Below are 144,179 nucleotides of genomic sequence, written 5' to 3'. Positions count from 1 at the left end.
ACAAAGAAGCAGTGAGATTCCTGTTGCAAAGCAAAATAAAAAACCAGACTTTTGTTTCTAAATAAAAAACCAGACTTTTGTTTCAAAATAAAAAACGCAGACTTTTGTTTCTAAATAACCATCTCAGATAAAAGGAATCAGGGCCATTGGATAAGTGGCTGATTTGGAGACTGGAGAAAGGGAAATACAAGATGAATCTAAATTATACTTTGAAACCCCAAAATAAAGAAGTAATTAATTTTGCCATAACTTGAGCAAAAAGTAAGTAGTATTGAATTATTACTCAATACATACATAGATAGTAATGAGTTCATACATATATAAAGAAATGATTAAATAAAAGAAAAAGATGGGACAAATCTTCTCTATGAAAGAATTCCAAAAAAAAAAAAAAATGTGCAGATACTCTTGGAAGTGTAATCTAGTTAGTCCACTGTTTAAAAGTAGACTGAACTCTGCGACTTGCACCTAAATGATACAGACTGGAAAGATAAATTTTTAGCACCTTGACAATTCAGAGACTTGGCAGACATTATCATAACTAAATGATAAAGGTCATCATCACCACATCATGCAGATATTATGACTATTTTTATATGAGGCCTTATCTCCATGATATTCTTTTTTAAACACATAACTCCAGTTTAATCCAGAGAAAGCAAGGCAAATGAAGATGGGGGGACAGTCTACATATGCCTGACCAGTAATTTGTAAAACTCTCAAGATTATGAAAATCAGGAAAATATTGAGATGGTATCACAGATCAAAGAATACTAAGAAGATACAATGATTATGGGCAATATGGTATTCTGGATTTAAATTCTGAAAGTGAAAAAAGGACATTAGAAAAACTGATGGAATTCAAAATACAGTTTTGTCAGTAGCAATTTATCAATGGTAACTTTTAGTTTTGGTAGATGTAATATAGTTTTGTAAGACAATATTAGTTGAAAATGGCTGAAGTATAAATGGAAACTCTGTCCTGTTTAAAATAACCGGGAACTTATCCTAAAACAAAAATGTTAATTAAAGTTGAAATCAATTTTATCTATGATAGTGTTATTAATAATTAGACATTTATTAGTAAATTTAACAAAATGGTATAAGACTTGAAACTAGAAAATGTTTCTGAGAATCTTTCTGAGAATGAATACCTAAATAATTGACAATACTTATCGTGTTTATTGTTTGGAAGATTCAATGGTGTTATGATGTTCGTTCTTCTCAAATTGATATTAATATTGACCTATATATTCAAAACTTAAGCTATAAATCTTTATATAAAAATTTATTAGATACTTCTAAAAGATAAATAGACCAATGGCCTAAAATAGTGAAAGTAATCTTTTAAAAGAGGTACAGTCAGGTATGGTGGTGCCTGCCTATATTCCCAGCAACTCAGGATGCTGAGGCAGGAGAATCACAAGTTCAAAGCCAGCCTCCACAATTTAGTGAGGCCCTAATCAACTGATACTGTGTCTCAACATTTCAAAAAATAACATAAAAAGGACTCGGGATGCAGCTTAGTGGATAAATATCCCTGGGTTCAATCCTGGTATGAAAAACAAATATATATATATACACATACATATATATATGTATATATCTATATACATATATATATATAAAATAACAAATTTAGAGGTTTTATGCTTATTGATTTCAAGAATTTTAAAGCTACCTTATTGCAGTGTGGTATGGTACTATACAAGAATCAACACATAGATCAATGCAATAGAATAAATAACCAGGAATAGAGACTCACTTATGTGATCATTGAATTTTCTATTATGGTGCCAAAATAATTCACTGTGTAAAAAAAATGATTTTTGATAAATGATGCTCAAATAGTTGGATGTCTTGAGTTTTGTTTTATACATAATAATTGATTTAAGATCAAAGAACTTTGTGGAAGAGAGAAATAAACAAAACATTTAGAAGAAAATGTATGATATCATTGTGATTTGAGAGAGGGCAATTATTTAACAAGACACATAAAGTAATTTTCCTAAAATAAATATAAAACTAATTTCATTAAGCAGAAAAAAATTTTTCATTTGAATATACCATCACAAAAATAAATAGGCAAGTCATACAAAGAAGAAAGTCCTTATAAATGTGAATATAATGATAAAGTATTATATGTAAAAGGCATTTACAACTTAAAAATAAAAATAAATAAATACCCTGTGATGCTTAATCTTAGTGGTGAACTTGACTGGATTGGAAGATACCTAGAAAATTCATAAATCACTTGGGGTCATATCTTTGTCTTTCCAGGAATGATTGGGATGTGAGTCAGTAAACGGGAAGAGTCGCCCTGTATGTAAGCAGCAATGTGCAATAGACCGGGTACCTGGATGAGCAAAAAGTGGAAAAAGCAAGGTACTCACCTGTGTGTGCCAGCTCAGTGCTTCTGAAGTGTGTGTGAATTTTGTGACTGCCATTGTCTGCAGCTATCAGACTTCAGTTTTTCCAGCCTTTCAACATGAACTCACAGCAGCAGTTCTCCAGGGAGCATCAAGATCTTCAGCATTGAACAGCATCTATGTCCTTATTCCCTCTTGTTCTGATGCTTCCTACTTCTTGAACTGAAGAGCAACTGGTTTCTTCAGCTCTCTGGTTTGCATATGGCCATTGTGGAACTGAATATATTCCACTCATTATGTGACTCTACAGAATGGTGAATAATACACATTCCAATTTGTAAGCACAACATTTAAAAAGGGTAAATATTCGAACAGATATTTCACAAGGAAGATAGAAGACAACATGTGAAAAGCCACTTAACCATAATAATGTTAAGAGAATAAAAAGTAAAACACGATCAGGTAAAATTACATACATATGAAGATTGTCAAATTTAAAAATGATTGATATCAAACATTAGTGACATTATGGAGAAGATTGAGCTTTCACTTTTTTGGAGGGGGTGATAAATATTATCACCATGTGCTATATTTCTGGAGCAGCGAGAAGATAGAGAATCTGTACACCATGAAGCCCCTTCTTTTTTAGGCTAATTTTTTATGTTAAAGTCAAAGGTTTCTAAACATGAATAGATACTATGAATTAATAGAAGAAATTTTGTGCCAGAAAATGAATAGGTATTATTCTAATTGATATTTAAACACATTTATTTTATAATAAATTAAATCAATACAGCTCTGATGTTAATGGTATTTCATAGCTTGTTTCCCTTTTTAATGGCTTATAAAATTGTGCATATTGGAAATTGATGAATATTCTATTAGATTAAATACAGTGAACTTCTGGAATTTACTCCAAGGTTATTATACTTCATTATCATGAACCTTGAAGCACTTAAATTCTCCATGCTTTTCTGTGGTATAAGTTAACCATGGAGTTTTCATTTTTATAGGCAAAGATCATATTTAATAGTTGCTTTTATGATAGAAAAGTCTAGTCAGCTGGTATGTGTACAATACCCCCATTTGGGCCTCCCTGCGACTTTCACTCCTTGAGTCCCACTCAGTGCATCTCTCCTCTTATCCCCAAATGTCTTTCTACGAAGAGAATTGATTTTGTCCCTCAGAACCACTTCACCATGGCAAGGATTTAGTTTTGAAAATGTTTTAAATCACGTAACCATTTTTTGGTCTACACAATTTTTATTTGAAAATTGGTTGAAAATTCTGAGGCCTTGATTTTATAACAGAGATAATTCCTATTATAAGGACTTTCATGGATCAATAATTTAACAAATGAACTCCAGTCATTTTTGTAAATAGATTCTGATAAATATGTTACTGGTCATGAGTTACAAATATACATAGATAGAAGACCATAAATGGAAATGCTTTGGCATGATCCTGTAAGGAAGACTTGCAATGTTTGTCAGACTAAGTTAAATCATAAGTGTTCTTCTCACTACACTCCATCTTCATCCCCATGTAACAGTATCAAATTCTTGTGTTCTAAAATTAAAATCCAGATGTCAGGTATCATCCTACAATTAAGTCAACTCAAAACATCCTTTTAACTAAATCTAGCTATTATCAATGTTTAAAATGTGACCATCAGTTTTAGCCATCTTTGTGTCACTGTGACCTAAAAACTCAAAGATAACAACTTAGGGGAGGAAAAGTTTATTTTGGCTCAGGTTTTAGAGGTTCAGTCCATGGTCAGCTTACTCCATAACTCTGAGCTGGGGTGAGAAAGAAAATCATGGTAAACATTTTCAGAGGAAAGCAGTTCACCTTGTGGACCCTGGGCAGCAGAGAGCTGTGAACCCCAAAAGCACATTCCCAGTATCTTACTTCCTCTGGCTGTACCCTATCTGACTACAGTTTACCCAGTTAATCCATTCAAGTGGACTAAACCACTGATTAGGTTACAGCTTTCATAATCTACTCATTTAACTCCTGAACATTCTTGCATGTCTCACATATGAGCTTTTGGGAGATACCACATATCCAAACCATAACGACATCTCAACATCCTGTTCTTGTTCTTGGCCAGTGTTTTTCCAACTTTAACTTATGTAAATGGTCACCAAGTCCTTTTCTAGTGGGTCCTTCAGTGGCTTCTTGCGTGGTCATTAGAACTTCCCCATTCTGGAGACTGAATTCTATAGTGGTAAGATTTCGTTGCAGGATATTAAATTTCTGAGCCATTAAAGATCTGAAGAGAAACTATGCCTAGTGTATCTGGCACTCTACTGTATTTAATTCTTCTGATCATGTCAGCTAAGAGAAACTTTAACCAGTGTCATCAATGACTCCCTGCTTTCTCGCTGGTGGGTACCATAATGGAAAGAACTAGGGGAGAAGAATCCTTAGGTAGTACCCTGACCCTGGGGCATGCAGACTAAGATGATTCATAGAGAAACAGCATGATATAGGCTCTGTCTTTCTCCTCCAAACAATTCAGCTAGAAGGATATTTTACTCTCTTTTTTTCTGTTTTAATAGTTGTAGGTGTAATCCTTATTTATTTTCTTCTTTTGCTGGTTGTTGTTTTTCAGCTTATTTTGTTGCATTTCTCAATTACACTGAGCTTTTCCAGTGAGTTATAAGCTCAACCCAGTTCAGAGAAATTTTGCCTAGCTCCTGCCACTAATCACTCTCACTTGAACTCTGGAGAATATTTTAATATTAAGAATTGGGGTAAGAAGATTCCCCACAGTTATGGTTTGGATGTGAGGTGTCTCCTAAAAGCTTATGTGGGAGACAATGCACGAAGGTTTAAAGGAGAAATGATTGGGTTCTGAGAACCTTAGACAATTAGTGAATTAATCACCTGATGGGATTAATTGAGTGGTAATTGAAGGTAGGGTGTGGCTGGAGGAGGTGGGGCATGGGGTCATGGCTTTGGGGTATATATTTGTATTTGGCAAGTGGAGTTCTCTCTCTCTCTGCTTCCTGACCATCATATGAGCTGTTTCCCTCCACCACACTCTTCCACCATGATGTTCAGCCTCTCTTTGTGCCCCAAGAAATGGACCCTGCTGTCTATGAACTGAGACCTCTGAAACTGTGAGCCCTTAAATAAACTTTTCTTCCTCTACAATTGTCCTGGTTGAGTCCTTTAGTCAAAGTGGCAAACAAACAAACAAACAAACAAACAAAAAAATTGACTAAAACAGAAATTGGTAGCAAGAGTGGGGTCATTGCTGTGACTAACCTGAACATGTGGTTCAAAAGCTTTTTGAGTTTTTTTAAATTGGTGGGAGGAATTATAAACTGTTTAGCAGCACAAGCTGGAAATGCTTTAGATTGCTTTAAGCACAGCTTAATGGGTGATTCTGGTGAAATCTCAGAAGATCAAAATGCCAATATGACTGTGAACAGTGAAGACAGGGCTCAAGAGGAAAAGGAGGACTCTATTGGAATTTGGACGCAGAGGCCATTTGTGTTATGTTCTGAGAAGTTGTCTGATGTTTGCCTGTGTCCTGAGACTTTCTGTGAAGCTGATTTTAAAAGTGATGGGCTTCCTAATCTAGCAGAAGAAATTTCTAGACAGCATAGCATTCAGAAAGTGGCATATATATTGCTGACAATTTTTAACCAAGTTTATTGGGATATTCAGGAGCAGAAAGCAGAGCAGAAAGATTTGAATGAAACACAGGAGTAAAACTAGGGTTAAGGAAGTTGCAGGTGTTAAAGACATTATCACCACTAAAGAAATGCTAAAGTCTTTGTCCAAAGACATAAGAAAGATGACTTGATGGCATCTCGGGAGCTAGCAAGACTACACCCATCTCAGGCTCAAGGGAATAAAAGTAAAACTTCTCTTGAGAAGAGACCAGTGGGGAATTGTTCTTGCACAAGGGGGCTGAGGAAGTTTTTTCAATGTACTCAGCTGCCCAGACATTCAGAGGCTGCTATAGCCAGTGTCCCTGGAGGTTTTACTACTGCTCAAGATGGTGACAGACCTTGGCATCAACCACATGGTACTGGTTCTGCAGGAAAGCAGGATGCTGGAGTTAGGGGGTCATGGAGGTTTCCACCATGATTTCAAAGTAAGGCCTGGAAGGCCAGGCAAAGGGCATCAGGGTTAGAGTCCCTGTTGGCACCCCTGAGAGGGCAAAGAGTGGGCATGTGTGGAGGAAATCAAAGCTGCATTCTAGACCCTCGAGATTAAAGAATGTTACTAATGTGGGACATCATCCTAGAAAAGCTGCCAGAACTGAGCAGAGACAAGACAACAGAAAAGCCACTTGGACTGCAACCAGCGAGGCCACTGGGGTGGATCTACACAAGCCCTTTGGGCAGAACCTCACTATGTCATGTACCTTAGATTCCGGATGTGGAGTTCAGAACTTGTTTGCCCAGCTGGATTTCAGTCTTACATTGGTCCTATTTCTTTTATGCTTCCATTCTTACGAATGGAAATGTTTATTCTGTATCTTTATATTTTGGATACTTGTAAATCACTATTGATTTTTATGGGAGCTCACAATGCAAGCTTACCCTGAGTCTCAGAGGAGATTTTGGACTTGAATTTTGAGGAACCTTGGAACTGTTTAGACTATGGGAACTCTTGGAAATGAACAAAATGTATTTTTCATTGTGAGTCAAGTGTGAGCTCTTGGGGATGAGGGGGAAATATTATGGTTGGCATGTGAAGTGTCCCTCAAAGTTTCATGTGTGAGACAATGCAAGAAGTTGTAGAGAAGTGATTGAGTTATGAAAGCCTTAGGGGAATCAATGAATTAATCACCTGATGCGATTAATTGAAAGGTAATTGAAGGCAGGTGGTGTGTGGCTGAAGGAAGTTGGGCATTGGGATATATATTTGTAGTTGGCAAGTGGAGTTCTGTCTCTCTGCTTCCTGACCATCATGTGAGCTGCTTCCCTCCACCACACTCTCACCATGATGTTCAGCCTCACCTTGTACCCTGAGGAATGGAGTCTGTTGTCTATGGATTGAGACCTCTGAAACTGTGAGTCCTTAAATAATTTTTTCCTCCTCTACAATTGTTCTGGTCGGGTCCTTTAGTCACAGCAAAAAAAAAAAAAAAAAAAAAAAACCTGATTAAAATACCTGCAATGAACCTGTCCCCAGATGGGCACAACATCTGAGAGGCTGTATTAACAATAAGAGCAGAGGAATAACAAAACTTTTCCTGAAACCACACCTAAGAAAGACCTCTGCATTAATTACACCTGCACAGTGCCAGATCATGCATTACGGACAAGACTGGATGTTGGCATCACAGAAGGTGAGCTGTTATTCAGGTCAACACCTTTCCTCATGAACTCATTTGATACATGTCAGTTTCAAATCAGAGGACAAGTACCTCAAGTCTTTCACATATGACTGGAACACCCAAAAACAGGAACCATTTCAAAAACAGCCAGTATTCATAGTGACTGTGGGGCGCTCCCATCACCTGATAGGGTTAATCACATCTATTCTAGGAGTAACAACAGAAAATGTATCCCATATACTCTTCTCTTTAATTACATCTGGTGACTTGCTATAGTGTCCCACTCTTGCATGACCTGTAAATACTGTGGGCCTCTTTGACTCCAATAGATATGCACTATGCCCAACTCACTAAAAACAATGGAAGAAGTTTCAGGGATATTATACCATGATATCCAGTGCCGATTAAGTCAACATTGCAAACCTAACTGATACCCCCAGACATAATCAGAAGAAAATTGCTTACTAAGAAGGTCATGCCATAGAAGCAGTAAAGGATGCAGCCAAATCAATGCACAAATTTTAATTTAGAAATATAATAAATATGAAAAATTAAGGTTACTGACATATCCTAATATTCATAACTCTTTAGTAATAGATATTATAGATATCAAAGTAAATGAAATACCTGATAGAGAATTCAAATCATGACATTTTTAAAGTTCAAAGAAATACAAGAGAATACAGATAAATAGCAAATGATATGAAGGACACAATGCAGGATATAAATGAAAAATTCATCAAAGAGGTAGAACTTGAGAAAAATACATAAAATATTTTAGAAATAACTCAGTGAGTCAGATAAAAAATTACATAGTCTTAAAATCTGGCTAAATGAAGGACATACAAATTTCAGAACCTAAAAACAGATTTTTTTTAAAATATTGTTTATGGACAGAAGTAAAAAAGAAGAGAGAGAATTCAAAGTTTCTGGGACACCATTTAACATACAAACATGGGCATTATCAGTGTGAATGAGGAAAAAAACTCTATAACCATAGAAAATCTATTTAGTGCAATAGTAATAAAAGAAGTCTAAAATCTTGGGAAAGATTTGGATCTCCAGGTACAGAAATCATGTGGAACCACAAACTGACATGATCAGAAAATAACCTCACCAAGACATGTTTATAATGGAATTATCAACACTACAGGACAAAGAAAGGATATTCAAATATTCAAGAGAGAAGTGCCAAGAAACATTAAGCAGCAGTTTCTAGGCAGAAACCTAGAGGCCAAAAAGCATGAAATCTTGTATTTCATGTCCTTAAAGAAAATAACTACCAACCACAATTTCTAAACCCAGCAAGGATACCATTCAGAAAGAAAGAGGCAATAAAGACCTCACAAGAAAGCATAAACTAAGGTAATGCATGAATGCCACACCAGTCCTACAAAAGATAATACTGGAATCTTACATCCAGAAATGGAAGAAATATAGCTGCCATTATGAAAGCATGTGAAATAATAAAATCCCATTTAAAAAGGAGATTTTCAATTAATAGTAGGAAAGAATCCAACAATATCAATCCAGTAAAGTATCAAAACACAAATGTGAACAAGAAAGAAAGAAATGAACAAAGAATATTCAAATAATTGAAACAAAATGACAAGAATATATTATCTTTCAATAATATCTCTACATTCAAATAATCTTTACAATTGAAAGACAGAGATTGACTGAATAGATTAAAAAACAAACCAAACAAACAAAAACAAGAGCTGATAATGCTGCCTACAAGCAATTCACTTCACTTATAATGACACACTGTTTAAAAGGTATTCAAAATATTCCAAATATTCCAAGCAAATGGAAACTGGATGCAAATAGGAGAATCTAAACTGAGATATAAAAAAAATGGACTTTAAGATATAAACAGCAACAAATGTATATAATGAAGGGAAAAATTCACCAAGAAATATAATGGTTATGTTTCCATATGCACCAAACATAAGAATGACACATTTTATAAAAACAACACTATTAGACCTAAAGGGAGAGACAACTCCAATACAATTATAGTGGGAGACTTTAATACCTAATTCTCACAAATAGATAATTCATCCAGGCAAAAAAAAAAGTCAATGAAGAAATATAAGAATTAAATTACAATATAGATCAATTGGACTTAACAGACATTGACAGAATGTTAACAGCCAATGGTATTAGAATTTACATTCTTTTCATCAGTGCATGGAATTTTTTCTAGATTAGAATGTACATTAGGTCACTAAGCATGTCTTAACAATTTCAAAAAACTGAAATATTCAGCATCTTTTCTGATCACAATGAAATGAAATTAGAAATTGACAAGAGAAACTAGAAATTTACAAATGGAGACTAAAAAACACACTTCTGAACAAATTTTATGGGTCATTGATGAAGTCAGAAGGGAGATTTAAAAAAATTCCTTAAATCAAATGAAAGTAGAATCACAAAATACTATAATCTGTGAGGTATAGCAAAAGTAGTAGTGAGTGAAATTTATAGCAATGAAGTGCTTACAGCAAAAAAAATTCAAAAAAGTCTCAACCTAATGAAGCATTACAAATTTTTAAAAAAAGAACAATCCAACTCCAAAAGCAGTAGAAGGAAATAAATAATGAACATCTGAGAGGAAATAAATTAAATAGAGACTAAATTAACAATGTATAAGATTAATTAAAAAAAATTTCTTTGAAAAGAGAAACAGCTGGGCATGGAGATGCACACCTGTAGTCCCAGCTGGTCAGGAGGCTGAGACAGGAGGATCACAAGTTTAAAGCCAGTCTCACCAACTTAGTGAGGCACAAAGCAACTTAGTGAGATCTTGTCTCTGAATAAAAAAAAAAAAAAATTCAGAATGTGTCTCAGTTGTTAAGGGCCCCTGGATTCAATCCTCAGTGCCAAAAGAGAGAGAGAGGGAGAAAAAGAGAGAAGCAAAATTGAAAACCCTTTAACCAGACTAAGAAAAGAGAGAGAAGAACCAAATAAACACAATTAGAGGTGGAAAGGAGAAATTACAACTGATAACATATAAGAAGAATTAGAGATTACTTTGAAAAACTATAGGATAACAATTTTGAAAATCTAGAAGAAATCAAGAATTTTCTGGGCAGCTATGACTGATCAAAATTGAATCAGGAGGGAGAAAAAAAAAAACTTGAAGTGTCCAATAACACATGATGACAATGAACAAGGTAATAAAAAGCCTCCCCAAGTGAAAAACCCAGGATCTTACAGCTTCACTGCTGAATTTAACTAATCTTTTAAATTCTCTAAAACATGAATTCTTGCCAATCTAATGCATAGAATTGAAAGAAACCCTTCCAAAATATTTCTACAGTTCAACATAACCCAGCTACCAAAACCTGAGCAGAACACACGGAGAAACAAAAAAACAAAACAAAAAATTGTAAACAAATATCCCTAATGAAAACAGATGCAAAAATCCTGAACAAAAACCTTGCACACTGAATTTGACAGCACAATTAAAACATCATACAGTACAAATATGTAACAACAAATCCCACCATTGTATGTAACTATAATACACCAATAAAAAGCATGGGAGGAAAAAGATCATGTAGCATAAGGATGTTTCCAACATATGCAAATCAGTAAGTATAAGACAGTACATAAACAGAATGAAAGCTAAAAATCACATGATTATCTGAGCACATACAGTAAAAGCATTTGATAAAATTCGACATCCCAACATTGTAAAAGCCCTGAAAAAAACTCGGCATCAAAGAAGAGTACCTCGATATGTTGAAGTGGAATATTTCTCTTGCCATGAGGACATATCTAAGAAAAATTAACTTAAAGGAGGAAAGATTTATTTTCATGGTTTCAGAGATTTCAGTCCACACTCGTTTGGCCCCATTGCTCCGGGCTGTGGTGAGGCAGGACATCAGGGCTGGGACTGAGAGACGGAGCAGAGCTAGTTATTTTATGGCAGCCAAAAAACAGAGAGGAAGAAAAGACAGAGCAGGGGAAAGGCCAGGGACAAGAAATACCCATTCGTGTGGCATTCTTCCTTCAGCTAGGGCCCACAGTCTACAGCTTTCACCAAGAGTTCCTTCAATATAAACCTGTGAGTGGATTATCTACTGATGAGATCAGAGCCCACCAGATCTGACATTCCTAAAAGCTCCACCTCTGAATATTACTGCAGTGAAGACCAAATCTTCAACACAAGAACTTTGGAGGGACATTCCAGATTCAAACCACAACATTCTGCTCCAGGCCATCAAAGACTCCTGCCCATATCACAGTGCAGAATGATTCGGTTCATCTCCAAAGAGTTCCCGTAATCAACAACTGCAGCATTGCTCAAAAGTCCAAGTCCAAAATCTCCTGTGAGACGCAAGACAGCTCTTAGCTGTGAGTCCTTGTATAAATCAAAATGCAAATTTCATACTTAAAATGTAACATGGTGGGACAAGGACAGACTAAGCAACCATTCTCATTCCAAAAGGGAGGAGTGAGGGTACAGACAGTTGAAATGGGACCAAAGGAAGACTAAAACCCAGCACATGGAGCATTAAGTTTTGCAACTCCATGTCCAGTATTTGGGGCAGGAAGAGGTGAGATGAGAATTCCAAAGGTCTTGGGCATCCCCACCCCTATGGCCTTGGTGGCTGTAGCCACATGGTGCTCTCTTGGACTTGTTCTGTTTACTGCCTGCCAGCAGGTATTCTGACTGACACACAGTGCCAGGCCTCCCAGGCCTTCCTTTGAAGTGCTGGGGGAAGCTCCATGTCTTGTACCTCTTTCATTCTCCCATTTCCTATTTATAACTCATCTGGCTTTCCTCTTTTTGGTGTGTAAACTTAGCAAGAAACAATAGTACAGAAATACAGAAAACTACATGTACTCACAATCTACAGCTAAGTTTGGAGTATAGCAATTGAGAGGGAAAGCAAATCACTGTAGTCATAGGGAAAGAACTTCAGTGTATTGTGCTTAGAACTGAAAAGCTGGTCTTCCCGAGAATTTGGTTAAAAATGTCTCAACTTTAACAAAAATGTTGTAAAGATCTATCTCCTTCCTCTTGATTAAAATATACATTTTAGTCTTTTTTTTATTATTTCAAATACTTAAAACCTTAAATTTCACTTTGCACTTTGCACAAATTTCACTTTGCACAAATTTTTTAAATTTCAATTTGCATTGAAATTGAACTCTAAAGCATATATATATATATATATATATATATATATATATGCTAGATATATATGCTAGAAATATTGGTAAACCATGAAGAAATTTTTTAAAAATTTAGGACAGTAGGTAATTTCACCTCCAACATGGAAAGATGAATAAAAAACAAACTACACACTGATAAATGAAGATATGTGCACTTTGGAAAAGGAACTATGTTTTTTAAAAATAGTAGGAAGAACAAAACTAGAAAGAATGTTACTGATGTTCTTTAATTTCATGTACCTTATAGACATATTTAAATTATTGAAACAAACTAAAACATTTTAAAGTTATTACATTCTCAGGTCCATTCATTCCTTTATCCATTTAGACAATTAGGAAAGAAAGAAAGCTTTATTACCAAAAGGGTTTGAGCTTTGAAAAATGACTGTTCAGATATCCAACAAAGATAAAGACCGTCCTATATCTACTTCAGACCTTTCCCCAGATTCAATATTGGAATCAGTCTAATTTGGAATCTTTGCTTTTAGGGTACATGTAGCAGCAGCTGTTCCATTTCTTTTTCGTACCTGAGTATAATGTTCAACTACTTCAGAGAACGTCTTTTCTCTACAGTGTAGATAAAATCATGGTACTCATCATAGCAGCATTGATTGTGAGTATGAAGTGGGGTGGCTTGAGGTAAAGAGATTTTCACCAGAGGTTGTAACATTTGAATATTTGAATGGATCAGTCATAAGGAATGTAATAAGTTATGCAGTATAAACCTGCATGTGCATGCACATATATGTGCATACACAGAGTCTTCAGTCTTCAAACATGGTACCCAAAGTCACTGACTGCTGGGTGACACATAAGTAGGGTGCCTAAGGTCCTTAGCAGTTATGGTCCAATGTTGGCCAGATGTGCCCAACACATTAAACACTGTCCCCACGTGCAAACTTGGGGCAGATGGAGAAGTCTTTTTTACTGTCTGCTCTCCCTGGACCCACTTATTTACACAGTGAATTCTGCAAGGTGTTTGCCTCATGTGTGTTCAGTTTTCTGTTGTAAACATATTGAAGGCAGACACCATCTCTTGCAATTTCTCTCCTGCTCTAGCCCACACTCACTAGAAATTTTCATATATAAAAATGTGAATAAATGTTAATGATTGTTATTTTGCGTACACTTTGAAAGAAATCTTACAGGCAATCTTTCAGAACCCCATTCTGAAGAAAAGAATTCAAGGAGGGACAGTATTTTCTTTCTTTTTTCTTTTTTATGGTAGCAGGGATTAAACTCAGGGGTACTTAATCACTGAGCCATGTCCCTTTTCATTTTTTATTTTGAGACAGGGTATCACTTAGTTGCTTTGGTTCTTGCTAAATTGCTGAGGCTGGCCTCAAACTTATGATCCTCCTACCTCAGGCTCCCCTGTTGCTGGGATTATAGGCATGCACCACCGTGCTGGGCAGGAACAGTATTTTTCAAGTTCTTAAGTTGTTTCCCCTTAATCAACCAATCAGAATATCACAGGCTAAACTCTTCTCCAAAAATTAGCAAAAAATACCTTGAATCTCAAACATATCTTAATTTTTTAAGCTCTGTAAATATTTAAATTTGGATATTGAAATGTAATGTCTGCATGCTGCCTAAGAGAATGCAAACCACTCTTGGATAGTTTCTTTAGGAGGGACAGAATGATTTCTAAAGTTGACTGGCTTCTTTAAGATCAATTCTTTCAGTGTTGTATTGAATATAGTCATGCTTCTTCATGATTTTATAATTATGTTATCAATAATATAAATAGTAGTGAGGTATCCTTTCAAAACAGAGTGTAAATGCTAATATTAAATACTTTTGAGTAAACTTCAGAAACAATTCAATTGAATTTAATATATTTTGTAAATCTCAAAATTATTTTCAAAACACAAAGAGGCCTTATAATAGCATGGGAAGGTCCTACATTAGAAACTCTAATTTAAATTTCCTACATGTGAAACTGATTTCCACTTTCCTCTGGTGCTTTCTAAATATTTAAAGTGGAGATAGAGATGATCCATGACCCACTTTATTCATGAACTGGATGATAGTTTCCAAGTTCATACTGTGTGAGAGGAATTTTATGAAATAAAAAACAATAAGTATGAGGTGGTGCTTCCTGGAGATTTCTTTGCCTGAAGACATATTTTACTCGAAAAAGGCAGCATTAAAAGCAGTATTATTTACAAAGAGTTCTTTTTATTGGTTCTTTTTAGTTATACATAACATTATGATTCATTTTGATAAAATAATAAAAGCACAAAATATGATTTGTTCTAATTCAGTCCTCAGTACTTACTCCTTCCCTTCCTCCTTCCTATCTCTGTTCTCTTCTCTCTACTGATCTTTCTGCTATATGCTTATCACTTTTTAATTAGCCTGTTGTGGATATACACGTGGGTGAGATTCACTTGGGTACATTCATATATGTACACAGGGAAATTAGGTCAGATTCTTTCCACTGTGTTTCCTTGTCCCATCTCTCCTCCCTCCTCCTTCCTCCCCTCCATCCACTCCACAATTTATCTTCTATTTTTTATCCCTCCCCCTCCTTATTTTGGATTAACTTCTGCATATCAGAGAAAATATTTGACTTTTAACTTTTTGGGACTGGCTAATTTCACTTAGCATGAGAAGAATAATATTACAAAAAGTTCTTTGCAAAAAATCATCAAATGGACCTTTATTATTATGCCCGCCCATTTATCCAACAACTATCTATTTATTTATAATCTGAAACTTTGCTGTAATCAGACACTATGTAATGGCTCTGGGTTAGCCTTTATTTAGTCTGTGTTGCTGCTACATTGCTCCATTTCTAAAAGAAAGGGGAAGAAAAGAAGATATCTGTGTAATGACTCAAACCTCAAAGACTGCATAATCTTTACTGTAAGACTGATAGTTTGGTCTACATTATTATACTATTTCTGTACAGGTAACTTCCAATTTTTCATCATGATGAAATGTACATTTTTTAAAAAATTATTTATTTTTAATTTTATAGACTTTATTTTGATTCATTGTACACAAATAGGGTACAACTTTTCATTTCTATGGTTGTACATGGTATAGATTCACATCATTCGTGTAATCATACATGTATATAGGGTAATGATGTCTGTCTCATTCCGCCACCTTTTCTACCCCTGTCCCCTGACTCCCATTTCCCTGTATACAATCCAAAGTTCCTCCATTCTTCTTTTACCACCCCTCACCCTGGTTTATGTATCATCATCTACTCAACAGAGAAAATATTCAGCCTTTGTTTTTTTGGGTTTGGTTTATTTCACTTAGCATGATATTCTCCAATTCCACCCACTAACCTGAAAATGCCATAATCTTATTCTTCTTTATGGCTGAATAATATTCCATTGTGTATATATACCACAGTTTCAAGATACATTTTTTGATATGCTCTTTTCTGTTCCAAAGAAATATAAGTGGTATATCTACACGGATAACTGAAAATTCTAAGTTGATAGTCTATGTATAAAAGTACAGCAGGCACATGTGAAATTTTTAATCATTGCCGTACTCTAAGTATAGAGTGGGTAGAAGTTTTGAGATTTTTAAAAATACTAATGAGATGTTATATTTCATTCCATTTCCCTTTATTCCCTAATAGAATAAATTATGAAGACACGTGGTGGTCTTCGGTGCTGGGACCAGAAAAGTGGACTATTATTTACACTAAATAGCATTGATCCAATAGGGAGTCTTCTCCATTCCAAATTAGGAGGGAGAGAGAGAGAAGTGAGCAGATAACTCAGTGGCTTTTCACTGGATGCCTAAAGATTTGGTTTTACTTATGTCACCATTATTTAAAATGCTCCTTAAACTTGATGAGTTATTTCACAAATATAAAGGGAAATATTGTATTTTCTCAGAGACTGGGTTTCCAAATTAAAATGAAAGCATTTAATAAATTTTATGCCTTGACAAAAGTCATAGATTACTTTAAATATTTATAGTAGATGACAATCAGATGATAGATTACTGAACAGGTATTTAAGAAAATTAAGAAAAAATTAAGACATTATTCAGTCTATCCTTTTTTGTTGTTGTTGTTGCCCTTCAAATATAAAACAAAATTCCCAACACTTGGAGAGTTCAAATAACACTTTCTTAGGATATTCATTTTGAATTTGAAACTTATTTCATTATGAAAAAAAAAATCTTATTATGTGCCTCATTGAAATGACAGGGAACTGTTAGCCAGAAGGTGTTTTAATGAAGAAATTTGATCTATATAAACTAGAATGGGGAGGAAAGCAATACAAGTATGACTCTGAAGATTGATGGCATATTTCTGTAAAGAACAGAAATTATTCAGGTGTTCCTACAATATACTGGAAATTTAAGGAGATTTCATTCATAATGTGGAAAATTTGCCTTTGTTTATATTTTAGATTATAGGAGAAACAGAGGGAAAAATAGGACAATAAGATGAAGCTCTTGAAGACAAGAAAGAAAAACTTTGAGAAAAATTATTGTATGTGAATTGGGATGTAAGTTGAATGTCACAAGGAGGTATTTTTAGATGTCTGAGTACCTGGCCCCATACTGATCACAGCTAAATTTTGGCACATAGTAAGTAGGATGAGGTAGGAAAGAAGACATAAGAAATAAGTAGAAAGGAGATATAAAGAAAGGACAAGGGAACAGATTTTTAATTCCAAAGTTCTAAATACTTTTTCAGACCTGCAGATTAAGCCAATTTGTCTCACAAGCCTTTTATTCCAAATTCCTAGAAAATCTGTAAATCTACCTGTGTACTATTAATTAACCTCTCCCCAGCAAATATATCAGCAAAGAGAGATGCAGTATCTTAAGGAATCTAAAATTTAGATGTATCTATTGATCAGAACAGTACTATCTACTGATTAGATAATAAAGTCTAATCGGCTCAGTGCCTAAAGATTGATCAGATCATTATAATTCAGCTTGAGATTGTTGGAGTGATATCATTCCTATATACCTTTTCATACCTACCACTGCTCACCAAGTGTTCTTTAAGAGTTTCTCCTTTTTCAGGCGACCTATATTCTCCTTTGAATATATATATATATATATCTACTTTCCTAAATAAACCTCTGTCTGCACTCTGACTGGCATATACTGAAATTTTTTTCCTTCATGTAATCCCAGAACCTCATCAGCTGGTCCTGAAGTTCCCCCTTCTTCTCTCCAGGAATCCTCAGCCCCTTCTTCCAAGACACTACTGTTATAGGATCATGAAGGGCTATACGTAATAAGATTCTGGGAAATTTGTTGTTGTTGATGGTGATGTTTTACACAGCTCAGCTCTAAATAGTTACATGGAACTGACATTCCTTATTTGTGAAATTAGAGTCATGACATAGGGTTACCTCATAGGGACCTTGAGAGATTTAAGGAAACATGTAAACATAAAAAGCATCATATATGCCAAATTTCAGCATTAACTCTGATATTTTCTTGTCACTTGGCCTGCTTGCTCTCTCAGCTAGCAGTGTTGCCAGGAGGAATCCCTCAGCTTCTGGGCCCTCCAATGGCTGCCTGTGCTAAAGACAGGCTCCTGACCTCAGGTCATCTCCCTCCCTGTGTCCCCTCTTCCTGTATCTGGTGAGTGGGGTAAAACGTTCTGACCTCTTAACCCAACTGGAGACAGCTCTAAAACTTCTCCCTGCCTCAGAACTCCTCTTGAGGTAGCTGAAGCCTCACCATGCCAAATCTCCACTTCTACCTGTCTAACCCTGCTTCCTTCTCCTCCCTCCCTTGGGAATTGATTCCAATGCATACTTCAATAAACTTTCTGCATCTCAAATTTTCTTAACATATTCTGGGGGAACCCATCTATGATAAAATTCTTCAAATCTTTGTCCATAACTCTAGTAAGGACAGTCTGCTTACTTATGTCTTCTCTATCTTTTGGTCATAGGCCCCTCATGCCTTTGCCCATGATAATCCTTAAAAATATTAATAACTACACCTCTCCAAAACAATTCTATGCTCCTTGTCTCAAAGAAACTCAGAGGTAAACTCAAAAAATTCTGATATTATTCCTGGATAGGAGCATTTGAAGTCTTTATAATAAAGTTTTTGTTATATTCAATTTTCCAGATTGATACATCCTACTTTTTCTTTCAATTTATTCATGTGCATTTAGCCTTTTCCCAGTCTTCTATTATGTTTCGGAAAGGTCAGACTATCATATTTATCTTCCTTTTCAATACTCTTGGCTCAGGATTTTTCCTTCTGTATCTGTTCATTGTGAAACTGCAAAGGCTTTCTAAATCCCCAGAGGATACTGTCTTAGCCAAGTTCCCCTGGACATGAAAAACCCTTTGTCAAGAGCCTCAAATGGACCTCTTAAAGATTTTGAAATCAAAAGAGAAAAAGAGATCCTTCTTGTTCTTTTTTAAAGGCAATCGAATAGTGTTTTTTCTTTTAACAGACATTGACTGGGTTTTGCAGACACCATCCAGGATGGCATATTAGATATTGCTGAATGTGATCAAGTATCCTAGTATGTCATTAGGAGAGTCCATAAATCCAGTACCCACAGTGTGAGCTGAATAAATTTTCTCTTATTTATAAAAGTAACAGGTAAAGTTATATTTTCTTTTACTTTAACCTATGCCAGTACTTTCTGAAAAAATATGGGGAGGAATCTGGACAACTTGTGGCTATAAGTGTAAGCATTCCAAACAGGGTACATGTGATAAAAATCCATTGTCTCTATCATTAAAGCATATAACTCCATCCACCCTTTTCCCTAGGGTCTGTGGTAAACAGCAGTGCATGTGGAATATTTATAGTTCCACATGGGAGCGTCACACAGAAGGTTTTAGAAAGAACTAGGACTGCCTCTTTCTATCATCCACTTGCATAGTGACAATCCTTAAGTATGTGTAGTGCAGTAATGCATTTCTCCTACTACCTCCTAGTAAAACACTTTGAATTCTTTTTAATTCATTTACGCTAAAGGATTTATTTTGGTATATGCAGGTGATTGAGTCTCTCCTTTGCATTATGTTCCATCCTGCCTTCCATTTCACTTTTTTTAAAGAGTAGTAATTTCTTCTGTGCAATAAGAGGAAAGCCAAATTCAAGTATTTCAAAGATTTGGAACTTCAGTGCTGTTGGTTTACATGTACCTAATGTCAGATCTAGATAAGAGCAAATTAGTCTTTCTGAAACATCAATGCATATGACTCAATTAAGATGTTATATATTGCTGCTTCTTCACACTGATGTTAGTATCACTAACATGTTTGATGTGGTCACCTGAAAGGAAAACGAATTATTTACTCAAATGATGTAATATCAATGCACATGAACTGACAGAGATGTATTTAGAAAATTTATAAAGGCTTACTTTACCACAATAGTTCATTTTGTGGGAGAAAAAAGGTTAATATATTAGAAAGTAGGAAATTTTTGCTTAGATGCTAATAAGAGAATTAAACAAATAGTACATATAACAGCACATTTTGGGGCTTCTGTTCATCAGGCTGTCAAATAGGCAGATTTCTTGGTGTCACCCCAAAATTGGTTTTGAAGGGATTAAAAGCAAGAGAGGAACATAGATTTCATCAAGTCACCAAAATGTTATTTTGAAAATCTGAAGCCAGTTTTTCATAACCTCTGGTGTGTGTGTGTGTGTGTGTGTGTGTGTGTGTGTGTGTGTGTGTGTGTGTGTGTGTGGAGAGAGAGAGAGAGAGAGAGAGAGAGAGAGAGAAAGTGCCCAGGAGTGCCCAGGTTAGTACAGTCCTGAGGAAATAATGAAAGTAATTTCTTTTAGTTACTGCTCTCACCTCAAGACAATCACTGCTTATCTGTTTTGTACTACAAAATTCTGCAGCAACAGAATGAGTACTTGTCCTGGTACACACATCAGCAAGATAATATCAGAGAAACATAGAGACCTTGGTGTGCAAGGAGATGAAAAAATCAAAATATGTGTAATATTGGTCTCCAGTGCTCCTACATTTATACCTTTATTTCCTCTCAACTTCTAGGTGTGTGGGATTAGGAATCATTTTGTTTGCTATATTTAGTATATTACTAGTAGTAAAATTAACATCTACTGTGCTATTATTTTAGAGCTCTCTACAGGAATTGAGTTCACACATTGTTTTCATATGATTTCTTTAGTCCATTAGTATGATTAATTTTACCAGTGAATTTTCTAATTTTGAATTATTTTTACCTTCTTGATATTATTCTCCTTGATCATGACATTTTAAATAAATGTTTAAAGTTGATGAGTTAGTATTTGTTAGGATTTTTGCATTTTGTTACTGAAATGGGCCTATTGTTATTTACCATTATTCAATTTTAGAAACCAGTCCCATATCACACCCATTTCTCCTCACTTCTCCAATTACATGTAGGAAGAAAGAACATTTGGAGGAAGTTGCCTGCAAAGGTTGCTATCAAAGTCTGAGTGTGACCTCACCTGGTTCTCTGGCTTAGTGTTAGGGAATGTGATAGCTAGCTCCATCATGGGCTTTTAACATTTTGTCACACCATGATGTGACACAGAAAAGAGAACCCTCACTAGAACTGCACCATTTCCTTGAACCTCCCAAGCAATGAGCACAATGAACTTTTCTTTATAAAGTTACCCTGCCTGAGGTATTTCATTATAGTAATGCATAATTGACTAATATGTGATAACATGTGATACTTAGACCTATTGAAAAAATAAAATGCAAACATTCTGACAAAATGTTAACTTACCAATTTAAAAAATACTTTATAAATACCATGATCTAGTATATTTATATCAGGACTGCAAAGATAAGTCAAAATTATAAAATTTATTTTTAAAAGCCATACAGGACAAAATCATGAATAAATATTTCTTGAATGTAAAATCTTCCTTCTGGTGATATGTAAACTCCTTTCATGTTGACATTAGGTAGCTCTATGATATCCTAACATTCTCCAGAATCACTTCTGATTCTCCACAAAATATAAAGTTCTATGTGAAAATTGTGTTCTGAAATAAAAAGCCCATACTAGATGTTACATTCAAATTACTTACATAAATATTGCTGCTTGAATAGATTGACTTTTGATTGGAAACATCCAAAAGTCTTCTTCATCACGTTGGCTTAGGATCAGACTTCCTCAATAAGACTCCCAAAGCACAAGAAATCAAAGCAAGAATCAATAAATGGGATGGATTCAAACTAAAAAGCTTTTTCTCAGCTGAGGAAGCAATCAATAATGTGAAAAGAGAGCCTACAGAGTGGGAGAAAATCTTTTCCATGTGCACTTCAGACAGAGCACTTATCTCCAAAATTTATAAAGAACTTACAAAACTTTACACCAAAAATACAAAGAACCCAATCAATAAATGGACTAAGGAAATGGACAGGCCCTTCACAGAAGAAGACATATGAAAAATCAATAAATGTATGAAAAAGTGTTCAACATCTCTAGTAAATAGAGAAATGCAAATTAAAACAACTCTAAGATTCATCTTACTCCAATTAGGATGGCTATTATCAAGAACACAAATAAAAATAGATGTTGATGTGGATGTGGAAAAAAAAAAAAAGGCACACTTTTACATTGCTGGTGGAGTTGCAAATTGGTGCAGCCACTATGGAAAGCAGTGTGGAGAATCCTCAGAAAACTTGGAATGGAACCACCTTTTGATCCAGTTATCCTACTCTGTTTTTGTTTCCTTTTTGAACTGAGTGGATTTCATGGGATAAATTATATTTTATGTTGATAATCATTGACAAAGCATTTTTTTTATCTCATGGTATCAGCTATGATTTTATTTTCACCAATTCAAATCTACAAGCAAGTATAACTTCTTAATCTAATAATGTCTGTATTAATGCATAATTATGTGTTCATATTTGTAAAAAGATGATAATATGGAGCTATGTTCACATAAACATAGTTTTTCATTTTTCTATTAAATATACTTCTAATATAATCGTTTCCAAAATCATTGATATAAAAATTATTTAATTCCTAAATTTTAGAATAAATTATGTCATTTAAATAATACATACAAGTGTTTTTAGAATAATAGACCCACTTGTATGTTACATTTTACTTTAAAAGAGTATATTAAGAGAATTACTCTCAGCAAAAGTTATCAATAGAATTTTGAAAATCACAGATAAGTTTATTGACTATGTTATTTTGCCACTAGTAAGCTATAAATGTATTGGTATAAAAATGTTTACTCTGAAGTAAAGGAATTATCACTTACCATTTGTTCTCATAGAAGGATGATGTATTTGCTTCTCCTGTTGCAAGAAGAAAGTTGGGAGAGGTCAGAGCACCTATTTATTGTCTTAACAAAGTCTGGTTGTGCACATAAATCTTGGTCAATGAGGCCTGAAGCAGAACTTGTCACACCAATAGTCTCAGATTTCTGTGTTGGTTGTCTAACTGAAGTATTGACATTGTATAGTGGTTTTCCACATGGCTATTAACAATGACTTGGAATAAAACCTACAATGTACATTTGTTCTTTGGAGCTCATATTTTATTATAATTTATCCATATTTTTCTCATTTGATTCTTTGAAAATTCTTAACCAACTTACTCAGAGTCAGAATTTTAAGGATTATTTCTGTAAGAAGTTAAGTGTACAACTTTTAGAGAACCCAATGCTTTCTTTCAGAGAAACATTCACCAGTAATCTGTTGTATCCTGTATTGGAAAATAACCTGATCTTCCACCTTTGTGAATACATACCCATAGTGCCTTCAGTACACAATGGCAAGAGACACCAGAGCTTGTTTGCGTTTCTCAACCCTCTTATGGTATGAAGTTCTGCATACCACTGATCTTTATTTGAGTCTGTTCCTCTACAGAAGGCTTTAATATTTCAGGGTTATTTCCATGTCACACAAATGAAGGAGGGTGAACTGATGACATCAGATTCTTATTACCGCTAAAAGGCCAAGACCTTAAATACTGTTTTTAGAAATAAAAGACAATAAAAAAATGCAGGTAGTTATATACATAGCACTGGCAGGCATTTCAGGTTGCTCACATTAGCATATAGATGGCCTGTGTGGTGTTCCATTCAATAATTTTTATTCACTTTCATGTGTATATTTGCCATTTATATGGCAAAAATGTACAACAGTCCACTGCCTACCCCCCAAAAATACCACTTAATTATAATTAATTAACAGGTGAAGAATTAGATATTCTTTATAAAACAGTTTAGAGTTCAGAATGGATCTACCACCAAAAAAGACAAAAAAACAAAACAAAACAAAAACAAAAACAAAAAAGAGGCTAACCATTTGTTGCCAGGTTTCAAGTCAATACCTAACCTGTTCTTCTCATATATGTGAAGTACGAGGTCTGAACTAGCAAATCAGATATCTGCGTGAAATTCCCTTGGAACTCAAGTCTATGATGCAATCTTTGTGTGAGAGAATGTGTTTCATGCACACCAAACACAGGAGCACCCAAAGACTACTCTCTACTTGGTGGTACAAAACATTGTCAAGAGGTTGAGATTTGTGGTGTGAAGAACATGGGCTAAATTCCTGTACCAAGGAATAGTGGGAGATTATATTTTTAACTATAAATATGAGTAAATGTAAATAGGAATAATATTATTTGATTTAATTATGATAAAATGGTAGAATATGTGTCAACTGACTAACGTGGTAAGAATTTATAAAATGTTAGTGTCTTCCTACTTCACTTGCATCTGTTTTTTTATGCATAGACATTTTATTTTGCAGGGAACATTTTATTTAATACATTTTTTAAAAAATATGCTCAAACTTCAAACAGAAACTAAGTACAGAAGAAATCTGAAAATGAAGGTAGACTTTTAGTAAATTGTTAGGAATGTAACAATTGTTTTTAATCCTTCTACCTGTTGAATAAAATCATAAAACTACCTGTTAAAATCCCATGCTTTTTCTAACTCTGTTTTTCCAGAGGCAGTAATTTTCTTTACTCTCAAGATTACTCCTTTTTCTTTAAATCCATATAATCTCTAGGTTTACACTGCTTTGAGTATTAGTTGTTAGAGCCTCAACAACAAGAATATTATCTGATTTACTCTAATTCCTCGGAAGCCACACACACAGGCTCTGGCAAATAAGGCAGATTGCAGCTTTCTTTTCCTCTTCAGAAAGATGTTGGGAAGCTAATCCTCTGTGCGATGGTGGGTGGTGGTTTAGCACGACTACTTAGGCCTCTCACATGGTGTCAGTGGTCAAAGTGCAGAATCACCCAGCTGAGACACACCATGTGGAGACACACCATGCTTGGTCTGCTGGGTGATAGCAGGTAGACCTTCAGAAAGAGGGCTGTCCCATATGTGAGGAGAACCCTCCGTATCGGTTAAATACTAGAAAACTCACCAAGAGTCTGGAACAACCACAGAAAGAGGTTGACGAGACAATCGGAATCTGGTAGAAACTGGAGTGTGGTGTATACATATTCAACAACACAAGTTTCAACGCAATTAGAGGCAAGATGTCATAGAGAAGTATGATGTAGTGGCCTACAGGATCAGGGAGAGAGATTCAAGCAAAAGTAGAGCAACAATGGGAATTCCTTTATGGGAGAGAAGTTTCTCTGACCATTAGGTGGGAAGGAGGAAGCTCTGAAGCCTGCTTCATCTAGAAACCTTGACCTCATGTGCTGAGTCTCCCTATAACATTCAGACCTAAGTGATGCTTTCTGTATAATTTTTTAAAATTATTTAAACAAATGGGATACATATTGTTTCTCTATTTGTACATGGAGTCAAGGCATACTATTTGTGTAATCATAAATATACATAGGGCAATGTTATTTGATTCATTCTGTTATTTTTTCCCTTCCCCCCACCCTCCCACCCCTCTTTTCCCTCTATATAGTCTTTCCTTCCTCCATTCTTACCACCCTCCTTATCCCTAACCCTAAACCTTACCCTAACGCTAACCCCTCCTACCCCCCATTATATGTCCTCATCCACTTATCAGCGAGATCATTCATCCTTTAGTTTTTTGAGATTGGCTTATCTCACTTACCATGATATTCTCCAATTTCATCCATTTGCCTGCAAATGCCATAATTTTATCATTCTTCATGGTGGAGTAATATTCCATTGTATATATATGCCACAGTTTCTTTATCCATTCATCAACTGAAGGACATCTAAGTTGTTTCCACAATCTGGAATTGAGCAGCAATGAATATTGATGTGTCTGTATCTCTGTAGTATGCTGATTTTAAGTCCTTTGGGTATAGGCCAAGGGGTGGGATAGCTGGGTCAAATGGTGGTTCCATTCCAAGCTTTCTGAGGAATCTCCATACTGCTTTCCAGAGTGGATGCACTAATTTGCAGCCCCACCAGCAATGTATGAGTGTACCTTTTTCCCAATATCCTCGGCAACACCTATTGTTGCTTGTGATCTTGATAATCACCATTCTAATTGGAGTGAGATGAAATCCTAGGGTAGTTTTGATTTGCATTTCTCTTATTACTAGAGATGTTGAACATTTTTTCATATATCTGTTGATTGCTTCTACATCTTCTTCTGTGAAGTGTCTGTTCATTTCCTTAGCCCACTTGTTGATTGGATTATTTGTATTCTTGTTGTAGAGTTTTTTGAGTTCTTTATAGATTCTGGAAATTAGCGCTCTATCTGAAGTATGAGTGGCAAAGATATTCTCCCACTCTGTAGGCTGTCTCTTCACATTACTGATAGTTTCCTTGTTGAGAGAAAGCTTTTTAGTTTGAATCTATCCCAGTTGTTGATTCTAGCTTTTATTTCTTGTGCTATGGGAGGTCTGTTGAGGAAGTCTGATCCTAAACCAACAAGTTGAAGGTTTGGACCTACTTTTTCTTCTATAATCTGCAGGGTCTCTGGTCTGATTCTGAGGTCCTTGATCCATTTTGAGTTGAGTTTTGTGCAGGGTGAGAGATAGGGGTTTAGTTTCATTCTGTTGCATATGGATTTCCAGTTTTCCCAGCACCATTTGCTGATGAGGCTATCTTTTCTCCATTGCATATTTTTGGCACCTTTATCTAGTATGAGAAAATTGTATTTATTTGGGTTTGTGTCCATGTCCCCTATTCTGTACCATTGATCTACCTGTCTATTTTGATACCAATACCATGCCGTTTTTGTTACTATTACTTTGTAATAGAGTTGAATATCTGGTATTGTGATACCTCCTGCTTCGCTCTTTCTACTGAGGATTGCTTTAGCTATTTTGGGTTTCTTATTCTTCCAGATGAATTTCATAAGTGCTTGCTCTATTTCTGTAAGGTACACCATTGGGATTTTAATTGGAATTGCATTGAATCTGTATAGCACTTTAGATAGTATGGCCATTTTGACAATATTAATTCTTCCTATCCAAGAACATGGGAGATCTTTCCGTCTTCTAAGGTTTTCTTTAATTTCTTTCTTTAATGTTCTGTAGTTCTCATTATAGAGGTCTTTCACTTCTTTTGTTAGATTGATTCCCAAGTATTTTATTTTTTTCGAGGCTATTGTGAATGGGGTAGTTTTCATAATTTCTCTTTCTGAAGATTCATCACTTATGTATAAAAATGCATTGGATTTATGTGCATTGATCTTGTATCCCGCTACTTTACTGAATTCACTTATGAGTTCTAAAAGTTTTCTGGTGGAATTTCCAGGTTCCTCTAAATATATAATCATGTCATCAGTGAACAGGGATAGTTTGAGTTCTTCTTTTCCAATTCATATCCCTTTAATTTCTTTGGTTTGTCTAATTGCTCTGGCTAGAGTCTCAAGAACGATATTGAATAGAAGTGGTGAAAGAGGGCATCCCTGTATTGTTCCAGTTTTTAGGCAGAATGCTTTCAGTTTTTCACCATTTAGAATTATATTGGCCATGGGCTTAGCGTAGATGGCCTTTACAATGTTAAGGAATGTTCCCACTATCCCAATTTTCTCTAGTGTTTTGAGCATGAAAGGATGCTGTATTTTATCAAATGCTTTTTCTGCATCTATTGAAATAATCATGTCATTCTTAACTTTTAGTCTGTTGATATGGTGAACGACATTTATTGATTTCCGGATGTTGAACCAACCTTGCATCCCTGGGATAAAACCCACTTGATCGTGATGTACTATCTTTTTAACATTTTTTTATGTGATTGGCTAAAATTTTGTTGAGAATTTTTGTGTCGATGTTCATTAAGGATATTGGTCTGAAATTTTCTTTCCTTGATGTGTCTCTGTCTGGTTTAGGTATCAGGGTGATATTGGCCTCATAGAATGAGTTTGGGAGGGTTCCCTCCTCTTCTATTTTATGGAATACTTTGAGAAATATTGGAATGAGCTCTTATTTAAAGGTTTTGTAGAACTCGGCTAAGAATCCATCTGGTCCCGGAGTTTTCTTCATCGGTAGGCTTTTGATGACCTCTTCTATTTCATTGCTTGAAATTGATTTATTTAAGTTGTGTATGTCCTCCTCGTTCAGTTTAGGTAATTCATATGTCTCTAGAAACTTGTTGATGTCTTTGAGGTTTTCTGTTTTGTTGGGGTATAGATTTTCAAAATAGCTTCTAATTATGTTTTGTATTTCACTTGTGTCTGTTGTGATATTTCCTTGTTCATTCCGAATTTTAGTAATTTGATTTTTCTCCCTCTTTCTCTTTGTTAGTGTGGCTAAGGGTTTATCAATTTTGTTTATTTTTTCAAAGAACCAACTATTTATTTTGTTAATTTTTCCGATTGTTTCTTTTGTTTCAATTTCGTTGATTTTGGCTCTGATTTTAACTGTTTCCTGTCTTCTACTACTTTTGGTGTTGGTCTGCTCTTCTTTTTCTAGGGCTTTGAGCTGTAGTGTTAAGTCATTTATTGTTGATTTTTACTTCTTTTGTTGAATGCGCCCCATGAAATAAATCTTCCTCTAAGTACTGCTTTCATAGTGTCCCAGAGAGAGAGTTATGATGTGACTTTTTTCTTGTGTACTTCTAAGAATTTTTTTATTTCCCTCCTGATGTCTTCTGCTATCTATTTACCATATAATAGTGTATAATTTAATCTCCAAGTATTGGAGAAGTTTCTGTTTTTTATTTTGTCATTTATTTCGAATTTCAATCCATTATGATGTGATAGAGTACAAGGTAGTATCTCTATCTTCTTGTATTTGCTAACAGTAGCTTTGTGGCATAAAACATGGTCTATTTTAGAGAAGGATCCATGTTCTGATGAGAATAAAGTGTATTCGTTCTTTGTTGGATGGTATATTCTATATAAGTTGGTTAAGTCTAAATTGTTGATTGTGTTATTGAGATAGCCAGCGGTGAGAGAGGTGTGTTAAAATCGCCTAGTTTTATTGTGTTGTGGTCTATTTGATTTCTGGAATTGAGAAGGATTTGTTTGACGTACATGGATGAGCCAATATTCGGGGCATAGATATTTATGATTGTTATGTCTTGCTGATTTATGCTTCCCTTAAGCAGTATGTAATGTCCTTCTTTTTCCCTTCTGACTAGTTTTGGCTTGAAGTCCACATTATCTGAAATGAGGATGGATACTCCAGCTTTTTTGCTGTGTCCGTGTGCATGGTATGTTTTTTCCCATCCTTTCACCTTTAGTCTATGGTTATCTCTTTCTATGAGATGAGTCCTTTGCAGACAACAAATTGTTGGATTTTTCTTTTTAATCCATTCTGCCAGTCTATGTCTTTTGATTGATGAGTTCAGGCCATTAACATTCAGGGTTATTATTGTGATATGATTTGTAGTCCCAGTCTTTTGACTCATATTTGTTTTTTGACATGATTTGGTTTCTCCTTTATTTGACTATTCCTTTAGGCTAGTTCCTCCTGTTGCTGATTTGCATCATTGTTTTTCATCTCTTCCTCATGGAATATTTTGCTGAGAATGTTCTGCATGCTGGCTTTCTTTTTGTAAATTCCTTTAGCTTTTGTTTATCATGGAAGGATCTTATTCCTCGTCAAATCTGAAAGTAAGTTTTGCTGGGTATAAGATTCTTGGTTGGCATTCGTTTTCTTTCAGGGCTTGGTAAATGTTGTTCCAGGCTCCTCTAGCTTTTAGGGTCTGGATTGAAAAATCTGCTGATATTCTTATTGGATCCCCCTAAATGTAATCTGATTCTTTTCTCTCTCAGCCTTTAAAATTCTGTCTTTATTTTGTATGTTAGGTATTTTCATAATAATGTGCCTTGGTGTGGGTCTGTTGTAATTTTGTATATTTGGAGTCCTATAAGCCTCTTGTACTTGGTTTTCCATTTCATTCTTCAGATTTGGGAAATTTTCTGATATTATTTCATTGAATAGATTGTTCATTCCTTTGGTTTGTTTCTCTATGCCTTCCTCAATCCCAATAATTCTTAAACTTGGCCTTTTCATGATATTCCATAATTCTTGTAGATTCTGTTCATGATTTCTTACCATCTTCTCTGTTTGGTCCACTTTGTTTTCGAGATTAAATATTTTTTCTTCAATATTTGAGGTTCTGTCTTCCAGGTGTTCTATCCTATTGGTTATGCTTTCTATGGAGTTTTTAACTTGGTTTATTGTTTCCTTCATTTCAAGGATTTCTGTTTGGTTCTCTTTCAGTATCTCTAACTCTTTATTGAAATTATCTCTTGCTTCCCACATTTGCTCTTTTAACTGTTGATTGGTGCGATCATGTAATGCCTGCATTTGTTCTTTCATCTCCTGCTTCAATGCCTGCATTTGCTCTTTCATCTCCTCATTTGCTTCCCTGATTGTTTTAATTATGTACATTCTGAACTCCCTTTCTGACATTTCTTCTGCTGTGCTGTCATTGGGTTTTATTGATATAGTATCTAGGTTTGTTTGGGACATTTTCTTCCTTTGTTTTCTCATATTGGTCAGATGTCAGTGGGACTCTGTGATATTGCAGATTTCCTCTACTGGCTTATAGTGTCCCTGTAGATTTCCAGTGTATCACCTCCCAGCCTTCAGTAGCCTGAAGTTTGGAGGAACTTGATAATGCAGTGCTTCTGAAGAAAGCTGCCCCTAGCCCGCTACTGGTTCCAGGGCTTGGAGCTGGCTCTGTGTGGAAAGGCTTTCACTGGGGGGCCTGCTCCGAGAAGCTGGCCGTGTGGGAGAAGCCCACCACCGGAGTGTGCAGGGCTGCCTGGGGAAGACTCTAGCTGCCCTACCCTACTCTGATAAGCCGCCCCTATCCTGGCCTGCTACCCAGGCCGAGCTTCACTGGGTGGGGGAGACTCACCCCGTGGCTCTATCTTAGTCCGAGTCTCTCAATGCCTCCCCTTCTTGAATCCTGGGTTCTGGAGTGACTGGAGATGCAGTCACCATCTAGTCTGCCATCTTGGATCACTCCGTGGAAAAAGCCTGTGGCTGGAGGGGGCTAGTCTGCCTGGAGAGGTCTCTGGATGCCCTGCCCTGGTCCCAGAGGCTGCTTGTGGGTCAGAGGTCTCTGCTGGCTTGGGGACTTGTGGCTGGCTCTGTGTAGAAAGGCTCTCACTGGGTGGTCTGCTCTGAGAAGCTAGCCTCAAAAGGCTCTTCCTGCCAGAGGGAGCCAGGCTGCTTGGGGAAGTCCCTGGCTGGTCTGTTCTGGTCCCTGAAGCTACCTGGGGGCCGGAGCTAGCTGCGCTGGCTCAGGGACTTGGAGCTGGTTCTGTGCAGAAAGGCTCTCACTCACTTGCATCTTTTTCTCTGTATCTGGACGAGTCTGTTTCTGACACTTGTAAACTGTAGGATTGCACTTGAATTTTATAAGCTAGTATTTGACCTATCAAACTGCAAATAATTCTCTGAGAAATTTCCAAATGAAACGGATAAAAAATGGTATAGCAAGGGAAAATATTTTTTGACTTATTATTCACACTTAATAGTTTGTTTGTAATTCTACACTTCTAGTTGTGACTTTATGATCATTATGTACACCATGGTGTATAAGATACTTTGCTTGTCAAATGTCAGCACTTTTATTATTAAGTTAAAAAAATTCGTGTTGTCTTTTTGCATCACAAAATCTCCTACATATATTCAACCACTAAAGTAACCTAAACCTTCCAAATGTCTACTCTATTCACTTTTGTTCCCTCATCTCCCACTATTAGGTTGTCTTTTCTGCATTTCTATATAATACAAACATTGTTGGTATTTCATAACCCATGATCCCAATTTTAGAAGTGAGTATCTTGCAGGTCATTCTTATTTGTATTTCTAAGCTTTATGTTAAAAGGGCAAATAGTGTGTTTCTGTGTATTCACAATAATGAGTCCTGGGGGTTTTCAAGACGGTGGATTGGAGGGTGGCTGCATTTCATGTTGTTCCAGGACTCAGGATTCAAAAGAGTAGATATTGAGAGACTTGGGACCAACTCAAAGCAGCCGGGTTAGTCTCTCCCGTTGGGGAGGCGTCCGAGATGGGGCGGTGGTCCCAGAACGCAGGGAACTTTGTGAAGTAGAGCTGCCCGGCGAGACACCCCTCCTCCCGCTGGAGCAGTGAACTCGGACAACTGGGAGCATCGTAGAGGAGGCAGCTCAGCACAGTGCTTGGACTTGGAGCAATCACTGGGGCTCCAGGCGGCTGCCCAGAGGAGGAGCGGTGAGGAGAGCTGTTTGGACTCAGAGCAATCACTTCTGAACACCAGGGCCTGCCTGGAGGAGGAGGAGGAGGAGTGCGGCCAATTGGACTTGGAGCGACTACACCAGAGCTGCAGGCAGTTGCCAGAGGAGGAGCTGTGCAGTGAGCTGTTTGGACTCAGAGCAACCACTTCTGAACACCAAGGACCGGCCCGGAGGAGGAGGAAGAGCGAGGCAGTTCACTTGGACTTGAGTGACTGCATTAGAGCTCCAGGAGGCTGCTCAGAGGAGGAGGCAAGTGGTGAGTTGTTTGGACTCAAAGCGACCGCTCCTGAACACCGGGGGGCTGCCTGGAGGAGCGCGGCGGGTCGCTTGGTCTAGAGCAGCTGCATCAGAGCTCCGGGCAGCTGCCCAGAGGAGGTGTGCAGCGGGTCGCTTGGACTCACAGCGACTCAGAGCGACCGCTCCTGAATACCCAGGGAACTGCCAGGAGGAGAAGGAGGAACGGGGTGGGTCACTTGGACTCGGAGTGACTGCCCAGGGCTATGGGTGGTTGGCTGGAAGAGGAGGCACACAGTGAGTTGCTTGATCTCCCAGTGACCACACCAGAACACCGGGTGGCTGTCCAGAAGAAGAGGCGTGCGGGGGATCACTGGGTCTCAGAGGGACCGTACGGGGCTCCAGGTGGCTGCTCAGAGGAGGGGCCGCATAGCCAGGCGATTAGGTGCAGAGCAGGGTCCCAGGATCTAGGAGGCTTCTTGGTGGAAGAGCCGCACAGAGACATTTTTAGGGGCTGAGTGAAGGTTCCAGGACTGCGGGCAGATTCTCTGTGAGAGGCAGCCTAAGGAGACTCGTCTGCGAAGGGTGAGGCTCCCAGGCCCTGGAGGTAGGTCTGGGCCCCTGGGAACGCTGCAGAGGAAGGCAGCCCAGCCCAAGTGGTAGTTGTAGATTGTGGGGACCCTCTAGGAGGGGAACTGACCAGCAAGACCTCCGCACCAGGTGAGTCTTCCCTGCCCAGTGAGGTTTTCCCACAATGACGGTAAAACCAGAGACACAGGCCCAAACAGGCCTTGCCTCAGCCCGCGGCCTAGTTCCCCTTTGGATGACCATTGGTCAACAAATGGAGGCAACTCTGCCTACTAGCAGGGAATATACCCCACCTGAAGGCCACCACCCCTAGAGAGGCAGCTTCCTTGTGGAGCACTGCACTATCAACTTCCTCCAAGACTTCAGCCTACTGAAGGCTAAGAGGGGATATACTAGAAATCTTCAAGGACATTATAAGTCAATAGAGGAAATCTGCAATATCTCAGCAGTCCACTGATACCTGAACAATATGAGAAAACAAGGGAAGAAAATGCCCCAAACAAATCTAGATGTTACATCAATAAAACCCAACGACAGCATGGCAGAAGAAATGACAGAAAAGGAGTTCAGAACGTACATAATTAAAATAATCAGGGAAGCAAATGATGAGACGAAAGAGCAAATGTAGGCACTGAATGATGAGATGAAAGAGCAAATGCAGGCATTGAATGATCGCACCAATCGACAGTTAAAAGAGCAAATACAGGAAGCAAAAGATCATTTCAATAAAGAGTTAGAGATATTGAAAAAAAAACAAACAGAAATCCTTGAAATGAAGGAAACAATAAACCAAATAAAGAACTCCATAGAAAGCATGACCAATAGGATAGAACACGTGGAAGACAGAACCTCAGATATGGAAGACAAAATATTTAACCTTGAAAACAAAGTGGACCAAACAGAGAAGATGGTAAGAAATCATGAACAGAATCTCCAAGAACAATGGGATATCATGAAAAGGCCAAATTTAAGAATTATTGGGATTGAGGAAGGCTTAGAGAAACAGACCAAAGGAATGAACAATCTATTCAATGAAATACTATCAGAAAATTTCCCAAATCTGAAGAATGAAATGGAAGATCAAGTACAAGAGGCTTATAGGACTCCAAATATACAAAATTACAACAGACCCACACCAAGGCACATTATAATGAAAATACCTAACATACAAAATAAAGACAGAATTTTAAAGGCCGCAAGAGAGAGGAATCAAATTACATTCAGGGGGAAACCAATACGGATATCAGCAGATTTTTCAATCCAGACCCTAAAAGCTAGAAGGGCCTGGAACAACATTTTTCAAGCCCTGAAAGAAAATGGATGCCAACCAAGAATCTTATACCCAGCAAAACTTACCTTCAAATTTGATGATGAAATAAAATCCTGCCATGATAAACAAAAGCTAAAAGAATTTACAAAAAGAAAGCCAGCATTACAGAACATTCTCAGCAAAATATTCCATGAGGAAGAGATGAAAAACAAAGAAGCAAATCAAAAATGGGAGGAACTATCCTAAAGGAATTGTCAAATAAAGGAAGAACCAAGTCGTGTCAAAATAAATAAATAAATAAATAAATAAATAAAATGAACCAAATGACCGAGAATACTAATCATATCTCAATAATAACCCTGAATATTAATGGCCTGAACTCATCAATCAAAAGACATAGACTGGCAGATTGGATTAAAGAGAAAGATCCAACAATATGTTGCCTAAAAGACACTCACCTCATAGAAAAAGATACCCATAGACTAAAGGTGAAAGGATGGGGAAAAACATACCATGCACATGGACTCAGCAAAAAAGCTGGAATATCCAACCTCATTTCAGATAATGTGGACTTCAAGCCAAAGTTAGTCAGAAGGGATAAAGAAGGACATTTCATACTGCTTAAGGGAAGCATAAATCAGCAAGATATAACAATCATAAACATCTATGCCCCAAACAGTGGCTCATCCATGTATGTCATACAAATCCTTCTCAATTTCAGAAACCAAATAGACCATCACACAATAATACTAGGTGATTTTAACACGCCTCTCTCACCACTGGACAGATCTTCCAAACAAAAATTGAACAAAGAAACCATAGATCTCAATAACACAATCAATAATTTAGACTTAACGGACATTTATAGAATATACCATCCAACCAAGAGCGAATACACTTTCTTCTCAGCAGCACATCAATCCTTCTTTAAAATAGACCATATATTATGTCACAAAGCTAATGTTAGCAAATACAAGAAGATAGAGACACTACCTTGTATTCTCTCAGATCATAATGGATTGAAGTTAGAAATAAATGAAAGAGTAAAAACAGAAACTATTCCAACATTTGGAGATTAAACAATATGCTATTATATGATGAATGGATAACAGAAGATATTAGGAAGGAAATTAAAAAATTCTTAAAGGTAAATGGGAACAAAGAAACATCATATCAAAATCTCTGGGACACTATGAAAGCAGTACTTAGAGGGAACTTTATTTCATGGAGCGCATTTAATAAGAGAAGTAAAACTCAACAAATAAACGACCTAACACTACAGCTCAAAGCCCTAGAAAAAGAAGAACAGACCAACACCAAAAGTAGTAGAAAACAAGAAATAGTTAAACTCAGAGCTGAAATCAATGAAATTGAAACAAAAGAAACAATACAAAAAATTGACAAAATAAATAGTTGGTTCTTCGAAAAAATAAACAAAATTGATAAACCTTTAGCCACACTAACAAAGAGAAGATGAGAGAAAACCCAAATCACTAAAATTCGGAATGAACAAGGAAATATCACAACAGAAAGGATTGAAATACAAAACATAGTTAGAAGCTATTTTGAAAATCTATAATCCAAAAAAATAGAAAATTTTGAAGACATCAACAGGTTTCTAGAGACATATGAATTGCCTAAACTGAATGAGGAGGACATACACAATTTAAATAGAACAATTTCAAGTACTGAAATAGAAGAAGTCATCAAAAGCCTACCAACAAAGAAAAGTCCAGGACCAGATGGGTTCTCTGCCGAGTTCTACAAAACCTTTAAAGAAGAGCTCATTCCAATACTTCTCAAAGTATTCCATAAAATAGAAGAGGAAGGAACCCTTCCAAACTCATTCTATGAAGCCAATATCACCCTGATACCTAAACCAGACAGAGACACTTCGAGGAAAGAAAACTTCAGACCAATATCCTTAATGAACATCGATGCAAAAATTCTCAATAAAATTTTAGCAAATCGCATACAAAAACATATTAAAAAGATAGTGCACCATGATCAAGTGGGTTTCATTCCAGGGATGCAAGGTTGGTTCAACATCAGGAAATCAATAAATGTCATTCACCATATCAATAGACTTAAAGTCAAGAATCACATGATTATTTCAATAGATGCAGAAAAAGCATTTGATAAAATACAGCACCCCTTCATGCTCAAAACACTAGAAAAAATAGGGATAGTGGGAACATTCCTTAACATTGTAAAGGCCATCTATGCTAAGCCCATGGCTAATATCATTCTAAATGGTAAAAAACTGAAAGCATTCCCCCTAAAAACTGGAACAAGACAGGGACGCACTCTTTCACCACTTCTATTCAATATTGTCCTTGAAACTCTAGCCAGAGCAATTAGACAGACCAAAGAAATTAAAGGGATACGAATAGGAAAAGAAGAACTCAAACTATCCCTATTTGCTGATGATATGATTATATACTTAGAGGAACCAGGAAATTCCACCAGAAAACTGTTAGAACTCATAAGTGAATTCAGTGAAGTAGCGGGATATAAGATCAATGCACATAAATCTAATGCATTTTTATACATAAGTGATGAATCTTTGGAAAGAATAATTATGAAAACTACCCCATTCACGATAGCCTCGAAAAAAATAAAATACTTGGGAATCAATCTCACAAAAGAAGTGAAAGACCTCTACAATGAGAACTACAGAACACTAAAGAAAGAAATTAAAGAAAACCTTAGAAGATTTAAAGATCTCCCATGTTCTTGGATAGGAAGAATTAATATTGTCAAAATGGCCATACTACCTAAAGTGCTATACAGATTCAATGCAATTCCAATTAAAATCCCAACGACCTACCTTATAGAAATAGAGCAAGCAATTATGAAATTCATCTGGAAGAATAAGAAACCCAGAATAGCTAAAGCAATCCTTAGCGGGAAGAGTGAAGCAGGGGGTATCGCAATACCAGAACTTCAACTCTATTACAAAGCAATAGTAACAAAAACGGCATGGTATTGGTACCAAAATAGAAAGGTAGATCAATGGTACAGAATAGAGGACATGGACACAAACCCAAATAAATACAATTTTCTCATACTAGACAAAGGTGCCAAAAATATGCAATGGAGAAAAGATAGCCTCTTCAACAAATGGTGCTGGGAGAATTGGAAATCCATATGCAACAGAATGAAACTAAACCCATATCTCTCACCATGCACGAAACTAAACTCAAAATGGATCAAGGACCTCAGAATCAGACCAGAGACCCTGCATCTTATAGAAGAAAAAGTAGGTCCAGATCTTCAACATGTCGGTTTAGGACCAGACTTCCACAACAGGACTCCCATAACACAAGAAATAAAAGCAAGAATCAATAACTGGGATAGATTCAAACTAAAAAGCGTTCTCTCAGCAAAGGAAACTATCAACAAGGCGAAGAAAGAGCCTACAGAGTGGGAGAAAATCTTTGCCAATCATACTTTAGATAGAGCACTAATCTCCAGAATCTATAAAGAACTCAAAAAACTCTACACCAAGAATACAAATAATCCAATCGACAAATGGGCTAAGGAAATGAATAGACACTTCATAGAAGAAGATCTACAAACAATCAACAAACATATGGAAAAATGTTCAACATCTCTAGTAATAAGAGAAATGCAAATCAAACCGCCCTAAGATTTCATCTCACTCCAATTAGAATGGTGATTATCAAGAATACAAGCAACAACAGATGTTGGCGAGGATGTGGGAGAAAGGTACACTCATACATTGCTGGTGGGGTTGCAAATTACTGCAGCCACTCTGGAAAGCAGTATTGAGATTCCTTAGAAAACTTGGAATGGACCCACCATTTGACCCAGCTATCCCACTCCTTGGCCTACCCAAGGACTTAAAGGACTTAAAATACCCAAAAGACTTAAAATCAGCATACTACAGAGATACAGCCACATCAATGTTCATAGCTGCTCAATTCACCATAGCCAGATTATGGAACCAACCCAGATGTCCTTCAGTTGGTGAATGGATAAAGAAACTGTGGTATATATATACAATGGAATATTATTCAGGCATAAAGAATGATAAAATTATGGCTTTTGCAGGCAAATGGATGAAATTGGAGAATATCATGCTAAGTGAGATAAGCCAATCTCAAAAAACCAAAGGACGAATGATATCGCTAATAAGTGGATGATGACGACACATAAATGGGGGGAGGGAGGGGTTAGTGTTAGGGTTAGAGTTAGGGTTAGGGAGGGGGGCAAGAATGAAGGAAGGAAGGACTGTATAGAGGGAAAAGAGGGGTGGGAGGGATGGTGGGAAGGGGAAAAACAGAATGAATCAAACAACATTACCCTATGTAAATTTATGATTACACAAATGGTACGCCTTTACGCCATGTACAGAGAAACAACATGTATCCCATTTGTTTACAATAAAAAAAAGAGTAAAAAAAAATAATGAGTCCTAATTAGCTTCCAGTGAAACTTATAATTGAGTCTCTAAAGAACATTATTAATCATCATGACAAGTTAAGCCCTGCACCTTATTTTATACCTTATAATTATTATTATTTTCCTAGGCTTTGAACAGTACACTAAGCAGAATGGTAATAACAGGAAAACACAGTATCTTTTGTTTCAGAATACATAAGCTACTATGTTCAAAGTGCTATATTTCTGGTTAAACTATACTTATTCTTTTTCTACGACACCTACTAAAACAAAGAGTTCTTACAAGTACCCTGAATTAGCAATTCAATAAAACAAATTGCATCGATGGGACATTTTATGCACTCAGTTGAATGAATCAGTTATTCATCAAGTATTCATGGAGTACCTACATTACATTCAATATAAATACTATAAGGAATGTAAAAAATATTTCAGTTGCTGAGGAGATAAACTGCCATATGAAAAAAAAATGTAGAATAATGTATGAATTCATATGATTGGTGATGATATGGTGTACCCATGACGATTGTTATAAGAAGTCAAGAAAATGCATACATTTGTGGGCAAATAAAAGATGTATACAAAAATAAAATTAAAGATGAGTTGGTATTAGTGAATGAAAAAACTTTGGGCCTTAATAAAGTTAACAAATCCAACTTGGATTTTGTATCTTCATTTCCTCTGGAAAGTTGATACTAATGGAAAGTGACCCTTTCCAGCTTCTTTAGAGGTATCCTTAGAAGAGAGATTGTTTCTGGTACATGAAACTTCTATTACTAAATCCTAGGCCACTGAGCTGAAAACATGTGAGCTTGCTTGTATAATTACCTGATTCCAGTGTGTCTTAATCTAATAGAAACATCATCTCTCTTGGTTTATTCTAAGTATTAAATAATTCTTCTTATTTGTTTATTTAGTAACTTCAGTCTATGACAATTCCTTTTTCAATAAAATATTTACATTAGTTAAAATTGCCTTGATGGGATAATTTTGTACTGGGGCAGAAATGATACCAACATTTCATAAATTTTCAAAATTATAGTTGTGTTATTTCTCAGTGTTTTACAACAAAGTTTTAAAATGTGAGTACTAAACCAACGCTGGAAAGAGTGATGTATTAGGACATGTGAGGAGGAAGTTTATAGGTTGAGAATACTGTGAGCAGTTAAAAAGATGAACAGCATAATTTATAATGATGACACATTTCACCTTTGCCAATGAACAGAGTAGTAAGTACTCAAGATATCTACAATAATTTCAATCTATGGAAATCAACTAGTGGGGAGTTCAATGGATGAATGCCATGAGAGTTATACATATAAAATAAAATATTTTACTAAACACTCTGCATATATGTCATTTTACATAGCTTCCTTGCCTATGACTAGTTACTCCAAAAAATCAAATGTTAATTTTTTAAAGTCATTGATATATTTAAGAAGTTGAAATTTTTTGAGTTAGTACATACTGTGGTAAAATTTTTTTTAACTAAGTTACAAGCCTTTTACAAGTATTTGCTCATCTACATTTCTATTCTTACCTACCTCTGCTTACATCTCAAAATTTTGGACCTCATTTGAAGATGTTTGATGTTTACAAGTTTTGGGTTATTTGTGCAAAAAAAAAAAAAAAAAAAAAAGTATGTTAGCAAATCATTTTGTTTTTACAGTAACATAACTTTGTTCTATTCATAGCTATGAATAAAAATCTTATCAAGATAAACAGTGGAAATATGGTGATGTCATTATAGCTATTAATATGCTGGTTTCTAGCTTTATCTAGGAAATCGAACTTAATATCTCACAGACGAAGATATAAAATCAGATAATTATTTATTTCTAACAAGTAACTCTTTATCCTTGAAGATACTGAGGAAGACAAATACTCAAGCTGAGTAGCCAGCTGGGAGAGAGAGAATAGCTTGGTCATCCTCTCTCCTGTTCATTAGTGTATATAGGTGCCCTGTTACTCAGAACGGTCTCCTCTAAAGAAATTCATAGGTCATAACAATCAAATATTTCATAAAGACTTCCACAATTATGTATTCTTTTTTAATAGTTTAATTTTATCATTTTAATTTTTGAATAATTGTAAAAAATGTTCCCAGCTATCCCACTCCTTGGCCTATACCCAAAGGACTTAAAATCTGCACACTACAGAGATACAGCCACATCAATGTTCATAGCTGCTCAATTCACAATAGCCAGACTGTGGAACCAACCTAGATGCCCTTCAATTGATGAGTGGATAAAGAAACTGTGGTATATATATACAATGGAATATTACTCAGCCATAAAGAATGATAAAATTATGGCATTTGCAGGCAAATGGATGAAATTGGAGAATATCATGCTAAGTGAGATAAGCCAATCTCAAAAAGCCAAAGGACGAATGATATCGCTAATAAGTGGAGGATGACACATAATGGGGGGGAGGGAAGGGTTAGTGTTAGGGTTAGAGTTAGGGTTAGGGAGGGGGGCAAGTATGGAGGAAGGAAGTACTGTATAGAGGGTAAAGAGGGGTGGGAGGGGTGGGGGGAAGGGAAAAAATAACAGAATGAATCAAACAACATTACTCTATGTAAATTTATGATTACACAAATGGTATGCCTTTACGCCATGGACAAACAGAGAAACAACATGTATCCCATTTGTTTACAATAAAAAAAAAAAAATGTTCCCAATTATTTTTTCAGTTATTGATGTAAAGATTTTCAGTCAATTCTGATGTTTGAGAATTTTTTTAGTGTAAAAAAATGGGATACATGTTGTTTCTCTATTTGTACATGGAGTCAAGGCATACCATTTGTGTAATCATAAATTTACATAGGGCAATGTTATTTGATTCATTCTGTTATTTTTCCCTTCCCCCCACCCCTCCCACCCCTCTTTTCCCTCTATACAGTGCTTCCTTCCTCCATTCTTACCACCCTCCTTATCCCTAACCCTAAACCTAACCCTAACCCTTACACTAACTCCTCCTACCCCCCATTATATGTCCTCATCCACTTATCAGCGAGATCATTCATCCTTTAGTGTTTTGATATTGGCTTATCTCACTTACCATGATATTCTCCAATTTTATCCATTTGCCTGCAAATGCCATAATTTTATCATTCTTCATGGCTGAGTAATATTCCATTGTATATACATGCCACAGTTTCTTTATCCATTCATCAACTGACGGGCATCTAAGTTGGTTCCACAATCTGGCTATGGTGAATTGAGCAGCTATGAATATTGATGTGGCTGTATCTCTGTAGTATGCTGATTTTAAGTCCTTTGGGTATAGGCCAAGGAGTGGGATAGCTGGGTCAAATGGTGGTTCCATTCCAAGCTTTCTGAGGAATCTCCACACTGTTTTCCAGAGTGGCTGCACTAATTTGCAGCCCCACCAGCAATGTATGAGTGTACCTTTTTCCCCACATCCTCGCCAACACCTATAGTTGCTTGTGTTCTTGATAATCGCCATTCTAAATGGGGTGAGATGGAATCTTAGGGTAGTTTTGATTTGCATTTCTCTTATTACTAGAGATGTTGAACATTTTTTCATATATCTGTTGATTGCTTGTACATCTTCTTCTGTGAGTGTTTGTTCATTTCCTTAGCCCTTTTGTTGATTGAATTATTTGTATTCTTGGTGTAGAGTTTTTTGAGTTCTTTATAGATTCTGGAAATTAGTGCTCTATCTGAAGTATAAGTGGCAAAGATATTCTCCCACTATGTAGGCTCTCTCTTCACATTACTGATAATTTCCTTGCTGAGAGAAAGCTTTTTAGTTTGAATCTATCCCAGTTGTTGATTCTTGCTTTTATTTCTTGTGCTATGGGAGTCCTGTTAAGGAAGTCTGATCCTAAGCCAACAAGTTGAAAGTTTGGACCTACTTTTTCTTCTATAAGATGCAGGGTCTCTGGTCTGATTCTGAGGTCCTTGATCCATTTTGAGTTGAGTTTTGTGCAGGGTGAGAGATAGGGGTTTAATTTCATTCTGTTGCATATGGTTTTCCAGTTTTCCCAGCACCATTTGTTGAAGAGGCTATCTTTTCTCCATTGCATATTTTTGGCCCCTTTGTCTAGTATGAGAAAATTGTATTTATTTGGGTTTGTGTCCATGTCCTCTATTCAGTACCATTGATCTACCTGTCTATTTTGGTACCAATACCATGCCTTTTTTGTTACTATTGCTTTGTAATAGAGTTGAAGATCTGGTATTGCGATACCCCCTGCTTCGCTCTTTCTACTGAGGATTGCTTTAGCTATTCTGGGTTTTTTATTCTTCCAGATGAATTTCATAGTTGCTTGCTCTATTTCTGTAAGGTACATCATTGGGATTTTAATATGACATCTATGATGAATTTCAGAGGAACTCAGAAAATCTAAGTGGGCTGTAGAGTAGTTCACCCATTAACTTATTGGTGCTGCAAGTTTTCCTACGAGACCACAAAACTGTTCAGAAGCTCATTGGCAGTAGACTAGTGTAGTATGCCTTGACTGGGCAATAGACCAAATAATTGTTTTTTAAATTCATGTTTGTCCTTTGATTATAGCTAGTTAAGTCACCCATTTAACTGGTTGTTGTCAGAGTGTTTGAAAGCAGGTGTTTCATAAAAATAAAATTTCAAATCAGATAATGTGGAAAATGTTACAAAACAAGAAACTTTTCTATTCAGTGTGAAAGTTGCAGACAATTGACTTTTTTGTTCTTAAAAAAATCAGGAAATTTCTGGAGTAATATTTTATCAAGGGGTGATTCTCTTTGTTGACACAAAAATAATACAGGCCACTTTTTTTTGTCACTTCTGCCTGAGAAGCTCCACTATTTATCTCAATGTTATCCCTTTTGATTTGTTAACTACTAGTCATTCCAACTGGAATCTAAGGGTAAGGTAGAGAGTGTTAGGCTGCAACAAATAGGCTTTTCCAAGGAATTCTATTATTTAAAAGTCTGAAATATCTTAAGAACTCTAGAGCCTCCTTCATTGTTTCAACCAGGGACATTCTATGTTTCTCCTTTCCCCTATCTGGACCTTTTAATATGTGTACCATTTTATATCATTATATGTTTTTATTATTCACATTAATATTATCCACCAGTTATTAAAAATGACAATTGGCTGGTTGCCACTGCTCTATCCCTTCAAGTTCCCCTTGTTCTACCTCAAAACCATTTTGGCCCTTGCTTTCAGGGTCCACATGGACTTTTCCTCAATAGGCAACAGATAAATCTGAGTTTTGCACAGCAGTGCCCTCCTGAACACAGCTACAGTGCTATGCTTTAGAAATGTTCTAATCAAGCCTGGAGCAGTGGCATATGCCTGTAATCCTCGATGGCTGGGAAGGCTAAGGCAGAAGGATTGCAAGTTCAAAACCAGTCTCTGCAAAGTGGCGAGTGAGGCCTTAAGCAATTTAGTGAAAACCTCTCTCTAAATAAGTGAATACATACATATATATATATATATATTGGCTGGGATATGGCTCAGTGGGTAAGTGCTCCTGGGTTCAAACCCCAGTACCAAAGAAAGAAAGAAATGTTCTAATCATCGAAATTTCTATTGTATTGTTTATGATAGTTTTTTAATATTTATCCTGAGAAAAAAAATCTTTGTGGAGAAAGCAAATGCATTACACTTTAGGTATTTCTGATCTTTTCTAGTCTACGGTCCAGTCCCTCCCAATTTCTTCTCCTGTGCCTCCTTGCTTTTGCATCTGGTTCCTGGACAACTCTGTCCTTAATTCTTTCTCCTAAACTCTGAATTTTAGCTTATAACTCAGTTTAATTAATACCTTTTACAATGGCCTTCCACAGCTCGTTTTAGGAAGATTTGAGGTCTTTTCCTATGCTGATGTCCATTTTGTATACATGTGCAAATCCATATTTTTAAATGTGACTTTTTAAACTTATTCATCTCCCTTCTAGTCAGCAATATATTTGACCCTCAGACACATGTATTTGCTTTTGCATGTATTTCTGGACCTTAGAACTTATCTTGAATGCATATTTAGTATGTAGGTAAAGAAAAATTATTTGAAAAATCATGAAGGAAAAAAACTTGGATATGATTAAAAAGATGTAGTTCATGAATGTGATACACTTTGAGCTGACTTTGAAGGAAATAATGGACATGGGAGAATGGAGATGAGGTTGATTCATATTCCCACTGAAGGCAATAATAAAAGAAAACAGGAAGAAAAATGAGGATATTGGTGGTTGGAGAAGGACAATACTGATTTAGTAAGGGGAAGGAGATATAAGGAAGAGAATTATTCCTATAACTTTTATTTTTCTGTTTTAGTTCAAGAATTTGCAGCTTCATTATTGAAACAACTAAATCCCAGATTTTACTTACTCAAAATAACCCTGGGTATTTAACAATTGACTTCTTGTTCTTTGCTGGGCTTGGTTCCAACTCCACACAATATCACCATCTGTACCTCAGAAAGATGCAAATTCACACTGAGGACTCATAATCCTTCTGTGAATGCACCTTCTCTCAGCTCTTCTTGTTCTCTCAAAGGTCAACTGATGACTGCTTTGGCCTCCAGATTCATTGTCCCTTAAGCAGGTAGTTCTTTGCCAAATATTAACTCCCTTTAAGTAAAGGTCCAAGAAATAAAGAAATCCATTTAGTGATTTATCTGGATGTTGCTACAGCTGGATTTTTTACTTGCTTTTTGATATGTGACCTTTTTATGTTTGCTTAATAATTTACTGATATACAAAGGTCACAATATAAGGACACAATATAAGCCAATCCTTTTGGTTTTGACAATAATTTTTCATCCCCAATCAAGGATATGTCTCATTTGCCTTTAATATGTAGCTTATATGTCTGTCATTTTAAAGTTAATAATTATCTATGACTCAGAGTAAGAAAAATCTAGTTTTCATCAGAGTATTAAATTCCTGTTTGGAATTTTAATATTGATTTCAAGGTACACAAAAATAAATGTAACACAATTTCATTTCATTGTAATTTTAAACCAAGAGCAAAATTTTGACACGCCTGAGTTCACAAATTTTATAAATGTAATTATAGATTTATACACATTGATCACATTGTGAGATGTTAAATCATGTTATTTACTGAAGTTACATTGTTCTTTGAAAATTGCCACTATTTATGAGGTAAAGAATCTTCTCTTCTGCCTGGTGGAGAGCTGTTTAAGATATAATGACCATATGCTTTTCTCCAGGATTCAAAATTGTCTTGTCTTGGGTTGGTTTCAGATGTTCTTGGTTATTTATTCACATGCTGCTACTTCTTGAAGGGGTCTCTGAGCTCAGGGAAAGTCTTGAAAAGACAATTTTACTTCTACATGGATGGTTATCAAGATTTGTTAAGAGCCAGCCTCCAACTCACTCATGGTGCCTCATCATTGATAGCCTCATCTGTTTTGTAGACTTTCCTCCTATCAACTTCACTCTCCAGAATGTTTTTTTCTACCCATAGCACCTTGTATTACTCAAGTAAATGATACCTGTCCTTCCTGATGACAATGTTCCAAACACACTGCTTCCTAACATTTCTAGGTCAAAGTTCATTCCCCTCCAGGAACTTCATATGCTCTGGACTCTGCCTGAATTGTTCTGACCCTGACTCCATAGTTTCATGGTTGGCTTCTGCATATCTATTTAGCATCCTTTAAATTCTTTCAGGTTGTAGCTCAATTATTACAGTTTTAAAAAGAGACCTTTCCTGGCTCCCCAAGATTGTATTACACATAAAGTTTCTTTACACTTATTTGTTGAATAAATGACTAGAAGAGCCTGACATTAAATATGCCAAATTTGAGGAAATGCAAAAATATTGAAATTACTGGAAATATATGTATAGATAAGATCAGAAGGTCAGAAATATATATCACTAATGTTTGCTTAGCACTTTACAGTTTAAAAAGTAATTTCACATATCTTATATGGCAAAAATTTTATCTTTGTTATATAAAATTGTTACTATATCTATTCTGCAGGGTTAGAAAGATCAATGCCTCAAGATCATAGAATCAATAAATAGGAGAAATTTGAAATATAATATCCAAATTTGATGTTTTTTCCTCTACCATATGCTCTATGATATGTTGGAGTCCCCTGGCTTAAATGTGAAATTGGTACTAATACATTTTCCACACAAAATTCCAGCAACATTATAATTGTGATAATTATCACAAGTTGAATGCTTTGATGGATATTCAAATTTTCTGCTACAGGAAACAAAAACCACTTACTTGCACAGAGATTGCCAGTTCTCTACTTTAGTTTTCTCTTCTGGGATAACTATGGTACATATTTCATAGAGTGGTTATAAGAATTAAATTTATATGTGTGTGTGTATATATATATATAAAGTATGTATATATAATATATAAATATGTGTGTGTATATATATGTATATATATATATATATATAAAAAACATTGTCCATCACAAAGTATTGCTTGGAATATGAAAACTTCTATTATTATCATTGTGGTAAGTAGTACTTAACATGATTACTAAAGACATTCTCTCCTCTCAACAGAACACTAAAAATACGAAATACATGAATTTTTATCTATAATTAATTTTGGGAGAACTTTCATAATAAGTTGCTGGAAGGTGTGTTCCTCCTTTAGTACACCTTGGTTAAAGTTGACTTCAGCCTTAACAATTTTCTTCTGAGGTCCCAGCTAGGCTTAAACAGGAATTTTTAGAATGAACATATCATGATTGAATATGAATTTAATCCACGACCATAAGTTACAAAAGAAGAATGTTTACTGTGCAGTAAATGCATTGAAACTTAAGTGGATGCATAACATTTCAATGATTAAATAAGCATTAAGTATCATCTGATTTCTAATCCAACTCTTTAATAAGAATAAACACAAAGTCCTTTATATACCCTTGTATTAATTGTGGACACTAGAAATTTCTTGCATTATTTGATACTATACATTGTTTTAAACTCTTCAGGATTTGCTTTTGTGGGAATTTCTTTTATTTTCTTTCTCTATTGTTCCACAGTAGATTTCACTCACTGATTTGTCATATATGCAAATTATATGTTGAATATAGGGATCCCCAAACAGGAGATTAGAGTCTAATAGATGTACTATGTAGATGTCAATGTTGTATCTAGTAGAGAGTCCTTGGTCAATTTCTAAGACCTGAATCCATTTACAAAGGAATCGATGGCACTCCTGATATGAAGTCAAGAGTTATGATTACATTTACCTTAAAGGCATCAAAATCAGAAATTTCTTCCCATTCTCTGATTTCTCCTGAAATCTTCAGTAAGATTGCCAAAATTAGAAGTAATATCTCCTTACTTTTAGTCTGATATAGTTGTTCTTGACCCTCCCTGACTTAGTGCTTCCTTCTTCCAAAACCCCCCTTTTTTTAATTCAGAAAATAATTTTAGGAATAATATATCCTTGACTTTCCTTAGAGATTGCAGACCTTTAAAAACTGCTTTTGGCAGACTCCCTTTCTAGTTATGTCTATTTAATTTACCTAAAACCAGCAGGGAAGTACCTTTCAGTGGCTCAATATAATTTAATCTTTGGAAAAAATACCACACTGAATTAATCGTTCACCAGGCAGCCCACATAGAACTGAGGTGCCAGTACAGACTTGAGGCACCTGATAGTTTCAATGATGATGCTTCGAGGGATATTTACACCCTGTGTGAGGATTAGGTATGTGAGTGAGGAAAAGCAGAGACTAGGCTCACGGAGTCCTGGACTCATGTTAGAGCACATTTCTGGGACAGCACTACTGACCCCAGCCTATCAGAAGGGACACTTTCAAGGAAGTTACTCCAAAGAACAAGAGTCCCCTGTCTCCCATGTCTCCCAGGTACCGGGGCAGCCACCATGATTGAATACTCTGTGGAGAATTCTAAACACATTTTTTTAGAAAATTGATTTTAATAATGGCCGAACATAATACAATGGAGAAAGAAAATGGAAGCAGTTCATAAATAAATTAAATATATTTCATACATCTACAATAGAATATTTAGTGAAATCACCAGATATTTTCAGTCTCTCACAGTGAATAGATTTGTGCTTAAGGAAAAATAGTGTCCTGAATTATTCTGTACAGTGTAGGAAAATGAGAATAGAGGTATGAATAGAACCTTGAAAATCATAATTATAACATTAAAAAAATCACTCATTTGTATGTGATAAGAAAAAGGGAAATAGCTTTAACTGAATTGGGGATTACATGGCAGGGCAAGTTAAAGATTGATACATTGAAAAGAAGAAAGTAAGAATTTGCAAATGAGCTTTATACATGCATTGTTAAAAGGATTCCTTGACATGAGTCTCTGAGAGTCACTGGACTTCGAAGTGATTTCTCTGAGAATTTCCAAGTCTTCTTCCTGTGGCTGGAACTCACTGGGGTCCACAGTGCTGTTCAGAAGAACTTATAATCAAAAAAATGAGAGATTACTCCCTATTTATGAGCTATCAAAATGGATAAATGCATTCTATTGTCATGTACAACTAATTGGAACAAATAAAGTAAAATAATTTTTTTAAAAAGAAGAGCGTGTCCATGTTCAACCAGCTTCGTATGGTCACTAACACCCATCTCTCCCTTTAGGTTGCTTCCCAAACCTGAATATGTGGGATGAAATTTATATGCGTAAGGATCATAATAACGCCTTCAGTTTCTAATATTTAAAATAACTTTGGAGAAACAGTCTACAAGAGGCAATGGTGGACCATAGGGCAAGTTGAAAACATAAATAGCAACTTGTTTGGCTGTAGAGGAAGAGCAGAATAGGCTGTTGAGAACTGTATGAAAATAAGATTGCAAATGGTTCTTAATTCCAGAGAGTTTTCCTGTGCTGTGTGGTATGTAAATTGGAAGGGGATGGAGATTTGAAAGTACAGAGAATACGGTAAAAAGTTACAAATATATGATAATTTTCTTGCTCAATGTGTCGAGTAGACAGAAGGATTAAAGTATGTGTAGAGAGATGTCTGATTACAGGTTAATTGACTGTATAATTTCTTAACTTCCTTTCAATCCCTGAGCTTAATTGGGAACTGATTAGTTTCATATTACTAGTATATATTGCTTATTTCGTGTTTGAAAATATGTGTGCATTATTTTTGTAATCAGAATAGTGTTTTCTTTGCTAGCTTCTTTCACCCACATGAAAATGTTTTTAAAGACCAGTGAGAGAGCACAAAAAAGAAATCAAGAATCTTTCATCAGGAAATGATCATATTAAGACACTAATTATTCTACTTATTGAATAATAGCTTTTAAAATTTCTGTGGGGAAATAGATAAAACTAACTGTGCAAGGCAGTCTAAAGTTCTTTGTCCAGGGTGAACATGGCTCTGGTATCATTGTTGTCCCCTTGTTGAGGATGTCCTTCAGTCTGAAAGTCCATGTTTTTGATGTCCAAGGACAGAGATGCGTTATGTCACAGCTCTAAGGGGAGAGGGGTGACACCAACTCGTCATCCGTAATTATTCTTTTTAAGCTCCCAGCTTATTGGATGGAGACTACTAACACCAAAGAAACCTGCTTTTTCCCACCTAATCCATTCAGAGTCTCATGCTAATCATCTACTGGAACACCCTGACAGACATACTCAACATAATGCTTTTCTAGGTTTCTAGATATTCCTTAATCAAGTCAAGTTGATACCAAAATCTAACCATCACTGACCTCAGAGCTTTCCAAATAAAACATGTAAGAAATAATAGTTTATGTCCATTTTTACATAATAATGTCTCAGAGGACCTTCAACTTTTTATGTGAGAATCCTTATTTTGTCTCTTATTGACCAGTTCTGTGAGCCATACTATTCCAATGCTTTGCTATATAAAAACACAAATTTGGGAGCTGCTTTATAGTTCAGTGATAAAATGCTCACATTTTACTTGGGGATTGATCTCCAGCAAACTCTCTCAGTTACAAGAAAAATAAAATCCTTAAAGAGGTACAGAATGTTTATGTTTTTTCTTTTATCAGTTGTATTTGAACATGCTTTATAGAATTTTCAGTCTCATCAGAGTAGCACTAAGACTGTTTTGTTTGTTAAGTAATGTTCTCTACCATCTTTCCATCATTTCTGTATTTAAAATTTTATAGATAAGTGGTTTGTTAACTTTCTCTAATACACATGTGACCATAATCACATGTAGGGAAAATACATGGATGACATTATTTTCATTACATTGTTTTTTCCAAACTGGCATGTCACTCAGGTCTGCATGAACACTCTTAAGGGAGATGTGGGTCCAAGTATTTTTAAAGGAATTGTGTGTGTGCCTATTTCCTAAAATTGATTAGCCAGAGAATGTTGTTGTAGAATTTTACTTGTTTACTTGTTTCTTTTTTATTTTGTTTTAGTTTTGTTTTTCTGCAGATTTTATATTGATTAAAACTTTGTACTGATATTCCTTCTTATTCACTTGAGATGACATGCTTTCCTTTTTAGAAAGGAAAAGCACCTTTAGAAAACGGTACATGAATCATGAATTGCCTCCAGAGAGAAAACCCTCAATAAAAGGACAATTTGAATAATTACTGTAAGAGGGAGGAAATTTCCTAATTAAATTACAATTGCCATGATAGGCCTTCAAGTCTGTTCTTGTCATATTCATATTCCTATAAGAGCAGGTCATAGTCACTTCCTTAAATAGCTGGAAAGAAAAGCAGACCAAATTAAAATGTGACAGAAGCAATGAGATCAATGGAGGACATCAAACAATTCAACCCAAATTGCAGACAGAAAGCCTCGGTGGGCATGGCAGTCATTTTATGGAGCCCACAAATGGCCAGCTGTTCAAGAAGAACTTAAATTAACATGGTGTCTTCCCACCTCCAGATAGTAACAAATAAAACCAGAGGGAGTATCTCTGCAGTGGGATGTCTCAATAACGTATCCAGAAGGAACTTATAAAGCGAATACTACTAGATAAAAGTTGCTGAAACTCCCTGCCCCTCAGCATGAACAAGGGGAGTAGGCTGGAGCAGACCTGCCTTGGGAAGTGCTAGCTTAACCCAGCATTCTGTGCAGCCTACAGAAGAACCCCAGCAGAGATGGACTGGATTCCCACAATTCACAGCTGTGGAAGTCAGAGCTCAGATTAAGGCAAGGCAGTCGCAGTTCCAGGCAGTGGTAAGGGAAGGCACCCATGATTCCCAGCCGTTGCTAATAGCCTGGACATGAGCAGGATGACTGTCTTTCTTTCAGGTAATGAAGAGGGATGGTGCCCAGATTCATGGCTACCGCTAGCATGCATTTGGTCACAGGCTGGATGGTCTCTGTCCCCAGCAGTAGAGGGGGATGGCACCTGAAGTTAGTGGCAGCAGGGAGCAGGAGCTTGGACAGGAGCAGATTGCTCTCTCTGTCTCAGTCAATGAAGGGGAGTAGTGACCACCGTTTGCAACCTAGGGTAGTGGAAACTAGAACCCAGGTCAACTGACTCAGCCTCTTTACCAGGTAGCAGAGGAGACAGTGCCCAGTGCTCTGTGTTGAAAAGGGAGACACTTCTGCATCACAAACCACCCACTGAGAACCCACAACCATGGGTCCTGTGTTTGCAGACAGAAATCAGGTTCTTTGCCTCTCTAAAAAGGACCCTTGGAGGGGAGCCACTGAGCACTGACCATTGGCAGTCAGAGTCACAGAACAAAGCCCTGCATCCTGAGCACCCCCAACCCCACCCCTGGCACACAATAGAAACAGTCAAATGACATAGCACCACACCCTCAAAGCATTCAGTCTCAGGGCCCTGGGTTGACAGAGAACTAGGGGAGTGGTTCCTGTGCTCCAGCATTTCTGGGGGCATCCAAAGTCAAAGAATGATGGACATCTTCTAAAGATTCCAAATCCTGATGAAATCCTATGCAAGATTCAATAAAAATTTTCTTCACTAATGACTCTAACACCAACTTCCATCATTCATATACCTATATATCACTCATTTTGATTTGATAGCTGCTACCCTATTATTTGATATTGTGCCTCCAAACCTTTTGGTTATATTTCTTCTAATATTTAAAAACATTAATTAGAATCATTCTCTTTGCTTCCTGATCTCATGTTTACACTTGCTCCTCTCATTTCCCCTCTTTCCCCTCTTGCATTACCTGCTACTACCTCAAATACACACCCCCATTCAATTTAACCTTCTGTTTATATTGGTGTGCATTATTCCTTTCTGTCTTATCTATTTCTTCTTTCTTTTTTTATTTTTTGGCTCCAGGCATTGAACCCAAGGGCACTTAACCACAAAGCAACATCCCCAGCCCTCTTAAAATATTTTATTAGAGACAGGGTCTCCCTGAGTTGCTTAGGACTTCCCTCAGTTGCTGAGGCTGGGTTTGAACATGTGATCCTCTTATCTTAGCCTCTCAAGTCGCTAGGATTATAGATGTGTGCCACTGTGCTGGCTCCTTCCTCCTCCTCCTCCTCCTCCTCCTTTTTAATCCAATTTTTCTTCTCCCCTTTTCAGCCTGTACATAATGTTATAGCAATTTTACTACATTTAATAACTTTTTTCAACCTGTTCTAGAACTTTACTACAAGTTTACACCTGGAATAGGAGAACTGTGGAGAACAATGTTAACAAGATTTTGGTTTTTCAAAAGATTGAAGAATATGTGGCTTGGCTCTGAAGGGGTTTCCAGCCATGGATGAACCTGGAGAACATCATGAAATAAGCCAGACTCAGAAAACCAAGGGTTGAATATTTTCTCTCATATGCATGAGCTAGACTAAAATAATAGCAAAAAGAATGAGAAAAGGTGAAGAATTCCATGAAAATAGAAGAGATCAAAGGAGTAGAAGTAAGGGATTTGGTGGTGGGCAAATAGAATGGATGGTAAAAGGGAATAATAGTAGACTGAATCTGACCAAACTTTCCCATGTACATGTATTAATATAACATAGTGAGTTTCACCTGTGTGTATATCCATAATGCATAAATTATAAAAAAGTAAGAATAAATAGAAGAAAAATCATTGGATTAGAGCAAAATGAATGGGTCAAAAATGGAAACTGAATTGGAGCAAATCATATTTCATGTTTGCATACTTATGTCAAAATGAATCCCAAAATTGTGTATAACCATAGTGAACTAATAAAAAAAGAAGAACAGGAGCCACAAAAAAGAGCAAGTCATAGTACTAGAAACAGATTTTAGCTTGGGTTACAATGTTCTGAATTTTGATATATTGTGCAGTGGAGTTAGTCGGAAGATTATAATTTACAAATAATATTTTTCAGAGTCTGTTTTCAAGTTATTGTCAAAGAATAAATTGATATTGAAGGATAGTCCTCTATGAACAATGGAGAAAATTTTGACAACAAAATATTAAAATCTAAGTGGTAAACTGAATGTCTCCTAATTTTATATAACCATTTGTATAGAAAAATATAAGAATTTATATTTTCAAAGGCTCCTGTGAATTTATTCCTTCTCCATTTTACTACTTTTAGGGCAATGTGTTTGTGGATGCTCTGACTTACTAGTTTCTCGACAGCACATTTTGCATGAATTCAATGAGGAAGAGGTGAAATATTCTGCATTATATCTTTAATGAAAGAAAATGTAAGGGAGTAACTTTTTAAATTTTTGATATTTATTTTCAGTTATTAAATACTATAAATATACACTTAAAATTTGGGCAGAAGCTTCTTGCTCACAGATATGTGACCAAATAAAAATGTCAACCAAAAGAGGCCTAGCTTGTTTATTATTTTCAACAAGGGACACATTTTACATAGTCAATGGAAGCCTGCATCTTCAAACATTGTTAGTGAACCAGCCATCTTTAATTGGTAGTGTTGTGTAAATTTTTTTTTAAGTCAAATTAAAGGTTGTTGAGAATCACAGTCTCTGGGATTGGAGTCCCCTGCATTTCTACTTTACTAGCAAAGCAATGTAATTTCTTTTTCCTTGTTCTCAAAACCAAGTCCTGGTCATTGGATTGGCATCAGGGACAAAGACCAAACCTTCAGTAACAAATTTGGTAGCCCAGGTGGGACCCCAAAATAGCTCCTGCTTCAGCTTTCTTGGGAAGGCCTGGTTTTCCAAGAAACCCCACTTTCATGCTGACGACATAAGGTGTCTGGCAAACTTGTTGAGAGCCAACCCCAGACAGTTAGGAGACAGGGTGGTCCATTGTGGACCACTTTGAAAAAAAGGAAACTGAACTCAGGAAAGTCGTTACAACTTGATGATCTGGTAAGTCTCCCTGGAGTGCATGCTGAGACCCATGATTCCACACACCTGGTTCCTTTTCCTGGGAAAATCTGGTCCCTCTTTGTGGGGACATCTGTGGTGCCACTGGTGTAGGAGTCATGGTTAATTTGTACTCAAGAACCTAGGGATGTTTACTCTCTTTAGGTCTGTCTTAGGTTCTCATCTGTTTTTTGGCTTTGGGTTTATGAATTCCCTCTGTTGTCTGTGTTTTTTTTGTTTGTTTGTTTGTATCTGTTACTGCCCCTTTTAAGACTTGACCAATATTGCATTGATCCTACAGGTAGTGTCTTAGGAAAGATATTAGCTGCTCAACTTAAAGGTCCCCATCTGTTGGTCATGGTTTTAGGGCTCCTCTCTTGTCTCTGAATTTTTGTATAATCTTGCAACTGGAGGTTGGTTTGTTGGAGGTAAAGAAAGTTGAAGAAGGGGACACTTATAGGTAGGTATAAGCCTAAGATAGTGTTTTATGGCAACAATCTAGCTTTTGAATAGCTTTCTGAATTATTACACAATCTTGCAGTTGAGTTGGTCTGTCAAAGGTAAACTAAGTAGAAGAAATTTGTATGTGCAGATCTATCCATTTTAAAGGTTCTCATCTGTCAGCCCTGGTTTTGGTGATCTTCTCTTATCTGTCTGTGGCTTTTGTATCTCTTCCTTGCTCTTTCAGGCATGGGACATGCTCTTTTGTTCTTACTGTAATCTCTTGAGCAGAGAGATGTTGGCCGATTGGACCACCTATGTAAAAGCCTAAGAGAAAGATGGTTTACTGTAACACAATCTGGCCTTGGAATGTTTTTCCTGGAGTACTATACAATCTTGAAGTTGAAGTTGATAAAGTGTATGAAAGAGATTCTGTATGTGTAGTATTTATGCAGTTGCATGATAAAGGGTCTGAATAGTCAGGAACTAATTTGAAGGTGCCAAGAGACACTGCCTCTGGAGTGCAAGGATAGCAGGACCCCAGAAGAAAAGGAAAAGAAGATTTGAATCTTTTAAACCCAGTGCAGGCACTCCCAGCACTCTTTCTCAACCTGGCCCCAGGCAGCCACAGATCATCTCACTGTGGATCAAGAACACCAGCCCTAAACTGGGAAAAAAATGTTCCAGAAAATCTGCCTGGGCTCTAGAAAAATGACCAAAGAGAACTTGGCCTCTGCCTTGCCTTCCAGCCCCTTTTGACCCTGGAGGATTGGGGCTGCTGGCCCCAAAGGATGTGGCAGTAGGTTCCAGCACTGTCAGTGTATGGTTTGGGAACAGGAATAGTCTCCCCTTTTAAGATCTTACAGGACACCCCATTTGGCCAGGGATACTCATCACTGAGGCAAATCAACTCTTGATACAATAATATCCCATCAAACTAAATGCTTGGGGAGACAGGCAGAATAAGTAAGTGCACCCAGAAAAGAAAAGAGACAGAAATTAAGGCCAACCCATGTTTTGTTGGCAGTCTCTGCAAAGGGACTTCAAGGCAGCCTAAAAAAAGGATGGAAAGGGCCTCCTCCATTTAATATCAATGTGCCTGGCATAAGAAAAAGGCTCAAAAGCCTCTGGGTAAAATTGATAGTGGGGAACTCACTTAAATTGATGGCATTTTGATAATGATAAGGAGACAGGTCAGGCTTAAAAGTATCCTGTGCTCCAACCAACCCCTTAAATACAACCTAGGAGAAAAAAGATTAAGGCACACATTTTATATATGGCAGATTGTCTGACCATCTCCTGGAGTTAAATTTATTGTGTAGATTAAGTGCATAGAGAACATTCATAAGGATTGTTTCAGAATATGAATTTAAGGAAGGGTCTGAAACTAGAAAAGAGAAAAAAGAAAGTTAAAGGTATGGAAATATATTTTAGTAGAGAAAATCAGAAGGTAAAAGAAATATTTCTGGATTAGAAAGTATTTTGTCTAATAAAGTAATATTCTTGTGCTAAAGTCCAATATGAAAGAAAGGACAAAAACAATGATGATGTAAACAAGTTGTGGAGGTTTGCAGAAGGTAAATCTCAAAAATTTTGTATTTGTGATTAAATTGGCTATAATTAGTACAATCAGTCAAAGTTATTTGAACTTTAATGTACTGATAATGAAGCAAAGTCTGAAATATTGATTGGTTTTTATCAACATATTTTCTTGTATCTGTTAGGTTTTATTACTTAGGGAAGTTAATTCTTAAAGGAATTAGGATTTGTACCTGTTTTAAAGTCTTTTAAATGATTATTTTGTAACTGGTTAGATAAACAACTATTATTTTAGGTTATAACAATATAGTTAGCACCCTAAGTATATGTGACTAGATGTAAGTATAGGTCGAGAACTATATCTATTTGAGCCTTGTCTAAGTGTTATGTAGTAAGTTCATAAAATGAAAGTTTAGGTTTACTAGCAAGGTAACCAACAACCGCTCTCTTTTATACATTGTATCTAATGTAGAAGGGTCACACTTTCATTTGAAGACCTGTCATATTTGTTTGTTTTGACTAATTCTATTTCTGATCCTCAATACTGTTTCTTAAGTATATAAGTGATTTAAGACTATCCTTTGATTTTTGCTAGTATTGCTAAACCACACAGATGCGATTATTGTTACCATACACTCTGGGTTCTAAATTGAACTTTAAAAGTTAAACTTAGTTAAATGTAAAGCTTAGGGGAGAGAGCTTTACCAAGTTGGTGTTCTCTGAACTGAAATTATCTGAAGCAATAGTCTCAGATTGGTATACAAATAACAAATTGGTTAATATTCCTTCATGTCATTTGATGTTTTATACCTGGATAAAATAACCTGTTGTCAATAAGATGATATATATATACATATGTGTTACTCTTCACACTGGAATAGGAATTTAAATGTAGTTTTGGAAGTAGAGCCTGATCTCTTTAGAGGTGACACTGTAGAACATGGAAACATTTTGCCACTTTTTCCACAAAAAGAAAGGTAAAGCTCTCTTAGCCTTTGTTTGATTCATGTTTCAGGTGTAATGTTGTATTGTGTTATTTGTCAAGAGCCCCACATTACCTGAGATAAGGTATATGACTCTGCCTCTAACCTTATTCCATGTTATAATTGCGCCCAAATAGACTAGACTTCAGCTCATTTAACATTGTGTTCAAAATATTGATTTTTATTGTAAAGATTTCTATAATTCCAAAGTAAACAAAGGCTATATATATATATATATAACTAAGTAAAGGTTTTAGATTATAAAAATCATTTTCCTTGGGTCATAGCTATTACACAAACTGAATTTTTTTTCTCTGTTAATTTCATTTTGTATATTCCTTGTAAACTTTATAACTGTTGCCAGTTAGCATTTTTGCAGAGTACTGCTTCTAATAAAACAAGGTGAGTTATTATGACATAATAAGTCATCATCTGTATGACAGATAGTGTATAATGATGGCTTCTAGTACTCATAATAACCCCAATTAAAGAAAGGGGTAACTGTAAAATTATAGATATTGAAGTTATAAGCTGTTATTCCCACTTTAAGACTGGTGAAACGGACCTGCTAGATATTTAAATCCCAAAACGTGGAGACCAAAGTCAAGGAAGTAAAAGGAACAAGCAGACAACATTTTGGCCCTTGCCCTCTAAGGTCGACCAGGACCCAGAGAATGATGGGACCCTGAAACCCTGGTGAGTCACCTGATATGCTGATCAGGGAGATGGAGAGAATCTAGAGAATAGGAAGCCAACCAGTGAACATTATGCAAATAGAAGGGTCATTGAAGAGGGAAATATTCCTAATGCTTCTAAGAGAAGCCACATATGATCAACAAGACTCTGACCTATCCTGGCAAATGGCACCACTGGTAGAGAAAAACTAAAGGATCCAAGAGGTTTTGCACCTATCCCCAAGAGTGATGTCTGAGGAATCTCAACTAACTTTTAAGAGTAGAAAGGAACACAGTCAGTTTTTACCTACTTGGTCTTAAACAGGCAGAAGGAGAGTATAGCCTAAGCACAGTCTTACATAGACATTTAAATGAAAAACATTTTTTTCAAGGTAACTTAAGATACACACTGTGTCAGCCCTACCAAAATTAAGTAAAGCAGGAGGCAATACAGGAAGGGCTTTTGTGTGGAAGTACATAATAATAATGATCACAAAAACTCTAGAGTCCCAAGTTTGTCCTGAGTTCATTTGAACCTGATTTCATAGACCTACAAATCTTCCTAATCTCCTACATTGATAAGCTCGATCTGTTTTTCACTAATATGGTTCTGAATTACTGTTTTCACAGTTTTTAGAGACTGGCTAAAATAGTCATTGCTTCTGTGCTAATTGTTTACAAAAAATTAACGCTTTGCTGTCTTGTTTATTGATGTCTTAGCATGCCATGTGACACTTGGACCTCTGTACTGCTCTGATGCTGAATACCCTTAACTGTCTATGCAACACCTGACAGAGAACAAGGACTTTGGGTTACTTTCTTCAACTTCTCCCTCCTTCAGCAGGAAAGAGCAGATGTCATGGCCCATTTTTCCATAGAAACGGAATGTAGAAATTGAAGTGGGGAAATGTAACAGTAGTTCACTTTATAGCCCTTGCTGCTCTGCCACTGCAACTTCTTTTTAAAATGGATATGTGTCTTTCCCTTCCTCTCTAATCTCCCCCTCCTGAATCTCAGGGGAACCAGGATTTACCTTTCTTCCCCATTTTAGGTATATTTATCTGTCCTTGTATTCACACCCACCAAAGGAACAAAGTAATTCAGACTTTGGGGATGGTAATAGAGATCTCATAAATGACTATCTCCCAAATTAGCAAGTGAATTACAACTCCAAAAGAGAACCCCTAGAATATAGCCTCTGAATCATCTTTTTAAAAGCCCCCTGTTCCTGCTGATGGGCAGAATAACAGCTCCTGGGACAGGGGTCCCCTGTGTTTCTCCTTTGCTAGCAAAGCAATAAAACTTATTTTTTTTATTTTTCTCAAAAAAAAAAAAAAGAAAAAGAAAAAAGAAAGAAAAAGATATTAAAGGTTGTCTTTCATCAGTCCATACAAAAAATGATCAAGTATTTATTAGTATCAGCACTAATAACAAAATATTAAAAACCAAAGTGTTTGTATCTAAGAACACATCTTCATTTTCCCTCTGATGTCTTTGCAGTCTCGGAATCATTATCCTAGCCTGCCTAAATTCACAGTTTCCCATGGGGCAGTGCCCCCTAGTGGCTTAAACACAGATTGCAAAAAGACTCCTTTACTCAACTTTGAAAAAGGTCCTCATTTCCTCTCTGCTTTAGGTGTTTTATTTGTAAAATGGTATGACTCTACATTGTAGTGCAATTCTAAGGAATAAGTGATATATCACCAGTAAAGTGTGCAGTCTAAAGTTTAAAGAAAACTCTCAATATATAGAATCAATTATTAACCCATGTGAAAAGAGTGCATAAATACTATACCCACAATTTATAATTTAATTATTTGATACATTTTGAACACTTGTATCAATTTTTATGTGTTTCGATGCCAAAATTAGTAAGACATAGTCCTCCATTTCAAAACCTGTAGAGTGGAATATATGCATAACCAGATACAAATACAGGAAGTGAACTGCTAGCAGCTCTCTACTGAACGGGACAGTCCTTGTTCACCCTGTAGCTACAATATCATCCAGGCAGCATGTGAAAAAGAAGGAAAAAAATAAAGATGTCAAAATTTCAGTATTGATATGATGACATGTTTCATCACTAAGGAACAGACAAGTTAAAACCTCAATTGTCAAAATAGGTACTAAATACCAGGAAAATGACTAGACATTAAGGGGAATATACATTACTTGATTTCAGAACATAGTCAGCCCAAAATTTTGTAAGGATATTTGAAGACTGCAGGTGAAAAAGGGAATTGACAAGCATTTTATAGGAATGGTCTGACAGTTCATATAAATGATTTCCTAAATGCTTCTCCTTTCCAAGAGAACTCTGACCTTGTGAGAATGTTATTGACCCTAAGTAGAAGCTCAGATAACCCATTACCCTATTATTAAGAATACAAAAGTGAAATAAGCCAGTTACACCCCACCACCAAAAAAAAAAAAAAAAAAAAAAAAAAACAAAGCCCCAAAGGACAAATGTTTTCTCTAATATGTGCAAGCAAACCCACATAGGGGGCTGAGGACAAGAATGAAAATTCAGCAGATTAGACAATGGGTAATGGAGGAAAGGAAGGGGGAATAGGAAAAGGAAAGAGTGGAATGAATCTGACATAATTTTCCCATGCACATATATGAAAACAACACAATGACCTACCATTTGACCCAGCTATCCCACTCCTCGGCCTCTACCCAAAGGACTTAAAATCAGCACACTACAGAGATACAGCCACATCAATGTTCATAGCGGCTCAATTCACAATAGCCAGACTATGGAACCAACCTAGATGCCCTTCAATGGATGAATGGATAAAGAAACTGTGGTATATATATACAATGGAATATTACTCAGCTATAAAGAATAATAAAATTATGGCATTTGCAGGCAAATGGATGAAATTGGAGACTATCATGTTAAGTGAGATAAGCCAATCTCAAAAATCCCAAAGAGGAATGATCTCACTGATAAGCGGATGATGACACTTAATGGGGGGTGGGAGTGGGACAAGAATGGAGGAAGGAGGGGTTGTATAGAGGGAAAAGAGAGGTGGGAGGGGTGGGGGGAAGGAAAAAAATAATGGAATGAATCAAACATCATTACTCTATGTAAATTTATGAATGTGCAAATGGTATGCTGTTACTCCATGTACAAACTGAAACAACATATATCCCATTTGTTTACAATAAAAATAAATTTAAAAAAAATAGAAAACAACACAGTGAATCCCACCATCATGTACCTCCCTAAGAATAGGATCCTAGCTAAAATAAGATGTATTCCATGCTTGTATTATTACATCAAAATGGATTCTGCTGTCATGCATAACTAAAAAGGACCAATAAATTAACAAAAGAGAATTAACCAAGCCAAAAAAAAAATACAAATAATGTAAATGCTTACAAGTTTTTGAACTTTTTGTCAAAAACTCTATTAACCAATTTAGAAAGATTGTATCTTTGTGTCTTATTAGAAGAAAAACTCCAGTCTCATTAAATGGGGCACTGTTTATTTGAATGAAGAAAGATCCCTAAACTGGGCAGCACTTAGTACCAGAAGAGGTTCAGAGAGCTCAGATCACTGGTGGGAACACTGAGTGTCTATATCTGAACACAGAAGCAAAGTGATTGTGCAACAGTTAGGCATGTGCATAATTTGAGTATGGTGAGATAATTAGCTACCTATAATTACCTGCAAACAGGGTAGTTGTTAAGTTAAGTTTGGGTTTGTTTACATGCAAGATAAATCATGTCTACACAAAGGTACAATATATGAATGTTTGGAAATACTCATATATTTACCTATTGTATGATCAAATTAGTGATGTTCTCATGTTTTCTCACTTCCTGTTTGGTTCTACTAGTGGCAGACACATTGGAGATAGGGATATGAAGAAAGAGTTGATGCATTTAATCTGACTACTGACCCCACAAACATTTGGCAATGGCTCTGTTCCACCTATCCAGCAGCCTCCCTCCAACTACAACTTTCACTTGCCTTTTGAAGAAAAAGTCAACAGGTAATAGAATAGCAACTTCTTAGAGCAGGTAAACATCCACAAGGCTCCTTGGGAACTAGTACCAGTGTAGGACTTTTCCAGTTACTATCCATAAGGTAATCCTTAAGCGTACCCACACAAAAATTATCCCTTCAGTAAACTGTTTTGGATGAAGTCTCTGAATGTGCCTCCTGGGGTGATTAGCCATTCTAGGTGGAGGGAGACTCCTTAGTCTGGAGCAAACTGGGATTATTCTGTACTTTTTGATATGAACTTTTTTTTAATACAGATGTCTAATAAATTGAAGAGTCTGATGATAAAATACGCTATATGGTTGAAAAACAGAGATATTTAATCTGGGAAGAGAGAAAATTAAGTTTTTCTCCAAAGAGTTGGCTTATTTCATAGCAGGGAATGTAGAAAATTTAGAGAAGTTTTAAAAGAAGCAGAAACAAACATGTAAAATGGGCAAATAGTAGGATATATAAGCACTGTGGTTGTGGTGATTCATTTTCATTCCCAGCACTTATGTAAAAATGCTCAACTAATTTCAGGAATATACGCTGACATACAACACACTTGTGGTATGGTCAAGTATGTGTTAAAAAATCAGTGACCACAGTGTTTGATATAATGTACTTATGCACTTGCATTTGGCATCATAAAATAAGTAATTTTTGTACTTAATTTTGTAGGCAATGGGTCAAATGCCCTGTTTTCCAGTTTGCCTGTGTCTTGATTTGCTTTCATAGAAACCAGAAGAAACACTTGAAAGCTTCTGCTCTCATAAATTGAATATACTTTAGAAAAGCTGGTACAAGTCTTCATTAATATTTGCTAATGATCCATATGCTTTGGTTAAGCCTATCTTTTATTTTTATTTTCTTCTCCTCAATTTCTTTTTCAATTTAGCTTTAACTATATTTTGTTATTCTCAGATAAAATAATGAATTAGTTTACCAAAAATAAAAATAAAAACAAAAAACAATATTGGCCACAACAAAAATCAAACCTAGTGTTTTATTTAGATTTCCACTGAAAATTTTTAAAAAATGGTTTATTGTTTCAATAAAGCAAGCATTGTTATAAATATTTGGACATATAGTGATTTTTCACATGTGAGAAAGCTGATATATCCCATAACTTCAGAGAAAACATCAAAAGGTTCCCGGTCCAATTTAGTGTTCAAGATCAGGCTGGCATTACAGAGTGGAGGGCTTTAAGACTTTGTTATGTTTTGGCCTGAGGGGTAGCTACCTGCTAAGTGAAACAGGATTACACATGAAATTTATAGTGGGTTGAATTTGTTGGAAAGATGGATAGTTTTAGTATGTTATTTTTCTAATAGCAATGGATGTCATAATAAAACATTTGAAAGAATATTAATAAGAAATGTAAAATATGTTCAAACCTAAAAATGAAAAAAAATCAAAACCAGATTTCAATCTTCTTCAGCATGTAAGGAGCTTAGAAGTGACTCTATCAACAAGTAAAAATAGACCAAATTAAAAAATCAACACCTGTGCTTAGAAAAATAGAAGTAAGGTCTCAGAGCAAACCACTGCCCCTCCATTGGAGAAAAAGTCAACAGTAACAGAATAGCAACTTCTTAGAGCAGGTGAACACCAATAAGGCTCCATGGGAACTAGTACGAGTGTAGGAAAATTAGAACTGTAGTTGAGGAATTTCTTGAGTCATGAGAACTCCAAGGGGACCCAGACTTGAGGTTTTACTTCCAGGGGCTCTACCAGAGTCTCACAGTGAGGATGGGATTACTTCCTTCAGCAAAACAAACCTCACAAGGTGAGCTTCAATCAAAAACCCAAAGCAATACTACCCTCTTGGGGTAACGCCATAGATTGTTGAAAAAAAGTCATTTTTAATAAATAGAAAATTTAGTATTTTAAATGCACACAGTTATAATTTGTAAATATAAAATGATTACAACTGTACAAAACAACTTACTTAAATATATGCATATATAATATTTTAAGTAGATGATAGATGTGCATGTATAAACAAATGTTCATATACAAAGATAGATAATTCAAAAATATCTGTTGCTAAGTCTGCATTGTATTGTTTTTCCCCAGTGTTCTAATCCAAGTTACCCATTCATTTCTCAGAACTATTCTTTTATTTATTCCTTCTAATACCATTTATTATTCTGTATTAGCAACACTGTTATTTCCTTTTAATGCTGTTTGCCAGTTTATTCTCTGTCTCATATGTCATTTTAACTTCTTTCAAAAAGTATTTCTGCCTAAGATATGTACTTATTTATGCTGTAAATGTTGCTCTTTTTATCATCTAAAGAAGCATGTGCTCCATGTCTTCCAGTATATTATAAAATTTATATAGGTTCTTCTTTTGGATGATATCTTGAATAATTCAGCTTTATTCTTCCTCCCCTTAGTAGCAACTTTAACTTGGCCCATAAGCAATCAGACAGAGAATATAATGCCCAAGTTCTCTATCAGTTGAATGTGTTCACATTGCAGAGTTCATGTCTAGGGCATGTAAGCAAAATTGATATGGACGAGTTCAAATGCTCTTCCCTGAAGACAGAATGACTGCTCTTTCCCAACCCACTGAGCCAGAACATATCAACAATTGAGTTGATCTTCCTGCTTCTGGAGATGGAAGTGAATTGCAGATGATAAAAGTCATGTTTGACTACACTGGGTCCTTGGATAAGTTCAAGAGATGTCTTGCTTAAGCATAACCACCCAGGAATGTTACCTGAAAAGAAAACAATAGTCTAACTTTTTGAAGAATTATATTTTTAAGAATTTTCATTTGATAGTTCAGTCATGAAGGTTATCTCTGTTGACATTTTAGGCTGGTTGATTCTATGTTGTAAGAGGTCGTCCTAAATATTGTGTGGTGTTTACTAGCCTCTTTGATATACCTACTTGAAGTCAAAAGCATGCCCATGGGAACGAAAAGGAAAAATGTCTCTAGAATTTGACAAATGTCCTCTTTGGGACAAATTTGTCCCTGAATGAGAACTACTAGTTTACAGACTAAATAATGTAGAAATTGCTCCCCGTTGTTGGAGCTGCCTTAATAAAACCCATAAAAATGACATTAAAGGATCAGGTGGGAGAAAATAAATAAAGAGACATAGAAGGCTGAAAGGTGGTGATCATTCATTTATCAACTGTGACATTTAGTAAAAATGATGTGGATGGTATTATAGTAAGCACAACATATTCCTAAAGAGAATAAAGGTACAAGACAAGTGCTTAGAAAGAAGAAAAATATTAGTGAATTGCAAGTGTTATTTACTGCTTTTTGCAAACTATTGTTAACACCAAAAAAGAAAAAAAAAAAAAAAAAAAAAAAAAGAGCAATTCCAGGAAAAACCATACAGATGGAATGAAAAGTAGTGACAGGGCATTTTAATTGATGGTGTGGACAACTATATCCTTGGTTTCCTAAAACTGTATCAGAGGGGGAAAGCTAGGAAAACCATGCAGTCGCTCATTGTGGCCTACTTCTCCCACATCTGCTTCAGAAGGAGTCATGTAATTTTGGAAACAATTGTAATGAACCAATGATTTATGTGCGTGAATACTTTTATTGCAGTTATTCTATTTCTTTTCTACCAGTATATTGTGTTGTACTGAATGGGAGTTCAGAGAGACATGAAAGATAACAGTGATTTTCAGTTTACCAGACTGTTGTGGGCTCTCCTCTGGTTCACACTGAAAGGGCTGTGCATCATCCTGAGAGATCCAAATGTGAGCAGGATGCAGCAACTGGAGAAGACATTGGAATGCACAGATAGGAAGGATAAATGATAGGTGAACAGCCCGAAATAACCATCTGTCATAAACTGTAACTATTCCCTCAATGCTTATTCCATTCTGATAGACTTTAATGATAAAACTTATTGATTTTTAGTTGGGTACAATGTATCTATCTAGAGAGAGAGTACATTCTCAACCTCCCTTCAAAATAGACCTTATCTTACTACAAATAGCCAATGGAATGAGTGAAAACAATTTTGAACAATTTTTTTTTGGTACTTAGGATTGAACCCAGGGGTGCTTAACCATTTACCCATATCCCCAGTCTTTTAAAAATATTTTATTTAGAGACAGGGTCTTTTAAAATTGCTTAGTGTCTCCCTACATCGTTGTGGTTGATTTTGATCTCTCCATCCCTCTACTCGTGATCCTCCTGCCTCAGCATCCGTATCTTCTGGGATTACAGGGGTGCACTAATGTGCCTGATTGAACAATTTTGAGTAATACATTTAAAAGAAAACTGAGGGCATGCCTTTAATCCCAGTGACTCAGGAGACTGAGGCAGGAGGATCATGAGTTCAAAACCAGCCACAGTAAAAGCAAGGTGCTAAGCAACTCAGTGAGACCCTGTCTCTAAATAAAATACAGAATAGGGTTCAGGATGTGGCTCAGTGATCAAGTGCCCTTAAGTTCAATGCCCAGTACTCCCCCACCCCACAAGAAAGAGAGAGAGAAAGAGAGAGAGAGAGAGAGAGAAAGAAAGAGAGGGGGGGAGGGAGGGAGGGAGGGAGAGAGAGAAGAAGGTAAAGAAAAGAAAAAAGAAGAAAAAAGAACAAAAACTGATTGCCTTTCACTAGCTTTCCCCTTCAGGCTGTCAATTTAGTAGCAAAATTTCAGAGAAGCACCTAAGAAACAGATTCAATCCACCTGTTGAAAGTAGCAGCATTGCTTGACCAGTTTGGTTCTCTGCATGATCTAATGGAGAAGGGGCTCCATTTTGCCCTAGATTTCTATATGAGATAACTATATACTCTGACCTTGATTTAACTATTGAAATTTTACTTATCTGTGTTTTACCTGTTTTTTAAGTATATATCTTAAATACTACATCTTTCATGGAATTACTTGATAGTTGTCCTTAAAATATATTGAAGTTTCAGATTTAAATTCAAGATACTGAATACATAAAATTGACCTGGGGCGAAAGGACATGTGACATGACAACTGGAAAAAGTTACTCTGCATTTTTACTGTTACTTTATTTTTATGTATGTATGAATTTTATGGTACTGGAAATTGAATCCAGGGGTGCATTAGCAATAAGCTATATCACCAGCCCTTTTTATTTTTTATTTTGAAACAGGGTCTCCCTAAGTTGCCAAGACTGGCCTCAAACTTGCAATCCTCCTGCCTCATTCCTCCAAGGAACTTGAATAACAAGCATGTGCCTTTGAGCCCAGATGATTACTATAAATTTCTTAATTGCATTATGTTGTGCCAGACCTCTGTTTAATGAATTAACCAAAATAAAATAATTTCACATAAATACTTTTGTTTCTTCTATAACATCTTATAACTGCATTTTCTATTTTCTAAAATACAAGAATTGTTACCACTCTATTTTTCCCAATGCCAAAATACTTATGTACAAATTTACCTCAAAACGTGGTATTGGTTTAGTACCTATTATTGAATAATTTTGGCTTTAAAAGTAAAACAACTGCTACTTTATTTATATCCTGAGTTTAGTCTGTAGCTCCCTCCCTATCACTGGTATGTGTATACTTGCCCTTGTATATTCACATGAGCAATATGGGTTTAATTACTTTCCTTTAAAAAAGAAAGGCTTCTTGCATTTATTCCCTTTTTCATATTAAGAAATTTTCTTTTAGAAAAGTTCTATGATGTACAACAGTTGTGAAATGTAATTATTTTCTCAGCTTATTTGGGTACTTGGATTGATAACAATTTTTCATCCTTTAACCAAATCCTCCTCCCAAACTTGGAATTTGTCATGTTTCTCTGTTTCAGAGAGAGAAAAGTTAAAAAAAAAAAAAAAAAAAAGACTAAAATCAAACAAATCTCTTAAAGACACATGACTTTACCAAATTGAATCAGGAGTACACAGAAAATTTAAACAGATCAATTTCAACTAATGAAATTGAAGATAACATCAAAAGTCTACCAACAAAGAAAAGACCAAGTCCAGATGGATTCTCAGCTAAGTTCTATCAGACTTTTAAAGAACTAACACTAATCCTTCTCAGATTATTCCATGTAATAGAAAAACAGGGAACCCTTCCAAATTTATCCTATGAAGCTAGTAACACTGTGATACGAAAACATCAAGGAAAGAAAAATTTAAGACCAATATTCTTGAAAAACATAGATGCAAAAATTCTTAATAAAATACTGGAAAATCACATACAAAAACATAATAAAAATAGAGTTTACTATGATCAAGTGGAGTTCATCCCAGGGATGCAAGGATGGTTCAACATACAGAAATCAACAAATATAATTCATCATATAAATAGACTTAAAGACAAGAATCACATGATTGTCTTAGTAGATGCAGAAAAAGCATTTGACAAAATACAGCACCTATTCATGTTTAAAACACCAGAAAAACTAGGGAGAGTAGGAACATACCTCAACACTGTTAAAGCTATATACAAAACCCAAGGTCAACATCATTCCAAATGAAGAAAAACTGAAAGCATTTCCTCTAAAAACAAGAATAAGACAGGAATGCCCACTTTCACCAGTTCTATTCAAAAAGGTCCTGAAAACTCTACCCAGAGAAATTAGACAAAAGAGTTAAATAAAAGGGATACAGATATAAAAAGAACTAAACTAGCTCTGTTTGCTGATGACATACACAATTCCAAATTTAGAAGGCCCCAAGAAACCCCATAAGAAAACTTGTAGAACTCATAAATTCAGCAAAGTATCAGGATACAAAATTAACACCATAAATCAATCGCATTCCTATACACCAATGATGAATGAACTGAAAGAAAAACTAGGAAAGCTATCCAATTCACAAAAGCCTCAAAAAAAAAAAAAAAAAAAAACTAAATAAAACCTGGGAATCAATCTAACCAAAGAGGTGTAAGAGCTCAAATGGAATAGAATAGTAAAGCAGAGATAAATCCATATAAATATAGTCTTCTCATATTAGACATAGGCATCAAAAATATACATTGGAAAAAAGATAACTTCTTCAACAAATAGGGCTAGAAAAACTGGAAATCCATGCATAGTAGAATGGAATTTACACACTATCTATCACTCTGTAAAAAGCTCAACTCAAAGTGGATCAAGGACCTAGGTTTTAGAGCAGAAACCCTGCACCTACTAGAAGAAAATGTCAATTCAACACTCCAACATGTGGGCTTAGGAACCAACTTCCTCAACAAGACTCCTAAAGTGTAAGAAGTACTATCAAAAATCAATAAGTTGGATAGTATAAAATGAAAAACCTTCATCACAGCAATGGAAACACTCAACAGCATGAAGACAGAGACTACAGAATGGTAGAAAATCTTTGCCACCTGCACCTCAAATAAAGCATTAATTTCCAGGATATACAATGAACTCAAAAAGCTTAATACCACAAAAAACAAATAACTCAATCAAAAAATGGGAAAGGGAACTAAACAGACACTTCTCAAAAGAAGAAATATGAATGGTCAACAAATACATGAAAAAAATGTTCAATAGCTCTAGCAATTACAGAAATGTAAATTAAAGTACATTGAGATTTTTACCTCACTCCAGTAGGAATGGTGATTATCAAGAATACAAGTAACAAACAATAAATGTTCACCAGGATGTGGGGAAAAGGGTACATTCATACAGTTTGGTGAGACTGAAAATTGGTGCAACCACTCTGGAAAGCAGTATGAAGATTCCTAAAACTAGGAATGGAATCACCAATTGATCCACTTATTCCACTCCTCAGTATATATCTAAAGGCTTTAAAATAAGCATACTATAATGATGCATCAATGTTTAGAGCAGCACAATTCAAAATACCTAAGCTATGGAACCAAACTAGATGCCCAACGACAGATGAATGGATAAAGAAATTGTGGAATACATATACAATGGAGCATTATTCAGTGATAAAGAAGAATAACTTTATGACATTTGCCTGTAAATGGATGGATCTTGAGCCTATCATGGTAAGTAAAGTAAGTCAACCCGCCAAAAAAACAAAGGTCAAATGTTGTCTGTGATATGTGGATGCTAACTCCAAACAAAGGGTAGAGGGATAGAAATTTAGTGGATTAAACAAACAAGAATGAAGGGAAGACTAGTGATAAGAACGGGAAAGAAAATGGAATGAATCTTGCCTAATATCTATATACATGTATGAATACACCAGAGTGGTATCCTAATTAGTATAAGATATATTCCATGTTTGTATAAATATATCCAACTAGATTCTATTGACATGTATAACTAAAAAGAACAAATAAAAATATAAAAAATAAATTTTATAAATAAAAATGATTGGACTACTGGTATGCTGACATTCTAATTTGGTTCAGAGATAAAATGGGATCACTTTCTATGTGATATTTCATAAATTTCGGTTTTCCACTTAACATATCATAAAACAATTTCCACATATTCACATGTTATTCTGCCACATAATTTTCTATGTCTACAAAAGTCTGAACGGACATTTTCTGATTTATTTAACATTTAACCAGTCTTTGCTTAGATATTTTAATTTTCCCATTTTGGTCTTATAAATAGTGCTATGATAGATAAATCTGTTACAGATATAATTACATTTTAATATTGTTTACTTAATATAAAACTTAGAAAATGGAATTTCTAGGTAAATATTAATTTTAAGAAGTTTTTTCTTTTCTTTTTCTTTTTTTTTTTTTTTGGTACTGGACATTGAACTCAGGGACACAGTGACCCAGCCATATCCCCCGTCTGTTTTGTTGCTGATAGCCAGGGTCTTGCTGAATTGCTTAGGGCCTCACTAAGTTGTTGAGGCTGGCTTTGAACTCATGATCCTCCTGGATCAGACTTCCAAGTTGCTGGGATTACAGGTGTGCAGCCACCACAACATGACAGAATAAAGTTTTGACTGATAAGCAAAAACAACAAAAAAGACATTCAGCATACTCAATTCACTTTAATGGTCAACTTAAGAATATATCCTCCCTATGAGGCACAGCAGTGAAGTCCAATGGTTCAAAGGAGATCTCATAGAGAGCAGGCAAATGAATGATAGAAGTAAAGTGAACAAGGAGCTTCTCCCAGGTAAGGAGTTCCTGATGGCCCACTGACTGCCCATTTCCAGGATCCCAATATCCAGTACATTTTAACCAAAGTCAAGCTGAGATGTTAGAGCACTGAGTTAACCTAAAGGCTGAGGACGGAAAACAGGTGGAAGAGTCTGAGCTACAGGTTGCTGAGGGCCTCTACTCCTGGGAGGGCTTTACCTTCCAGCAGTTCCAGGCTGGCACCCCCTCCTGTGCTCACATGGCTGACTTTATCTTCAGTGCCCCACTTGGCACAGCACGTGGCAGTGTCCCCGCCCCCTATAATGGTGATGCAGCCCCTGGACGTGGCTTTCACCACTTCATCCATCAGGGCCTTGGTTCCCTTGGCAAAGGCTTCCCATTCAAAGACTCCTAAAGGGCCATTCCAAACGATGAGCTTGGCCTCGGACACGACTTGAGCATTCTTTTTATTGCTCTCAGGACCACAGTCCAAACCCATCCAGCCGGCGGGGATGCCAGATTCTACAGTGGCAGTGCCAGTGCTGGCGTTCTCATCGAACTTGTCAGCCGTGATAAAGTCCACGGGAAAGGTCATCTTGACACCATTCTTCTCTGCTTTGGCCATGATCTCCTTGACAATCTTGGCTCCCTCTTCGTCAAAGAGGGAGGCACCGATCTCCATGTTGTTGAGTACCTTCAGGAAGGTAAAGGCCATCCCGCCGCCAATAATCATCTGATTGACCTTGTCCAGCATGTTTTTGATGAGCTGGATCTTGTCTGCCACTTTGGCGCCCCCAAGTATAGCCAGAAAGGGTCTCTCTGGGTTTTCCAAGGCTCTGGCAAAGTACTCCAGCTCCTTCTTCATGAGGAATCCGGATGCCTTGTGGGGCAGATTGACTCCCACCATGGAGCTGTGAGCCCTGTGCGCAGTGCCGAAGGCATCGTTGACGTACACGTCCCCTAGCTTGGACAGGGACTCTCGGAAGGCTTGGATCTTGTCGGGCTCGGCCTTGAGCTTATTCCCAGAGGGATCTTGGCCCTTGCCTTCCTCCTCCAGGTGAAAGCGCAGGTTCTCCAGCAGGATGACCGACCCGGGCGCGGGGTCGGCGCAGGCTTTCTCCACTTCTGCGCCCACACAGTCCTTGAGGAACATCACGTCCCCGCCCAGCAAGGTTTTCAGCTCGGCGGCCACGGGCTCCAGGGAGTACTTGTCGGGCATGGGGACGCCATCGGGCCGGCCCAGGTGGCTCATCAGCACCACCGACTTGGCTCCATTGTCCAGGCAGTACTTGATGCTGGGGATGGCCGCCTTGATTCTCTGGTTGTTGGTGATGTGGTTCTTCTTCATGGGAACGTTGAAGTCCACTCTCATGATGACGCGCTTGCCTTTGACGTCCAGTTTGTCCAAAGTCAATTTCTTAGACAGGGACATCTTGGCGGTGGGAAGGGCTAGGTGGACAGCTGGATGCAGGTGCTGAAGAGCCGGTTTAAAGGGGCGGCCGGGAGCCTAGTTGGTAGGGCGGCCTAACGCCTCCCCTCGGCCCGCCCCTTCTTGGGTCCTGAGTGTCCCACGAGGCAGCGGTGGTCCTGGGAATGCAATGCAGCCCGGCCATTGGTCCAGGGTCCTGCCAATCTATATTTACATCATGTTGCTAGGTGCCCATTGAAAATGATTGAAAAAGATAGTGAAGATGAAGTAGAGGTGTATTCCCAGTTAGGGAAGTAAAGAAAATCAACATAAGAATGGTTTCTAGTTCTGTAAGTTCTTCCCAAATTCCCTTTGACATTTGGCCTTGTTCTTAAAAAACAAAACTAACTAAATAATAACCTTTACAACTCCACAGAACCTGCATTCCCCTTCCTCTTGTTAAATCTGAATTACATTCATGTGTAAAACTCTCTTACATCCATTTGTAAAACTCTGCAGTACCATATAAAGGAAAAATACATAATAGTGGATCAATGAAATCTTTTTTATTTAAGGCAGCAGAGTATGGTTCTGTTCTTTCCATTTCCTTTCAATTTCTGTTAAGGGCATACCTTGTTTTTTAGATTTGAGTTTAGACCCATTCTACAGTGGGATGGAAATGATGTCAGATTTCATTACCTTGTTATTTCTAATTTCAGACAACTGTGATAAAGGACTTGGTAGGAGAATTCTGTAGCATCTTAGCAAATAAAGTATTATCAAAAATCTTTGAAAGTCCTGGTGACATTTCATGCACACCACAAAATTATGATGAAGGTCCATACATTTTCTCTGCTCTCTCTTTGCTTCACTGCCTGTATAACACAAATTGAGCTGAAAAGAAGCATGCCTTTCTTGATGATGAAAACTTTCATTAGAAATGAAGATGAGAGGCCGCTCAGCACAGCGCTTGGACTCGGCGCAACCCACCCGGGCTCTGGGAGGCTGCCCAAAGGAGAGGGTGCGCGGTGAGCTGTTTGGACTGAAGGCGACCACCCCTGAACACAGGGGGCTGCCCAGAGGAGAAGGAGAAGCACGGGCTCGGCGCGTCGCTTGGACTTGGAGCAGCTGCACCAGGACTCCGGGTGGCTAACCGGAGAAGCAGTGTGGTGAGTGGTTTGGACTCAGAGCAAGCGCTCCTAAACACAGGGGGGTTGTCTGGAGAAGGAGGAGGAGCGTGGTGGGGTGCTTGGGCTCGAAGTGACTGCACCAGGGCTATGGGTGGCAGTCGGGACGAGGAGGTGCACAGTGAGTTCCTGGGACTCGTGACGAACGCACCAGATCTCTGGGTGACTGCCTGGTGGAGAAAGTGGTGCGTGGTGGGTCACTTGGACTTAGAGCGACCGCACGGAACACCAGGTGGCTGCCGGAGGAAAAGGCATGTGGCGGGTCACTGGGACTCGGAGCGACTGTAAGGGGCTCCAGGTGGCTGCTCAGAGGAGGGGCCGCATAGCCAGGCGATTAGGTGCAAAGCAGGGTCCCAGGGCCTAGGTGGCTTCTTGGTGGAAAAGCCGCACAGACAAACTGAGGGGCGGAGCGAAGGCTCCAGGACTGCAGGCAGCTTCTCTGAGGAGAGGCAGCCTAAGGAGATTCGTCTGCGAAGGGCGAGGCTTCAGGGCCAGGAGGTAGGTCCGGGTCCCTGGGAACCTTGCAGAAGAAGGCTGCCCAGCCCAGGCGGTAGTTGTGAATTGAATGGAACCTCTAGGAGGGGAGCTGACCAGCAAGACCTCCCCACCGGGGGAGTCCTCCCTGCTGGGTGAGGTTCTCCCAAAAGGACTGTAAAACCAGAGACACAGGCCCAAACTGGCCTTGCATCAGCCCACATCCTACTTCGCCTTTGGATGACCATTCGTCAGCAAGTGAAGGTACCTCTGCCCACTAGCAGGGAATATACCCCACCGGAAGGCCACCACCCCTAGGGAGTCAGCTTCCTTATGGAGCACCGCATTATCAACTTCCTCCAAGATTTCAGGCTACTGAAGGCTAAGAGGGGATATACTAGAAATCTTCAGGGATATTGTAAGTCAATAGAGGAAATCTGCAATATCACAGCGGTCAACTGATACCTGAACAATATGAGAAAACAAGGAAAGAAAATGCTGCAAACAAACCTAGATGTTACATCAATGAAACTCAACGACAGCATGGCAGAAGAAATGATAGAAAGGGAGTTCAGAATGTACATAATTAAAATGATCAGGGAAGCAAATGACGAGATGCAAGAGCAAATGCAGGCACTGAATGATCGCACCAATCGACAGTTAAAAGAGCAAATACAGAGAGCAAAAGATCATTTCAATAAAGAGTTAGAGATATTGAAAAAAAAACAAACAGAAATCCTTGAAATGAAGGAAACAATAAACCAAATTAAGAACTCCATAGAAAGCATAACCAATAGGATAGAACACCTGGAAGACAGAACCTCAGATTTGGAAGACAAAATATTTAACCTTGAAAACAAAGTGGACCAAACAGAGAAGATGGTAAGAAATCATGAACAGAATCTCCAAGAACTATGGGATATCATGAAAAGGCCAAATTTAAGAATTATTGGGATTGAGGAAGGCTTAGAGAAACAGACCAAAGGAATGAACAGTCTATTCAATGAAATACTATCAGAAAATTTCCCAAATCTGAAGAATGAAATGGAAGATCAAGTACAAGAGGCTTATAGGACTCCAAATATACAAAATTACAACAGACCCACACCAAGGCACATTATAATGAAAATACCTAACATACAAAATAAAGGCAGAATTTTAAAGGCCGCAAGAGAGAGGAATCAAATTGCATTCAGGGGGAAACCAATACGGATATCAGCAGATTTTTCAATCTAGACCCTAAAAGCTAGAAGGGCCTGGAACAACATTTTTCAAGCCCTGAAAGAAAATGGATGCCAAACAAGAATCTTATACCCAGCAAAACTTACCTTCAAATTTGATGATGAAATAAAATCCTGCTATGATAAACAAAAGCTAAAAGAATTTACAAAAAGAAAGCCAGCATTACAGAACATTCTCAGCAAAATATTCCATGAGGAAGAGATGAAAAACAAAGAAGCAAATCAAAAATGGGAGGAACTATCCTAAAGGAATTGTCAAATAAAGGAAGAACCAAGTCGTGTCAAAATAAATAAATAAATAAATAAATAAATAAATAAATAAATAAATAAAATGAACCAAATGACCGGGAATACTAATCATATCTCAATAATAACCCTGAATATTAATGGCCTGAACTCATCAATCAAAAGACATAGACTGGCAGATTGGATTAAAAAGAAAGATCCAACAATATGTTGCCTGCAAGAGACTCACCTCGTAGAAAGAGCTATCCATAGACTAAAGGTGAAAGGATGGGGAAAAACACACCATGCACATGGACTCAGCAAAAAAGCTGGAGTATCCATCCTCATTTCTGATAATGTGGACTTCAAGCCAAAGTTAGTCAGAAGGGATAAAGAAGGTCATTTCACACTGCTTAAGGGAAGCATAAATCAGCAAGATATAACAATCATAAACATCTATGCCCCAAACAGTGGCTCATCCATGTATGTCAAACAAATCCTTCTCAATTTCAGAAACCAAATAGACCATAACACAATAATACTAGGTGATTTTAACACACCTCTCTCACCACTGGACAGATCTTCCAAACAAAAATTGAACAAAGAAACCATAGATCACAATAACACAATCAATAATTTAGACTTAATGGACATTTATAGAATATACCATCCAACCAAGAGCGAATACACCTTCTTCTCAGCAGCACATGGATCCTTCTCTAAAAGAGACCATATATTATGCCACAAAGGTAATGTAAGCAAATACAAGAAGATAGAGACACTACCTTGTATTCTATCAGATCATAATGGATTGAAATTAGAAATAAATGAAAGAGTAAAAAACAGAAGCTACTCCAACACCTGGAGATTAAACAATATGCTATTACATGATGAATGGATAACAGAAGATATTAGGAAGGAAATTAAAAAATTCTTAGAGGTAAATGAGAACAAAGACACATCATATCAAAATCTTTGGGACACTATGAAAGCAGTACTTAGAGGAAAATTTATTTCATGGAGCGCATTCAATAAAAGAAGTAAAAATCAGCAAATAAACCACCTAACACTATAGCTCAAAGCCCTAGAAAAAGAAGAACAGACCAACACCAAAAGTAGTAGAAGACAGGAAATAGTTAAACTCAGAGCTGAAATCAACGAAATTGAAACAAAAGAAACTATACAAAAAATCAACAAAATAAATAGTTGGTTCTTTGAAAAAATAAACAAAATTGATAAACCCTTAGCCACTCTAACAAAGAGAAGATGAGAGAAAACCCAAATCACTAAAATTCGGAATGAACAAGGAAATATCACAACAGACAGGATTGAAATACAAAACATAATGAGAAGCTATTTTGAAAATCTATATTCCAACAAAAAAGAAAATTTCGAAGACATCAACAGGTTTTTTAGAGACATATGAATTGCCTAAATTGAACGAGGAGGACATACACAATTTAAATAGAACAATTTCAAGTAATGAAGTAGAAGAGGTCATCAAAAGCCTTCCAACAAAGAAAAGTCCAGGACCAGATGGGTTCTCAGCCGAGTTCTACAAAACCTTTAAAGAGGAGCTCATTCCAATACTTTTCAAAGTATTCCATAAAATAGAAGAGGAGGGAACCCTCCCAAACTCATTCTATGAAGCCAATATTACCCTGATACCCAAACTAGACAGAGATACATCGAGGAAAGAAAATTTCAGACCGATATCATTAATGAACATTGACGCCAAAATTCTCAATAAAATTTTGGCAAATCGCATACAAAAATATATTAAAATGATAGTGCACCACGATCAAGTGGGTTTTATCCCAGGGATGCAAGGTTGGTTCAACATCCGGGAATCAATAAATGTCATTCACCATATCAAGAGACTTAAAGTCAAGAATCACATGACTATTTCAATAGATGCAGAAAAAGCATTTGATAAAATACAGTATCCCTTCATGCTCAAAACACTAGAAAAAATAGGGATAGTGGGAACATTCCTTAACATTATAAAGGCCATGTATGCTAAGCCCATGGCTAATATCATTCTAAATGGTGAAAAACTGAAAGCATTCCCCCGAAAAACTGGAACAAGACAGGGATGCCCTCTTTCACCACTTCTATTCAACATCGTTCTTGAGACTCTAGCCAGAGCAATTAGACAGACCAAGGAAATTAAAGGGATACGAATAGGAAAAGAAGAAATCAAACTATCCCTATTTGTGGATGATATGATTATATACTTAGAGGAACCAGGAAATTCCACCAGAAAACTGTTAGAACTCATAAGTGAATTCAGTAAAGTAGCAGGTTACAAGATCAATGCTCATAAATCCAATGCATTTTTATACATAAGTGATGAATCCTCAGAAAGAGAAATTAGGAAAACTACCCCATTCACGATAGCATCGAAAAAAATAAAATACTTGGGAATCAATCTCACAAAAGTGGTGAAAGACCTCTACAATGAGAACTACAGAACACTAAAGAAAGAAATTAAAGAAAACCTTAGAAGATGGAAAGATCTCCCATGTTCTTGGATAGGCCCGAATTAATATTGTCAAAATGGCCATACTACCAAAAGTGCTATACAGATTCAATGCAATTCCAATTAAAATCCCAATAATGTACCTTACAGAAATAGAGCAAGCAATCATGAAATTCATCTGGAAGAATAAGAAACCCAGAATAACTAAAGCAATCCTTCGCAGGAAAAATGAAGCAGGGGGTATCGCAATACCCGAAATTCAACTTCATTACAAAGCAATAGTAACAAAGACGGCATGGTATTGGTACCAAAATAGACAGGTAGATCAATGGTACAGAATAGAGGACACGGACACAAACCCAAATAAATACAATTTTCTCATACTAGACAAAGGTGCCAAAAATATGCAATGGAGAAAAGATAGCCTCTTCAACAAATGGTGCTGGGAGAATTGGAAATCCATATGCAACAGAATGAAATTAAACCCATATCTCTCACTCTGCACAAAACTCAACTCAAAATGGATTAAGGACCTTGGAATCAGACCAGAGACTCTGCAGATTATAGAAGAAAAAGTAGGTCCCGATCTTTCAACATGTCGGCCTAGGACCAGACTTCCTCAACAGGACTCCCATAGCACAAGAAATAAAAGCAAGAATCAATAACTGGGATAGATTCAAACTAAAACGCTTTCTCTCAGCAAAGGAAACTATCAGTAATGTGAAGAAAGAGCCTACAGAGTGGGAGAATATCCTTGCCAATCATACTTCAGATAGAGCACTAATCTCCAGAATCTATAAAGAACTCAAAAAACTCTACACCAAGAATACAAATAATCCAGTCGACAAATGGACTATGGAAATGAACAGACACTTCACAGAAGAAGATGTACAAGCAATCAATAAACATATGAAAAAATGTTCAACATCTCTAGTAATAAGAGAAATGCAAATCAAAACCACCCTAAGATTCCATCTCACCCCATTTAGAATGGCGATTATCAAAAATAGAAGCAACAGGTGTTGGCGAGGATGTGGGAGAAAGGTACACTCATACATTGCTGGTGGGGCTGCAAATTAGTGCAGCCACTCTGGAAAGCAGTGTGGAGATTCCTTAGAAAACTTGGAATGGAACCACCATTTGACCCAGCTATCCCACTCCTCGGCCTATACCCAAAGGACTTAAAATCAGCATACTACAGAGATACAGCCACATCAATGTTCATAGCTGCTCAATTCACCATAGCCAGATTGTGTAACCAACCTAGATGCCCTTCAATTGATGAGTAGATAAAGAAACTGTGGTATATATATACAATGGAATATTACTCCACCATGAAGAATGATAAAATTATGGCATTTGCAGGCAAATGGATGAAATTGGAGACCATCATGCTAAGTGAGATAAGCCAATCTCAAAAACTAAAGGACGAATGATCTCGCTGATAAGTGGATGATGACACAGAAGGGGGAGGGTGGGGGGAGTTAGTGTTAGGGTTAGGGTTAGGGTTAGGGTTAGAGTTAGGGAGGGGGACAAGAATGGAGGAAGAAAGGACTGTTTAGAGGGAAAAGAAGGGTGGGAGGGGAGGGGTGGGGGGGAGGGAAAAATAATAGAATGAATCAAACAACATTACCATATGTAAATTTATGATTATACAAATGGTATGCCTTTTACCCATGTACAAACAGAGAAACAACATGTATCCCATTTGTTTACAATAAAAAAAAAAAAAGGTGGCAAAAAAAGAAAGAAATGAAGGTGAGTGCCAGCGCGGTGGTGCAAGTATGTAATCCCAGAGGCTCTGGAGCCAGAACAGGAGTATCATGAGTTCAAAGCCAGCCTCAGCAAAAGCCAGGTGCTAAGCAACTCAGTGAGACCCCGTGTCTAAATAAAATACGAAATAGGGCTAGGGATGTGACTCAGTGGTTGAGTGTCCCTGAGTTCAATCTCCCATACCCCACCTCAAAAAAAAAAAAAAAAAAAAATGGAAATGAGTGAGAAGTTTTCCTTCTGAATAAACTGTATTTTGGTGATTTATTTATTAATAAAACTGCCTTCACAGTTTCATCCAATATTTTCTGTAAGTTAAATTATTTATTTATTTATTTATATTTTGAAAGTAAAAAAAATTATTTTGATTGATTTCTCAATGGATAGTTCAATATAATGCCAGTCTTTAATGGCAAAACTTTGGTTCTGCTGAAACTCCATAATGCTACAGAGAGCTACTACTTTTCCCAGGAAGTAAGTAAACAGCTGGAAAGAGAAAGCACAACTTTCTAGCAGCATAGCAACTTAAACCACAGACCTGAGAAGTCTGCAACTTTTACACCAAAATGGCACAAACATTTATTAGCTGGTGAGAGAAGTGAGAAGTGGGGACAAGACTAAGACACCAAAAGGAGCACTATATGTAAAGACAACGAACAAACCAGATATATCTATAAGGACTTTAAAGGATAATTATAGAAAAGGGAACCAATTATTTTACTCAAATGCTTTTTAGAGCCTTTTTGTAGATATATATATATATATATATATATATATATATATAAAATAATTGAAATGATTTAAATGTATCACCTGGATATTTTGAGAGACATTACCCACTACCAGCTGACTAAAATTAAAAAAAAGACAAAACAAGTAAACAAATATCAATATTTGATAACAATGTGAACAAATTGAAATCCTCTTATATTGCTGTAAGAATAAGAAAGAGTTCAGGCAGCTTAGAAAACACTTCAATATTTCCTCAAAACATTAAATGTGGAAATATAATATGATCCAGCAGTTTTAATACTAAGCATTTATTGTGATGATAGTACTATGTTCACTATAAAATGGATAAAAATTTAAAATCTAAGAATAACAATTACTATTAATTACTCCTAACAATGAAAACTATGTCTTGTTGCTATTGGGGATGAAATATGCTATGGTCACTCCAGGAAACAGGTTGGAAATTTCTAGTAAACCTAGGTCTACTATAGGAGCCATCTCTACAATTACTGGGTATTTATTCAAGCACATCAAAAATCTATATTCCTTCAAAATTCTGAACAAGTGTATTCAGAGTAGCTTTCATAACCATTATAAAAATTAGACTTCCTTTAACTGAAGAATGGACGAACTGCTATACATCTGCATAATGACACCCATTTTTTTAAAAAAAGAGGGTCAACCCATGGTTAGTTGGAGTCACTGCTTTGGGGCCTATGGCGGGGTACAGCATTAATGTGGGAGAATGTGGTAGAGCAAAACTGCTCACCTCAGGAGGTTAGAAAGCACAACGAGAGGAAGAAAAAGGACTGGGGCCTCCATGTCCCCTTTAAGGGCATGTCCCAGTGACCTGACTTCCTCTCACTAGCCCCTAGATCCTGAAGGTTCCATGACCTCTCAATAGTGCCATAAGATTGGGAAAAACCTTTAACACACAGGACTTTGTGGGACATTAAAGATGAAAGCTCCAAAATTTCTTTTGTCCAATATGAAGGACTCTGGAATTCTGATTCAAACCCTAGTATGGTTCAGTTCTTTCATTTTCTGAGATAGCTTCACCTCAAGTCCAAGTAGAAAGGTTGACTGCTGTACAGGGATTTTGTTGCACTTTTTCCTCTGTCTTCCGTGTTTTATGATCAGGGCAGTGAATGCAGTCAAGATGTGTTAATAGGAGTGGCAGTTTGAAGGGTACATCTTAAAAAAAATCAAGAGTTAAATGCTCGGGAAGTTTGGAATTATGGTGTCAAAGCTCAGCAAAAATGGTGTCAGGAAAAATAGACAGAATAAATTTTAAAATAATAAAAGATGGAAAGAGAAACTTTTGCCAAAATCATGAAGAGTTTCATAGAAGAAGGCTTCATTTTTTTTTTTCTCTTTCTTTGCCAATTGTGAGGCAACACTGAAATAATGCTAATCAAAAGACAAACACATTTGGAAGCCTCTTGCTCATCTCAATTAGAGAGGATGTCACCAACCAGAAACAAGAGATGCTATTAGATTGGCTGAGTAGTTTCACTCACCAGTATCTGGCTGTTAGCAAAGAGAATAGGGAGAATGGGGCTGTCAACAACAAAGTAAAGGGCTTATTGAGTTTATGTCTTTCTTTTTCATCCAACACCAAGAACAAAAGTAAACATACGGTCTTGCCTGAACTAAACTAATCAACAAACATATTGACTGAAAAAAAAACTGTACCTGAGGAGCTCCAGCAGTATGAGAAAACATCAACAAATAGGACAACATATACTAAAGGAAGCAGAACTATTTTATAGTAACAAACAAAATTCCTTACAGGAATAAACACACTACAAATCTGAATGATCAATAAGGATTTGTGAATTAACCATTGGGAAATATTAAAACTATTATAAATGGTAAAATAAATAAATAAAAGAAATGGAGTTCATAAAAGTAGCTAAAGAATTGAATGCAATATGGGTAAAGAAACTCCTTTAGAATCACTAAAAAGTGACCAAGAGAGAAAATGAGAATACCGTCAGGTAGTATGGAAATGAAAAAAAAAAAAAAAAAAAGAAATGACCTATATTTGTCATAGAAAGGTAATTGGAGTGAAAGTATAAATGAAAGAGATAAAATATCAAAGAAAACTTTGATAACCTTTCATAAATGATAGATGATTTCTAAAAATATCAGTATCACATCATATATAATGGTCAAATTTAAAACAAACATGTATGCCCCAGAAAATTAATAGTGAAATTAAACAATTAAAACCAAGAAAAATTTTAATTTTTTTCTTCATAAAAAGAAATCATATCCTTTTCAAGGGAAAAGATTAAGAAATGTCTGACTTAACAAAATAAACATGGCAAGTAAAAGAAAATGAAGAAATAGCTTAAAAGTATTTTAAAAATTACTTTTTCAACAAAAAAATTTACACTCCAATAACTTACAATTTAAATGAGAAGATGAAATAAAAATATTTGTTTTCACAGAAATGTCAGGATATTTAAGTGACAGAGGCTCCCTTTGAATAACAAACTCTAGGTAGATGTATTTTGAAAAAATGGAATTTAAAAATGGATTAATGAATTATGTAAACTAGAACTGAAATCTTAGTACCAATGTATAAGGAAGTACTGATGACTGCTTAGTTTTTATTGTAGTCCTAGACAGTAATTTTTATAATGCTTTCATAGTAATGAATACCTGTGTATTCAAATTACTTAGTTTGACAGCCTTTTTATCTGACATAAAACTCTCTAATGAGTTTATATAAAAATGATATAAACTAACTAATGAGTTTTATGTAAAAATCTCAATAGGGAAAATATACAAATGGCTTACATGATCATTTCTTTCTGCAAATTAGTCATGCTATTTATTTTTACCTTTCAACCTTTATTCTCCTTTTCTTTTTGAACTGCTTCAAAAGTATTTCTAGAAACACTTCTGAACATTTAAACTAATATCATACACATTTTAATATTGTTACAACCTTTTGTATTCTTTCTCAATTTATTTATAGGATTTATTTAACAAACTTAATTATTTTCATTCCATTCTTAATACATTAAAAATATTGATGTATTAGGCAAAGTAAAATTCATTGGCTATTATGGAGAATTTTTGGATTATGGCACATTTGTAATCGAGACAGCAACAGAAGCAGTAAAACCACTCTCATCTTCTCCTGCCCTTATTCTCTTAAATAGGAAGAACTTCATGTGAGCGATGCCCACTGTATATGAAGGGGAAAGTAAATTACTGATCTCAGAAGAAAACAGGGCTTCAGAGAAGAATCCAAACACAGGTCCCAAAAAGTTCTTCTCAATTTATTACCCTTAGATCCTGCCTCCTGTCCAATACGTCTGCAGAACTGTCCACTTGTCATCAAACCCCACAAAAAAACACAAGGTTTCCCCATTTCTTTGGTTCTTCATTTCCAAAGGCTCCCATGTCACATGTCTTACTTTAAATAAATGTATACTGTTGCCTCTTGTTAACCTGACTTTTATTATAGGTGTTATCCCTACAATTTTTTTGATGGGTGAGGAAAAGATACTACTCTCTCTCTTACAGAGTCTAAAAGAATATCTGGGGGAAAAATTAGTCCAAACACCATGTTCAAAGGTAGAATCACTTAAAATTAAAAAAAAACATTCTCCTCAAGTAATCTACAAATGTAATCTAATAGCAACTGAAATCCAGTAAGGTGGAATTTTTAGAAGGTGGAGATATGAATTTAAGAATTATTTTTTTAATAGTGAAGTTTTAAAAAGTGAAAATAAGTACCATTTACCCATCAGATAGTAAGACAAACACTAGGTCAAATTAATGATATTATTGAGGCATAGACAAGGAAGAAGCTGAACGGACCATTGGGGAGAATAAAATGTTGTGAACAGATACATGTATATTTAGAAACTTGATGTAAGATAGAATTAGCAAAACAAATGAATAAAAAAATATTATTTAGTAGAGCATATTTTGGTAATTTTATTTACTCTAAAAAATAAAATAAAATTGTACTTCATCTAAATGTAAGAAATAGAATTATTTTAAGAAGTTTATGATGTGGAAATATTTTATTGAAAATCAGTCAGCATCAGTTGCATCTGGGGGGTCCTGATTTTCTATCAGCCCATTATTTGTAAAGAGTTTCATGGAAAAGTTTTAAAACTTATAACGAGGAGATGGTATGTACTAAGGGAGATGAAGATTATTATGCAACTAATGATAGTAAATGGACATTTTTTTCACATTAAAATTTTCAAAATTATATGTGAGTCTGTCAATGCAGTTCACACATTAAGCAGTTATGTTTACATACTGCTTGTTGTGCTATTGTGTATAGAAGCTAATACCTTGGGTTTTTTTTTTTTTTAAGAAAGATATCCATTTTTGTTCTATGGTGTTGTACCACTTTGTGCCTTATGTTTTCCAATCCCATCTGTCTGTGTTTATTCTATGGGTACCATCAATGATAATCCATTTAGCTTTGGTGTTTTAGAATTTTTCCTAAAGCTACTAGAAAGCAGAAAATAGCTTAATTTATAAATGATCACAGACTGTGAGAGTTTCCTCTTAGAATATTTTTGATTTTTATGTAGTATAGAAGCTGGACTATAACATTCCATACCAGGTAGATACAAATACATTATGCAAGGTATTCATGTTTTTTACAAAAAAAATGTTAACAAAGAATCATGATAAATAAAAGTAGATAAAATCAATGAAGCTTTCAGAAAATTAGTTCTTCACTGTTCAGAAGAAAGGCAACTGCTTGCTAAAATTCTTTCCACTGGAAGGTTTTATACATATCATATGCCATCATGGTTCATCCCTTTATAAACATACTTAAATCATCTCCAAATATATAACATGTATTATAAGGTGGAAAACATCACACACATCCCACCAGAAGATACTCCCAACTTAAGTAGCTAGACTTAATCAGCTAATGAGATTGGGAGCTTTATAAAAAATCATATAAACAGAAGATTATCAAAGTCTACCCTTTTTCGAGAGCAGATAATTGATCCATTTCCAGAGTGAATTCAGGCAAAGCCTCTATTTTGAACCTCTGTAGGAGGTTCAAATAGTTGACCTATTTGGAGGATAGTGAGCAAGATGGGCCCATTTCTCTCAGGTCCTCTCTCTTAAAAGAGAAAATACCAAATATAACTCAAGAACAATTGTGGAAAGTGGTGACAGAGGATGGGAGAGCAGTGACTGAGATTGGGGGTCTCTGATGACCTCATGGCTGTGGGAATGTTTCTGTGCAAGGGCACAGGATGCCTAGCTGCTGTAGCAATGCCCTGCATGAGGAGGCTCTGTGCAAGAGTCCCATCAGCTCTGACCTTGATCTCAGGCACACAGCTCCTGGAAAGGAAGGAACTCTCATGTTAGACAGCCACGATGTTTCACCAGCTCCACTTCTCCAGTTCCTGCCTGCCTTACAGTAAATTTAAACAATAGACTTTCTTTTTATATATATATATATATATATATATATATATATATATATATATATATATAAAATTCTTTTTTCTTTTTTCTAGGGAAAAAAAAACACATATTATGCTAGAAAAATAAAATTTCCAAAATGATGTTGGTCACAATATAATGCAATTCATTTTCTTTCCATTGTCAAAATACCAAAGTATGCTGTTGAAAGGGAAAAGACAAAATACATTCTGTTCTCATAATACAGTCAGGAACTGAACAATTTTTCATTGATTTTTTTTTTTTTTGACCAATGAAGAATAGGCTTTTGAGAACATTTATTTTGCTGGAAGAATAGATGAGTTTAGTAGAATCTATTGTGTCAATGAAAACTAAAAATGTTTCTGAAAATGCAGGAATTCAGGTATCCAGTCATTTTCTTTAACAAGTTAATAGTTGCACCGTGAATTTTATAACTGAAATAATCACACTTTTGTATTTTCTCAACTGCTTAAAAGGGTTGACCTTTATGGTATTTTATACTTCTTGGACTTTCTTGAGAGCTACACAAATCTCCTAACATTGCACTTTACAACTGTGGATTGCAACTGTGGAAAACCTACATAGATGTCCTAGTTTCTGTAACTTTCCTGAATACAAAGAGTAATGGTTGCATAGTCTTTAACCTGATAATGAGACATATATAAATAAAGATTGCTGGTGTAACTCTTTAGATTTTCATCTCCATCAGACGGCAGAGTTCCACCTGATTCCAGCTTAATCTTCAAGATCTGTGTCTGTAAATTCTTATTTTCCAATGCCCCTTCACCCTCGCTGGACCTGAGAGTTTGATCCCACTGGTCACAACAAGCAATCATAGGAAGACTCCCGAAAGTAGAAGAGGGGTGCTGGAAATACTGAACCTTGAGGGAAAACATGGCAATTGACTTCTGTATCTGCCCACAACTAGCACAGCTGAAGCCTCCACTCACAATCTCCAGTAAGTACAAACAAAAAAACCACCAATCATAGTACACTCTCTGAAGTAGAGGACAGAGAAAGTGTGGAATAACAGAACAGGAAGCATTTTGGTCAACACTTCCCCAATCCTAGTCCTGCATAGTCAGAAAAACTGCCCACTCACTCATTGTTTCTGTGGGGTACATTTGAGAGCCCCCAACACATCACAATTCAATTTCTAGAAAACAATGGCAAAGAAGAGCTCTGAAAGCAGCAAAAGTGAGACATTAATTATAAGGAAACATTAACTCAATGGCAGGAGGCTTAGCATCTGAAATTACAAAGGCAACCTTTTTCTTTTTTCATGAAAGAAACCATCAACCTAACATTCTATACACGGTGAAAATATCCTTCAGAAATGAGGACAAAGAAAAAAAAAAAAGATATTCTTAGATGAAGGGAGACTACTACAGTTTGTTGCTAGCAAACCTGCCCTAAAATAATGGCTAAAGGAAGTTCTCTACAAAGAAAAGGAATTCCAAACAGAGAGGCTAGGGATCCCAGGAAAGAAAGAACTGCCTAAAAATAGATTTTAAAATAATGGTAAAATATAATAGACTATCCTTCTCTTGAGTTCCTTAATTTTTTTGGTTCAAAGAAAACTTGTAAGAATTTTTAGAGAGGTGTTTAGTGTCAATAGAGCAAATAATTATAGTTTTAAAGTACAGGGTGAAAAATAATTTAAAAGTAATAGAATTCCAAGGAAGAGAACTTTCTATACTACATTTAAGTATTAAAACATCAACAACACTAGACTGATGTATGCTTTTTCCATTTCTTATATGTACATGCATATTATATACATGTATGTAGACAGAAAGAAACTACTAAGAAAATAATACAAGGGTATATACTTCTATATATCCATAAACTTTAGAAAACAAATTAAAATAAAATTCTGAAAAATATTCAACTACTTCAGAGGAAGGCAAGGAAAAAGAACAGAGGAAAAAGAAACAAATGATACAGATAAAAATAAATATTATGGCACACTTAAAATATTAATATTTTAGTGTGAGGAAGGGGAAGATTAATGGTATATAGTTCAGTAAAGAATTGAGTTTGAGTTTGACTCTTGACCAAAATGAGAACTCTGTTATGATAATATCACAGAAAGTTTTAGAGAAAAGGAGTGGTATGGATCCTGGGACTCTGTATACATGCTTCTAGCTTTTATACTGGAATACAAGCGTCATGTGGAGATTAATAACTACAGGCCAGTAGACAGCTCTGTGTGCTCTTCATTTTTAAAAGTACATAACAATCTTGCTTATAGAATGATGAGAAGGAATTAAAAAGAAAATAATGACATGCTATTTTATCAGAATATTTTAAATACGTCATTATTCCTCCCTCTAGTGGCCCATTTATTTCATTACCTCTAAATTTCAGAAGCAGATGCCTTGGTGAAAAAATCTATTTCGTTCTGCGTGGCAATGAGGAAGTCATCTGAAATTGTTGGGTTTCAGTGTCTTCATATGTAATGTGGGGATAATATACCCCACCTCAGATTCTGTTATATAGTCAAAGTCATATAATAGAAATCACTTAATATATTCTAAGCATTCTGAAAATGTCTACATACCTAAAAGGCAGTAAATATTTGAAACAGTGATTTCCACAATGCACGATGTCAAGCCAGAAAGCTAAATACTGTTGATATTTGCTGGTGTGAAATAATTTTCATGCCTTTCAGAGATTATTGGGCTTTATTTAAAGTATGTATATTTTTAAAAGAAATTCTCCTCTGAATAATATTCAAGATTTTTGTTCATTTTACATGTAGAGAAGCTCCAATATTTGCAAAAGTTTAAAAATAAGTGTAGAGTTATTAATATATCAGACAATTATGTAAATTACTCATCAAAATTTCATGGGTTAAATCAGGTGTGGTGGCTCAGGCCTGTAATCCTAGTGACTGAGGAGGAGAATTTCAAGTTTGAGATCAGTCTCAGATATTTAGGAAGACTTTTAGCAACTTGTCTCAAACCTATCTCAAAAAATAAAAAGGAGTGAGGATGTCACTCAGTGGTAAAGCTCTCCTGGGTACAATCCTCTATGAAAAACAAACAAGCAAACAAACAATACACAAAATCATCAGGCACCATATTAAGTAAAATGCCAGACAATTCTGATGAGCCCAGAAAACACTGCCAAAAGCATTACTAAATGAAGTGTGTATATTCTGCCATCTTGTGGTCTTGTGGAGTTACTTTTCTAAAAGGAGTCTGTGTTTAAGGGGTAATGAATTCTAAATTTTAGATTCAAGAAAAGATGAATGAAAATTTATCTTAATTTTATGTGAGACTGTTGGCTTCTCAGTAGTAAAATTTGTATGCTGCTTTATCACTTCACTCCCATAAAAATAAGCAGATATAAATATAAGAGATGTCCTTGGTGAAAAATCTATTTCATTCCGTGTGTCAATGAGGGAGCCAGCATTTAGACCTCTGGGCTGATCTAAATGTAGGAGTTGCACCACATGCTCACTATTATTAAACACTCTGGTATATTTGAGCCCAGGACTGATTTGATATCACCATTCCCATTCCCTTGGCAGTAAGGGGACAGTAGTGCCCTTGTACATTAAGAAAAATAAAATGCTTGCAATCATGCCCCAAATATTTAAGCTTTAAGTATAGTTTGAAAATTCATTATTAACTTTACTATAGGCACTTGCAGTATGAACGCCTTGGAAGATCTCATTATTTTGGTCTCCATATGAATCTACATAGTTTATAAAATAGCAGTATATAATAGCATACCACAGACTATAATAAAGTACTATATGATAGTACTCATAATAGAGTTAAGAATGTATTGTCTGCATCATTTTGGTTTTCTTTCATTGTTCTTTATGATGTAGATCCATTTTTCTGTCTTGCTGCTACCCACTGTGACTCAACATCCTAAACAGTTTTTGATCCCAACTGCTGTTTTTTTCTACATTTGCTCCACAGGTGTTGTTGACCTTGATTAATATATATATGCACACACTCACACACATTTTAGTTTGGAGGCCTCTGTTCCATGATCACACTACCTCCATCCAACAGTGACTTTGAGATATAGTATAGGATTTTCCATACTATGAGTAAGTGTGCTGCTGGTCTATAAATACTCATGATAAGCTGTGGTCATGGGAATAGTGTTGGGAAACATTAAACAATTTCATCATCTGACTCACATTTTCTTTGAGATCTTTGGTCTATGAAGCACATTTAGGGTCACTCAATTTTCATCTTTGAAGCAAAATGTAATTTCTATTTTCTATTACTTCCAAGGGATATGATGCAATAGAAACCTAAAGAACTTTCTTTTATTATATGCTTTCAGAAGAAAAGAGTGGATTTATAGAAGGAAAAACAATCCAGTGAAACTACAAAGATCATGTATTAGACTTTGGTGTACCTACACTAATTACAATGTCTCACTAGTATTCACGTTCACAAATATTTATGTCCTCTTTTGAAACAGGCAAGAGTTTGGGTTTCTTGATCATCAAATATATTAATACTTTACAGTACTGAAAACTCATCACTTTTTATTTTTCTTCCACTGTCATTGTTTTCTTACATAAAATTGCTACTTAACTTGATATAAAACAACTGGGTTTATGCATATTTTCTAAAAATTGTAGGTCCACCAACGTGTATGTGAATGGTTGTTTCTCCATACTTCTCTGATGGTGAGTCATACCATTTACTAAATTATTACTAGCTGGGCAAAAAAAAGCACTAAGCAACTGATATTTTTTTGAGCTTTAAGTATTTTAATTTACTTACCCATTACCATATACCCATATACTTGATTCTATAATTATTTCTGGATTACAGATGAGAAAAAAGAAGAAAAATCTTGCTTATAGTTACAGGCTGGTTGTCAGGAGATGGAGGGGTTCCTCGGTTATTGTTTCTGTGAAAGTTGACTAGGAGGCGTCTCCCATAATTTCCTGTGCCCTTCATTCCTTTCCTTCTCTCTGCTTCCTGGCTGACATGAAGTGAGCAGCTTTCCTCTGCCACACACTTTGGCCATGATATACTGCCTCACCTTAGACCCTGAACAATGGAGTTGGTCATTTGTGGACTGATACCTCTGAAACTATGATACAAAATAAACTTTCCTTCCTGTAAGTTGTTCTGTTCAGGTATTTTGGTCACAGAGATGCAAAGCTGACTGACACATATTCCCCTGAAAATATTTCAGCCTGGAGGCACAGAAAAAACATGAGGTGTTTACTTAGTGAACTGGGAATGACACTCTGAGATGTGTGGAGTGGGCTGCTTCTAAAGGGGGGAAACAGCCTGGAGTCTCCCACATGATGAGTTTTCTTTTATTTGACCCAGGATCCTCCTTCCTCCTGTGTACTGTATTTAGGGTGGTTGCTGAGGTTTCCTGCCAAGACTTAGTGCATCTGCACCAATTTCACCTTTTTGGAAATTTCCCCACACAGAATTTATCCATTTTTTTCCAGATTAACAAAGAGTTTTCTGACTGTAAGAGAGGTAGTACCTGGGCAGTGAAATGACCAGTTCTGTGCTGCTCAGGGGCAGAGCTTGAATTTTCTTTTCCTATCTCTCCAGCTCATATCTACCTAGCTACCTCCTCTAACATAAGGACATGCTGTACCCTGATTTCACACCACTGGGTGACATTACTGCCCATGCCATTAACTTCTTTATTATAAACCCAGAACCACTATACTACTGTGAAAGAACAGATTCCAATTGGGTATTGTTTCTGCTTCAGAATCATTTGTTAATACTTATTATATATTCAGTAAAATTATAAAAATGATATGATCATTTGTATTTTTTAGAAAGATGTGTACATGCTGAGGAAGAGTTCTTGCCTCTGTCCACTAAAATGTAAAATAGTCTTCTTATAATATTCAAATAATATCTGTGATTTTGAATGCTATTAAGATAATAGAAGAATAGTGTGTATGAGGGGTGTTTCCTTTTCTTCACTTCAGATAATTTTTACAGTTAATAAATTTGGAGTTTGTTGGGAGGTAAATGATTTCTATATTTAGCAAATATAATTTTAAGTAAGTCAGCAAACTATTTAAAGTTGGAAAATAAAGACAAAGTGACAGCTTTATTTGAATTCTACTTAGACATAAACTTCCTCTTCCTTTTTCTTCTCCTTCACCTAGGAAATATATGAATATGCTTCCTTTCCTTCAGGGTAGACTGTGAATTTTGCGAAACACAATGGTAATATCTGAAAAGAGCATATTGTAAGAGAATTTTACAATATGAATTATGTTGGGGTATTGGGTAACCACGCTCCTGTGACTTCCCTTACTGCTGTGAGATTTCCTATTTCCTATAAGAGATTTCTTAATCTTTTCTCCTATTTAATCTGTCTGCCAGTTTATTCTAGGGAATCTGCAGTGGGTAGGGGCAAAATTTTCCTTTCACCCTATAATATACACCCTCAAATGGATGGACCTAATATATGAAGTTTAAATAGAACTTGAGAGTGGATCTGAAGCATTTACATGGATGAGATGTTCCTAGATCTAGATGGAAAGTCATGATTTGACATCATGAAGGCATGGTTCTCAAATTGCTTTTTTTGTCTTGTAACTAAACAGAATTTATTCACCTGGTACAGTCACCATTGTATGGTATAGAAGGAGTCAGAGGCACCACTTACTTTCATAAAGTACATAAACTGTACATTTTCCCAAAATTTTGAATTGAAATGAGTAAACTAAAAATATAATTTGGTACAAATTTAACCTCAAATTATTAAAATTTGAGCAAACATATCTAGCCTTAACTTCCCATATCAAACGTTAAGTGTTCATAACATTAAAAGGAAAATTTATAGCCTTAAGTGTCAGCATTAGAAAAAGAAAGATTGCAAATAATTATTCTACTGCTATACATCAAGTCCCTAGAAGAGGAAGGGCAAATTAATTCCAAAATCAGTAGAACACATAAAATAATTACCATCAGAACCAAAATTAAAGAAATAGAGAATAAAAATAATACAAAGGATCAGTGCAATAAAGTTTTCTTACTTTGAAACCCTTGACCATACTAATCAAAAGGAGAAGGCCCAAATCATGAAAAGTATACATGGAAAAGGAGCTATCACCACAGAAACATACATATATGAAATCCAGAGGATCTTTAGAAACTATTTTGAAAATTTATATTTCAAACAATCAGAAATCTAGAATAATTGCAAATTTATTGACACACATGAATTGTCCACATTGAAACAGGGAGATATAGAAAACCTAAACAGACCAATATCAAGCAATGAGATTGAAGCAACTATTAAAATCTTTCCAACAACAAAAAAATCCTAATACCAGGTAGATTCTCAGTCAAGTTCTACCAGACCTTTAAAGAAGAACTAATGTAAGTTTTTCTCAAAACATTCCATGAAATAGAAGGGAAGGAACATTTCCAATAAATTTTTTGAATACAGTATCATCCTGAGACCAAAAACAGATAAAGATACATCAAAGAAAGAAAACTACAGACCAATATCCCTGATGAACTCAAATGAAAAAAAAATCTCTAATAAAATATTAATAAATCACATTCAGAAAGACATTAAGAAGATGATCAAATGGGTTCATTCCAGGGGTGCAAGTTCTGCCCAACAAAAGCAAATCAATGAATGTAATTCACCACATAAATAGAATCAAGGACAAAAATTATAATTATCTCAATAGATGCAAAAAGGCCTTTGAAAAAATATAGCACAATCCATGTTTAAAAAGCTGGAGAAACTAAGGAAATTACCTGAACATTGTGAAGGCTATATATGACAAATCCAAGGCCTATATCATACTGAGTGGAGATAAACTGAAAGCATTTTCTCTAAAAACAGGAACAAGACAAGGATGCTTATTCTCACTACTTCTATTCAACATAGTCCTTGAAACCATAGCATGAACAATTAGACAAGAGAAAGAAATCAAAGGGATACAAAAAGGAAAAGAAGAATTCAAATTATCTGTTTGTAGATAACATGATCCTATATCTAGAAAACTGAAACACCTCAACCAGAAGACTCCTAGAGCTGACAAATTCAACAAAGTAGCAGGAGATAGTATCAGTATACAAAGCCAACAGCTTTCCTATATTCCAATAGTGAACCTTTTGAGAAAGAAATCAAGAAAACCATTTTTTTCCACAATGACCTCCACAAAACAAAAACTAGCCACATGCAGTGGTTCATGCATGTAATTATAGAGGTTTGGAAGGTTGAAGCAGAAGGATTTCAAGTTCAAAGCCAGTCTCAGCAACTTAGCAAGATGCTAAGCAATGTGGTAAAACTCTGCCTCAAATTAAAAAAATAACAATGAAAATAAAAAAAACGATGACTCAATGATCAAACACCCCTGCATTCAACCCATGGTACAAAAAGAGTGAAACAAACAAACAACTTGGGAAGGAATATAATCAAGGAGGTGAAAGCCTTCTGCAAGGAAAATTATAGAACACTGAAAAAAAAATTGGCTGAGACTTTGGAAGATGAAAAGACTGCCCATGTTCTTGGGTAGGCAGAATTAGCTGTCAAAATGGTCATATTACCAAAAGCGTTACACAGATTCAGTGGTATCCATATACAAACACCAGTGACCTTTTTCACAAAATTGGGATAAAGAATCCTAAAATTATATTTGGAAAAATAAAAGATCCAGAATAGTTAATGTAGTCCTGAGCAAGAAAAGTGACACTGGAGGCATCACAATACACGATCTCAAATTGCACTACAGTCTACAGTAACAAAAAGAGCATCAAAGTAGACATGAAGACCTAAGGAATAGAGTGGAAGACACAAAGACAAATCCATAGAGAGACAAACTTAGAGAGTTCTCTGATCCTTGACAAAGATGACAAAAATATATATTGGAGAAAAGATAGACTTTTTAAACAAATGGACTGTGAAAATTAGATATCCATATGTAGACTAATAAAATTTGATCCCTATCTCTCACACTGTGCAAAAGTTAACTCAAAGTGGATTAGCGACCTAGGAATTAGACCAGAAACTTTGCAACTGCAGAAGAAAACAGGTCAACACTCCAACATATTGACACAGGCACAAACTACCTTAACAATACCCTTAAAGCTCAAGAAATAAAAGCAAGTGTCAAAAAGAGGAATGGCATCAAATGAAAAATACCCTGCATAACAAAGGAAATAAGAGCATGAAGAAAGAACCCACGGAATGGGAGAAAAAATTTTCCAGCTACTCCTGTACTAGGGTATTAACATATAGAATATATGAAGAATTCATAAAACTTAATGACAAAATGTTTTAATCAATAAATAGGCAAATGAACTAAACAAATATTTTTCAAAAGAAGATATACAAATGACCAACAAATATATGAAAAAATGTTCATCTTCCCTAGGAATCAGGGAAATGCAAATCAAAACTGCATTAAGATTTTATCTCACTCTAGTAAGAATGGCAATTATCAAGAATATAAATAACCATAAAAGTTGGTGAGGATGTGGGCAACAAACTATACCCATACATTGTTGGTGGGACTGCACATCAGTACAGCCACTGAAAAGGAATACAGAAATTCTTCAAAAGACTAGTAATTGACCTACCACAGTACCCAGTTATTCCCACTCCTTGGTGTTTGTCCAGAGGAACTAAAATCTGCATACTACAGTGATACAGGTCCATTAATGTTTATAGCAGCAAAAGTCACAATAGCCAAATTATATAACCAGTCCAGGAGCCTGTAAACAGATGAATCGATAAATAAAATGTGGTATATATACACAATAGAGTCTTACTCAGGCATTAAGAAAAATAAAATTAGGGCATTCACTAGTAAATGGATGGAACTGGAGAACATTGTATTAAATGAAATAAGCTAGACACAGAAAGTCAAGTGTCAAATATTTTATATGTGGAAGCTAGAAAAAAGTAGGAAAAAAAAAGAAGGGTGGAGATCATGAAAATATCAATAAAACAGATAAAGGGGATTGAGGAAGAGGGCAAAGGGATGGGAAAAGGAAGGAAATGCAGAGTGATTTTTATAGAATCATACTATGCACATGTACAAATATACCAAGTGAAATCCACATATAGATATATCTTTAAAGCACCAATTAAAAAATAAATACATAGAGGAAATACCAGTAGAGTAGACAAGGAGAAGTAATATGAGGAATGAGGAGGGCAGAGAAAGAGCAACATTGAGGACAGAAATGGGGCAATTTTAATGCCAAACATTATGTCAAGATGAATGCCCCTCTATTATGTGTAACTGCAAGGCACTAATAAAAGCATTAAAAAAAAAAACCTTAATTCCTTAGTGTTTTGCAACTTTGTTTATTCAAGAATAACTCATCACTGTACACTTGAGTCTTCCCTAAATCTACAAATGAAAGCTGCTCATACCTATGTGGACTAATATATTATTGGTGTTTCTTTAGGGACTTATTCCTCATACTTTTCTACAGGATTTCTGCAGAGCTGAAGCAACCACAGTGGTCCAGAGTTATTGGTACTTGTGATCTCAAAAGAAGGATTTCAAGTGAACTATACAGAGTAAGAGTCAGGGGGTTATTAGAAAAGGTGAAGGTAAGGTTCCACAGCATACGTACTGAGTGAGCTGTCTGCAGGGAGAAGGGCATAGATCTCACACATTCTGGGTTTTTAAGCAGATTGAGACCCTTCTCTCTTGTCCTACTTTTCATATAACATTTTGATTAATTAATGGTTTATTACCCTTTGAATATTTTGTATAACCCTCAGCAAATTTTCTTTATAAGGGTCATGAAGACAGGTCATATGACGTATCTATGACTTAATATTTGAAACAATAGTGCCCTTAAATGTTTATAACTATGGTTGGGAGAGATTTGACTCACCAGTTCCCATTATCCAGATCTTTGTTTGCATTGACAAAGTACTCTGTTATTACAGATTTCATGACATAGACTTGCCTTGATGTATATGTTTGATGTCCTCTCTGTAAATTACCTCTCTTTATTGTCCTCCCTCTACACATCTGTTCATAGCTATCTACCTAAAAATACTACACAATGTTTTGTATATCTTTTCCAATTTTTTGAAATTAGGAAGATAATATCCTCTATATATGTAGTACAACTTGTAATTAATCATGACCAAATTTATATGTTGCTAAATTAATGGCACAAAAAACAGTTTTTTTTTTTTTTTTTTTTTTTTTTTTCATGCTTCACTAACGTTTACCTAGAAATGGCAATGAAACATTCAATACACTTCTAGGTAATTGTTCTAGTTAACTTTTGTCTTGCTGTGACCAAGAGACCTGATAAGAACAATACAGGTGAAAAAGCTCATTTTGGTTCATGGTTTCAGAGACTTAGTCCATGGTTTACTGACTATAGCTCTGAAACAGAGGTTAGACCAAATCATGATGGAAGATCATGGAGAAAAAGAGAAGCTTAGGCCATGGCACCAGGAAGCAGAGAAAGTTCTGCTCACCAGGGACAAAATAAAACCCCAAAGGCATGCCCCCAGTGATCTGTCTTCTCCAGACACATCCTACCTGCCTAGAATTACCACTCAATTAATGCATATCAGTGGATTAGTCCATTGACTACTTTACAACTCTCATAATCTAATAATTTCACCTCTGAACATTCTTGTATTATCTCACACATGAGTTTTCAGGAAGCACCTTATATAACAGTAATATTTTCTCTGCAAATTGAGACTTGACTCTTTTTGCTTGGTAAAATTTGCTTTAATGATTGATTTAAACTAGAAATAAAATTTAAAAGTAAAGAATTAAGTTAATTGTGTAGGGAAGACAAGCATTAGTTTGACATCAATGGAGAAACAGAGAAGGAAGTTCAAAAGGTAATGCACAGCTTTAATGCAGATTATTGTAGAGAGATGAAGTTCTGCCATTAGTTGAATTATGTTCCCCTAAGAAATATAAATTGTATTTTCAAATTTGAAGAAAATGTTGTACTTGACCTTTCACTCAAGCCATAAGAAATTTAAAATTAGTTTTATTTCACAATGCATTAGAATAGTAGTGTAGCATTGATGAAAATATACTGATGTCCATAAATGAGTCTAAAAAATTAGGATCTTCCGTGTAATTAAAAACAAATTAAATTCAGCAGGTACTACTGAAGTAAATAGGTAAAAGATGTGATGTATTGTGGTGCTACTTTGGAGGCTGAAGCAAGACTACTACTTGACTCCAGGGATTTGAGGCTTTGAGACCAGCCTGGGGAAAAAAAAAAAAAAAAGGATATAATCTAGAAGAATCCAGAAGACATCTCATTTTCACAGCAGGGCAGAGAGTTATTTTATCTCAGTCTTACACAGACAAGTCGCTTTGCAGAATTCTTTAACAGATAGGTGTTTACATCCAAGGACTTTTGCTTTTGCTTCACAGTTGTTGTGTTCATCATAATAGAGGCAGGGATTAGCTGAAAGAAAATAGTATTCTCTCTCAAAAAAAAAATCACAGTCACTAAAGTAAGAAGTCACCCTTTTAAAAACATAGAGAAATTTTATTTCAGTAACTAATTAAATTTGATAAGCAAGAACCAACTAATTCTGAATGCAAAACAAGTGATTAGTTAAATGAGATCTCTATGATGGAAAATATGAAAGTCTTGTCTTAAGCTAAAACAAGATTTTTCCATGATAGATTTTTTTTGATACATCCACCTCTAAGGAAATCAAGATGAGCAATTTTCCAGTTACCTATTAATTTTGAAGGCACCAATGGCATTAACAATATAAAGTGATAAAAGTTTCATTCATTCTTAGTAAGTTACACTTTGTTTCTTAATAATTAAGGTTTTGCTTATAATTAAAAATAACATACAGTGTGTATGAAAATTGAATAAAATGTCAGAAAGGAAGATGGCAGCTTATAGAAATTCATAGTGCTGCAGCAGCTCTGCAAAAATAAATTTAATCAACAGTTCTGCAGTGGTGAGCTTAGAAGCATTGGAGGTTAAAAATTAATACTTGTGGTACACTAAACCTATGTTTTGAAGCTAAGATATACTGAAAGTACGGGACAAAACAATTTCCTCATGAAAGAGAATGAGAACTCTCTCTCAATAGATATGCAAATCTAAGAGCTCTGAAAACATAAGGAATCAGACAAACAAGTCCTCCCAAATTTTATAATACTCAAAGGACCCCACAGATATAGAATTGGATGAAATTTCAGAGAAAGACTATAAAATATTAAAATTATTCATAAGCCAAAAGAATATCTAAGAAATGAACTAACACAGAAAACACAGAAGATGAAAGATGATTTCCATAAAGAGATGAGATAGGGATTCAGAAAACAAATCAATCAGAATCCTATAAATAAATGATACAATAAGTTAAATAAAAAGTTCACTTGGAAGTATAACCAACTGTTTAGTGAGGTAGAAAACAGAACTTCAGGTTGTGAAGACAGGGTGCATGAATTTGAACACTCAGTGAAAAGTAAGAAAAAAAAAAAAGAGCATGATCAGAACATACAAGACCTCAAAGACAACATTTAAGAGGACAAACTTAAAAGTTCCTTGGAATTGAAAAAGGCATGGAGATATATGATATTGGCGTTAAGAACCTTTTCAATGAACTATTAGCAGAAAAATTTCCATGTTTTAGGAATTAGATGGGCAACAGGAAATTTATAAAACCTCAAATGCAATTAGAAACATCTTCAAGACACATTATAACCAAAATAGCTAATATAGAAAGTAAGGATAGAATATTAAAAGCTGCATGACAAAAATGGCAGAGCATAATTAAAGGGAAATATTTAAAGGCTCATTTCTGAATTCTCAGTTCAGACTTTAAAATCCAGGAAAGCCTACAAAGAGATAACCAAAGCTTTGGAAGAAAATAATTACTAACAAAAATTTCTATACATGAAAGAGCAATCATTTACAATCAAAGGACAAATAAAAACTTTCCAAGATAACTAAAAGAATGCATGACCACTGAACCAGCACTACAGAAAATACTTAAAGAAATTCTACCCAAAGAAGAACTTAAAAATAAACACAAGAGCTCCCAAATGAATGAAACCACTAGAAGAGCTGTCAAGCAAATGAAAGTTACTACTGAATTAAATATATAAAACAACTTAAAATGTCAAGAAATAATAGACATCTACCCATAGTAAAACTGAGTGTAAATGGTTTCAATATTCCAATCAAAAGAAATGGACTGGCAGAGTAAATTAAAATCAAGATCCCAAAATATGCTGTTTACAAGAGACTCATCCTCTAGGCAAAATCATTCACACACTGAAAGCAAAAGAAAGGAAACCAATATTTCTTGAAAGTAGAGTTTAAAAATAAGATGTAACTTTACAGATGTCTCAAAAAGTAGATGTCAAGCAATAATTAATCAGAAGAGACAACAAAGATCACTACACACTGGTAAAGGAAAAAAATATGATGATGGTAGATATTTTTGCCCCAAACTTCATTGCATCTAAATAAGAAAACAAGCACTTCTCAAAATTAAGTCCCAAATAGACAATAATAATGGGTGATTTCAACATAATCCTGTCACCAATAAACCATCTAGATATATAATCAATAATGACATTTTTCACTTAAATATCATAAACCAAATGAACCTAATACATCTATAGCATATTTCATACAACAAAATTTGAATTTATTCTCTTTTAGTAGCACATGGAAACTTCATCAAAAAAGACCATATCTGAGCTGACAGTGTAAGTCTTAGAAAAAATGATAAACAATTGTTAAATGTTATCTTCATAAAATTTAATATTTGAAAGAAATGTTTATCTAAAATATTCTACCACCTGGAAAAATAGTTACTGTAAAAATAAATATATTAAACCAATCTATCTCTGCTCCTTAAGAATACCTGGGTTTATATCGCTGATAAGTGGATGATGGCACATGATGGGGGGTGGGAGGGGTTAGTGTTAGGGTTAGACTTAGGGTTGGGGGGGGCAAGAATGGAGGAAGGAAGGACTGTGTAGAGGGAAAAGAGGGGTGGGAGGGGCAGGGGGAAGGGAAAAAATAACAGAATGAATCAAATAACATTACCCTATGTAAATTTATGATTACACAAATGGTACGCCTTTACTCCATGTACAGAGAAATGACATGTATCCCATTTGTTTACAATAAAAAAAGAAAAAAAAAATAGATACTACCCTTTGTATCTTACCAGATCATAATAAAATGAAATTAGAAAGCAACAGCAAGAAATTGTAAAAACCACGTAAATACATGAATATTGAATAATAATCCATTGGATGAGGAATGGATAATAGAAGAAATGAGAGGAGAAAATAATTCCTAGAATCAAATGAGAATAGTGATACAATATACCAAAATCTCTGGAACATTATAAAGGTAGATTTTTTTTTTTTTTTTTTTTGTATTGGGAATTGAACTCAAGGGCACTTGAATACTGAGTCACATTCTCAGCCCTCTTTTGTATTTTTTTGAGAGACAGGGGCTCACTGAGTTGCTTAGCACCTCACTTTTGCTGAGGTTGACTTTGAAATCATGATCCTCCTGCCTCAGATTCCAAGCTGCTGGGATTACTGACATGCTCCATCCTGCCAGGCTGAAGGCAGATTTTCGGAGGAATGTTTATTGCATTAAGTGACTGCACTAAAAAAGAACAAACCAACCAGAAAGCCCCCATATAAACAATCTAATGATATATCCCAAATACATAGATAAGCAGAAACAAACTAATATCAAAACAAGTAGAACATAGGAAATAATTAAAATCAGAGCTAAAATTAAAGAAATCAAAAATTTTTTAAATTACAAAAAATCAATGCATTAGCAACTTGGTTCTTTCAAAAGATAAGCAGAATTGAAAAACCCATAGTCAAACTAACCAAAATTAAAATATAGATGAACTAAATCAATAAAATTAGAGATGAAAAGATGATATCACTGTAGATATTTCTGAAGTCCAATGGATTATTAGGGGGTATTTTGAAAAGTTATATTCTAATGAATTCTAAAATCTAAAAGATGTTGACAAATTTCTAGATACACATGACCTACCCAAATTGAGTCAATAGGATATAGAAAACCTAAACAGATCAATACTGAGCAAAGAAATTGAAGCACTGAAAAAGAGTTTTCCAACCAATAAAAGCCCAGGATGAGATATATGCTCAGCTGAGTTTTACCAGACCTTTAAAGGACCAATGCTAGTCCTCCACAAGTTATTCCAGGAAATAGAAAGGGAGGGGACATTGCCAAATTCATTCTATGAAGCCCATATCACCCTGGTACCAAAGTAGATAAAGACACATTAAGGAAAGAAAATCTCAGAACAACATCCCTGTTGAACATAGATGCAAAATCCCTCCATAACATATTAGCAATCTATATTCAAAAATATATTAAGAATATTGTACACCATTGTCAAATTGGTTTCATTCCAGGGCTGCAACATTGGATCAACAGACACAAATAAATGTAATTCATTGCAAAAATAGAATTAAGGGGGAAAAAATCACTAGATCATCTCAATAGATGCAAAAGATGCCTTCATCAAAATCCATTACTCACTAATGTTAAAAACACTGTTTTTGCTTCTCTTTCAATTGTAGGAGTTGATTATTGCGCTAAGATTAGAAGAATTTTGTAAAATTTTATACTTCCTTTTATGTTTTACTCTTGGTTAGTTTTCAGTGTCACATGCTTTCTCTTTCCTAAGTCACACAACTTATTCATCTTTGAGTGACTGGGGAAGGACTATAGTAGACTTATGAAAGTGCAAGGGGGAGGTGGCATGAGGATATCATTTTATAACCCAAACCATTGTGTACTTAGCAGTGTATCTCTGCTTCTTTTCCTTATGACCAATAATTTGCCAAGATTATTATTACTTACCTTTTTCATTAGCTGTCCTTCATTATTCTAGTATGTTCTATAACATAGTACTCTGGGGAAAAATAGTATCATTGATTTTTTAAAATTATTTTCAAGTACCATGTTTCTTAGTTTATAAGGTATTTTAATGCATCATTTTCTTTTAGCTTTTATTTTTAACTTATATAATCCTCCCAATTTAATTAATAGAAATTGCTATTTTCATAAATTTTATTCATAACATATTCAAACAATATGTTTGCCTATCCAAGTCTTACATTTTTAGCATTGTTGTTGACCAATAATGCCTATTCTTATATGCATGTATTTCTTTAACCATTCTTCTTTTCAGGAGTGTATAGTTGAACAAAGGGTTTATGATATACATCTCCTATATCATGGATTCAATCTGCTTAAGTAAAACTGCTATTTACTACTTTCCTTATATTTCTACTACACTTTTCAACAACTGCAAACATTGTTTTCCTTTCTTGGATGCAAAAAAAAAAAAAAAAAAAAGATGTATTCCCCATCATTTCTACCCTCAAAGCATAGATAATTAGTTGTTTCTTGAGGAGGCATCTTTCTCCAACTATAATTCTTTTCTGAAGTAAGGTATAAAAAGTGAAAGAGGGAGAGAGAAAGAAGGAGAGAGATAAAACAATGAGAATGAACAAGAAGAAGAAATGAGAAAGAGAAAAGCAGGAAGAAGAATCCATTTTCCTACTTTCAAAGTAAATAGAGCAAAGGAAAGTCTGTCTTCTACTTTTCCAAGTGTGAGGACACAAGATATTTTATCTGGGATTTATTGTTTCTCCACAGATTTTTAAAAAGTTTATTTAAAAATTATTCATTGATATTAAATAATTCATGTTTGCAGGAGACATCTGTAAGACAGAAACTTTTGCTATCTAAGGAAATTAGCATGCATTTGGTTGATATTTCTCTTTAGATGAGATTAATATAAGATTTGGGTGGAGCAAGATGGCAGAAGAAAAAGTCTCTCCAGTCACATCTCCCCTTAGAAACATCAATTCTAATAGCTATTAATGCACTACTCTCGCAAGAGTTAAAGGAACCTGGTCATAGGTCATAGTAGATGCTTTGAACCTAATAATAACGACAGATATTTTGAAGAATGCATGAAGAAAAGGGCTGCTCATATTACTCCTCCCTCAACTCCAATAAATTCAGCATAGAGATGTTACCTGACTAGTAGCAGAAGAGGGAATTAATCCCGGAACATATTCTTATAACCCAGTACCAGGCTCAACACAGTAAAACCTTCCAACCATGGCCCGTGCCCCCAGGCCATTGCCAATGGATTGAGTTTCTGGAAGTGTCAGCCTGGTGGCCAAAGGGCTACCTTCAGCACCTCTTTCCAACCTCGTCAGCTGCACATGGAGAAAAAAATACATTCACTGGTGGGCATGACAGAAAAGTAAATAGAAGACATTGCCTGGGAACTCTGTGCTGAGTCAAAGAAATCCAATTCTGAAAGATCCACTGACTTTTGACCCCCGGCCAGCGCCTATTGATGAAACCTCTGTTCCTGCCTCAGTGCCAGGAGGAGACTCATGAGCCCAGGAAGACAAATATGTATTCTGGCCAGTGTCACCCTCACCTCAGCTGACAGAACAGACTCTGGCCGCAAGTACACAGGTCAGAGCAGCCTGGCCTTGCTCCTTTCCTTTTTGAGTACTGTCCTCATCAGGCTGCGGGCTCTGGGTGTGATCCAGGTTTGCATAATTAGTGGCTGTGGGACTGCCCTTGCCATCCCTTCTCCAACTGCAGGCTTCACAGCAAAGAGATGTGTGGTTTGTCTGAGAGAAGACAAGAAAATTAGGCACCAAGTCATGACTCAGGAGCCCGGGGCCAGCTGCTCCATGATGAGGTCAGGTGAGAAGTAGCTTGAGGGCCAGTAAGTGTGGACAAGTCATCTGAGCATACCTTAGACTCAAGGAGATGTCTGTGGGGACAGACTGCTCTTTGTAGGTACTGTTCAGATTCATTCAGAAAAACACATGGATTTGGTACAAACCCCTCTAGGGATAATACAGCTGTAGCAGACTCTCAGTAACATGAACCAGGGTACTACCCAGTGCTGATATAACAGAAATGACCATTGCAAAAATGAGCAGTGTGCTTAGACTTTCTGGGAGAACAGGCATAAAGCCAGATTATGAAGATAGATAAATACGCAATCCTTCAATGTCAAGAAAATGTCATACGCCAATAAGAATGAAAGTTTTTTTAGGAAACCAACCTTATCTACCAGTCAAAAATAAGGTACCAGAAACTGAAAAGGCAGTATCAACATGGGATAACTTTTGGATAAATAAGTTAAAACAGCTGTTTTAAAAGAAACTGAAAGAATGTGAAGAAAATGCTGAAAAATTATTTGGTGCTCTAATAGCAAAACTTAAGGAAACAGAAACAATTTTAAAAAATCAAACAAATAATTTAATTGGAAAATACACTAAGTAAAATTGAAACACCACAGGAGGTGTTAACAGCAGGATTAAAAAAGTGGAAGAAAGATTTAGTGAACTCCAGGATAGGTTATTTAAAATTAAATAGAGGAGACAAAAGAAAAAATATGTGAAGAATGAAGAGGAAAGAAGAAACTTGTGGGAATTTTGAGACACTATTAAAAATCAAATATTCAGTTTATTAGACTTCAAGAGTGACTTGAGAATGGCAACGGGATAGAAAGCTGACTCAACTAAAGAGCAGAAAACTTCTGAAACCTAGAGAAGGATAGGTAAGAAGGTCAAATGTCATTCGTCAAGTTTAATTTTAGCAATGTCTAACGAAGATGTTATACAAAAAAGGTCTCATGGATAAAAGTTACAAATACTATTCTCAAGCCTGGAAGAAACACACACACACACACACACACACACACACACACACTGGGGTGTCCCAATTTACTTGACAGAATACTTCTAAAGCCAAGAGAAGTGGAAAGATATTTTCACAGAACTGAAGGAAAGGAAAGAAACTGCCAACCAATAATACCGTACCTAACAAAACTATCCTTTAGAAATGAGAGATTAAAAGCATTCCAAAACAAGACCTGTCCTACAAGAAATGCTCAAGTGAGTTCCTAAAACTGAAAGAAAGAGACCTTAATGCATAAGGAGAAAACACGGGAAGATATAAAACTCTCTGGTGAGAGTAATTATATCAACTCAGAATGCTCTAATATTGTAAACATGGTACATGAACCATTTGCATCTTTAGTACAAACATTAAAAAAGTTAAAAATTAAGAATATTTTAAGAGATGCAAAATGTACAAAGATGTAAAATAGGATATCAACATTCAAAATGAGAGGAAAAAGGGAGTGCCAATGTGGAGTTTCCTCAGCAACATATTTTCTGTTTTTTTGTTTATGTTTTATCTTTATGATCACACTAAGTTGCTATCATTTTAAAGTAACTTGTTATAACCAGAAGAGCATGGTAAACAGAAAGCAAAAATCTACACAGATAAATAAAATATAAGTGACGAATCAAAATATACAACTATAATAAATCACGGAACATCAAAGGAAGACTGTAAGAGAGGAAGAAAAAAGAAAAATGAAAGAAACTACATAAAAGTTAAAAACAAGTTACAAAATGGCTGTAGAAAGGCTTTATCTGTCAATATCTTTAGTGTAAATGGATGAAGTCTTTTAAAAGACAGAGTGACTGAACGGCTTACATAACCAAGGAGACTCAACTATATACATTGCTTGCAAGAAACTCACTTCACTTCTAAGAGCACACATAGACTGAATGAGAAGGAATGGAATGGCAACAACACCACCAACTGTTAAATAAATAATTAAAGAAAGAAAGAAAATTGTGAGATGATATTCTTAATGGACAGATGCAAAAATCCTCAACAAAATACTTGCAAACTGAATTCAACAGCACATTAAAAGATCATTCAACTTATCAAGTGGAATTTACCCTAGGAATGTCACTATGGTCCAACAAATGCAAATCATGATGATACATGACATCAACAGAAAAAAAAGGAGAAAAGGCATGTGATCATCTAAAAAGATGAAGAAAAGGTATTTGATAAAAGTCAGTATCATTTCATGAGTAAACACTGAAAAGTTCAGGTATTCAAGAAATATACTTCAACCTAATAAGGCTGTTCACAAGAAGCCAACAGCTACCATTATGTGAATGGGGAAAAGTGAAAACTTTCTAAGATCTGGAAAAGCACAAGCATGCTCACTTTGTTCACTTTCATTTGACATAGAGCTGTAACTTCTAGCAGGAACAATTAGGAAAAAGAAAATAAAGGACTGATCCAGTTTGGAAAAGAAACCAAACCATCACTATTTATAGATGATATGAACGTATATGTAGGAAATGCCAAAGACTCCACCAAAAAAAAAAAAAAAAAAAAAAAAAAAAAAAAAGATAGAGCTAATAAATGAATTCAGAAAAAATTCAGGATATATCAACATACAGAAGTCTGTAGCATTACTGTATTTCATAACAAATTATCTGAAACAGAAGCCAAGAAAACAAAGAAAAAAATTCCACATATAATAGTTACAAAATACCTAGGAATAAATTTAACCGAATAGGAGAAATATTTCTACAATGACAATTACAAAATATCAATGAAAGAAAATGAAAACTACACACAAAAATGGGAAAAACATTCTATGTTTATGTATTGAAGAACCAATATTGTTAAAATGTCTATACTATCCAAAGCAATCTAACATATTCAATGCAATCCCCATCACAATACATATTCAATGCAATCCCTATCAAAATACTAATGGTATTTTTCAAAGAACTAGAATAAAATACTAAATTCACATGGAACCACAAAAACAACAAACAAAAGCCAAAAAAAGAAAAATCTTGAGCAAAAATAACAAAGCAGAAAGTACTATATTACATGACTCCAAAATATACTAAAAAGCTGTAATAACAAAAAAGAAAACCTATAATATTGGCATACAAACACATGGGCCAATGTAGCAAAAGAGGGAGCCTAAAAGTAAATCCACACATCTATAGACAACTAACTTCTGATAAATTGCTGAGAACACATACTAGAAAAAGGATAGTCTTTCAATAGATGGTGTTGTGGAAACTGGAAATACTTATGAAGAGGAATAAAACTAGACCCCCTAGCTCAACTGTTACAAAAATCAACTCAAAGTAAACTGAAGAAAGTTGGACATGGTGGCACACATTTGTGGTCTCAGCTACTAAGTAGGTTGAGCGGAGAAGGTCACTTACACTCGTGAATTCAACATCAGTCTGAGCAACATAGTGAGACTCCATCTCAAAAAAATAAAGAAGAATAAGAAATAAAGAGGGAAAATGTTAATGACTTAATTGCAAGACATGAAACTATGAATCTACTGGAAGAAAGCATAGGGGAAGTTCCTCAGGACACTGGAATGGGCAAGGACTTTTTTGGGCAACACCCCCAAAGCATAAGAAACACAATCCAAAATAGACAAATAAGATTACATCAAAGTAAAAAGATTCTTCACAGCAAAGAAAACTAACATCAGAATTCAGAGACGAGCTGCAAAATGGAAGGAAATATTGGCAAACTAAATATTAGATAAAAGGTGATTTCCAGAATATATAAGGAACTTCAGAAACACAAGAGCACAAAACATACAACCTGGTTTTAAAGTGGGCAATAAGCCTAAATTAATATTTCTCAAAAGAAGACATATAAATGGTCAACAGATATATAAAAAAATGTTCAGTGTCACTAACCATCAGGGGAATGCAAAGCAATTCACAAAAAGAGGGTGGGGAAAGGGAAAAATGGAGTTATTTTATATTAGGTAGGGGGGAACCGTGGGAGGGGGAGGGTTTGATAGTAGAGTGAAGTAGACATTATTACCTCATGCACACATATGACTGCATGACCAATGTGATCCTACAATAAGTATAATCAGAAAAATGAGAGATTTCACTCCATCTATGTATGATCTATCAAAATGTATAAATGCATTCTATTGTCATGTACAGCTAATTAGAACCAAAAAAAATTAACAACAACAACAACAAACACAGTGAGATATAACCTCACCCCAGAAAAATAGCAATTACTGAAAAGACTAAAGAGTACTGGCAAGGATGTGGAGAAAAGAGAACCCTTGTGCACTGGAGAGAATGTGAATTAAGATAGCCATTATGGAAAACGGTATGGAGCTTCCTCAATTTTTTTAAACTACCTTAAATACAATAATTCCACTCTTGGGTATATATCCAATAGAAATGAAATGAGTGTATTGAAGAAACATCTGCACTCCCATGTTCATTGCAGTATTATTCACAATCACTAAGAAAGGGAAACAACCTATATGTTAATCAACTGATCAATGGATAAAGGAAATATGCTACGTATGTAAAAGGGAATACTATTTAGTCATAAAAGAGAATGAAATTCTGTTCTTTGCAACATGATATGGATGGAATTGGGTTCTCTATGCTAAGTGACACAAGCTAGGAACAGAAAGATAAATTCTGTATGAGCTTCCTCACGTACAGAATCCATAAAGGTTGTTCTCAAAGTAATTGAGAGTAGAGTGGTGTTACCAGAGACTAGGGAAAGAAAAAAGAGGGATAGGTGGGAAAATGTTGATCAAGGGATTCTAAACAGATACTCTAAGATGTTTCAGAGCAGGTGCAGAACAAGGATTACTCAGTAAAAATCTGCATGCCATAATAAGCAGTAAGGCAAGTAGGAAAAGCCAGGGGCAGCTAGGATTTCTAGGGTTCTGGTAAACTGAAAGAAATATGATAATTTATGGCCTTCAATAACGGAGCTCAGGAGATTTTCAGAGAGCAGAGAAAATTCTACACTCAATATTAATATTTTATGCACATTGGCTCTAATTAAGAATTTTAAACTTTTGAATGAGGATTCAAGTTCTCATACTTAGACATTCTAGTTTTCAAGGGAATAGATTAAATCAATGATCTTTGGTCACTCTGGGTATGATGGAAGGTTAAGGAGAAATAATGCTGATATATCATGTGAGGTTGAAGCTAAAGTTGTAGAAAAGTGGAGCACATAGTTCCTGAACCAATGGGTCATCTTTAAGCAATCTGCATTTGCAAAACTTACTGCAAAGTCTATCTTCACAGTTATTTGGACAATCTTCACATGGGGTTCCCTTCTTATAAGGTACATTAATTGTGTCAGGATTGTTTCCCCTTAAAGAAGAGAAAGAAAATGTCATTTAGTAAAATTCATCATAGTAAAATATTTATAAAAACTTACTCAATGAGTTCAACCAATTTTAGAAGCAAATTTTGTAAATATGCTTTTAAACAATGAACAATAATTTTTAAGATGGGTATGATATTTCTAGACTTACAGATATAGGTATGTTTCTAATGTATTACACTAGCAATTTTGAGGGTCACAAGAATAATTTTTCAGGAAATGTGCATCTTCCTTTTGGTAGTCTAGTACTAAAAGCACTTGGAACCACTGAATTGTTAAATCTTAGCGAACAGGTTGACTTTGGAGTTAATTATAATAAGATACTATTCTTTTTTTCCACATTTTTATTGGTGCATTATAGTCATACATAATTACGGATTTTGTTCCTACATATTTGTACGAGCACACAATATAACTTGGCTAATATCACTTCCCAACACTTCCTCCCTCTCTCCTCATTTCTCACTTCTTGATTCCTTTCCTCTGCTGATCTCTCTCCCTTTGATTTTCAGGAGATCCCCTGCAACTTTTCTTTTCCTTTTTCCTCTCTAGCTTCTGCATATTGATTTCTCAGCTTGACTTATTCCACATAACATGATGGTCTCTAGTGCCATCCATTTTCTGGCAAATGACATAATTCCATTTTTCTTAATGGTTGAATAAAACTCCATTGACACAAAATTTTTCTCAGACTGCTTAGAAATAATGTTCTACTACTTCAAGTGGTATGAAGAAATTTTGGTAGAGGTTCTTTTACACTATGCTTTTGGTGTTATGCAGATTATTCTCCTATTGGATTTTTTTAGAGCATGTTTGACCTTGACAGTTGAAAGAAACTGTTGTTTTTGTTTTTCTTTTTTGTACTGGGGATTGAACCCAGGGGTGCTTAACCACAGATTCCCAGTTCTTTTTTGTATTTTATTTAGAGCCAGGGTCTCACTGAGTTGCTTAGGGCCTTGCTAAGTTGCTGAGGCTGGTTTTGAACTTGTTATCCTCCAGCTTCTGCCTCCTGAGCCACTGAGATTACAGGCGCATACCACCGTGCCCAGTTAAAAAGAAACATTTATAACATTGTGTAATGAAGATTTTAATTATGTAGATCTAGTACATAAAACAACCATAACACGAAGATACTGTTCTTTATTAGTAACCATGAGAAGTTGGGAACTCATCATGGAAAAAGGTGTGGTCCTTATCACTATTTAGAAAATACACTTAAGTGATCTGAAAGAGAGGTGTTCTAATTTTAACTTGCACTATGTTATCATAAACCTGAAACTTGTTAGTGACTTTTGTAGAAATGCCTGGGATATTAAAGGAGGAAGGTACACTAACATGTATTATTTTGTTATGTACCTGTACAAATATGTTACAACAAATCCCATCCATATGTACAACTGTAATGCACCAATAAAAGTGTGTGGAGGGAAATTAATAAAGTGTTTGGGTATGGGAGAGAAAGAGGAAATAAGAACCTCCAGTTCTGAGACATAGGAAATTTCAAAAAAATGCAATACTTACCTGCAGATGTCTAAAACCTTAAAAAGTAGATATCTAGTATTAATTAATACAACTCAAAGAAAAAAAAAACCCCAAGTGTCTGGTTTAAAAATTTTTTTGGAAATTTCTAATTATTTCTTTAATATCTTAACTGTTAAACTTTCACTTTATTAAAGTTATTGCTAAATTCAACAAAGGATTTAATCAGCAATGTGGACTAAAATTTTATGGAGAAAATTCCTGGATTATAACTATTCACACATTATACTTTTCTCTTTTGTATTGTTGGAAATTCATCATAGACACCAAGTCCTGCAAAGAAGTAGCACAAATGATACACTGTAAGTGTAAATAGAGCTTATTGACTTCAAATCAAGTTAATAGAAAAAAATCCCAACAAATTTTAACTAATGCAATCAAGGCATGGAAGGTAAAGAAAGAAATTGATATAGAGCTATTACGTTAATATAATCTGGTGTATATACAGTGATATTAGAGTTCATATTTAAAATTTAAGTATGAAACATGTTATCAAACAAATCACCTTCGTTGATTCATATTGAACAATCTTTTATTGTGCTCACATGTGGGAGACAGTGATTAAAGGCTATGCTTGAGCCCACAGTATCCAGTGTGGTGACCCAGAAAATGCCTGTGGCTAACGGAATCTTGCAGACCTGTTATCAACTTCCATCAATGGAAGTGATATCAAAGTGTTATTTATGGTCAAATATCAGAGGTCTACATCCAGCTGTGAATAATGTCCCCTGTTCCGATAGTCACTTGGGTGAGCCCCTGCAGGCATCCTTTTCTTATCAGATTGAACTCCACAACCTCAGTTGATAAGGCAAGGAAGTACACCTGCCTTTCCCTAAAGCAATCACCTTAACTGTTCTAGGGTTTGTGCCTAGTACCTATGAGGCTATAATATGTAAATTTAATTTCTGAAAAGAAAACATACATTAGTATCCAGTTAAGTACACAGAAGAAGACTTGACTTTTCTCTTTGTTACTTTATTGAGACTCTGCTCCCATTTATGCCCTTGAATTCTAAAAACACTCATTGAAGTAAATGTCCTTGCCTGAGCTACTTCAAATTTGTTTTCCTTACATGATACCTACCTTAGGTGTCACTGACATGTAGGAAGACTAATGCTCAATTGTTTTTAATTTTTATATTCTCTTAATGAAATATAAGTTTATGTAGTAAAAATAGGATGTAAAAATATAAATGTGTTTGTGGCTTTTGGGTGCATGTGTGTATGTGAGTGTATGTGTGTACTGTTTTAGGAAGTGGCTAAATGGCTTTATTCCTAAAGGTCTAACTGAAAAAAGGAATAGGTACTTTTATAATGTTTGGAAAACTCAATCAGATTTTGTAAAGAAAGATATATTTTTAAAAGTGAAGAGAAACAGTAATACATACTCGTGACAATAGTGACAAATATAGAGATATTGAGGTACACTTTGTTTGTGGCATAATGAAACAGCACAACCGATGAGGTAAGAAGAGGCCCAAATAATCTGCAAAGATAGAGTATTTTATTACCAATGTAACATTTCACTAAACGACTACAATTTCAGTGCTATTATCCCTAGTTAAAAGTAAACAAGCACTAGATGCCCCGGCCCATGCTTGTAATCCCAGTTTAGGAGGTTGAGGCAAGAGGATCACAAGTTCGAGGTCTACTTCAGCAGTTTAGCAAAGCCCTAAACAACTTACTGAGATCCTGACTCCATATAAAAAATAAAAAAGACTGGAGATGTGATTCAGTAGTAAAGTGCTCTTGAGTTAGTCCCCAATATCACAAAACAAAAACAAAAACAACAAGAAACAAACAAACAAAAAGTCGACATGCTTGCTTGAGGTTTGCTCTGAGCATGGATTATTTGGAAGCCATAGAAACACAGTCCCCCAGTTTCTAGATAATACACACATAGCACACAAATGGCCATGGATAATGGAAGCCAGGCAGAGGAAGTCACGTGGGGATGGCAGGCAAGAGACACTTGGTGGTTGGCATTTTCCCTATATTTTGTTGGTTTTCTTCAGAAGGATTCTGCATTTCTGAATGTTCTTCTAATTAAAAAAAAAAAAACCCTCAATATTCATTATCTCTGGGATATGACATGGGTAGAGGGTAGAGCAGGTAAAGGAGAAATGGTGTTAATCATTTTGCAGTGAATGGGTTGATGTTCAAAAAGGACATAAATGTACACAGGCTGTACACGGTTGTGCATGAGACTCATCATATTTTTCAGTACATTCAGGGATGACCAGACAGTGTGACAGCCCTCTCTCATTCATTCCTGTTCAAACTGCAGAGTCTCACTCAGAAATGTGAGTGGCTATCATCAACTCTAGTTCATTCTCTCCTCATCAAACCGAAGTTCTTCTTAGTGGTTATATAAATAACCATCAAGGGAAGGGAATTTTCTTATTGGTAAGAAAGCAAGCATAATGTAGACTACTGAGTTAGCTTCTTAAGGCAAAGTGACTCAGGTTTAAATTCCATCTCTATCACTTCCTGGCTGGGTGATATTTGCCAGTTTGCTTTATGTCTCTAAGTCTCCTTTCAGCATTTTTAGAAAAGTGTATATTAAGGCAGTGGGCACATCTAAGTCCTTTGCTTTGGGAAAAATAACTCTTTTACAATTTTACTTTTTCCATATTAAATGTTTAAATCATCTCTTTTGGGATGACTTTTGTTGATTTATATCTTACTGGAAAATGCAGATAGTTAAAATTATTTCTGGACATGAACTCATTTTTTACATGGCAAATGATCTTTTAAAAACATGAATCAGTTTAACTGCCCCCCCATAAGACCATCTAATGATTTGTCACTTCATTTAAAGTAAAATGTAAACTGTACAATAGCTAACTAACAGTCTCAATTGTTACAGCCCCGCTTCCTTCATGTTCTAAATGCTTGCCACTCTCCTGTTAATTCTGTCCTATCCTTCTATAACACTAACAATAAATTTTCTGAATAGAAAACTAAGGAAGTGATTTTATTTCAAAAACATCAAAAGTGAGAAACACTTAGAAACCTTTAACCAGGATCTGAGGTATGTGTACCCTAAGAACTAGAATCCTTGAGAGAGAGAAATAAAGAACTGTCATTTGAATATAAATAACTTCCTCCAAGGGGCCCTGTGTTGAAAGCTTGGTGCCCAGGGTGGAAGTTGCAAGGTGCCATGGACCTTGGTACAAGAGGTGGGGCCTGTGAGTTCCCTAGGTAACTATGGCATGCTCTGGGGGGATGTGGGGGTCCCTCTCTCTCTCCCTCTCTCAGCTTCCCAGAGTTCCACGTGAGTACTTACTCTGATATGAGCTCCCATCAGGGATGGTACAGCTGAGAACATGCTTTGTCAATCAAGAAAAAGGAAGAATGATCCCCAAAATGATTCCAAGATCACCAAGGCTGCTGTTTCCACTAGAAGTCAGGGAAACAAGGCTGCTTCCTCTTGGGTTTATAGGTTGGGTCATTTCAGGTGACTTCTGACAACAGCCATGTCAGCAGGACCTCTACTGAGAACCATGCAATGAGGCTGCTCTATTGGAAGGAAAGGTTGGGACTTCTAAGACCCATGAGGAGGTGCTGCCACCAGGTGGGTCCAGAAGGAAGAGTTGGTCTGGAATCCAGAGTGTTATAATCACACCTTCAGATTTAATGGAATTTGCCTGGCTAAGTTTTGGACATGCTTGGGCTCCATCGTTCATTCCTTCTTAGAAGGGAAGTTCTCTTCTTTTCCTGTTCTTTCATTATGTATTTCAGAAGTAAGTAATCTTATTTTATAGGTTCATTGCAGGAGAAGAATTTTGCCTCAGGATGAATTTTGCCTTGAGTCTTATGAATATCTGATTCAATAAGATTTAGATGAGACTCAACTTTAAACTTCTGTCTTGATTCTAGAAAGAGTTAGCACTTTGGGGGCTGTTAGGATGTAATGAATGCCTTTGAATTTGAGGAAAACATGAATGGTGAGGGGGGGCAATAGTGAAATGTGATACACTGAATGTGTCCCGTTGTCCCCAAAATTCACATTCTAAAGACCTAACATTCAGTGTGATAGCTGCATGTGGAGATGTGGTCTCTAAGGAAGGACTTAAATGAAATCATAAGAGTTGAACCCTATTCTAAGACACAAGACCTCTTTCTCTCCCCTTTGCTTCTACTCCCCTGCTCTCTTTCTCTCTGTTTCTCTGTCTTCATCCACTGGGGAAAGACGAGGTTAGGGTATGGTGACAAGAAGATTGTTTATAATCCAGAAAGAGATTTTTACCAGAAACTGCTTTTTAAGATCTCAATCTTTAAGTGTCCATGATGTGGGAAAATAAATTTCTGTTGTTTGATCCATAACCCTGCTATATTTTATTGTGACCTTCCAAGAAGACTATTACAATGGTTATGTAAAATGGTACAACTGCTGTAGAAAATAGCTTGCTAATTACTCAAATAATTGAACATACAGTTGGGATAGAACCCAGCAGTTCCTCTTATAAGCCTCAAAGAATTAAACCCAGGGAGTTGAACAGATATTTGTATACTAATGCTCACAGCTACATTGTTCACAATACCCCAAAGTTGTAAGTAAACCAAATAAGTGAATGAATGAACCAAATGTTAAAAGGAAACAAAATTCTGACACATGCTACATCATGGATGAGCATGGATTTAAGATATTTTGCTAAGTAACAGGCACAGAAGGAAAAATATTGAATGATTCCAATTACATGAACAATTTTGAGTAGTCAAATCAAGAGAGACATAAAGGAGAATGGTGGTTACCGGAGGCTTGAGGGAGAGAGGAATGGAGAGTTAATGGTACAGAGTTCCAGTATGGAAGATGGAATGTTCCAGTGATGGCAGCCCAGAAGTTTGAATGCACTTCATGCTGCTGAACATTCATGCTGCAGAATATGAACATGGTTAAAGTGGTGATGTTTTAGTTGTAAATATTTCACCACAAAACTTAATGTTGGAAATAAGGGGATTCTCTTATTACAAGGAACTATTATTTCCACTTTTTTATTACAAACAATTTACAAGCGAAATTGATATTTTAGGATTTTGAGACTTCCCGGAAAATCAAGTGAATGAAGATGGAAAATAAGAGGTTAAGTAACTTTTCTCAACCAGGTATGGAACACATTACATTTCCTTCTGTTCTCAACTCTGAAAGGAACTCAGGAGGTTGAGTTAATATTCTAGCAATCAGGTAGAATGATTTCCATTTCTTTCCTACCTGACTTACTCATATGTGTTTAAAAACATTGAAGCACTATGTTTTTATGATTCAACACAGATTACCTGAGTGTAATGGTCAGTTCTTATGTCCTCATCTGTTGATGTCCATTCTCCATATACAAAATTTTTAGACTCATTGTACCAGATTTCAATTACGTGAGACCAGGAGACAGGCTTAAATCCCAAATACACATTTTCTCCACAAAAGGTATCTGAAAGGATGAAACAGGGCTAGGTTATACTATTAAATTTTTAGACTATAATATAAGGAGATTACTCTCATCTTTATTTGGCAATTGGTTCACGGATAAATCTAGGCAACATCTTATAAGAGAAGGCAAAATTAATTGTATCCTTTCTGTCAATCTTCCTTCTCATAGATCACTGGTTGTGTGTGCGTGTCAGGTTTGGTGAGAAGTTGACAAGAAGAAATGATAAACTTTGAAATCAAATCAACCAACACTGTAGTCTCTGCTGCTTCCAAGCTGAGGGAGAAGGGTGAAACCAAAGAGAAGCCCATGAGTTATAACAGGGCCTTGACTCAAAAGCAGCCACACACAGGATCTGTGCTGTGTATGGATCTTGACATGAATATTCGTTTATTTGACCACCTACTACTCAAGGCACAAGCTATTGATTGGACATGGTACATAGCTGTACTCAAGTCTCCTATGATACTGAGGGCTTTGATTCTTTTCTCTTTATGGCTAGAACTCAACATTTGAAAATTAGAATATTCACATTTTAAAAATTAAGAATAATAAAACATTACATTAGGCCAGAGTTTACTGCCATGTATGGGCAAGTACAAATCCGTAGTCGATAATGTAACTTATTCTTGCTGGGTGACTTAAGAATCCACGTCCTTGGTGAGATTAGTTTATTTTTTAATTTTAATTTTTTTATAAGATTCTGGGTCAGATAGACATATACATACTTTTAATTCTCCTCTCAAGTGGGTTGCTGTCTGTCAGATCACAAAACTTTGACAAAATTTTAGCATTTCCTGCAGCTTCTTCACTCCAACTCTAAAGTGGCAAGAACAATACCAAGCACATGATGTGATTAATATTTCCATCATAAGACGCTAGTTTATTATTTCTAGGAATCTAAGACTTTGTAATCTCTTTGTGTAAATTAAAGCTTAATTTTACATTACTCTTAAATATTCTAATAGGAATAGGGACATAGATTACAAATCATTGTATTGGTCTTTGAACTCACAAGTTCAAAACTAGGAATAACACTGAGCAGTAGCACCTCTCTCAGAGGCAGTAAAATATTTAAGTAAACACTTTCAGAAAAACAGAACAGGGTTAGAAATCTGACCCAATAATTTATCAATTATTTTACCTCAGACATGTCATCTTACCTCTTCGAATCTCAGTATCTGTGCATCTGTAAATGTGACCCATCATTCATATCCCAAGGCTTGTTCAAAAAGTTTAATGTGATAATCTATGGCATACAATTGTAATATTATAAATTTTATGCTGTGTGTTCCATAAAAAAAGGATAGATATGAGTAGAAGCATAGATAGTCACTTATCTCTACCTGAAATTATAAATAATCTCAAAATAGTAGATAACACCACACGCTAGAACCTCTTACCAATTCTGCATGTTTTCTCTCACTTCATCTTTCTGTAACTTTATAAGTGAGGCCCTATTATTTTCCCTGTATGTAAATGAAGTCATTGAGGCACAGAAATTTTGAGTAACTTTTAAAGATCACACTACCAGGAAGTGACAAGGAGTTTGTAACAACTAGTCTGGCGCCAGGGTGAGATCTGAGCTCCCAAGGTAAGTTAAGTATGCTGAGTCAAGGCATTTTGTTGCCTGAAGCTCAGCAATAGCTATTCTCTAAGTAAGGCTTAAGCAGGAGCAGTTAGGTGCAATGCCATGACAACTGAGGTCCCTAACACATCCTTATCGACTATATATCCAATTAAGACGGTCCTTATATCACATATAAGACATTACTAACAAAAGGTGTAAGTTTTTATTATTATTATTATGAACTTTTACATAATCTTTCAGTTATTCTTTAGAATCAACGTTTGGATGACACTCCCTTTTGCAACACTGTCCTTGGCGTGGGAAGAGGTTTACTATTACGTGGGTATATGCTGCCACCTTGTGGTGATTTTCTAGAATTACCCTTCAGGTTGAATTTACTGAGTCATGAAGTAACTTCAGCCTGGCGCTGAGGAAAAAGTAGATTTTGATTATTTCATGCAAGAAAAGAGAGATTTTAGTTATGTATATATCCTTATTGAAGGAACATAGGTGACCACAGATCTGATCAGTGCATAGTATCTTCAGTATTTTCAAGTAGTGGGAATACCATTTTACTGACTAGAAAAGAAAACTTGCCTGTTAGGATCATATTGCTAAACACCTAGAACTGGACCTCATATGACTAAAATCATAGGTAACTGTTTGTAGTGAATGCTGTGATGCTTTACACAGGTTCCTTTCCAATCTGAAAAACTCAAACCCTCAGCAGGTAGGAGTCCTTCCCACAGACAGCTCTACTATCTCTTGTCTCTGAAAATTGCCCTTATATGTGAGCATATTCCCTTCTCTGGGGCAGCCCTCTTCCAAGAGCTGGTAGATGCCAATACCAGGCCACCTTTCTCCAATTTGAGACAATTCAATGAACCTTCCTAGTGTTTCAGCTTCCCATGAAATAAGCTGCAGCTTATGTTGTAATGCCGTCATGAACAAAATCCTCCCTATGCAGAACCCTGCACGGCTCCTTACTCCCCCAGGCAGGCATAAATCTGGACATCATTTCACAATGAGCAACCTGCATGATAATTTTCATCCCACAATCTGCTTATCGTATCTGGGAAAGCTACCTCCAGTACTCATTGCCCACTCTTCAGTTCAGATCACTTTGAAGCTGTCTAGGACATTACCTGTGATTAATGATGGTAAATGTCACCAATGAGTATGGTTGTTGCTCAAAATTATAAATGCTCAAATCTTTTGTTTGAACATAAGATTAAATGGAACAGTCTTTCTTTTTCTTTCTTTCTTTCTTTTTGGAAAATGACTGCCTGGCATTTATTTATTCTTTCTATTTCTGTCATTCCTTAATTTTTTTTGTTGCTAATTCTGTCCATTTACTTCTACGTGTGTTCTGTTCATGGTTTAAGAAACATCTCAAACCCCTTATTTCCTTTAAAATACGAGTTAGTTTTACTGGTACATTTATTACCTTTTGGATAGTTTATGACATTGAACCTTAATATTTAAATGTGTGTTCTCACATACTTTTCTAAGGTTTCCTTTGTATTCACCTTTCATTTCCAATAGTAAGGTCTCTGTAGTCAGAGATTACAATTTCCATTCATGTGGCTGGGGAGATAGCTCAGTCAGTAGAGTGCTTGCCTCGCAAGCACAAGGCCCTGGGTTCAATCCCCAGCACCGCAAAAAAAAAAAAAAAAAAAAAAAAAAAAAAAAAATTCCATTCATTCTATAATGTGTTTCGGGTCTCGTAGCTAGTTATATTTGCTCATCTGACTGCTAGGGAGTTTGGATCCTGTTTCTCCTAAGAGATGTAAGTGATGAAGAGCAGATTCCCTGGTGCTAGCCCAATGGCAACGAAGCTACTTAATTTCCCTGGGGTTCTGTATTATGATTTTTTAAAACAGATGATCTTATTGGAACAATTAGAGTTTGTGTAATAAGGTACCAGAAAATGCTTATTAAAAAATCATACTCATGGTAGCTACAATACAAATATGATTTTCATAGCGATGAAAGCTATGGATTTGTTTTCTTCAAATAACACTTTCAATTTTAAGACGTCCAAGAAATAAATTGTAACACCCTTTCAGTATTCTTGTCTTTCTTCCTCTTCTTCATTTGCAAGAGAGAGTTGTCTGTTAAAATTATCCTCCACGGTCTGCACTGTTTCTAACCCTCAGTACTACAGGCCAATCCAGGGCCCAAGGGAGCAGGCTAAGGTTTCCACAAACCTGAGGATACTGCTGGATAGTAAATGTGAGACTACTCAACTCTCGTACCCAAGACTTCCCTAAGTTTGTCTTGTGGCAGAACACACCAGCTGTATAGTGGAAGCACAATTCCTCTAACTTCTTTTGGAACATAATAAAACTGGAAAATAGACTTGCCAGTACTTAACTGGCAGCATCAACTGGCATTGAATCTGGACATCTTAATCCTCAGATAAGTGTTTTAGTAGCCTCCAGGCTTCTTCCGGATGAAGACAGGTCTGCAATGCCTGAATAATTATTTATTCCAAGTTGTTATGTACTGTCAGCATCAGTATCAGCTAAGAGCTTGCAGTAGTCTCTGTGTCCGATATTCTGAATCAGAACACCAGACGGTAGGACCCTGTGTGTTAACAAGTTCTTCAGGTGACACTTTACTGAATTCTTTTGGTGATTCTCAAGCTCACTAATATTTGAGGAACACCATCCCAAAGTACATAAAAATGAAGCCAAACTCTTTGTGTCAAAATTGCTATTCTGTCATTTAGTGACTGTACAATCTGTTAGAAAGTTATTTACCTCCTTCTTCTGCTATGTCTTAGGTTTTTTGTAAAGAATGGATATTTAAAATATTGAAAGTTAAGAGAAACCAATAAGATCCTGGTCAACACCATGGGTATTACTCCCTCAGTGGGGACTCTGCTGCTGGATCTTACCATCTTCAGCATGTTCCTGGCTGGTGGGACCACTCTTCTCCTGAGGGCGTTGTGTGTATTGACGATTTCTTCTTGGACAGCTGTTGATTTTGTGTTGAGTTTAGTGTATTGGGTTTTGAATAATTTTGTCTGTTATTAGAAAATCATTTATTAATGTTACTTCTTTCAAGGGAACTTGTTACACATGGCACATTATTTGCACAGCTGTAGACAAAGAGAATTTAGAGTTTACATTGAATAAACAGTGTTCCAGGGCATTTTGGAATTTACGATGCCTCAGCATGTTAGACTATTTCTCCAGTGTGAGTTTTAAGGAGTTCTGAATGTCAGGCTGAGGTGACACTGGTCTTCTGAATAGTGCAGTGATTATCTGTCATTTAAAGTTTTTCCAATTTATGATTTATACTTTGGGACATGTTAAAGTGTTTTCTATTGAGCAACAGGGAACAAAATGGGACATGTCTTGAAGTTACTCCATTTACTGACTGACTTCCCTTCTTGGCTCATGGTCTACACACTTCCTCCTTCACCCTGCTCGCCTCTAAATATTTTCCTTGCTTCTCAAATAAACCACTTGCTCTTGAATCTCTGACTAATGGTTCGTATCTGGAAGAACTCATACTGATTGTATTCATTATTGAGTGTGAAGCCTCAGGTGTTATCCCTTCACATTCTGTATTTTTTCTCATTCATATGAAAAAATAGCAATGCCTGCCTGCACTTGCGTAAGAAAGTATAAAATAGAATTCGAACTCAGCCTATAGTTTAGAATCATGTGACCGTTCTTTGGAAATTGCTTATCTTTATTCCATAACTTGCTAAGAAGAAAGATACATAGCTAAAATATTCTAGGATGGTATTAATTGTTATAAAGATTATTTTTATGGGGGACATTTATTGCATGCACTTCATAACCTTAAAAAATGAGGGAGAATGTCATTATTTTATACTAACAGGTTTGTGGAAGGGGAGAGGGCATAAATATGGAAGCCAGAAGACCTCTCTAGAGACTGTCCTGTAGACATTATTTCATTGAAAGTAGACTCAAGTGCTATTTTCCCATCTTATCACATGAAGCTCTGATCTAAACTAGGGGAGACGTTGGGGATTCACAAGAATCCACATAATACATTAAGGGTAGGTGATAACTTGTCTGGGAATACAAACAACAACAGTGTTGTCTGTTTTTTTTTTTCCATTTAGTCATGGAAAATGATGGATATATTTTAAAGAAATAGTGACTTTTGCATATTATCAGTAATTTTAAAATTTTATATTACCTCAACAAACGAAACAGGTATGGGCTCACCATGAAGCTAAATTAACATAGAGGTTAATTTTAGAGCTGGCCTCTTCTTAGCCATGTAACTACCATGTACTTAATCTAGTTTTTTTCTCAATTCTCTAATCAGTCACAGGATGTGGAAAACAGTACTTGTTTAATAGGGTTACTGTGAGAAGTAGTAGGGTAATTGTTGAAGCCTCCTCATACCAGAGACTGTAACACTGTTTTTTTTTTTTAATTTATTTTTTATTTTTTACTTTTATGGACTGCATATGGACTCCTTGGACTGCATTGTACACAAATGGGGTACAACTGTTCATTTCTATAGTTCTATTCATACCATTAGTGTAATCATACATGTACATAGGGTAATGATGTCTGTCTCATTGTACCATCTTTCATACCCCTTCCCTGTTCCCCACCATTTCCCTCTATGTAATCTAAAGTTCCTCCATTTTTCTCTTACTCCCCCATTCCCACCCCCATTATGTATCATCAGTAACACTTTTATTAAAGGGTTAGTGCTTAGCCTCATCTAAAAAGTAATTTTGTAACTCACCATGCTCACATACTCTTACCTCCAAAACAGGCAGGAAGCCAGCAGCAGCAACTGCCAAAATTAAGAAGTATTTCATTGCTATCCCTGAGAAGAAAAAAAACACAGTTTTAGATTATTCTCAACTCATGCAATAATGTTTTTAATAAGCATTTCTGAACTACTTTTACATGTGTTTGCATTTTCTACAGAACAAAGTTGAATGCTATGTGTTTGTTATTGGGACCCAGAAGGCAATACAGAATTGTGGTTGGAAAGATAATGAACTCCTTAAAATTGTAAATGTCTCAATTCCTTAAACCTGTGAATGTGCGGTATTGGGTGGCAAAGGGGAATTAAGGTAAAGATGGAATTCAAATCACTAACCCACATACTGACTTAGAGTTGGGAGACCATCTTGTATTACCCAGGTAGGTCCAAGGTGATCACAATGTTACTTAAATGTGGGAAGGGAAACCAGGAGAGTTGTCAGTGACAGAATGTGTGAGACTCAACCAGCCAATGCTGGCTTTGAAATTGAAAGGAAAACCACACCAAGGAATTCACCCTGCTCTCTACAAGCAAGGCAAGTCCAGAGAATAGATGCCCCCTACAGTTTTCCTACTGACACCTTGATTTTAGTCCAGTGAGACCCATTTGGACTTCTGACTTCCAAAATGAAAGATAATCAATTTTTGTCAACTTGAAATTCTAGGTTTATGATAATTTGTCACAGTGCAAGGAAAATTTAATACTAGAATGTAGCAAGATTATATTTGAATTCTCTATTGCTTACAGAGAAGAGATGTGATCTTGATACTAGCAAGGTGTGTATGATTTAGAGACATTCCATACATTTGACACTCTCCTAAGAATGGTTGTCAAATCAGTACCCTCTCCTTTATTTTTACTTGATATAGTTAGCAAACTCTAGGAGTACAGGTTTTTAAATTAGGTTGGCACCTTCTTTTCGGAATCTATCAAGTTTATTTCTGAATTCATCCTGCTGAATGGGAAGCAGAAAAACTAGCAGTTTGGTTCTCGTTTTATGGAGGTCAACTTTTTAATGAGGAAGTTCAATAATTTATGCAGAATAAAATAGTAATGCTTGTTCGTCCAATGGTGTGTGTGGGTGGCCACTTCTTTCAAACTTCCCCTGCCCACTGAAGAACACATTTGGTAAGAGGGATGCTCTTTAAATCAGTTCTTTCAGGGAACACACAGATGCAAACAATCTCATCTTTATCTCTTTTTCATCTACTTTTCCGCCTTCTTTTTTTCCCCTTTCTCCAAAGCTTCATATATCTTCACACTCCAAGATTTACAATCATGTAAAATCAACTACTCAGCTGAAAGTACATATGGAAACATAACTAAAATGAATTGTTTCACTTTATTTTCCTATAATTTCTATTGTTATTACATATTCATCATGAGCATTATTTTGAAAAAGGTGAATAACTTGTAATTAAAAGTTTAGATATAGTGATTTTTTTCTAATGTACTTTACACCATTATCAACATATTTTGCACACAGACCCCTACCATTTTTAGGATTTTTTTTTTTCATAAGTTGCCATGGAGTTGGAACCCAGAACTAAAAATTTATTGAAGTCTGTGAATTTTTTCTTCTGTAATAGCATAAATAAGATAAGTCTAATTTTACTTCTATGTATACCCCAAATTTATTTCTATTAGATAACATTCTCAGTAAATATGTAATAGTGACTTTGTATTTTCAGATGTTAAAAACAACTGACACACATATCCCTCCATCTCAATCTGTTAATTTAATACTGTGTGATAAAATAAAAGTAATACTGATCCTGAGGTTGAAGTACTAGTGTTTTGTGCTAGGTTTTGTTCTCTATGACAATTTAAACCCACAAGTTCTCTGAAGATCAGCTTCTTTTTGTTTAGAATGAAATCCAACATGCTGGAGATACAAATGTCATTCAAATTCATAGGACTTATGCCCTTCAATTGATGAATGGATAAAGAAACTGTGGTATATATATACAATGGAATATTACTCAGCTATAAAGAATAATAAAATTATGGCATTTGCAGGCAAATGGATGAAATTGGAGAATATCATGCTAAGTGAGATAACCCAATCTCAAAAATCCAAAAGAGGAATGATCTCACTGATAAGCGGATGATGACACTTAATGGGGGGTGGGAGTGGGACAAGAATGGAGGAAGGAGGGACTGTATAGAGGGAAAAGAGAGGTGGGGGGGTGTGGGGGGAAGGAAAAAAAATAATGGAATGAATCAAACATCATTACTCTATGTAAATTTATGAATATGCAAATGGTATGCTGTTACTCCATATACAAACTGAAACAACATGTATCCCATTTGTTTACAATAAAAATAAATTTAAAAAAATTCATAGGACTTCAAGAGAAAACAAATTCTTTAGAGTTAGCAAATATTGTTCTTTGCAGAATGTTGCAATAACCACAAATTGAAAGTATACTATGCTTTATGAAAGAACTCTAATTCTGACTGAAGGCATTGGAAACCACATATTACTTTAGATTATTGGAGATATATATGCAACAATAGTTCTTTAAGTATGGATATAATATCTTTTGCTTCATATGGATCAAAAACAGTGTTTTATAATGCGTGCATAAAATCGTGGTACAATACTGCATTAGAGATGATTTAATGCCAGAATGTATAACTTGTGCAAACATTGAAAGAGACTAAAAGAAAACACTGTGACCTCTTAAAATTGATCATGTGAAAGTCGGCAACAGCTGGGATTATGGTTACCTAGAATTTTTGATCCATTCCAAGAACTTGAATGAATCCAAGATGAAGACAACAATGCAGAAGGAAAGTTGCTAAGAAAGCACCTTTAGATTTTTTTAGCTCAAGTTTTGGCTTGGGTAGAATGTGTATACGTAACTTAAAACTCCTCAGAGAAAAAACCAGAAGGAAAACAGTAGGACCAACGTGGTTCGCCTAAGTTTCAAACAGCCACTTGAGGCAGCTAAGTCAAACCAAGAAAGAAAAAGCTCACACTCAGATATCAGAACTATATTAAGCATTCAAGAATAAGGACTGAATCGAGGAGATCATGGGGTTATCCCAGTTGGCCCAGCATTCTGAGAGTACAGACTTTGGGCTTTTTTTTTTTTTTTTTCAAGTTTTCTTTTTTCTTTTTACAGACTGCATTTTGATTCATTGTACATGAATGGGGTATGACTTTTCATTTCTATGGTTGTACACGATGTAGATTCACACCATTTGTGTAATCATACATGTACATAGGGTAACCATGTCTGTCTCATTCCACCATCTTTCATACCCCTGCCCCCACCCCCTCATTTCCCTCTACATAATCCAAAGTTCCTCCAGTCTTCTCTTATCTCCCACCTCGCTACCCCCATTGTGTATCATCATCCCCTTATTAGAGAAATTATACAGCCTTTGGTTTTTGGGGATTGGCTTATTTCACTTAGCATGATATTCTCCGATTCCATCCATTTACCTGCAAATCCCATAATTTTATTCTACTTTATGGCTGAATAATATTATATTGTGTATATATACCAGAGTTTCTTTATCCATTCATCTGTTGAAGGGCTTCTAGGTTGATTCCACAATGTATCTATTGTGAACTGAGCTGCTATAAACATTTCTGTGACTGTTTTACTGTAGAATGCTGATTTTAAGTCCTTTGGGTATAAACGGAGGAGTGGGATAACTGGGTCAAAAGGCGGGTCCATTCCAAGTTTTCTGAGGATTCTTCACACTGCTTTCCAGAGTGGCTGACCAATTTGCAATTCCACCAGCAATGTAAAAGTGTGCCTTTTTCCCCACATCCATGCCAACACCTATTATTGCTTGTGTTCTTGATAATAGCCATTCTAATTGGAGTAAGATGAAATATTAGGGTGGTTTTAATTTGCATTTCTCTAATTACTAGAGATATTGAACACTTTTTCATATATTTGTTGATCATCTGTATATCTTCTTCTGAGAAGTGTCTGTTCAGTTCCTTGGCCCATTTATTGATTGGGTTCTTTGTATTTTTGGTGTAAAGTTTTGTAAGTTCTTTATAAATTTTGGAGATAAGTGCTCTACCTGAAGTGCATGTGGAAAAGATTTTCTCCCACTCTGCAGGCTCTCTTTTCACATTATTGATTGTATCCTTTGCTGAGAGAAAGCTTTTTAGTTTGAATACATCCTATTTATTGATCCTTGCTTTTATTTCTTGTACTTTTGGAGTCTTGCTAAGGAAGTCTGATCCTAAGCCAACATGATGAAGATTTGGACCTACTTTTTCTTTTATTTGGTGCAGGGTCTCTTGTCTGATTCCAAGGTACTTGATCCATTTTGAGTTGAGTTTTGTGCAGGGTGAGAGATAGAGGTTAAATTTCTTTTTACTACATATGGATTTCCAGTTTTGTCAGCAACATTTGTTGAAGAGGCTATCTTTTCTCCCTTGTATGTTTTCTGGCTCTTTTTTCTATTATGAGGTAACTGTATTTAAGTGGGTTTTTCCCTGTGTCTTCTATTCTGTACCATTGGTCTACCTGTCTATTTTGGTGCTAATACCATGCTGTTTTTGTTACTATTGCTCTGTAGTATAGTTTAAGGTCTGTTATTATTGTATAGGAGATAACAGTTCAAATTTTGAAGTCAGAGAATGGGGCAGAATGAATGTCAAACGGTAGACAATAGGCAGAGGTTTTGCAAATAGCAAAAACCTGCTGAAGTAACAAAGATACATATCTGCAAATTAGAATTGAAGAACAGAATTCAGGTTGAACTGAGGTTGTGGGGTGGGTAATGTAAGTGATTCCTCACTCTGTGGAAGCAGAGTGAGGCTTATTCACTGGAACATTGGGACAGAATATGTGCAGAGTGTGACCAGGGTTAAGCCCACAGCATGAGCTAAATGATTTTCTATTGCCTGGATACTGCAAACTTGAGAACTAATTAGATATTTTGACTGACAAATCATTTAGTTGCTTGAACTCAAGGAAAAGCAACTTTTATGAACAAAGGTATTACAGCTGAAGTAGAAGCATCAGATCATTGGCTTTATTAATAGTGTTTCCTTCTTAGCCAATTATTTCATAACAAAAGGCAATTTTAAGTCAATATTCTTAAAAAGAACATTTGGCAATAATACCAAAACCTTGAGACACTATTTAAAATCTCCTTAGCTTTTAGCTTAAAATTGTGTTTCTTATTGACAAATAGAATATGAACACTTGAAAATAAATACTTTGTAGGAAGAAAGATCCAGGAGGAGGGAAAAGTCTGGAGAATTGGGTGCTGCTCCTTGGCATGCCGGGGGAAATGCATTGCCCTGTGTTAAACTGTTAGACCATGACCTTCTCCAAAAGCACTTGCGTGAAGAACAGTCTTTTCCTTTCCTTGACCAAAATATTGATAAGAATGAACTGTACAAAGAACATTTCTTCTATTTTTAAATCTTTGCCTCAGTGAATCTACTAACCTCCATTATCTATTATACTAAAGTGCACAAATCTTAAATGCACAGTTTGATAAATTTGTAAATATGTATATACCTGTGCAAACACTACCATAATCATGGTACAGACACAGAAAACTTTCAGCACCTAAGAAGCCCATTTTCCTTTCTCCAGTGTGTAGCCCCCAAGAGTAAAAGCTTATTCTGATTTTCATAACTGTGGGTTAGTTTTTTCAGTTTTTAAACTTTATATAAGTGGAATATATATGTATATTCCCTCTTTCCCTCAATATTGTGGCTAGGAGTTGGATCCATGTTGCTTACAAAGAAGTTGCTGTGTGTTACCAGCTGTGTAGTATTAATAGGTAGCAGACATACATGAGTAGTGAGGACATTACTAAGGGGATAATTCTATAGACTGTGCCTACTGTTCTGACCTCCCACAGGTTTTCTTTTAAAAAGCAATTTACCTGAGGCCCCTCTGGACCTTCCCTATCTTAAGTCAATAGGATATGCTACATTCTTCAGCAGCAACCTATGATCCGCAGGAGAAATGGACCCAGAGCGTTCTCTCAGCCCATAAAAAAGTACATGTTATCCTGAGGGGGTACTTTATGACCTTCATACAAACTAGATTTCAGGACCCAGGAAGATGGGATAATTAGAAGCAAAGCCCATCAACCATAAAATCTGTAAGAACAAGTTCCAATTAGAACCAGTTAGCGTAGGCTAAGGTGACCCAGAGTTGCCTTTGGATCTTCAGCATGTCATTAAAATAGTAAAATTTTCCCTCCGTGGGGTAGGACCATGTGCAGCGGGGACTTAAAAGTCTGATGCAATCCTGCTACAGGTCAAAAGTTGAGAGGTGGATCTGGTTGAGACTCTCTGGAAAATTCCCTGGGACCCCCAATAAAACTGGAGCTTGATGGGGGTGCACCATCCTTCTCCTCTCTGAGAAGACCCTCTCTTTCCCTTTCTCTCCTAAAAGTGTTCCTTTTCCCCCTTTGCCTTTCCCTCTAATAAACTCCTGCCTGCTACTATGCACAAGTAGACTGATAGTCTTGCTGTGAGGTCCCAAGGAACTGGTTGCAGACCCTTGTTTTGTCTTCATTCCTGTGGGTCATTCTCACTCTGTAACAGTAATCCACTGTATATATACCATATAATTTTTGGCTTATTATCTTTCATACATATTTTGATTGTTTTTAACTTGGAGATATGAAAAACTTCCATAAATATTTTCTCCACGTAGCTTTGTTAGACACTGTTGTGACTGGTTTTTGGTATCTGCTATATACTTCAGAGTGGAATTAGCAGGTCATATGATATACATGTTTTCTTTTTGTCCAGTATTTTTCCGAAGTTGTTTTATCAATTCATACTTCTACCAATTTTATGTCCCCACCTGCTCTTTGTATTCTTAGTCTTTTTTACATTCATTGTTATCCATTATGTTTCAATGTTATCCATTATATTTTTCTAATGACTAATGTTACTGAATACATTTTAATATGTCGATCAGTCACTTTAATACCATCATCTTTGTAGTCTCAGTTCAGTTTTTTGTCCATTGTTATGATTAGGTTGACTATGTTTTTCTTATTGGTATATGTTCTTTATATGAGATATTAGCCAAATGTGTTGCAAATATCTTTTCATAGTCTTAGTCTTATTTTTGAATTCTTACTTGTACTTTTTGTTTAAATAAAAGTTTGTAATTTAACTATGTGGGACCATGCCTGGATTACAGCTGGCTGGATTCAACTGCCTACATTCATAAGAAATAGGCAAAAGATGAAAAAATGAAAAATGAACTTTATGCAGTTTGGTTAGATTGCATTAGATTGCTTCTCCTACCTGTCTCTCTGAAGCAATTACATTTCACAGAAAGAACCCAAGTGATATGTGTATCTAGGTTTAGTTGGGGAAAGAAGGGGTAAAATGGACAAGATGCAGAAAATACATGCAGATTTAGATTGCTAGTGCTACATAGACCTAAGAAGGGGTCAGTGTCTATTTTCAACTGCTTTGGTGCCTCTCAGTGTGAGAAGTTCAAACTTTTAGTCTCCATTCTCACAGGAGGAATTTGCTCTGAATTTAGAGAGGGGATTCCTCAAATTCAGTCTGCTTCAGTTTATCTTTCTTTCCTTTATGCTTCACTTATGTATGCATGTGATGTATATGTGTGTGTGTGTGTTCTATTTCAGAAATTCAGGTTATTCCAAATTAATGTGTCATGAAGAAATTTTCCTCCCTCCAGAAGACAAATTCAACTTGATAAAATTTTGGAGAAGCACAAAGCTGGAGGACTTAAATTACCAGATATCAATACTTACTATAATGCTTCAGTAACAAAGACAGAGTGCTAGTTACACACACACACACACATACACACACACACACACACACACACACACACATATATATATATAAAATGGATCAATAGAATGTTATGGACTACAGAAACATTCACTTACATAATCTGATTTATGACAAAGGTTCAACTGAAATCGAATGGGAGAGGTCAGTGGGATATCTAATAAAGAGAAGATGAATTTTGATTTCCACATCCAATTATAAAAGTAAAATTTATTTTGATATAAGACAGACTTAAAGCAACTTCTTTATTTACCAAAGATCTGAATGTGAAAACTGCATTATATTTTGTCATGAATTCCAATTCTATGATGATCTACTATTTGATGTGTGCAGTCACACATGTTCTAAACAAATTATTGTGTTGGCTATTCCTCTTGAATTTAATCCATTGTATTACATATTAAAGGTCCCTGTAAACATGAGAGGAAGGTAGCTGTTGGCAGCCTTGGTATATATATTCCAAGTAAGACTTTGCAAGAGCAGCGCTCAGAAGAACGGTTCATAGAAGAGGAAATATTAATGGAGTAGAGATGGCAATGGAAAAGGGTGGAAGGAAATGTTCAAAGAGAAGAAGTTGCTAAAAAAGGCTGAGATAAAGTGGGTACAAAAGTGTGTGCTTTGCAGAGTGCCAGTCCTAGTAGGAAGACACTGGAGACTTGAAGAAGGATTGGAGATTGACAGATGAAAGTGTTGCAGAACAAGTGTAGACAGCTCAAAATCCCCCCTCCCCTATCAATTCTCAATATCTCCACACATGCCGCCTTACAGTAAAGGACAAACTTTTCTCTCTATTTTCCATGAAATGCTTACCGATTGTCCTTGTAACATCTAAAATCAGTTTGCCTTCAATTGTAAAAAGAGATATACACTACTTCCTATTTGAATATCTTCCCCTTCAGCTGGCTGGTTGTTTTGAAAGACACTATGTCAGCCTAGCACTATCAGATTTATATAATAACTTGGTAATTGATCCCACATGAAAAATGTTTCTCCTAAGCCCTACCCCAAGAAGTTTATGAGAATGAACACAAGAAGTCATATTATTTTGGATTTGTATAGTATGTCTTGTTTATAAATCCATTCATTAAAATTATGGAAACCATGAACATTGACTTTTAGATTACATTGGTGCTAGGATAAGGCTTTGCATATCATCTCTTATTTAACATAACAATGTTACTAGTTAGCTTATTAATTTTCCATTAAAGAAACTGAAAAAGACACAATATAACTTACCCAATCCACAGAGCTTGTAAATCTGTGTCCTACCAGGAATCAGTTCTTTAGCTATATAGTGTACTGTTGCCATTAAATGACACTCCACTGAGAAGATTTGTTCAATGAGGCAGCTAGGACTAGGGAAATGCTTATAACAGATCAAGGGACAGCAGGCAGACAGCATGAATACAAGGTATTTCAAACCAATCTAGAGTCTGAAGATTCTGAATCATAATTGTGTACATATTTCTAGCATATAACTAAGCAATATCTTCAAGGGAACTTGACAGTATTAAACTTTTACAATGAGAATAAGTTGCAAAGATTAGCAGCATGATTCAATGAAGCAGAAGCCAGACAGCAAGGAAATTGAAAGAGAAAGGGACCTAATGGTCAAGGAAAAGGAATCACTTTATTGGCTTCATTTCATTCATTCATTGATTCATTTATTCATTGAATAATATTGAGTTCTTAATATGAAACAAACACTCTCATAGATACTGTAGCTCTATAAAATAACCAAACGTAAACTGCAGAATCTCACAGAATTTGCAGTCTGGTGTCTGGCATATGGTATATACAGTGCATTTATGGAAATGATTCTATGTGTCAGACCCTTTGGGAGGTTATGGGGCAAATAAAGAAAATAGCCCATTTTCCTAAGGAAACTTTGTGTTTAACAGGAAAACTATCTGCAGTAGGCAACATTCTAATAGAGATTTGTGCAAAAAATGTGGAAACAACTACCATGAGAAATTCGGAATACTAAATGGTATTATACTAAAAATGAAATGGTAAAATTGAGTTAAAAGGAGAAAAGTGAATAAAAATTTTCAAGAAAAGAACATATCACATATGTAAGGGAAATCATATATGAGAGTAGAAAAATCACTGGGTCAAATCAGATGTTTATGATTTTTATTATTATTCTGAAAACTTGAGAAGTGTGTGTGTGTGTGTGTGTGTGTGTGTGTGTGTGTGTGTGTGCTTACATTGAAATGTCTATCTACATGGCTTGCTGGTGTCTTTTTTTTCCCAGTGTGGACTGACATTTTGCTTTGGGGAAAAAAGAAGCCATTATTTAATAAAAACATTTTACTCACATCTTTTCTGAGAGAGATCAACTGATTATCTACAAGGGAAGAATAGGAGGTAAGAAGTGTGTAGTCATGAGTGTTAGTGCTGTAGTAGGAGTTAGCACATAAAAATTAACAGAAAGGTTCTTATAAGACAGAATTTTCTTGGCTTAACCAAAAGCTCACAATGAATGCCTAAGATATGTCTTTAAGTGTTAAACAGAAAACACACCAAATCGTATCTGTAAATTCCTTAACATTATGAAGACAGGGAATTTCACTTGATTTCTGAAGTAAAACTCACAAATTACTGAGTGACTTATTTCCTCACATTGTAAGAAAAGACTTGGAAAAGAAGAATGTTTCTTCAGTAGACCAGCATGGTTTATATACTGGAAATGTATGATTGTCATTTATTTCTTGCTACACTGCTGTTTATAAGGAAGAATGTTGATTCAACACCAAGTCAAGTGTTTATGGAAACTTAATTGCTTTGGTTTTATCTGTTGGTCCTGTCAATTCCTGGCATTGCTCTAACCAACACAATGCTGTCTGTATTTATATCACTGATGACTTCATATAGAGTAGCTATCCAGCTTTAAATATGGTTTTAAAAGAACTTGGGAAGTGTTGGAAAGCAGAGAACAACTTGATTTGCATGTGAGCCCCAAACATGGGTGCCAGTTGGCTGCTTCTGTTCATATCTTTTCTATTTTCATAGATTGTTCTCTTTCTGCTTGAGCTTTTTAGCATAGTAGGAAATGATCTGCAATGACTTTTTTCCCCTAAAACAAAAAATTGAGACACATTGGTCTAACATATGATATAACAACATGATAGAGTATTTTAATTTGGAACTATCCCAGAAAACCCTTGGGAGATAAATGAAGACTAAAGTGTTTATAAGCACATCATGTTTTTTAAAATACTTGCATTATAAAACTTTAAAAATCAATCATTCACTGAGGGATCAGCCACCAAAAAGTTTTAGAAAACACAAACATACAAGACACAGTGAAAAAAAATCACTACCCACATATTAAAGATGACTTGAAAATATTATTTGTATAAGAAGAGTTTCATGTATTCTGGCTGAAACATCTCAAGGGCAAGATTCGACCTACTAACATCCCTGTGAGCCACTCATGTTGATATATCTGTATAAATTTTTTTTTCTGTTTAATGGCTTCACACTTATGTTCCATGGCCCCAGACATACTTTCTTTCTCTCTCTTCTCTTTCTCTGTGGCTGAACTCTTAACTGTGAGAGTCCCATTTGGGGGTGATTGCTTCTTCACATTATTTAGCAAAATTGTGCTTATGTTTCAAAGTCCTCCATGTTGCAAGGCTTCAAGAACTGTAGACTTGCCTAGAAACTTGGGCCAGCACATCTGGGAATCCTTTAGAGCTCTTCAAATCCAAATATCTCTCACATATGAGAGAAAGTTAAAGCCATTTTTTGAATTTAATTTTAAGAAACTTTGTGGTATTCATGGCACTTTGAACTTTTTTTCCCCCTTCTGTGCTAAATTTTACAACTTTCATGATCAGTAATGAAAATCGATACATATTAATCCTTCTATTCAACTTTGTTTTACTTGTCTACTTATTATAATAAATAGTTATAATAGTTAAAATGATAATGATATTCTCACAGTTTCTGGAGATTGATAATTCACGAATGTCTTGAATGAGCAGATTGAATTATGGTGTCTCATCAATGTAGTCAGATAGCAGGGTTACATACAAGTATTTCTCTGGGGGTTCGATTGCTTCCAAGTATATTTACTCAGATGAGTTGCAAGTTGGCTTTGTTTGTATATCATGGCATCTTTCTATTCCTAAGTACCTAAGCAAGTGATCCAGGAGAAGTTGCAATGCTTTTCATGACATAGATTGAAAAGTCATACACTGTAGTATTTTCCTGGGCATAGAAACTAGACATAATTTCACGTAGAAAGAAACCATACAAGGACAAAAATACCAAGGGGTCATTATTATTGCCACCATCCTGGAAGCTGCTGTCATAAACATCCATCACAAACTCTTCTAAATCTAAGTTTAGTTTTTCCTGTCTCCAACTTGAAGAAAGTCTTGCTCTTCCTTTCCAGTAAGCAGGAAGACAGTAGAAAGATGGGTCCTGTTTGGGGAGTAAATGTGTTTAAGCATCATGTCTAACACTTAAATGGAATGGTCTGAATGTGGTATCTCCCCCCAAAGTTCATACCTTGGAACTGAATACACAATGTGATAGTATCAAGAGGTAGGTGTTTGCAGAAGTAAATAAGTCATGAGGCAGAGCCCTCAAGAATGGGATTAGCGCTTTACAAAAGAGGTTGAAGGGTAGAGCCCTTGTTCTTTCTACTGTGAGAACACAGCTGAATGCATGATATATGAGGAGTGAGGCCCTCATGAGAGTTTGGATCTCCTTCATCTTGGACTTCTCAGTCTCCAGAACAGCAAGATAAATTCATTTATAAATTATGAAGAATAAGGAATTTTGGTCTTGATAGCATGAACAGACTAGGAAGGACAGATATATAAAGTAATATATAATAATAATGTTATAATAATTATATGGATTTTTCTAAAAAAATTTATAGCAATTTAGATACAGTTCATCTGGAATTTGGATTAGTCAGGAATACAATAGGAAATAGTTGGCATGCTGAAATTGGGTGTTGAAGGAGAATTTAATAAAGAAAATTTCCAAAGGCTTGGGTAAGGTATAAAGAAACCAGTATGGACAATGCAGTTAGCAGTAATAGTAAGTGAATTTATCATCCCTTGCCTGAGTGGGTGAGAGGAAGGGGAAATGACTAAAACCTGGAAAGCCAGAGAGCTATGTGGGAAGGGGCTGCCTCATGGGGAACTACGATCTTAAGTATATAAACACAGTCAGCTTGAGAGAGTCCTTCAGAAGGAAAAATGAGGGGAAAAACAAATCCTGTGACTTTGACCAAACACATTCCAAAGCCAAGGTGCAAAGACCAGGTTGATATAGACAATTATGTAAATGTATGTGTGCTAATTTCTCAACTTCAATTCCCTTGAGACAGAGCTATATTTTCTACGCCCATGTTATGAAAGAGATATTTTTTCTGATTGAAATCATTTCCAAGTATTGCTTGAGAAGGTTTGTGTAGGGCTTAGAAGACATTTTAGGGCCCATGTTAAAAACAACCTAATTCTGCCAAAGACAAAGAGTTTGAGGAAAGAAAGTGAAAGGCAGTATAAGAAGTGTTTTAGTCAGCTTTTTTCGGCTATGACTTAAAGACCTGACAAGCACAATTTTAGAGAAGGAAAAGTTTATTTGAGGGTTCACAGTTTCAGAGGTCTCAGTCCATAGACAGCAACCCCATTCCTTGGGGCTCAGGGCGAGACAAAACAACATGGCTGGGCAGGTGACAGAGGAAGTGGCTCAAATGATGATCAGGAAGCAGAGAGAGAGGCTCCATTCACCAGATACAAAATACACACTCCAATGCTCACCTCCTCCAGCCACACCCTACCAGCCTCCAGTTACCACTCAGTTAATCCCATCAGGGGATTAATTCACTAATTGGGTTAAGGTTCCCATAACAAAATCATTTCACTGTTGGGGGCTGTGCCATGTTGGCGGCGCCAGGATGGCGCCTGATCACATCGGCAGCGAGGAGGTTAATTGACATAAGCACACTCAGGTGATTTTCTCTTCCACACACACAATGTATGCACGTGTTCTCGAGCACTAATTGCCTGCTTGGAGCGCCTTGCCTAATCTTTGCGTGAGAGGCATGGCCCTGCTCTCCGCCTCCTGGAGGTGATATAAGCGTAGGCGGAGGAGCGAGTAGGGACACACAGAAGCCATTAGAAGCAGCCAGAGGGAAAAACATGTGGCAGTAGCTAGTAGGGACATACGCAACAGCAGCCATTAGCAGAAAAGCCAGAAGAAAGAACACAGCAGCAAGTAGGGGCAGCGGCGGAAGGCAGATCGCCGAAGGGAGAACTGAGACGCATCACTAGGGCACCTTAGGTAGACGTACCCTTAGTTCACAGGATGCAGGACTTTAAGGGGTAGCAAGTTTCTCTCTTAAGCAAAGTTTCTCTCTCTCTGATAAGCAAAGTCTCTCTCTCTCCTCTCAAAGCCAGTAAACCTCATTTCCTCTATCCTCTATAAACAAGCAAGAAAGCAGTGCACTAAAAAGAAAGATAGAAGTGCCTCAGTTTCCACTCCACCACCCATAAGACCCGTGCAAGTTGTTGCTGCAGGCGGTGACAAATATCCACGGATTTTGGAACCGCAAAGAGCCAGCGACATTTCAACTCTGAATGTCCTTGCATTACCTCACAACCAAACCATAACAAGGAACTTGGATTAATGGGTCATCTGAAAAGAGTAGCTCAAGGAGTAAATGCCAGAGTCAGAACACAGGGTTCCAAATCCTGGAGCTGCTGCTTACAGGGTGACTAAACTTCACTTCTCTGTGTTCCTGTGTATCCATATGAGGAATGGGCCACAACAGTTCCAACTCTTAGCATTGCTGTCATGATTACATGATTTTTATGTATTTGAAATAGCTAGATAGTTCCAAGCATGAAACATGAGTTGTTTTCATCATCATTATTATAAGTCTGATACCTATTAGAGGGACTTAAAATTCAAAAGAAAACAGACCTTGGAAAGAATACAGGAGAGTTTAATTTAAAGCAATGATCAAATGCCATCCATCAGACAATGCGCCCCCCACCCCCACATATATCCATTAGTAAAAAAAACCATGTATGTGCCTTTCTTCATGACGTACTTATTCAACAAACATTAACTAAGGTCAGTTCTGTGCCAGACGCTCTATAAGATGAGGAAGACCTAGCTTGGAACAAAGAAATTGAACTACTGGCATAGAGGCCACATTAGAGTGACTGTCAGGCTTGAGGAAATAGATACAGCAATGAGGACAAAGAGATACTAGATTACCAAGAACTCTTGCAAGTATGAATGGAAGGAAAAAGGCAGTTTAGGAGGAAATGGAGAGGTTTACATAGGACATAAACAGAGAGTAACAGAGTAACAGCATATGATTTTGAGTATAATAAAAATTCAGCCAAAATCAAAGCCTGATCATTCAGGTGAATATATTCACCTGTATCATTGCTTCTTTAAAACTTTCTAGACACATATTTTGTAAAGTTTAAAAAGATGAAATAAAAGTTGTGCTATGTTTTGACAAATACTCACATTTTTCTGTCTTACTCCTTTTTTTAATACATAGCTGCTTTCCGTTTCCCAATTCATTTCCATGTTAGGAAAAAAAATAAGTAAATGAAGAGGAACAACTTCAGTCAATTATAGAACTTCAGCAAATTCTATACTAATGTAACTTTTCAATTACCAGTTGCAGATTATCTTACACTAGTTATTAAAATATAGCTAAGGTGATTTTGACTAATATGAGCGTTAAAAATTATAGTTTCTAGAGATGGGTGCAGTGGCACACACCTATAATCCCTGCTACTAGGGAGACTGAGGTAGGAGGATCAGTTGCAAGTTCAAGGCCAGACTAGGTAATTTAGCAAAACCCTGTTTCAAAATAAATCAAAGAAAATGGCTGGGAATGTAGCTCAGTGATAGAGCACCCCTCTGTTTAATCTCCAGAACCTCTATCTATCTATCTATACATTTATCCATCATCTATCTATACAGTTTCTTTGGGTAAGTACTGATGCCCAATTCTATAAATTTTTTAATGGACCAATTAATTTCAGATCACTAGAAATAGTCTTAGAAAATGTGACATTGTTTCTCTGTCTCTTGCCAGAGAAACAAATCATAGCTGATAACCATCAGAGAGTAATGGCATTTGATTTTAAATGTGAATGTTAGAAAAAAATCAGGTTTTTAAATTTTAAAAATATCTGAGCCCCTTTTAAACTCATTTCTTGTCTTTGGACCTTTAAAGATTAACTAAAAACAAAGTTTGTATAATCTGACTTTCATGTTTCCTGATTTTTCCTGATTTAGAAATTCTAAGCAGTTCAGAAGCAGAGATGGTACATGGGCAAATGTGAATCCTATGATATTGGATTTCTGGTAGTCTCAGAAATTACTATCTCCAGAATAGGATGCTTATCAACAATGTGGAGAATTGTGCCTTGAATAAGTTTTACAGCAATTTTTAATTCAGATCAAAAGCAAGAGGACATGGTTCTGAATGATATTGCTTTAAAATAAATTCCATTAAAAAAAAAAAAGAACCTCAAGCATCTGCCACGAGTCAAATAACTAAAATGAGGCATAAATTTGCCATGGTATGCAAGCCAAGGTTTGCAAGGTATTACCTAAGCCAGTCAGAGTGGCACGTGCCTGTCTATCGGTCTAGCTACTCAGGAGGCTGAAGAAGGAGGATTGCTTGAATCCAGAAGGCCCAGGAAGCCTAGGAAATATAATACAACCATATATCAACCATAAACAAGCAAAGAATACTTTCTAAGGGCTAGTAGCTCAGTGGTAGAGTATCCACTTAGTATATGCAAAGCTCTATGTTCAAACCTAAATATTAAAAAAAAAAAAAAAAAGAAAAAGAAAAGAAAAAAAAAAAAACACAAAAAGCAAACAAGTTTTTTTTTTAATGAGCCAACATATTTTATATTATATTTTATATTTAAGGAGAAAATCAAGGATGGCATCTCTGCCTCTTTATTCTATTTATAATTCTTCCTTAATCCATTTCTAGAAATGGCATTATTCCTGAGTAATAGGGGTTATCACAATCTCCATTTTACAGATGAGTTGATTATGGTTCTGAGAAATACACTAAAGTCTCAGAATTAGCAATGGCAGAATTGAAATGTAGGCCCTTTAACTTCAGAGTCTAGTTTGTTGAACACTAATCTGTACTGCAGCACACGGTTTCTAAAAAGATGAATAAAATGAAACAAAAATTAAAATAACATTTCTCTCTTGTGTATTTTGGTGAGGATACTATTTCTAGCTAATTTATAAATTTGTTTCCAAGAAAAATTGGCTTAATAATAACTTTAGAAAACTGGAAGTGCTTCAGTACAGAGGAACAACTGTGCTGAAAATTCAGATCAAATCATTTGGAGTATGAATAACTTTAATGTTACTTAATGTAACACTGAAGAAGGTACATTAATAAAATACAGTAATGCATCATATCACATCAGGAATACCTTTCTATAAATGAATTATTAAGAGATTTTTGTCATTGTGTGAAAGTTATAAAGAATACATTTTTGGCCATGTTAGGGTTGTCTCCACCATTGTCTGGCCCCATAGCCTCTGAACTTGCTCAGGCACCAGCCATAGACTTGCATCGTGATGGAGCAGACTCAGGTCTCAACCTGCATCATTGTCAGCTTTGGCATGGGCACAGGTGTAACCCTGAGACTGTGCAGGTCCTTGCAGCTGTGAGACTCAATGTGACCCAGCATAGAGTCAGCCTTAGAGAACAAGGCTCACCAGCCCGACCCCAATGTTGGTCAGCATAGTATGGTGCAAGACCCTTGCCTGGGACTATGACAGTGTAATAAGCATGAGACTCTTCCGTGAAATTAGTGTCAGGCTGGTGAAATCTAACTCTGCAGATCCTACCCACTCTCAGGCTGTTGCCTATGGACAGAACCCACCATTCTGATTGTTCACTTGAACACAGTTTAGTGAAAATTTTTGTTAGCATTTGACAGATCTGAGCAAAAGTTTTAATTTTTAATGTTTAATTTATATTGCTGTTCAAAATGTGCCTTCCTTTATGTAAGAACATTATGCTTATCAAATAAATCTCTAAAATTTTGTCCAGTAAATACATGCTAAAGAAAGAAAGAAAAAACATAACACAATCACATGGTGGTGCATGTCTATAATCCCAGCAGCTCAGGAGACTGAGGCAGGAGGAGCACAAGTTCAAAGCCAGCCTCAGCAACTTAGGGAGGCCCTAAGCAACTTAGTGAGACCCTATCTCAATCTAAAAGATAAAAAGGGTTGGGGATGTGGCTCAGTGGTTAAGCACCCTGGATTCAAACTCCGGTACCAAAAAGAAAGAAAGAAAGGAAAGAAGGAAGGAAGGAAGGAAGGAAGGAAGGAAGGAAGGAAGGAAGGAAGGAAGGAAGGAAGGAAGGAAGGAAGGAAGGAAGGAAGGAAGGAAGGAAGGAAGGAAGGAAGGAAAGAAAAGATTGGCTTAGACTTCCTTTGTTATTATAACACACAGGTCATAGGACTTTAAAATAATTTGATTATATTATTCACATGTCGTGGACTTTTGGCAGATAAAATAAAATCCATGGTTCCTAGAGTACTAGGAACCAAGACTAGTAACCTTGGCTAGTAACCAAGACTGCTTAATATTTGTTTCAGTTTTTCTAAACTTTAGGCAGATTTCTTCCTGACTATAGATTCCTTACCTCCCTTTTCTTAGAGCATTTATTTTATAGAACTTGGATTTGTAAATTCTTTCTCTCTTCTTTGAAATGTAAAAGATCTTGAAACCCTAACTTTGAAATCTCCTCATAAAGAAAAAGGCCCTGTCTTGCAGACTCTCTGGGAAGAAAGGAGCCTAAGTTCAATGCAAAAGGAGTAAACACAGATGGCTAATCACTGACCAACCTACCTTGTAAAGCCCCCCAGTACTTTTCCAAGAGCTGGCACCAGTGTTTCAAAATTCTCCAATCTTTTGTCTCAATACAATTATGTTTAACTCTCTTCTCTGTAGCAATATAATTTTAAACCTCTATTGCAATAATCTTGAATGAAATTTTTCTTACCACTGTTAACAAGTGGTATATGAAGATTTTTCTTTATATTCTCTTTCTTACTGTTTCCTTATTGATTCCTCATCATCCAGGTCAATGTTGTGAAGTGTCTATTTCAAGGAGACAACAGAGAAATGCTTTGGCCTTCATTGTATAGTATAAAATATTTTCCTGCCTTCAGAACTTATTAATACATGACTTGAGAAGTTGTGTTATGTGAAACATAAAATTTCCTGGCTTATTAAGAGGATCATTTCATTCAGTTTCTTGTGAAACAAAGAATGTTCATTAATGAGAAACATCTTAAAGAAAAGGAGGAGTGTAGGGTTTTATAGGGGCAAGTAAACAAAGGAGCCAGCCACGCCCGCATGAGAATGGCAAGATAGGAGGGAGAAATCTTTGACTTAAGACCCTGTGAAGGTGGCCTTTGCAGAAGGGCACTTCCCTCAAGGGTGAGGGTTTCTTGATTGTTGTTTTCCAGGAGCACAGGGCTCGGACAAAATTCAACATGATCAGTTATGTGTATTCTGTTACGCTTTCACAATATTTGTATATTATAGTCAATTCTCATTTTCTACATTTTTTTTCTGTATAGTATGTTAGAGAATTGTGGTTAAGAGCTAATAGTTAATATTGATAGTGGAGTCTATATACAAAACAATAGTGACAGAAATGGTGTTTATGTCCTTTATTTTCAATGAGCAAATTAATTTTTCTGAAGTAGCAGTTTGTTTTAGAATGTGAAAGAATATAGAAGCTCTTATATGAATTCTTTCTATTTTAGGGGACTCTGTAAATAAACCAGACACACATTAGTGCTTTTGTGAAGTTCTTTTTGTTTTTGTTTCTTTTTTTTTTCAGTTCCAACTGACTTATTTCTTTGTTTTGTTGATTAATGCTTCCCCCTACAACATGAAAGATTATTCTTCACCTTCCATGTAAGTGCTTAGAGAGTAAAGATTACCTATCATATCAGAATTATTTTTAATTATTTCAACAGATGCATCCCTAGCTTCATTTCTCTGTAAGAGCAACAGTCTCTGGTAGACAGCTCCAAATTTTAAAACTGCTCCCTGTAAGAAAGATGAGAATTTGATTTTCTCTCTGGATAAACCTAACAAGCAGATACAAAGGTCTGTGACCATGCCTTGATGTCCTCTATACTTCAGCTACTTCAGCACTATTTCACCCCAGCCTTCAAAGACACCTGGCCCTTTACTACAAAATAATTGGTTCCAATTTAATTCTGGTCTCCA

At 35.9% G+C, this 144,179-nt stretch overlaps 2 protein-coding genes across 9 annotated transcripts; both read right to left on the bottom strand.

Moving 5' to 3' along the window:
* Positions 1-48,253: 48,253 nt before the first annotated feature.
* CRISP1 (cysteine rich secretory protein 1) lies at positions 48,254-133,241 on the bottom strand. 8 transcript variants are annotated; one of them, XM_079147170.1, is made up of 9 exons: positions 133,118-133,241; positions 124,085-124,149; positions 122,222-122,350; positions 118,478-118,568; positions 117,604-117,752; positions 113,712-113,809; positions 110,684-110,772; positions 66,426-66,510; positions 65,357-65,488 (listed from the first exon to the last, which is right to left on the bottom strand). In XM_079147170.1, the coding sequence occupies exons 1-8, from the start codon at positions 133,188-133,190 to the stop codon at positions 66,473-66,475; spliced, it is 732 nt and encodes a 243-aa protein (XP_079003296.1). In that variant the 5' UTR covers positions 133,191-133,241; the 3' UTR covers positions 65,357-65,488; positions 66,426-66,472. The 8 variants fall into 8 exon arrangements, with proteins under 8 accessions (XP_079003292.1, XP_079003293.1, XP_079003291.1 ...); XM_079147166.1 differs by lacking the exons at positions 65,357-65,488; positions 66,426-66,510 and adding an exon at positions 48,254-49,334; XM_079147165.1 differs by lacking the exon at positions 66,426-66,510 and having other exon boundaries at positions 64,342-65,488; positions 122,222-122,301; positions 124,066-124,149.
* LOC306665509 (phosphoglycerate kinase 2) lies at positions 71,935-73,382 on the bottom strand (the record flags this gene model as incomplete). The annotated part of the gene is made up of 1 exon (XM_079147101.1): positions 71,935-73,382. Exon 1 carries the CDS (start codon positions 73,186-73,188, stop codon positions 71,935-71,937), a length of 1,254 nt encoding a protein of 417 aa, XP_079003227.1. The 5' UTR covers positions 73,189-73,382.
* Positions 133,242-144,179: the final 10,938 nt, after the last annotated feature.

Source organism: Sciurus vulgaris, assembly GCF_902686455.1.
Source record: "Sciurus vulgaris genome assembly, chromosome: 7".
NCBI classification, from domain to species: Eukaryota; Metazoa; Chordata; class Mammalia; order Rodentia; family Sciuridae; genus Sciurus; species Sciurus vulgaris.
This window is presented reverse-complemented; position numbering and strand designations above follow the sequence as displayed.

Coding starts and splice junctions, on each gene's coding strand:
- CRISP1 (XM_079147164.1), bottom strand. CDS start 133,190: ATGGCAACAGTACACTATATAGCTAAAGAACTGATTCCTGGTAGGACA. Junction 113,810..117,603: donor GAACTGACCATTACACTCAG/GTAATCTGTGTT, acceptor CTATCTTTGCAG/ATTATTTGGGCCTCTTCTTA. Junction 65,489..110,683: donor CTGTGAAGATAGACTTTGCA/GTAAGTTTTGCA, acceptor TTTTCTTTTCAG/GTAACATTCCTGGGTGGTTA.